This window comes from Thunnus albacares, chromosome 8, assembly GCF_914725855.1.
Source record: "Thunnus albacares chromosome 8, fThuAlb1.1, whole genome shotgun sequence".
NCBI lineage: Eukaryota > Metazoa > Chordata > Actinopteri > Scombriformes > Scombridae > Thunnus > Thunnus albacares.
Genome location: NC_058113.1, coordinates 30078734 through 30218808, shown reverse-complemented (window position 1 = coordinate 30218808; position 140075 = coordinate 30078734). Strand labels below are relative to the sequence as shown.

Below are 140075 nucleotides of genomic sequence, written 5' to 3'. Positions count from 1 at the left end.
AAATGAAACAGATAGTTGACAACATACAGTAGGTGGCAGTATTGTGTTAAAAACAAAATTAACACCTCCTGTCTGCAATGACTTTATTATATACTGTCAATGATTGTACACATATAAAACTTGCATTTCTGATAAAAGGATGTGTGTCTACAATTTCTTTATATAGTAATCTAACATAAATACATTCATTTCTTGTTTGTTTTTTAATGTTTTGGATCCTCTTTTTTTCAATGTGTCTGTGCAGGTCAGTATCCAAGCAGATTTGTCAACAAGAAACTTACTTTTCCACTGTAAACACTAAAAAAAATCTATAATGGTTACATTTCACAATTCACCACCAGTGATGTTTTATGGATGCTACTTAGTGTGCACAAAGTCTGATATAATTTGTTTACAAATAAAAAAAACAGAAGATATTGTGAGAATCATGAATGGGTGAATTTGGACTATTAACTTCTACACTGTGATTCAAAAGTATTTAATCTGTGGTACAAGGAGTAAACTGCTTTGCCTGACACTATTCATTTACAGCTTGGAACACATTTGAAGTCATTTTCAGTCCATCCACAAAGCACTTTCACCAGTGTTGTAGTTTGAGATATTAAAAAGAGAAATTGCTGGTTTCTGTTATTTTAAGCAAATATCACAGATAAAACACATAACAGTAGCAGATCTCTGTGATACATCTGTTATGTTTCAATGAGCCTAAAGGTGTAAATGAGCACACAGCTGTAACCTGCAGCCAGGTGAGGATCTCTAAACAAGATGAGCTGACTTCCAGTGAAGAGCTTCCTCTGCTGGTCTTTATCCTTAATACCAGTGTTTCCAGTTCAAAGGTTTTCTCTCAAACATACATGTGAAAGACTGATAATCAATAACAGACAGTAAATAAGAGCTCACTGTAACAGACAGGATTAAAAACAGCAACAGTAAATCTCAGTTTCAATTACACATTACAATAAAACAACAAAGATCAATGTTGAGAAGTTAAAGATATAAATTCTGGAAAGAAGGTCAGAACTCACAGTTTTACAGTTTTCATGACGTTAGACAATCAACAAACATGATGAAAAGATTGTTGTGGTCATTATAAACAAACGCATCACTTCCTGTGTGGCACTAGTTTAACACCAGTGTTCATAACACATGAGAACAAGCAGCTCTGAAGAGTCTTAACCCGAATACGTCATTATAACCTTAAAGCACATGATAGACAGGATATAAATGTTAATGTTATATTTCATTTGAAAATAAATCACACAGATGAGGTGGTTTATGAGGTAGACATGCTTCTCAGCATAATTTCAATAAAGTGAACAAAGTGCACATTTCAGATCTAACAAAGTTTAACGAGGAGTCCTGATATCAAAATGATAAACAAGGTAAAGATCAAGAACGTTGTTTCCTCCATCAAGTCTGTTATTGTTGTATATCAGTGGTTCATTATGGCTCTGATACCATGGCCACTTACTGGAGAAAATAAAGGCAGGATGTGTTTTAATCATTATTAGTTTTTACAGTTTGTAATTTAAGTGCATGAAGCATCAAGGTTGTTGCTATGGTTACCTGCCAGCCAATGGGGAACTAGTGTGTTCTGTGTCTTTGGTATAAAATTGAATCAAACTGTTTCCTCTGATCCATCTGCTAAACTGTAAGTTTTCTGAAATCCACCACTGGACCGAGTATAAATCTTGTTTAACAGGCAGAGAGTGAATGACTAAACAGCCAGTACAGATATAGCTGCTGCTGTCAGTCCCAGTACACAGTAGAGGCCAATCCTTTCCCGACTCGCTGTGTTTGGTCTCTCAGGTTCAGGCCAATCCCTCGCTGCTGTAAAGACACCAAACACATCTGTGTCATTCATGTGAAGAAACAACATTTCACTAAAGAAAACTAAATAACCACAACACATTAAGTTGGAACATATTTCATAGTTCTGCTGAGTTTTACTGAATCATCTTACCAGTGACATTGAGTCAGCCTTTTCCTCTGTTCCAACCATAATCTGTTCTCACTTTACACACGTACAGACCCGAGTCATCAATCCTGATTCTGGACACATGAAGTCTGATTCGTCCTTCTCTGAGGGCGTCTTTGTCACACTGAACTCGTCCTGCAAACTGTCCATCCTGAAACTCTGAGACCTCAACACCCTCATATAGACGATACAGGACCAAGGGTTTAACATCAGTTAACAGTTCACAATTAATTATAAGTACGGTGGAGGAACTGTCAGTTTTGGTTGTAAACATCCATTCCAGTGTGATGTTGTGGTTCTCCTCTGCCTGGTAGGAGGTCTCTGTCACGTTCAATACAAATGTTCCTGTTGAGGAGACAGAGAGGGAAAGTGAGGACCAGACAAACTAAGAACTTTAACATTTGAGCCCTTAAACTCCACCTATATATATTTAGAAATACAGCTAAGTGTTTAAAGATACAAGAGTATAAAAAGGTAATGCATGATGCCAATAATTAATACAATCTAATCAATAACTGAAGCTAGAGGATCTTCCCAACTGTCATCCACCAACTTTAATAGTTCTAATGTTTTCACTGACATATTTTAAAATGGAAGTCATAAAATATGTTTGTGAGGCTGAAGGTTTATTCTGTTGTTCATCTTTATGTCAAACTGAAGGTTTAAACTAACCACAGACACAGGAGGTCAGGCTGATGAGCAGAAGGATCCTGCAGATCATCTTCTCCCTGTGAGAGGAGACAGAGGAGAGGAGTCATCAACACATGAGGTCAAAGTTCAGTCATCACACTTGTGAAAAGATAAGTCAGGTTTCATTCATGCATCACAACCTGTGCTCATGTTCATCTTCCTTATTCTACATGACTGGCCAAAGGACTTTTAGTCAGATCTCAGTCAGTCTACAGTTTGTTCTTCTATGAATTCAGTTCAAGTAACATGTTTTTAAAAGCCTTTCTCAGGTGTCTGTGTGCAGTAATGTAACTGTGCTACAAGATGCTGCAGGTTAAGTTGATTACAATATCTGAAGGTGCAGTTAATATTTCAGGGTTCTTCGTGTGGTAGGGAGCACTAGGAAACACGTCCCCCAAACTGATCTTGAACGCAGCCCTTGTCTGTTCACTTGCCCATCCCTTCCTATCAATCAGGTTCTGATTATTGTTGATTGTTGATTATTGTTTTAGCTTCCTTGCTAGTGCTCCCTGAGTCTTACCTTTGCATACCACAGTGGTAAGTAGGGCCTGGACAACTATTGATTATATTGTGTATGAACAGGGCTGTACAGAGACCTTTAGAGGGGCAGGTGCTCAAACACCAAACCACCAACATAATTTACAGCATGATCTGCTGAATTATAGCAACACATATTCAAACACAATGTAACATGAAATCTTACAACGAACCAAATCAAACTACATCATTGTTCCCCACCTGATGAAATCAGAGGGAGACTATGATTTGCTCTGTGGTGTGTGTGTGTGTGTGTGTGTGTGTGTGTGTGTGTGTGTGTGTGTGTGTGTGTGTGTGTGTGTGTGTGTGTGTGTGTGTGTGTGTGTGTGCTGTTGTCACCTAATAAACATCACACAGCCAAAAGCAACATTCTCTGCAGGCTGGATGATATATATATGTTCAGACGCAGCGCTAGAGCAGATCAATAGACGGGATATTTGTTCATCCTGTTATTGAACAAGTCGAACACAGCTTTGGACCCCCGGTCCTCCCGCCGATTAAAAACAACAACACATTTGGTCTTTGCAAACAGAAATTATGTACGTGTTTATTCGCATATAAAGCGGAGAAGTGAGATCTGATCACAAGCAGTCACTCAAGACGCATGTCAGTGCCAGGTGTAAACTGTTTCTTTCTCTCCTTAAACTTTTTCTTTTTCTTGTTTCTTTAACCACTAATTTTCTTTTCAGACACATTTACCAGTTGTTTTATTTGATTTAATACTGTAGTTGTTGGGGGTAGGTGGACGGAGTTCCCAGCATGTGAGACATTGTGTTTACGGACATAAGTTTAGGTAAATTGTGTTCTAAATCACCACAGATGTTATGTGGTACACAGTGATTAGTGTTACTGTTCTCCACACTAACTCAACGATGTTTCTAGTATTTAACAGTTTGCTGTTATGGAATAAAGCTTCTTCAACCATGAGTGAAGTTGTGCGCCCGGTTAGTTACTTTCTCCGAGACTTCCCCTTTCTTTAGCAAGTTCCACCCTTAGTATGTCTTGTGATTGTTGACTTGAGACTGAATACATCTTGTGTAACAAGTATAATGACTCACCACAAAACTCTTTCCGAACGTCATAGCATTGACATGTACAAAATTCCTAATATCAAGTCTGACATGTATTTCAATTAACAATACAATAAATTCTAATATAAAATTTCATTCACGATGACAATATCTTCAAAAATATAACCGAATCCTTTGGAAGTGTAATACCGTAGTAGAGATACATATACTAGACTAACACGGCTCCCATGAGAGAAAGAGCAGCGACGATACACTGCAGAGTGTACTTTATACACCAAATCTCTCAATATTAACGCTCATCGTTAAGTTGAGACATGAAAACATCACCCATTGGAAAGAGTGAAATTAAACGTGCCTTACCCGAGAGTTTTTCCTCACGTTTCTGTGCAAATAATCCAACACTTTATTAAAATCCAGGGATTGACGGGATTACTCCATGAAACATCACCGTGTTGGGATATTCTCTACTCTACTCTTGTATATTCGGTAAAGTACCGATATGAACCTCCTGAATGACAGCTGTGGTACTATAATGCAGTCTGCGAAGACCCGCCCCTACTCTGCTTCCGATTGGCTCTGACTCTGATATTCTTACCACATGACTCACATGGGTGGAGGAGAACAGGATAACATGAGCCAATTTTTAAATTTGATGAGTTTACTGCGAAATAAAAGTGTATTTGTTTCAAATAATATTTAATATATATACCTCAGGTTGTTGTGTATCCATGGAAATGAAAACAAGTTATCTAATTATTATGATTTTAGAACAATCACCCATCAAAAAAGTTAGTCCAATAACACAATTTACCCCAAGGTAGGGGTAAAATGAGCGCTCTAGTGGTAATTAGTGTTACCATTAAATACTGATATAAAAATGACACAAAATCAAACAATTTTGAGATAATCTTGAACTTTATTAGTGCCATCAATTTAACAAAGGTTATAGTTTTAAGTAAATGTTTGTGTCCTGTTGTTCAATATGTTACCTAAACATTTTCAGTAAAGATTAAACTGAGATCTTTGTGTGTTACCACAGATACAGAAAGAATGTGTGTGTAAATGTGCTTTTGTGTCTACAGACAGGTGACAAATTAAAGGAAAAACTGGTCCAGGTCTGAATGCTTGACCCCTACAGTGAGGGGGTCTGGTGGCTCTGTTATGCTCTGGGGGGCATTTTGCTGGCATGGTTTGGGTCCACTTGACCCCTTAGAGGGAAGAATCACTGCTAATCAATACAAAGATCTTGTGAGTGATCACCTTTATCCTATGATGAAACATTTCTATCCTGATGGGAGTGGTCTCTTCCAGGATGTCCCCATCCATAGGACATGAGGGGTCACTGAATGGTCTGATGAGTATGAAGATGATGTGAATCATATGCTATGACCTTCACAGTCACCAGATCTCAAACCAATTGAAACCTATGAGAGATTTTGGACTGAGGTGTTAGACGGCGCTCTCCACCACCATCATCAAAACACCACATGAGGGAATATCTTTTTGAAGAATAGTGTTCATCGCTCCAGAAGAGTTTCAGAGACTTGTAGAATCAATGCCAAGGTGTATTGAAGCTGTTCTGGTGACACATGGTGGCCCAACACCTTACTAAAACACTTTATGTTGGTTTTTCCTTTAATCTGTCACCCGTCTGTATGTACAGCATGTTTGTGTTTGGCTTAAACTTAACATTAGTCAACAATTAGGTATTTATTCATCAACATTGTGACACTTGACGCGCATGGTGTCTTGTATTGCAAGATAGTCAGTCATTACTGTAGAGCTCTGGTCAGGGTGGACAGAGAGCAGTTGCTGGCTGAAAACAGCAAGATCCTGCAGCAACAGCCAGGACCCAAACAGCAAGGTCCCCAGTCACCTCCTGAACCTCACATGGAGGCTCTCTCCCTCCCCAGCCACAGAGGACTGTCCCCCATGGCTGCTCCTACCACCAACTCCCCCCCATCATCTGTCTCTCAGCTCCCTCTTCACCCTCCCACAGTCGGCTGCCTGCCTGCACACACTCCCCTGTCAAAGTATTAACATAGACAGTAAAGTTATAGATATTTTTTATATTCCACCCTTGCATTACAGGGAATTACAGCACTGATTTCTTGCATTTATTTCACTCTTTTGTTGAATCACACAATGTCATTTTATTCAAAAAAGCTTTTGAAATGACATGAAACAGGGATTTTACCTGAAATGTCTGTAATGAAACAGATAGTTGACAACATACAGTATTTCTAATTCATCTATTTAAAAAACAGCTTTGGACCCCCGGTCCTCCCGCCGATTAAAAACAACAACACATTTGGTCTTGCAAACAGAAATTATGTAGTCTTGTTTAGTCTTGTTTGTCTTTCTTTTGGATACTGCAGTCAATTTTAATTCATCAAAATCTAGTAGTAAAAGATTTTCATTAATACTTATTAATACCGTCACCATATTATCTGTTTCTTTAACCACTAATTTTCTTTTCAGACACATTTACCAGTTGTTTTATTTGATTTAATACTGTAGTTGTTGGGGGTAGGTGGACGGAGTTCCCAGCATGTGAGACATTGTGTTTACGGACATAAGTTTAGGTAAATTGTGTTCTAAATCACCACAGATGTTATCTGGTACACAGTGATTAGTGTTACTGTTCTCCACACTAACTCTACGATGTTTCTAGTAGTTAACAGTTTGCTGTTATGGAATAAAGCATCTTACACCATGAGTGAAGTTGTGTGCGCGGTTAGTAACTTCCTCCAGAGTACAGTACAAGTGCGATCCAAGATGATGTAGCGAGCTTGAGAAATCCGTGTATGAGAAATCAGCAACACTACAACTTTGGCGCATCCTACCCACTACCCGGAGAGCTGATATCATGCACACTAATCATAGCAACAAAGCATCAAAAAAACTAAATAAACAGCAATGATACTCGTCCAGTGGTGAAGTAGTTGCCTCTGTGTGACTGAGGCCAAAGTTTCACTTCCCTGCAGATTACACTGCATTGCTATCGGAGGACTGGCCGTGTTTTCCCTACAACTCTTGAAGTTTCCTCGTGAAATTCTGCAAGTGTGCTTCTTCATGTCTCCAGATTTTCTGCACTTAACTCTGCCGTTATCACACTGTAAGTACTTTTTAATTTACTTTTTTAGACATGAAACATGCTTTTTACTGAAATGATTGAAATTATATGGTTATTGTAGGGTCTACCTGATATTTGTGAAAACAAACAAAAGCTGACTGCATTTTTATATGATTTCTGTTATTATCATAATACCACAGCTGTCTTTCAGTAGGTTCATACCGGTACTTTACCGAATATACAAGAGTAGAGTAGAGAATATCCCAACACGATGATGTTTCACAAGTAATCCCGTCAATTCCTGGATTTTAATGAAATGTTGCATTATTTGCACAGAAACGTGAGGAAAAACTCTCGGGTAGGTTAAGGCACTTTTAATTTAACTTTTCCAATGGATGATATTTTCATGTCTCAACCCAACGATGAGCGTTAATATTGAGAGATTTGGTGTATAAAGTACACTCTGCAGTGTATCATCACTGCTCTTTCTCTCATGTGAGCCGTGTTTGTTAACTATGTGCATTTCTACAACGGTATTAAACTGCAACAAATTTCGTTTATGTTATGCGTAAATACTCATTTAAGTGTAAGAGACAGATACAAATATGAGACACGTTAAGACTTAAGTAGGATTTACTTTATATTTAGTGAGAAATACTGTTCAGGTGTTCAATAAATGTCCACCCTGATGGGCGGAGGCTGGTAAATGGGATGTCAGGCTACACTGAGGAGAGCTTAGAGGTGTTGCTGTATACTCACCATGCAGTCACAACAACCTAAACACACTCACACAGTAAACACATGAACCACTCATGTGTCTTAGTGTGTTTAACTACAACTATAACAGGGAAGAGACAATAAACTGGCAAAGAAATAAAACTACAGTTTACCAAACAAAGTAAGGATAGCAGTTGGTTCTAAAATGTGGAACAGTGTTAAATATGGCTGACACTTAGAACAAACCTAAAATTAGTCTTGTTTGTCCAGCCTGGTCGCCAGAATAAAACGTTGGCACTGTACGTTTCTGCAAAGCACAGAAACGTTGAATATCTACGTTTCAACACGTGAAATACGTAGCATATTAACATTTCAATAAAATTTATCACATCAACATTTCTACAAAATGTTTTATATCAAAATCTCCAAAATATGTATCATCTCAACATTTCTAAAGTGACGTAGTTCACATGTGATCTATATGAGTCGATCTTTCCTATTAGGAAGAGGAGGGGCAGTTGGATGGTCAGTAACTTTCTGCAGCAGAGAACAAACCGAAACCAAACCGACAAAAGCGGGTGTATTTACCCGTTTTTCTGGCGAGAAAACCGGCTTTTTTTAGTGGGACATCATATTCAACGTTTTTGTAGTTTGCAGAAACGTTCAATGCCAACGTTTTCTTCTGGCGACTGGGTTGGTTTGTCTTTATTTTGAACAATGAAGTCAATTTCAATAAAAGATTCTATTAATACTTTACAGTCACCTCTTATCTCTATATTGTCTGTTTCTTTAACCACTAATTTTCTTTTCAGACACATTTACCAGTTTTATGTGATTTAATACTGTAGTTGTTGGGGGTAGGTGGACGGAGTTCCCAGCATGTGAGACATTGTGTTTACGGACATAAGTTTAGGTAAATTGTGTTCTAAATCACCACAGATGTTATCTGCTACACAGTGATTAGTGTTACTGTTCTCCACACTAACTCTACGATGTTTCTACTAGTTAACAGTTTGCTGTTATGGAATAAAGTATCTTACACCATGAGTGAAGGTCGCTGCACAGTTAGCAGACAGTAATCACTGCAATTTGTCCAATCTATCTTGAAATCTTCTTTGCAGGTGGAGAAGATACTAGCAGTTCAGTTCCTCTTGTATATATAAGTCAAATAATGCTGAGTGAAATGAACACTTGATTTCCTCAAAGTCTGACAAACTACGAAATCAAGATTTTGGGGAAGTAACACTGGGATTAGCTCCCCGTGCTTACATGAAGGACGGGGTAGACTATGTAAGAGAAAAATACAAAAGAGATACTGAAAGTCTGTCGGATATCTATCTGTGATTCTCTCACAGCTCATCAACCTTCTTCGTGAAGCTCTGCAGCTGTTTACATCTTTATGTCTCCAGATTTTCTGCACTTTACTCTGCTGTTGCCACACTGTAAGTAGCTTTTAATTTACTTCTTTAAACGTGAAACATGAATTTTACTGAATTGATTGAAATTATATAGTTATTGTAGGGCCTACCTGATATTTGTGAAAACAAAGCTGATTGCATTTTATATGATAATACCAAATAAATAAGGATAGCAGTTGGTTCTAAAATGTGTGTTAAATATGGATGACACTTAGAACAAACCTAAAATTAGACAAAACAGCAGCAAGAGGAGACCAACAAGAGACATTTTACACATTAATATGGTCCTCCACCTTTATACACTGGCACATGCAGAGACAATATGCAGCATCAAATTATAATGTGTTTGACAAAACACAACGAAGTAGCAACGAAAACTCTTTAGTAAAGCTAAAGTTTTTTAAATTGACATTAGTGTTGTTGTTTGTGTTTTTGATAGCTTGACTGCTTATGCATTCCCACTGTGTGTTGTTTGTCCACAGTTAGTGTAATTATCACCATATGTGTTAAAGAAAGAGAAACAGTTTACACCTGGCATTGACATGCATCTTGAGTGACTGCTTGTGATCAAATCTCACCTCCAAATGTGTTGTTGTTTTTAATCGGGGGTCCAAAGCTGTGTTCCACTTGTTCAATAATAGGATAAACAAATATCCCGTCCTATTGATCTGCTCTAGCGCTGCATCTGAACATATATATATCATCCAGCCTGCAGAGAATGTGATGTTTATTAGGTGCCAACAGCACACACACACACACACACACACACACACACAGTTTGGGGGAAGTGTTTCCTAGTGCTCCCTACCACATGAAGAACCGTGAAATATTAACTGCACCTTCAGATATTGTAATCAACTTAACCTGCAGCATCTTGTAGCACAGTTACATTACTGCACACAGACACCTGAGAAAGGCTTTTAAAAACATGTTACTTGAACTGAATTCATAGAAGAACAAACTGTAGACTGACTGAGATCTGACTAAAAGTCCTTTGCTCAGTCATGTAGAATAAGGAAGATGAACATGAGCACATGTTGTGATGCATGAATGAAACCTGACTTATCTTTTCACAAGTGTGATGACTGAACTTTGACCTCATGTGTTGATGACTCCTCTCCTCTGTCTCCTCTCACAGGGAGAAGATGATCTGCAGGATCCTTCTGCTCATCAGCCTGACCTCCTGTGTCTGTGGTTAGTTTAAACCTTCAGTTTGACATAAAGATGAACAACAGAATAAACCTTCAGCCTCACAAACATATTTTATGACTTCCATTTTAAAATATGTCAGTGAAAACATTAGAACTATTAAAGCTGGTAGATGACAGTTGGGAAGATCCTCTATTTTCAGTTATTGATTAGATTGTATTAATTATCGGCATCATGCATTACCTTTTTTATACTCTTGTATCTTTAAACACTTAGCTGTATTTCTAAATATATATAGGTGGAGTTTAAGGGCTCAAATGTTAAAGTTCTTAGTTTGTCTGGTCCTCACTTTCCCTCTCTGTCTCCTCAACAGGAACATTTGTATTGAACGTGACAGAGACCTCCTACCAGGCAGAGGAGAACCACAACATCACACTGGAATGGATGTTTACAACCAAAACTGACAGTTCCTCCACCGTACTTATAATTAATTGTCAACTGTTAACTGATGTTAAACCCTTGGGCCTGTATCATCTATATAAGGGTGTTGAGGTCTCAGAGTTTCAGGATGGACAGTTTGCAGGACGAGTTCAGTGTGACAAAGACGCCCTCAGAGAAGGACGAATCAGAATTCACGTGTCCAGAATCAGGACTGATGACTCGGGTCTGTACCAGTGTGAAGTGAAAACAGATTATGGTTGGAACATAGGAAAAGGCCGGCTCAATGTCACTGGTAAGATGATTCAGTAAAACTCAGCAGAACTATGAAATATGTTCCAACTTAATGTGTTGTGGTTATTTAGTTTTCTTTGGTGAAATGTTGTTTCTTCACATGAATGACAGATGTGTTTGGTGTCTTTACAGCAGCGAGGGATTGGCCTGAACCTGAGACACCAAACACAGTGAGTCGGGAAAGGATCGGCCTCTACTGTGTACTGGGACTGACAGCAGCAGCTATATCTGTACTGGCTGTTTAGTCATTCACTCTCTGCCTGTTAAACAAGATTTATACTCGGTCCAGTGGTGGATTTCAGAAAACTCACAGTTTAGCAGATGGATCAGAGGAAACAGTTTGATTCACTTTTATACCAAAGACACAGAACACACAAGTTTCCCATTGGCTGGCAGGTAACCATAGCAACAACCTTGATGCTTCATGCACTTAAATTACAAACTGTAAAAACTAATACTGGAAAAAACATATCCTGCCTTTATTTTCTCCAGTAAGTGGCCATGGTATCAGAGCCATAATGAACCACTGATATACAACAATAACAGACTTGATGGAGGAAACAACGTTCTTGATCTTTACCTTGTTTATCATTTTGATATCAGGACTCCTCGTTAAACTTTGTTAGATCTGAAATGTGCACTTTGTTCACTTTATTGAAATTATGCTGAGAAGCATGTCTACCTCATAAACCACCTCATCTGTGTGATTTATTTTCAAATGAAATATAACATTAACATTTATATCCTGTCTATCGTGTGCTTGAAGGTTGTAATGAAGTATTCAGGTTAAGACCCTTCAGAGCTGCTTGTTCTCATGTGTTATGAACACTGGTGTTAAACTAGTGCCACACAGGAAGTGATGCGTTTGTTTATAATGACCACAACAATCTTTTCATCATGTTTGTTGATCGTCTAACGTCATGAAAACTGTAAAACTGTGAGTTCTGACCTTCTTTCCAGAATTTATATCTTTAACTTCTCAACATTGATCTTTGTTGTTTTATTGTAATGTGTAATTGAAACTGAGATTTACTGTTGCTGTTTTTAATCCTGTCTGTTACAGTGAGCTCTTATTTACTGTCTGTTATTGATTATCAGTCTTTCACATGTATGTTTGAGAGAAAACCTTTGAACTGGAAACACTGGTATTAAGGATAAAGACCAGCAGAGGGAGCTCTTCACTGGAAGTCAGCTCATCTTGTTTAGAGATCCTCACCTGGCTGCAGGTTACAGCTGTGTGCTCATTTACACCTTTAGGCTCATTGAAACATAACAGATGTATCACAGAGATCTGCTACTGTTATGTGTTTTATCTGTGATATTTGCTTAGAACTTTTTTTGAGGATTTTTTTATTTGCTGACTGAGATTTTTTTGAAATAATTTATTTTTGCTCACCTTATATTCTTTCTCTCTCTCTCTCTCTCTCTCTCTCTCTCTCTCTCTCTCTCTCTCTCTCTCTATATATATATATATATATATATATATATATATATATATATATATACATTTACAATGTATCTTCTTTTCTTATAACATCTATTTGTGTGTTTCTGTTTTGTGTGAAGATCATAAAACTAAATGTTGTGGCCCTTTCTTGCCAATAAAGATTCAGACAGTCTGGTTCAGAGCAGTGCCTCACATGAACTCTTACTACAGATTCTGTGTAGTAATTAAATATATGAATTATATACAATAGAACATGTACAAATACATAACAGTAAAGTATACTTAGAGTAACAACATGCAAAAAATTATATGTGATTAGTTGTAACTTGGTTAAAACATACAGAGGTGCTAGTAGAGAACACAAGTTTGTAGAGTGTTTGGTTCATTTCAGACTTGTTTGAGGTTTGAACATCACAACTCATTGTTCACTGGGTTGGATTACCTATCAGGATGGACACACAAAAGAGTCAAACTTTCTCTCATAAAAATAGGGATTTATTTACAATATGTACACATTATAAACTGTACATGAGGAAAGGCAATGCATTGTTAAATTAGATTTTGGAAACCTTACACCCTAAATAGATGAGAAATATTATTTGACAAGAGCTTGGAACTCCTAATTAGCACAATAAGTCCTCATTAAGGATGACTGTCAGGTGGTTGTGTTAAGATCAAGATTTCTTTTTTGTCTCAGCACTCACATACACTGAAACGAAATTTGACCTTCGCATTTGACCCATCCTCTACACTAGGAGCAGTGGGCAGCCGCAGTGCTGCGCTCAGGAACCAACTCCAGTTGTTTTGCCAGCACCAGTGGTCAGGTGAACTGACAGGAGCACACCTGGTAGCACCTGAGCCACGCAGCTCAGGCGTAACTGCAGCCGCGCATCATCTAGAGATTTGGTGTGTTGCCTATTTTTTCCTGTGTGAGGCTTTTCTCATCAAAAATAGACAGTGAAAGTGATCTGTTGACAGTCATATTGACATCATACCATCAACATTACACATCTGTGTCATTCATGTGAAGAAACAACATTTCACTAAAGAAACCTAAATAACCACAACAAATTAAGTGGGAACATATTTCATAGTTCTCCTGAGTTTTACTGAATCATCTTACCAGTGACATTGAGCCGGCCTTTTCCTCTGTTCCAACCATAATCTGTTCTCACTTCACACAGGTACAGACCCGAGTCATCAGTCCTGATTCTGGACACATGAAGTCTGATTCGTCCTTCTCTGAGGGCGTCTTTGTCACACTGAACTCGTCCTGCAAACTGTCCATCCTGAGACTCTGAGACCTCAACACCCTCAGATAGATGATACAGGACCAAGCATTTAACATCAGTTAACAGTTCACAATTAATTATAGATACGGTGGAGGAACTGTCAGTTTTGGTTGTAAACATCCATTCCAGTGTGATGTTGTGGTTCTCCTCTGCCTGGTAGGAGGTCTCTGTCACGTTCAATACAAATGTTCCTGTTGAGGAGACAGAGAGGGAAAGTGAGGACCAGACAAACTAAGAACTTTAACATTTGAGCCCTTAAACTCCACCTATATATATTTAGAAATACAGCTAAGTGTTTAAAGATACAGGAGTATAAAAAGGTAATGCATGATGCCAATAATTAATACAATCTAATCAATAACTGAAGATAGAGGATCTTCCCAACTGTCATCTACCAGCTTTAATAGTTCTAATGTTTTCACTGACATATTTTAAAATGGAAGTCATAAAATATGTTTGTGAGGCTGAAGGTTTATTCTGTCGTTCATCTTTATGTCAAACTGAAGGTTTAAACTAACCACAGACACAGGAGGTCAGGCTGATGAGCAGAAGGATCCTGCAGATCATCTTCTCCCTGTGAGAGGAGACAGAGGAGAGGAGTCATCAACACATGAGGTCAAAGTTCAGTCATCACACTTGTGAAAAGATAAGTCAGGTTTCATTCATGCATCACAACATGTGCTCATGTTCATCTTCCTTATTATACATGACTGACCAAAGGACTTTTAGTCAGATCTCAGTCAGTCTACAGTTTGTTCTTCTATGAATTCAGTTCAAGTAACATGTTTTTAAAAGCCTTTCTCAGGTGTCTGTGTGCAGTAATGTAACTGTGCTACAAGATGCTGCAGGTTAAGTTGATTACAATATCTGAAGGTGCAGTTAATATTTCAGGGTTCTTCGTGTGGTAGGGAGCACTAGGAAACACTTCCCCCAGACTGATGTTGAACGCAGCCCTTGTCTGTTCACTTGCCCATCCCTTCCTATCAATCAGGTTCTGATTATTGTTGATTGTTGATTATTGTTTTAGCTTCCTTGCTAGTGCTCCCTGAGTCTTACCTTTGCATACCACAGTGGTAAGTAGGGCCTGGACAACTATTGATTATATTGTGTATGAACAGGGCTGTACAGAGACCTTTAGAGGGGCAGGTGCTCAAACACCAAACCACCAACATAATTTACAGCATGATCTGCTGAATTATAGCAACACATATTCAAACACAATGTAACATGAAATCTTACAACAAACCAAATCAAACTACAACATTGTTCCCCACCTGATGAAATCAGAGGGGAGACTATGATTTGCTCTGTGGCGTGTGTGTGTGTGTGTGTCTGTGTGTGTGTGTGTGTGTGTGTGTGTGTGTGTGTGTGTGTGTGTGTGTGTGTGTGTGTGTGTGTGTGTGTGTGTGTGTGTTGGCACCTAATAAACATCACACAGCCAAAGGCAACATTCTCTGCAGGCTGGATGATATATATATGTTCAGACACAAAAAACAACAACGCATTTGGTCTTTGTAAACAGAAATTATGTACGTGTTTATTTGCATATAGAGCGGAGAAGTGAGATCTGATCACAATCAGTCACTCAAGACGCATCAATGCCAGGTGTAAACTGTTTCTCTTTGTCCTTAAACTTTTTCTTTATCTTGTTTCTTTAACCACTAATTTTCTTTTCAGACACATTTACCAGTTGTTTTATTTGATTTAATACTGTAGTTGTTGGGGGTAGGTGGACGGAGTTTCCAGCATGTGAGACATTGTGTTTACGGACACAAGTTTAGGTAAATTGTGTTCTAAATCACCACAGATGTTATCTGGTACACAGTGATTAGTGTTACTGTTCTCCACACTAACTCTACGATGTTTCTAGTAGTTAACAGTTTGCTGTTATGGAATAAAGCATTTTACACCATGAGTGAAGGTGGGTGCACGGTTAGTTAATTCCGCCAGAATATCTTGCAAAGCGGTCATCATGTTCAGCGACATTTTCGGATATTATGAAGCGGAGAAGCGCAGAAGCGGAGCGAGAGCGTTTTGCGCATGCTCGCTGTCGTGTGACTTTAAACAGGCAATTGCGGCCGAGTCAAAACGCTGCATGCAGGAGAGGAGAGACTACAGTTCTCTAAGTTACTATTCATTAGAATCGGCCTACTCGTGTTTTCTCATTAAACGGAGAAAATCGCATTCTTATTGACAATTGTTCCTTCATCTCACACTCACCAGGAGACCACGTAAGTACTACGCAGTGATATCCTTATGGATAGGCGGAAAAGTTGCATGTAAAGACATGCAATAAGTCTAAAAATTACTCCTTACAATCGTGTGACAAAAGTCGCTTTTACATGTCAATATGCCCACGATTATAACCTGTTCCATTCTCAATAATGAGTACTAATGCATGACATGATCATTTATGTCATATTGTTGAAGCTTAATACCGTTATAAAGAAGCACAATGTCAACAAACACGGCTCACATGAGAGAGAGAGCAGCGATGATACACTGCAGAGTGTACTTTATACACCAAATCTCTCAATATTAATGCTCATCGTTAGGTTGAGACATGAAAATATCATTCATTGGCAAAAGTAAAATCAAACGTGCCTTACCCAAGAGTTTTCCCTCACGTTTCTGTGCAAATAATCCAAAATGTAATTAAGATCCAGGAATTGACGGGATTACTCCATGAAACATCACCGTGTTGGGATATTCTCTACTCTACTCTTGTATATTCGGTAAAGTACCGGTATGGACCTCCTGAAAGACAGCTGTGGCACGTTTGTATCATATGCCGATACTGCATGAAGACTTTCCACCCACTTTGTACGAGGACACTGATATTATGAAGCGGAGAAGCGAGAGCGTTCTGCGCATGCGTTCTGTCGTAAACCTTAACCCAGATAGCAACTGACTCTGGATCGGATCCGCCTCCAGCGAGGCGAGCGACCGAGTCACAACGCACCCACCATGAGTGAAGGTGGGTGCACGGTTAGTTAATTCCGCCAGAATATGTTGCAAAGCGGTCACCATGTTCAGCGACATTTTCGGATATTATGAAGCGGAGAAGCGCATAAGCGGAGCGAGAGCGTTCTGCGCATGCTCGCTGTCGTGTGACTTTAAACAGGCAATTGCGGCCGAGTCAAAACGCTGCATGCAGGAGAGGAGAGACTACAGTTCTCTAAGTTACTATTCATTAGAATCGGCCTACTCGTGTTTTCTCATTAAACGGAGAAAATCGCATTCTTATTGACAATTGTTCCTTCATCTCACACTCACCAGGAGACCACGTAAGTACTACGCAGTGATATCCTTATGGATAGGCGGAAAAGTTGCATGTAAAGACATGCAATAAGTCTAAAAATTATTCCTTACAATCGTGTGACAAAAGTCGCTCTTACATGTCAATATGCCCACTATTATAACCTGTTCCATTCCACATGCAATAAATCTAAAAAAAACCGGTATGAGCCGGTATGAACCTCCTGAAAGACAGCTGTGGTACTATAATGCAGTCTACGAAGACCCGGCGCTGACTCTGATATTCTTACCACATGACTCTCGTGTAGAGGAGAACAGGATAACATGAGCCAATTTTTAAATTTGATGAGTTTACTGCGAAATAAAAGTGTATTTGTTTCAAATAATAGTTAATATATATACCTCAGGTTGTTGTGTATCCATGGAGATGAAAACAAGTTATCTAATTATAATGATTTTTGAACAATTACCCATCAAAAAAAGTTAGTCCTATAACACAATTTACCCCAAGGTAAGGGTAAAATGAGCGCTCTAGTGGTAATTAGTGCTACCATTAAATACTGATATAAAACTGAGATGAAATCAAACAATTTTGAGATAGTCTTGAACTTTATTAGTGCCATCAATTTAACAAAGGCAAAAACTCATACTTTTAAGTAAATGTTTGTGTCCTGTTGTTCAAAATGTTACCTAAACATTTTCAGTAAAGATTAAACTGTGATCTTTGTGTGTTACTGTAGATACAGAAAGAATGTGTGTGTAAATGTGCTTTTGTGTCGACAGACAGGTGACAAATTAAAAGAAAAACTGGTCCAGGTCTGAATGCTTGACCCCTACAGTGAGGGGGTCTGGTGGCTCTGTTATGCTCTGGGGGGCAGGTTACAGCTGTGTGCTCATTTACACCTTTAGGCTCATTGAAACATAACAGATGTATCACAGAGATCTGCTACTGTTATGTGTTTTATCTGTGATATTTGCTTAGAATAACAGAAACCAGCAATTTCTCCGTTTAATATCTCAAACTACAACACTGGTGAAAGTGTTTTGTGGATGGACTGAAAATGACTTCAAATGTGTTCCAAGCTGTAAATGAATAGTGTCAGGCAAAGCAGTTTACTCCTTTGTGACAAAGTCGGTGAGAATACACCATTTGTCCCTACTTTCACCATCAATGCCACATAGGTTACGAATTTAACTATGTGATTGTTCTAAAACCATAATAATTAGATAACTTGTTTTCATTTCCATGGATACATATATATACTACAAGATGATTCAGGTGTAAACTGTTTCTCTTTCTTTCAACACCACTACATCCTGCAATTCTTTCTCACGTCTGTCTCCTCTCCCCTGATTCCTTCACTCACTCTGGAAATGTAAAAAATCTTCCATGTAAAAATCTGAGTGAGGATGAAGCAGAACTTTAACATGTATGGTGATAATTGCAGTAATTGTGGACAAACAACACACAGTGGGAATGCATAAGCAGTCAAGCTATCCAAACTATCAAACTGCATTAACATTACTGTCATGTAAAGGAACAGCACTAGATAAATGGGACGCTTAAAACAACACTAATGTCAATTTAAAAAACTTTAGCTTTACTGAAGAGTTTTCGCTGTTACTTCGTTGTGTTTTGTCAAACACATTATAATTTGATGCTGCATATTGTCTCAGCATGTGCCAGTGTATAAAGGTGGAGGACCATATTAATGTGTAAAATGTCTCTTGTTGGTCTCCTCTTGCTGCTGTTTTGTCTAATTTGAGGTTTGTTCTAAGTGTCAGCCATATTTAACACTGTTCCACATTTTAGAACCAACTGCTATCCTTACTTTGTTTGCTAAACTGTAGTTTTATTTCTTTGCCAGTTTATTGTCTCTTCCCTGTTATAGTTGTAGTTAAACACACTAAGACACATGAGTGGTTCATGTGTTTACTGTGTGAGTGTGTTTAGGTTGTTGTGACTGCATGGTGAGTATACAGCAACACCTCTAAGCTCTCCTCAGTGTAGCCTGACATCCCATTTACCAGCCTCAGCCCATCAGGGTTTAGTCTTGTTTGTCTTTCTTTTGAATACTGAAGTCAATTTTAATTCAACAGAATCTAATAGTAAAAGATTTTCATTAATACTTATTAATACCATCACCATATTGTCTGTTTCTTTAACCACTAATTTTCTTTTCAGTCACATTTACCAGTTGTTTTATTTGATTTAATACTGTAGTTGTTGGGGGTAGGTGGACGGAGTTCCCAGCATGTGAGACATTGTGTTTACGGACATAAGTTTAGGTAAATTGTGTTCTAAATCACCACAGATGTTATCTAGTACACAGTGATTAGTGTTACTGTTCTCCACACTAACTCTACGATGTTTCTAGTAGTTAACAGTTTGCTGTTATGGAATAAAGCATCTAACACCATGAGTGAAGTTGTGTGGGCGGTTAGTTACTTCCCCCAGACTATCACACTTAAAAGCTATATATTCCCTATGTAATCTCATCTGAGTAACTTGGTATTATCGGAAAAAACCCGTCGTCAGTGTCGGGGGAATGTTAGCAAATATTTAACCCGTTGCTTAATAATTATATCACATATCCTGTTTTTGAGGAAAACATTTGACTTTGAGAGGAAGTAAAAGACAGAAAAGTCTGAAATCCACTGTACCGCAAAAACCCACTATAAAAGGACGAAAAATGGAAATGCAGAAGTATCTGCCTTGCTAGCGGTGTGTCTCACAGCTCTTCAATCTCCGTCATGAAATTTTGCAACAGTTTGCTTCCTCATGTCTCCAGATTTTCTGAACTTTGCTCTGCTGTTGTCACACTGTAAGTACTTTTTAATTTACTTTATTAAACATGAAACATGCTTTTTACTGAAATGATTGAAATTATATAGTTATTGTAGGGTCTACCTGATATTTGTGAAAAGCTGACTGCATTTTTATATGATTTCTGTTATCATCATAATGCCACAGCTGTCTTTCAGGAGGTTCATACCGGTACTTTACCGAATATACAAGAGTAGAGTAAAGAATATCCCAACACGGTGATGTTTCATGGAGTAATCCCGTCAATTCCTGGATTTTAACTACATTTTGGATTATTTGCACAGAAACGTGAGGAAAAACTCTCGGGTAGGCTAAGGCACATTTAACTTAACTTTTTCCAATGGATGATATTTTCATGTCTCAACCCAACGATGAGCGTTAATATTGAGAGATTTGGTGTATAAAGTACACTCTGCAGTGTATCATCGCTGCTCTTTCTCTCATGTGAGCCGTGTTTGTTGACTTTGTGCATTTCTACAACGGTATTAAACTACAACAAAGTTCGTTTATGTTATGCATAAATACTCATTTAAGTGTAAGAGACAGATAAAAATATGAGACACGTTAAGACTTAAGAAGGATTTACTTTATATTTAGTGAGAAATACTGTTCAGGTGTTCAATAAATGTCCACCCTGATGGGCTGAGGCTGGTAAATGGGATGTCAGGCTACACTGAGGAGAGCTTAGAGGTGTTGCTGTATACTCACCATGCAGTCACAACAACCTAAACACACTCACACAGTAAACACATGAACCACTCATGTGTCTTAGTGTGTTTAACTACAACTATAACAGGGAAGAGACAATAAACTGGCAAAGAAATAAAACTACAGTTTACCAAACAAAGTAAGGATAGCAGTTGGTTCTAAAATGTGGAACAGTGTTAAATATGGCTGACACTTAGAACAAACCTCAAATTAGACAAAACAGCAGCAAGAGGAGACCAACAAGAGACATTTTACACATTAATATGGTCCTCCACCTTTATACACTGGCACATGCAGAGACAATATGCAGCATCAAATTATAATGTGTTTGACAAAACACAACGAAGTAGCAGCGAAAACTCTTCAGTAAAGCTAAAGTTTTTAAATTGACATTAGTGTTGTTTTAAGCGTCCCATTTATCTAGTGCTGTTCCTTTACATGACAGTAATGTTAATGCAGTTTGATAGTTTGGATAGCTTGACTGCTTATGCATTCCCACTGTGTGTTGTTTGTCCACAATGACTGTAATTATCACCATACGTGTTAAAGTTCTGCTTCATCCTCACTCCGATTTTTACATGGAAGACTTTTTACATTTCCAGAGTGAGTGAAGGAATCAGGAGAGAGGAGACAGAAGTGAGGAAGAATTGCAGGATGTAGTGGTGTTGAAAGAAAGAGAAACAGTTTAGTTTCAGTTTAGTACGTAAACTGGGGCACCTGCCCCTCTAAGGGTCTCTGTACAGCCCTGTTCATACACAATATAATCAATAGTTGTCCAGGCCCTACTTACCACTGTGGTATGCAAAGGTAAGACTAAGGGAGCACTAGCAAGGAAGCTAAAACAATAATCAACAATCAACAATAATCAGAACCTGATTGATAGGAAGGGATGGGCAAGTGAACAGACAAGGGCTGCGTTCAACATCAGTTTGGGGGAAGTTTGGGTGATGTTTATTAGGTGCCAACAGCACACACACACACACACACACACACACACACACACACACAGTTTGGAGAAGTGTTTCCTAGTGCTCCCTACCACACGAAGAACCCTGAAATATTAACTGCACCTTCAGATATTGTAATCAACTTAACCTGCAGCATCTTGTAGCACAGTTACATTACTGCACACAGACACCTGAGAAAGGCTTTTAAAAACATGTTACTTGAACTGAATTCATAGAAGAACAAACTGTAGACTGACTGAGATCTGACTAAAAGTCCTTTGACCTCATGTGTTGATGACTCCTCTCCTCTGTCTCCTCTCACAGGGAGAAGATGATCTGCAGGATCCTTCTGCTCATCAGCCTGACCTCCTGTGTCTGTGGTTAGTTTAAACCTTCAGTTTGACATAAAGATGAACAACAGAATAAACCTTCAGCCTCACAAACATATTTTATGACTTCCATTTTAAAATATGTCAGTGAAAACATTAGAACTATTAAAGCTGGTAGATGACAGTTGGGAAGATCCTCTATCTTCAGTTATTGATTAGATTGTATTAATTATTGGCATCATGCATTACCTTTTTATACTCTTGTATCTTTAAACACTTAGCTGTATTTCTAAATATATATAGGTGGAGTTTAAGGGCTCAAATGTTAAAGTTCTTAGTTTGTCTGGTCCTCACTTTCCCTCTCTGTCTCCTCAACAGGAACATTTGTATTGAACGTGACAGAGACCTCCTACCAGGCAGAGGAGAACCACAACATCACACTGGAATGGATGTTTACAACCAAAATTGACAGTTCCTCCACCGTACTTAAAATTTATTGTAAAGTGTTAACTGATGTTAAACCCTTCATCCTGTATTATCTATATGAGGGTGTCAGGAGGCTGTTTCAGGATGAACATTTTGCAGGACGAGTTCAGTGTGACCAAGACGCCCTCAGAGAAGGACGAATCAGACTTCATGTGTTCAGACTCAGGATTGATGACTCGGGTCTGTACCTGTGTGAAGTGAGAACAAATTATGGTCAGAACAGAGGAAAAGGCCGACTCAATGTCACTGGTAAGATGATTCAGTAAAACTCAGCAGAAATATGAAATATGTTCCAACTTAATGTGTTGTGGTTATTTAGTTTTCTTTAGTGAAATGTTGTTTCTTCACATGAATGACACAGATGTGTTTGGTGTCTTTACAGCAGCGAGGGATTGGCCTGAACCTGAGACACCAAACACAGCGAGTCGGGAAAGGATCGGCCTCTACTGTGTACTGGAACTGACAGCAGCAGCTATATCTGTACTGGCTGTTTAGTCATTCACTCTCTGCCTGTTAAACAAGATTTATACTCGGTCCAGTGGTGGATTTCAGAAAACTTACAGCTCAGGTGATGGATCAGAGAAAACAGTTTGATTCAATTTTATACCAAAGAAGCAAAACCTACCAGTTTCCCATTGGCTGACAGGTAACCATAGTAACATAGATGCACACTAAGTGGCATCCATAAAACATCACTGGTGGTGAATTGTAAAATGTAACCAATATAGATTTTTTTAGTGTTTACAGTGGAAAAGTAAGTTTCTTGTTCATGAATCTGCTTGGATACTGACCTGCACAGACACATTGAAAAAAAGAGGATCCAAAACAAAAAAAAAACAAACAAGAAATGAATGTATTTATATTAGATTACTATATAAAGAAATTGTAGACACACATCCTTTTATCAGAAATGCAAGTTTTATATGTGTACAATCATTGACAGTATATAATAAAGTCATTGCAGACAGGAGGTGTTAATTTTGTTTTTAAGACAATACTGCCACCTACTGGACTTTTTTGAAAGGTATTTTTTTAAATAGATGAATTAGAAATACTGTATGTTGTCAACTATCTGTTTCATTTCAGACATTTCAGGTAAAATCCCTGTTTCATGTCATTTCAAAAGCTTTTTTGAATAAAATGACGTTGTGTGATTCAACAAAAGAGTGAAATAAATGCAAGAAATCAGTGCTGTAATTCCCTGTAATGCAAGGGTGGAATATAAAAAATATCTCTAACTTTACTGTCTATGTTAATACTTTGACAGGGGAGTGTGTGCAGGCAGGCAGCCGACTGTGGGAGGGTGAAGAGGGAGCTGAGAGACAGATGATGGAGGGGAGTTGGTGGTAGGAGCAGCCATGGGGGACAGTCCTCTGTGGCTGGGGAGGGAGAGAGCCTCCATGTGAGGTTCAGGAGGTGACTGGGGACCTTGCTGTTTGGGTCCTGGCTGTTGCTGCAGGATCTTGCTGTTTTCAGCCAGCAACTGCTCTCTGTCCTCCCTGACCAGAGCTCTACAACACACAGTCAGAGCAATAGAAAGGACTGTGTACATGCAAGTAGAGACTAGAGACATAATTAATGTGTTATATCAGTTTAGGAAAAGTATTTGTGGTGGACCTGTTTGATATTGTTCCATGTTGACCAGTCTACATTTTAGTGTGAAAAAATCATGTGTGTTTGGGGGGAAATCATAGGATTTTGTTTTGCCTCTTTACTGCCACCTGCTGTCAAAAAGTGTCAATAGTGCTGTCAAAAAGTGCAGTAATTATAAAGTGAAAACGGCTCTTATTAAACAATAATTTGCTGCATTATGAAGTGACTTTATCAATAAATGTGATACATGTCCTGATCACATTTATGGATTATGCTAGTCAAGGCAGCAATATTTCTCTGAGCAGTTATGAATATATTTAGAAAACAGGATCCAATGACTCCCTGAACGTAAGGAAAACAGGGAAGAGAATAAATAGTAGAAGCTGGTGAGTGTTGGAAACGCATTAGATGGTTTGGACTTTTTACAGGCAATGTTGGATGTAAGAAAAAATGAAAATTAGATGAGAGTTAAGGGAACGAATAGAGAGAACCACTTCCTGAAGGAGTCTGAGTCTATGTAACCCTCTGGTAACTTGGGAACACTCTCTTTATTATATGGTTCCCCCGGATTGCCCCTATCATCCTGTAGATGATAAAAAGGTAAACACACACTTTACCTTTATATTTCAACATGACCACATCCGCAGCTTCTGTCTCTGTCTCATTCTCTCACTTACACTCTACTCCATTCACCAGCTTAGAAAGACACAAAAAAACATACAAACACACAAAATGAACAAAAGTCACTGTCTATTTAGAGTCTAAACTCAGAGAGAACAATTTAATTGCATAATACCAGGTAAGGCTTAATTTAAGAGTAATGACTGACTATCTTGTAATACAATATAATATGGAGTGATCCATTTTTCTGCGTAAATATACAGTTTGTTAAATAAAAAATATGATGCACACAGCTCGCAGCGTGACTTAATAGTTAGGGGAGAATGGGGTAAATCGAGCCAGTGGGTAAAATGAGACACCCTCTTTATCTAGATAACCATAAACAAAAGTAATAATGTGACCACAAATAAAGAAAGTATAGTTCACATCACTCAATCCATCTTGGACTCCAGCACATGAAAAAACAGATTTTTGTCATGTCAGGTGAATTCATCATGTTACTAAAGTTATCAGTCTTGTATCTTAATTAAGTTTTGGACATTATTACATGTTGATTTAAGTCAGTGTAAGCTACAAATCAAGGTCACAAACTGTGGATCTGAACCACTGTGTGAAACAGTTTTGTCAAAATGGAGGTTGTGGGGTAAAACGTGCCACTGATGTTGGAGCAAGTTGAGTCAATAGTTCAATTTACCCCCAGAAATTATTTTCTGATATTCTAGAGACTAGACACACTGTTCCTGTTAATGTTTGATCACCGTTACAAGTGTTACAATGTTGATGAATAAATACCTAATTGTTATCTAATGTTATGTTTAAGCCAAACACAAACATGCTGTACATACAGACGGGTGACAGATTAAAGGAAAAACCAACATAAAGTGTTTTAGTAAGGTGTTGGGCCACCATGTGTCACCAGAACAGCTTCAATACACCTTGGCATTGATTCTACAAGTCTCTGAAACTCTTCTGGAGCGATGAACACTATTCTTCAAAAAGATATTCCCTCATGTGGTGTTTTGATGATGGTGGTGGAGAGCGCTGTCTAACACCTCAGTCCAAAATCTCTCATAGGTTTCAATTGGTTTGAGATCTGGTGACTGTGAAGGTCATAGCATATGATTCACATCATCTTCATACTCATCAGACCATTCAGTGACCCCTCATGTCCTATGGATGGAGACATCCTGGAAGAGACCACTCCCATCAGGATAGAAATGTTTCATCATAAGATAAAGGTGATCACTCACAACATCTCTGTATTGATTAGCAGTGATTCTTCCCTCTAAGGGGTCAAGTGGACAGAGCCACCAGACCCCCTCACTGTAGGGGTCAAGCATTCAGACCTGGACCAGTTTTTCCTGTAATTTGTCACCTGTCTGTAGACACAAAAGCACATTTACACACACATTCTTTCTGTAGCTACAGTAACACACAAAGATCACAGTTACATCTTTACTGAAAATGTGTGTCCCTGCCCTGCCTCTTTACATACAACCATGCCATTCAGTACAACACTGGAAACAACATTGAAAAGTGACTCAAACGTGCCCTCTGCAGACCTGAACCAGTGGACCAGATATTATAACTTCTCATCACTATTATATCTCACAAATGTAGTTTACAAGATGATACTTTTTGGAACATGAAATCAATTAAAATCCCACTTTTACAATAAAAAAGTAAGCTGGTTGCATGATGTGAGTTTGGGACAATATATAGTAACTGGTGGTGGAGGTATGTACAGAAAAAGAAGGTAGCCTGTTTCACACTTAATCCTTTTGTTTTGTTGACATTGACTTCACTTTCTAAATGTTTGGGGTCACAGTACAGACCCTACTGCTGAATGAGTAAAAATTATAAAAACTGCAACAAATTTCCCCCTTTTATTCATACTTTATTAAAACCAATATGTAGAAACGTATTGAATGTTTGCCACAAACTTGCACATTTTCTGACAGTGAGAAAATACAGAATACAGAAATGGCCATAAAGCATTGTTATTACACCAAATAAGGTGATATTTCTCGTTTTATACATGCATGAACAAAGTCGTTTTGTTTGGCAAAAAGTCATTCACAGACAGAAATGTACATGATGTCTAAATGTTCACATTACTTATATTTGGGTTTAATTACACCCCATAGAGGTCTAAAAGGAGTGAGAGGACTAAGTCATTGACTTCTTATTAACAAACTGTTATAAAGTTTCAATAACTGAAAGGTAGTGCTGTGTAAAAACTACTACCAACACCAATCACAGAAAATCAACTGTAATTATCAATGTTTTACAGCTGGGGACCCCTAACAGAAGTAATGCATAATTTTCTGCTGCGGACTTCTGAAACATGTCATCAGTTTAAAATCATGTTTATATGCATTTCTCATTTCTCAATTATGCAAAATCATTAAATGTCAAGCTGATAACACAACAGTAAGTACAGTATGTGTGTGAGCTGTTAAAATAGGCTCCAGGACAACCAATAGAATGATGGTATGTTTACTTAAAGATATGAAAATACAAAATCTTTAGAGCTCAAACAAACCAATTTTAGAATTGATATAATAGAATTGATTAGCAGAATTTTTAGTTTAAGCTGCATGGACACGTTGAGAAGGAGGGCTGTCATCAGTCAGTCCAGGATCACAGTCAGCGTCCCTGAAGGTGTAAAAAGTCAGCCCAGAATCAGTTCCCTTACTGTATATCTACAATTGCACGTACTGTGGGGAATATGCTGCCTGCTAAATGTTCACTAACCTCTCACTGGTTTATCCAGAGCTTTGCATGCTTCTTAGGGGTTCAGTCACACCAGACTCACTGAAACAAGTTCATATTAAAAAGCAGAAAGTGTTTCTTTTCTGTAACATCACAGTTTAAAATATGAATAAAGGAATTTTATGAATAAGACATAATTTCACTTACTTTGCTGGCTGTTGATTGCGGTCTCTGTTTCTCTTTTTACAGCAGAAATATGCAGTGAGACCAAAGACTAATATTAGTGCTAAACCTGTGGAATCAAGAAGTTGACATTTAATATAATTGTATAAATATACAATAAATGCAGCCCATGATAAAATTTAGATCTCACCTGGCTGTCTTTAGTTTAGGCAGCATTTGAAAGACAAGTAATTCAGCCATGAGAGAAAGCAAGTAGACAGAGGATGGCAGAGTAAAAGCAAGTAGGATTAGTAGCAAAAAGACAGATTTTACAGAATTGAATAATAACACTTCATGGCAGACATGGGTAACAGTAACAGTAACTTATCCAGAAGTTGAAAAAACATGACATAGACAGACAAAGTATCACATTTATTGGTGTTCAGTACTTACCAAAAACTCCCCAAAGTCCCCATTTTGCATCCCTGACATTTTGTTGATCCTTGGTGGAGATGGGAGGTGATGTAGGAGCTGGAGGAAAGAGGAAAAGCTCCAGTCAATAGTCAATCACATCAGCGGGCAGCAGGATGAAAGGTGTGTATCTGCATGAAAAGCTTACCATTGATAAAATCACAAATGTTGCCACTGTCTAGTTGAAAAAAACAAGAGAAGTGTTACATAGTGTCAATCAACATACTGTACGAGTTGGATAGAAACATTTCATTGAGAACACATATAACTCTAGGATTTCATTTGACATGAAGAGTGTTTTGTTTTGCTTTTTGTGACATGTGCACTGATTTCAAGTCAGTAAAAAGTGGCAGCAGAGTGTTTTCAAGAGTTCAAATGTGGATGGTCTGGTAACTTTTAGCAGTGGGCAGAGATTTAATTTCTCTTCAACAAGAAATGATTACAACAAACAGCGCCCTCAGCTGGAACCATCAGTCCTTGACAACAAAGAAACTTTAAAACTGTATAAAGCACCCTCTCATCAGTCGACTGCTATCTTTACTGTGAGAGATTATAAGCCCGAGCATGATATGCAGCACCGAATCTAGTTTGAAACAATTACGTTTACATGCACACTAGCATCCTGCTTTTATCCTTTGATCATATTCAGGATGTAATGTTCCCATTGAACAGGAAAAACCTCGTTCCTCTCCCTGTATCAGCAAGTGTGTGTTTAATTCCTCAACATCCCTGCTACTAGTATGAACCCTGTGTGGTTTCTGGTTGTCTTGGTAACAAAATAATAGAGTAAATAAACAATGTATACAGGTGTCAGACAACATGTGTCATCATTACAATGTTGTTCTTCCTTTTGTTTGTTTTACGGACAAACTTCACATGACAGACTGAACAAAAACCTGGATAAGAGGTTTACATGACAGTATCTCTACCTCCTTCACAGTACAAATGTAGAATATTCAGGTTTTTCAATATTGTGTTGAAGGGTTATTCAGGTTTCTGAAACTTCGATATTAAGTTTTTAATGTGCAAATACAATAAAAACTCCTAAAACACCATCAAAGCTGGGATACTGGTGTGCATGTAAACACACTTGATCTGTGCAATCTGTTGTTTTCTGAGCCAGGTGTGAATGATTTCAAGAAAATCACACTGAACAGTATTTTAAGGGCTTAGAAAGTAAATACCTGGACATTTTTCGGTCTTCAGATATTCATTGGCCCCTTCAAACTGACAGACACTATCTGTATCCCTGGAAATGAATGCTCGACCGGCATGCTGGCAGACAGTATTGGGTGGTGGAAGGCCTGTGCAACTTCTGATGTCGGTGTTACTGAAGACTAGCTCATCATTGCAAAACACACGAGTTACATCAGTGGCACATCCTGGGGTCTCACAGAAAAACAGCTGCACAGGACTGTGTCCACCTGTAACATCATACATCTATGAAGTAACTCACATAAACTGAAAGGAAACATCTTTTTTTTTTTGATGAAGAGAATGACATAAACAAGAGAGGACGTACCCTGACCTGCAGTCACTGGAAAGCACTGAGTGAGTGTAAGAGCACACAGCAGCAGAAAGAGGAAGATTTGCTCTGTCAAGACAAAATTACAAACTCAATCTAAGGCTGGTGGTTGAGATTGGACCCAGTTTAAAGTTGGTAATTTGTCAGAAACCTACCTTTCATGTGAGAGATCGGTACTGTGAAGCTTTTCTGGGCTGTCCTGTTGGAGACACATTCAGTTTCCCATCAGAAACTTCGCATCACAGAATTTCTAATTATCCCCCACCATGACACCCTTCATGTTGAGCACAACCTTTACAGCACACCACTTCCTTTACTGGAATTTGGTGTTAGCCTCAACTGAAAAACAAAATTTTCATGTTGCCATTCAAACATTGGATAGCACCACTTAAAATGAACTATAACCAATGACTTACTCCATTTCCTGCTCTGAGATAACGTTTCCTCTCTCCAAGTGATGGTCCGCTCAGTACGAATATACACGTCCTAAACAATAACACAAAGCACAAATGTACGTTTAGTTGGATTGAGCAGTGCTACAGACAGCAACCCCATAAGACAGGAACAGGGGGGGCGGCTCCCCCAAAGCTGACTAAAATGACCACACCTGCGCGTCGGTAACAGCATCACACAGAGCACTTTATCACTGAGCCATATGTCTATTTCATGCAATCTACGATTTCATTTCAGCATAGCCTACTGACATTCTGGGAATGTGTTAAAACCATACCGCTAATGGCTTCAGTGATTATAGCAGTCTGCCTTTCTGTTGCAACCAGGTCGCGATCGAAGTCTGCAAGTTATGAGATGCAGCCTGATATTTCGATGTGCCCAGTGATGACTGTTTATATACTGTTTATGGGTGTTTCTGCAACTTCGGGCATTTTTAAGTCCCAGCAGTGAAATTTTGGATTTATGTTAATTTTTTTCATATGATGCTTTATAGATATATACACAATGTTATTGCATATATTGACATCATTTTTTTCCCCTAAATAATGTGATTTAATAAAATTTCTAAAGCATTTTATGGGTCTAAACACCACTTTTGCTAGTGTCCCACAACTGTGGGACACTAGCTCAATCACAATCGTAGGCCCACCCCTCAATGTTGAGATATGTAAAATGAGCTAATTCAATTACAATATGACATTATTTCAAACGAAAGTGCTTCCTATACATATTAATTTACACCATATTAATTTTTTTGTTTACTAATCATTTAACATCTGTAGAGTTAACAGTTAACAGTTTGCTGTTATGGAATAAAGCACCTTACACCATGAGTGAAGGTGGGTGTATAGTTAGTTACGTCCTCTAAAATACGGGCGCTTCACAGCTCTGAACCTTCACATGAAAAAGACATTTTTCTCTCCTAATTGAGGTGGAGTTCAAGATAATGGTGCTTCCCCTGGCTGCATCTCTTACGTCAAAAACTGCGGACTTGAAACAAGTACCCCACTTTGGTCAGTACGCAACTATCCCAACATCACAAAAAATACCCCTTTCTTGAACGGCAAGAAAATAAAAGCATGAGTATATTTGAAGCTTAAAACTTATTAATTGTTACATGTAGCAAAGATCGCCCTTACATGTCAATATGCCCACTATTATAACCTATTCCATTCACAATAATACTTCTGCATAACGTTAATGAACAGTGTTAAAATTTAACACCATTATAGAGAAGTACAATGTCAACAAACACGGCTATCATGAGAGAAAGAGCAGTGATGATAGACTGCAGAGTGTACTTTATACACCACATCTCTCAATATTAACGCTCATCGTTGGGTTGAGACATGAAAATATCACCTCTTGGCAAAAGTAAAATGAAACGTGCCTTACCGAGAGTTTTTCCTCACGTTTTTGTGCAAATAATCCAAAAATTAATTAAAATCCAGGAATTGACGGGATTACTCCATGAAACATCACCGTGTTGGGATATTCTCTACTCTACTCTTGTATATTCGGTAAAGTACCGGTATGAACCTCCTGAGAGACAGCTGTGGTATTATGATTATAACAGAAATCATATAAAAATGCAGTCAGCTTTTGTTTGTTTTCACAAATATCAGGTAGACCTTACGATAACTATATCATTTCGATTTCAGAAATCATTCAGAAAATCATTTCAGAAAAATTCATGTTTCATGTTTTAAAACGCAAATTAAAGCGTACTTACAGTGTGACAAGTGCAGAAAATCTGGAGACGTGATGTTGTAAATATCTGCCGAGCTTCACGATGAAGTTTGCTGAACTATGAGAAGCACAGAATTCCGTCCACTTTCAAATGATATATTTCATTATCCCTCCTCTTCTAGCAGGAGGGGACATCCTGTTAGTTATGTCCATGTCGTGTTGCTTAATAGAGTCATGTCTTCTCTGTCGCTACTTATATCCAAAAAAGGTAAACAGAGTACCAATATTGTAAAATGAGATGCGTCTTACCGCCATCATCCCTCAGGAAAATGCCCAGAAATGACATATACATAATTGCATGGGAGTCTCGGGGAAGTAACTAACCGCGCACACAACTTCACTCATGGTGTAAAATGTTTTATTCCATAACAGCAAACTGTTAACTACTAGAAACATCGTAGAGTTAGTGTGGAGAACAGTAACATTAATCACTGTGTACCAGATAACATCTGTGATGATTTAGAACACAATTTACCTAAACTTATGTCCGTAAACACAATGTCTCACATGCTGGGAGCTCCGCCCACCTACCCCCAACAACTACAGCATTAAATCACATAAAACAACTGGTAAATGTGGCTGAAAAGAAAATTAACTGCCAGATGTAACTGTCGAGTGTGTGTGTGTGTGTGTGTGTGTGTGTGTGTGTGTGTGTGTGTGTTTGTGTCTCTGTTGTCACCTAATAAACATCACACAGCCAAAGGCAACATTCTCTGCAGGCTGGACGATATATATATGTTCAGACGCAAAAAAAACAACAACGCGTTTGGTCTTTGCAAACAGAAATTATGTACGTGTGTATTTGCACATAGAGCGGAGAAGTGAGATCTGATCACAATCAGTCACTCAAGACGCATCAATGCCAGGTGTAAACTGTTTCTCTGTGTCCTTAAACTTTTTCTTTTTCTTGTTTCTTTAACCACTAATTTTCTTTTCAGACACATTTACCAGTTGTTTTATTTGATTTAATACTGTAGTTGTTGGGGGTAGGTGGACGGAGTTCCCAGCATGTGAGACATTGTGTTTACGGACATAAGTTTAGGTAAATTGTGTTCTAAATCACCACAGATGTTATCTTGTACACAGTGATTAATGTTACTGTTCTCCACACTAATTCTACGATGTTTCTAGTAGTTAACAGTTTGCTGTTATGCAATAAAACATTTTACACCATGAGTGAAGTTGTGTGTGCGGTTACTTACTTCCCCGAGACTTCCTCATAATTATACACGTCACTTTTGGGAATTTCGCTGAGTAATGATGGAGAAAAGACGTACCTTATTACATAACATTAATACTGTAACGAAATAGCCCTGCGAACGGTTTTACACTGTCTGAAAAATTCACTTTTCAAAATAATACAGATTCGGCCAATCAGAAGGCCCAATTGTTTGTAATTAGACACGTGCCGCTGGGAGCTCTGTAATTGACCGTAGACTTTGCACTACAGTAGAGTCAACGCGAATGTTACAGCGTTTACATATGTGAAGCCCCAAACTGTAAGCCTGACACGTATCCCAATATGCAATGTAAATATATCAAATATAATATCTCATTCACGATGAGAATACATTCAAAATCTGAACGAACACTATAGAAGTTTAATACCGTGGTAGAGATGCATATAGTGAACAAACACGGCTCACTGTCTTGTCTGGTCCTCACTTTCCCTCTCTGTCTCCTCAACAGGAACATTTGTATTGAACGTGACAGAGACCTCCTACCAGGCAGAGGAGAACGACAACATCACACTGGAATGGATGTTTATAACCATAACTGACAGTTCCTCCACCGTACTTATAATTAATTGTGAACTGTTAACTGATGTTAAACCCTTGGTCCTGTATCATCTATATGAGGGTGTTGAGGTCTCAGAGTATCAGGATGGACAGTTTGCAGGACGAGTTCAGTGTGACAAAGACGCCCTCAGAGAAGGACGAATCAGACTTCATGTGTCCAGAATCAGGACTGATGACTCGGGTCTGTACCAGTGTGAAGTGAGAACACACCAACCTCCAGAGCCCACCTTTACTGGACTGGATGCAGACAGTCAGCCTATACAGTCCCCTGAGGATCGGTCCTGCAGCCACCTACCACCTGTTTTCATACAGATGCAAACTTCCTCCCATGTTATTATAGGGCTGTTATATTTACATTGCAAGACACGCTCTGCATAGCATTCAAGCACTAGGATTGGCCAGGCGTCCATGCTATGTACTATTTGTATGTTCAATACTGTATTATGTACAGCTTTGAGGTAGTTCATTGAGTATTTCCATTTTATTTGACAGTGAAACTCGCTTTTTTCTTTACATCACAACATTCATTTGACAGCATATTGACTTAGTCAGATTAGGATTTTACTTACAAACACATAATAATAACATATGATAGATTAATCTACCCAACAGTATGTAAAGTTATTATTATTATTTTATTTTGACACAGAGAATATTTTGTGGGTAATTATTTGCCAATGTGCCACTTTCTATCCAAAGCGTCACAAGGAAAATTTTTTATTATTATAAGTCAGACATTAGCATTTTTTGAAATAAATACATAAAATTGACAAATAAAATCATAACATAACATAAAAAATTGTGAGTTCATAAACCGATCACAAGGCCACTTCCATATTTCAAAAGCAGTTAAGTTGGACTTCCAGCCTTGTTCAGGACAATAAATTTGTGATATACCAGAGAGACTTTGTAGATTAGTGTCCAGAAATGATTCACAGCCAAGGAATGTCATCATACAGATCACAATGTTGGGACGAGGTGTGGTAATTCTCAACCAGAGCACCATGACAAACTGAAGCAAAAGAGTTGTCAGTTCAAAGAGTATCCAGCTATACCTAAAGGAGTAGTTCGACATTTTTTTTTGGAACTATTCTTATTTGCTGTCTTGCCCAGAGTCAGATAAGAAGGGCCATATCACTCTCATAAAGATGTGAAGCTACAATCAGCAGCAGAAGATTAGCCTAGCTCAGCATGGAAAGACTGGAAACAGAGGGAAACAGCTAGCTAAAGGTTTACATAAATGAGGTTTTGCTGGTTGCATGGCAACCTCATGGTGACAAGAAGACTCCAGTATGTCACCGCTCCCAAAATCTTTCTTGAAGTACATTTTGCTGATAAAACTTTGCACTTTTACTTAAGTATAAGTTTGCATACAGAACTTTTACTTGTAATTGAGTAATTATACATTGTAGTTTTACTACTTTTGCTTAAAGATCCCCTCCAGACAATATGTACAAATACTCTGCTTGGGACAATAATGGGTGTCTGATATGGTTATTCCACAAAAAAGTATAATTACCACTTTAAATGTTCCAAAAAACCCATCTACTTCCCTCTCCCTCATTAAAAATCCAGAATATATGAATATGCATGTATATTTCATTTTGGAAGTTTAACTGTTGGACACAAGATGTCTCCTACTTCACTGAAAAGTCCATTCCTGTCTTTCCACAACACACTTGTAAGTTGAATATTGGACCAGGATTGGCTCCCAAACTAATTGTGATGTCACAAATCACAATCGTAGGCCCACCCCTACAAATCAGGTTTTCATGAGCCAAGAGAAAATTTCCACTTTCAGCAGACAAATGTGAAAACAGCCTTCAAGTGTCAAACTCTGGATATATGTACATCGATCTGCACAGTGAAGCTCAAACATCTAACTGTAAGACCAAGAAGAAAAACATATTTTTGAGTGGAGGCGGACTGTTCCCACCGCTTCAACTACAACATTTACTTGTGCCAGCTTGCACTTGTAGCTTATCATTAGATTAACAGTTGCCTGTTCGAGGGCAATGATTTAAAGAGCTTCTGCATTTACATTGTTCGTGTCTACATGCTGCCATCTAGTGGTCATCAAGAGTCATCTATACAATGACTCAAACATTTGTGATTTGGAAATGTAAGATGATGTATTGTAAACAAATGTCCTAACCCAGAAATTTAAATTAGGAGATACTTTCTTTAATTAAAGCTTTGAGACTGCAACTTACAATGCTCTTATCAAAGGGTTATTCAGGGAAAACAGTGGAATTACAATGTTACAGAGTTTTGGTAAAGTGAAAAAGTCTCTCATTTTACTCTCACAGGTGAATTCATCATCTTGTGCTAGTTCTCAAATTACAAGCCTGTAAATTACTGTAAGTACTTTTGCTTCTGTAAAATGATAAAAGAGATTTGACAGTTGTATATCTGAGCTCAAAAAACGAGTAGGCTCAATAAAATTGTTAAGTGGTGAATAAAAGACTTGTAGATGTTATGAGAGAGGAAAGTAGACATACACATGTCAAACCAACAACTTAACCACAGCATTGTATTCAAAAGTGAAATGACAGGAGAGGAGATATTAGGTGGGGAAGCTTTGACTGAGACTGTTAAACATTAAATACAAGAAAGGTGTCAAGAACGAGGAAACAGTGAAAGAACTCCAAGAGAAGAAACTCGGAAAGCATCAACAAAAAGAAGATTACAAAGTTGACCATTGAGCAAAAATATTATGAATGTTAAAAAATGAAAGGATGAAAAGATGAAACTTAAATATGACCCAGGATTAGGTTGTGACAACTATTCCTAAATTCGTTACTTACTAAGTTTGTGTGTAAAATCCTTCCTTCAACTACTAGTTTTAAACTAGTGATGTCAGACTGCATCATTAAAACGTAGCTATAATGTCTTAGCTAGTAAAGAGTTTAGTATGCTAATATGTGAATTGAATGCTAGGAAACATCAGTAGCCATCCAATCAAAAGCGATGAATTATAAACTATAACTTTAAAATCGCATCATGAGCTGTAACATCACTTCCAAAAATAACAGTTTTAGGGGAGCAAAACAGTATATTAATTACAAATCCCCAGAATGAGAGGGACATATGCTAACGATGTGCTAACCGAACAACAGATGTTACTTGGCATTTGTAATTGGAGGTATACTGTGTCGTTTTTGTACAAAGTAGTTTAAAAAGTAATTTAAAAACTTTCCAGTTAATATAACCTAATTACTAAACAGCATTTTAATCAAGTGTCAGCTATGTCAACTGTAAACTTCTTTTATGCTTCATTGTAAGCTAACGTTAGTTTTGTTAGTTATCTACGTGACAGTTACATCTGGCAGTTATTAGATGTATGTATTCAGTATCTCTACATAAGAGCTAGCTTGTGTCTTGCAACCTATTTTAATTTAGTCATGTGTAAATCCCCATTTAGTAAACAAATTATAACTTAGGCTAAGTTTGAACTTACTGGTGCAAAATACTACAACTACTGCAATGGTCTTTTATTGTAAAGCATGTTGTGATATCTACTCTAGAAATGTGCGACAACTTTTACCTCAAGGAAAGCGTTTGACATTTTGGGAAATACACTTATTCACTTTGTTGCTGAGAGTGAGATAACAAGATTGTCTGTACTGTAAATATGAAGCTACAGCCAGCAGCATTTTAGCTTAGCTTAGCATAACAACTGAAAGCAGGGGGAAACAGCTAGCCTGGCGCTGATGGAAGGTAAATCTGCCTAACAGCACCTATAAAGCTGACTAACATTATTATATCTTGATGCGTCATCTGTCCAATAAAGCAAAATGTAAAAAGTTAATACATAAATATGGTAGCATTGTTCTCATTTAACTCTAAAAAAGTGTTCCCAAAATGTTGTTCCTTAAAAGGCTTCTGTTAGCATGAGATTAGAGTAAAAGAAACCCAAAAACTTTGAGAAGAAGGGAATCACACTTGTGCAGAGGAAAGTGCCTCATTCTTATGATGCAACTCAACTAAAAACCACTAGATGTCAGCCCTTCTCTTTATGTCTTCACTAAGTTTTAATTGAATGACTGACGAGCACATGCTCCACTTCTCCTTCCCTCTCTCTCTCCCTATGTGACTCTCTACCACCCCCCTCCAATCTCTCTCAACCAAAATAATAAAATGCTGACATCTCAAAATGCCGTCTGTATGCCTGTCTCAGCGCAGCAGAGCTGAGAGCTGAAGCCTGACAGAGAGAGAGAGAGAGAGGAGGGGGGGTGTTGGGGGGTGGAGTGGGGGGGTGGGGGTACAACTCTCTCCGGTCTCTAACTGTAGGCTCTGCCTTGCCGAGGGGCTTCAGCACTGCGCTTCTGTGAAGGTAGCTGTGAGGCTGCTTCCTTCTTTCTCTGTCGCTGTGTGTGTGTTTTGGGGGGATCTCGCCAGCACGCCGAGGTTGACCAACACTTTAATCTTTCCCTCTGGGTTGCCTTTTTCGGGGGCTTCATTTCTTCAAGCCAGAGTTTCTTGTGAGATTCTGGGTTTGTGGAATAGGACAAAGTTGCAGCATGAATGTGGGACATATGAGTTAATTGCTGTCCAAAACTCAAGTCCTTTTGTGCAGAAGTTTGGTGACTTGATAGTGAACTTTTCAGGCTGAAATGATCAATTTATGTCACTTTATGGAAGGCTTTTTTTCCCCAGCTGCAGCTTCTGCAAAGGGCCAGCCAAAAGAACCAAATACTGTCACTCAAATGAAGCTATCAGTATGGTATGTGGAGGGGTTAAGCTTTCAAATAGCTGTCCATCGTTGTGCAGTTAATTCGTCACAGAGGATTTGGAGATGTTGTCTCAGTGGGCTGTAGAGTTTAGAGACCGGGAGGGTTAAGTTTGCCCTCTGACTGTACATCCCCTCCAGCTAAGACCCATTAGTGCCTGACATTTGTTTATCTGAATTGATCAAATTGTCTTTTTGTGGTACAAAAATAAGGTGGGTGGCCTTGTGACAATGTGACAAATATGTCTCTGTGTCTTAAAAAACATTTCCACTCATTGCTTCTTTTGAATATTTGCATCAGGGGCTTGCAGGAGGTGCAAACTGGCGCTGTCTTTTGTTAAATATTACAAAATTAGTGCGAAATTAGTGTGAAATTGTTGAAACTAGTGCCAGACGTGATGCGTTTATTTATAATGACCACAACAATCTTTTCATCACGTTTGTTGATCGTCTAACGTCATGAAAACTGTAAAACTGTGAGTTCTGACCTTCTTTCCAGAATTTATATCTTTAACTTCTCAACATTGATCTTTGTTGTTTTATTGTAATGTGTAATTGAAACTGAGATTTACTGTTGCTGTTTTTAATCCTGTCTGTTACAGTGAGCTCTTATTTACTGTCTGTTATTAATTATCAGTCTTTCACATGTATGTTTGAGAGAAAACCTTTGAACTGGAAACACTGGTATTAAGGATAAAGACCAGCAGAGGGAGCTCTTCACTGGAAGTCAGCTCATCTTGTTTAGAGATCCTCACCTGGCTGCAGGTTACAGCTGTGTGCTCATTTACACCTTTAGGCTCATTGAAACATAACAGCTGTATCACAGAGATCTGCTACTGTTATGTGTTTTATCTGTGATATTTGCTTAGAACTTTTTTTGAAGATTTTTTTATTTGCTGACTGAGTTTTTTTTTAAATAATTTTTTTTTGCTCACCTTATATTCTTTCTCTCTCTCTATATATATATTTTACAATGTATCATATTTTTTTATAACATCCATTTGTGTGTTTCTGTTTTGTGTGAAGATCATAAAACAAAATGTTGTGGCCCTTTCTTGCCAATAAAGATTCAGACAGTCTGGTTCAGAGCAGTGCCTCACATGAACTCTTACTACAGATTCTGTGTTGTAATTAAGTATATGAAATATATACAATAGAACATGTACAAATACATAACAGTAAAGCATACTTAGAGTAACAACATGCAAAAAATTATATGTGATTAGTTGTAACTTGGTTAAAACATACAGAGGTGCTAGTAGAGAACACAAGTTTGTAGAGTGTTTGGTTCATTTCAGACTTGTTTGAGGTTTGTACATCACAACTCATTGTTCACTGAGTTGGATTACCTATCAGGATGGACACACACAAGAGTCAAACTTTCTCTCATAAAAATAGGGATTTATTTACAATATGTACACATTATAAACTGTACATGAGGAACGGCAATGCATTGTTAAATTAGATTTTGGAAACCTTACACCCTAAATAGATGAGAAATATTATTTGACAAGAGCTTGGAACTCCTAATTAGCACAATAAGTCCTCATTAAGGATGACTGTCAGATGGTTGTGTGATGTGACCTTTGCATTTGACCCATCCTCTACACTAGGAGCAGTGGGCAGCCACAGTGCCGCGCTCAGGAACCAACTCCAGTTGTTTTGCCAGCACCAGTGGTCAGGTGAACTGACAGGAGCACACCTGGTAGCACCTGAGCCGCGCAGCTCAGGCGTAACTGCAGCTGTGCATCATCTAGAGATTTGGTGTGTTGCCTATTTTTTCCTGTGTGAGGCTTTTCTCAGCAAAAATAGACAGTGAAAATGATCTGTTGACAGTCATATTGACATCATACCATCAACATTACATCTTTTAATATAGTTTCAATGTCTATATCTGTAGAATGGGGCAATGTCACAGACATGAAAAAATATTTATGGGTAAGCCCTTTTTTGTTGTTTGTTTTTCCACTGAGCACAAACTTCTGAACCTTTTTCTGTCTAAACTACATATAAATGAAATTTACAATAACATGAAATGAAACATTCTATTATTGATGGCCATTATCAAAGGAAAACTCAATACTCAATGTAGAAACATAGGGCTGCCAGTAGCAGCGCTGTCTGTGTGGACAACACATGCTTGCAGGCCGCAGCAGTTCAGCGAGGGAGCCGTCACGCAAAGGTGGAGGTAGGCGGTGTGGCCTGGGCGTAACATAGCCTACATGTCTTTGATAGTGGGAGGAAACCAGAGCACCCAGCAGAAACCCAGAGAAGATTCTAGCTGCAGTCAGAAAGAAGTAAAATACTTATCTGGTCCTTCTATACTTAATCAATGAACTTAATGTTTATCATGAATAGTCCAACTAGACACCCTGGTGTCCATCATACACAACTTAAATAATTACCATGTGTTCATACTCTTTAACATACATATAATTATCATCCCCTGTATACATACATACTCTATGTGAGGAAGTTCTAGTTTCCCTGCTATGACTATGTGCTGGATTTGTTCACACAGAACCTGCCGCAGTAAATTATGTTTTCTTAACATGCATGTTTAAATACAACACAGAAGACACTTTTTGAACTTTACCATGATTGTCGAGATACATTTACTCATCAAATACAGATCACATGAGAAAAAGAGCAGAGATGACACACTGCAGAGTGTAAATTATAAACCAAATTTATCAATATTAATGCTCATCGTTAGATCGAGACATGAATACATCACCCATTGGAAAAAGTGAAATTAAACGAGTCTTTTACTCACGTTTCTGTGCAAATAATCCAACCCTTCATTAAAATCCAGGAATTGACCGGAGGCCTGTACTACGAAGCAAGTTCAACATACCCAACATACCTGGCTTCACTGAACTTAACATTGACCATCCAGAAAACCACAACTACGAAGCCAGTTATCAAGCTGCTCAGTCAACTCTGGGTTCTCCAGCTGCGAGCGCGTTCATGTGAAAGAGGCGGGGTTGTTAATCACGAGCGACGTCATCAGAGTCGGTAAAGAGAGAGTAAAGAGTGGAAAAGTAGTTAATAACTGATGAGTCTATCTGAATGAAATGTTGCATTTATGATCATACGAGGCAATTAACACTCAGGTTGTTGTTCTGATAAAAGACAATATTTCGTTTTTATTTCCAGTTATCATCACACAGTTGTCTCATGTTATTCTGAGCTGCAGGGATGAATCAGAGTGTAAAATCATCCACACTGTCAGCTGTCACTCCGGGGATAAAAGAAACTTTATACTATTAAAATGCAGCTAAAATCATCATTATGTGAATAGTGTCGCAAACGATCTCTCTGTTTGTTAGAAGCTCTGTTTTAAAACCTGAGTGGAAATAGAAAGTCTAGAGCAATAAAATGTTTCCACTGACCTATAGAAATATATATATATTTGCTCTTTTTTACTCGTCACTTTATTGTAAACTCAGGACTTTTGTCCATGTCGAGATCTTGTAGGAATGATGCCTCTTTTTTCCAGTCATCTGATTGGTCAGTGGTCAGAGTGTTGACCGGTTGTGATCCGATCCTCTGAAGTTAACCTGCTCCGGAACATTTGAGCTGTTCAGCGTCAGTTACCATGGTGATGGACCCGGTAAAAAGTGAAACAGCGTTTAAGGACTGAAAACCCAAAGTTAAACCTGAAGTTGCCTCCCTGACCCATAATCCTGCTTCCTGCTGGTGAATGGAGGAGAGTGTAAGTGAGAGAATGAGACAGAGACAGAAGCTGCGGATGTGGTCATGTTGAAATATAAAGGTAAAGTGTGTGTTTACCTTTTTATCATCTACAGGATGATAGGGGCAATCCGGGGGAACCATATAATAAAGAGAGTGTTCCCAAGTTACCAGAAGGTTACATAGACTCAGACTCCTTCAGGAAGTGGTTCTCTCTATTCATTCCCTTAACACTCATCTAATTTTCATTCTTTCTTATGTCCAACATTGCCTGTAAAAAGTCCAAAACCATCTAATGCGTTTCCAACACTCACCAGCTTCTACTATTTATTCTCTTCCCTGTTTTCCTTACGTTCAGGGAGTCATTGGATCCTGTTTTCTGAATATATTCATAACTGCTCAGAGAAATATTGCTGCCTTGACCAGCATAATCCATAAATGTGATCAGGACATGTATCACATTTATTGATAAAGTCACTTTATAATGCAGCAAATTATTGTTTAATAGGAGCTGTTTTCACTTTATAATCACTGCACTTTTTGACAGAACTATTGACACTTTTGACAGCAGGTGGCAGTAAAGAGGCAAAACAAAATCCTATGATTTCCCCTCAAACACACATGATTTCTTTACACTAAAATGTAGACTGGTCAACATGGAACAATATCAAACAGGTCCACCACAAATACTTTTCCCAAACTGATATAACACATTAATTATGTCTCTAGTCTCTACTTGCATGTACACAGTCCTTTCTATTGCTCTGACTGTGTGTTGTAGAGCTCTGGTCAGGGTGGACAGAGAGCAGTTGCTGGCTGAAAACAGCAAGATCCTGCAGCAACAGCCAGGACCCAAACAGCAAGGTCCCCAGTCACCTCCTGAACCTCACATGGAGGCTCTCTCCCTCCCCAGCCACAGAGGACTGTCCCCCATGGCTGCTCCTACCACCAACTCCCCTCCATCATCTGTCTCTCAGCTCCCTCTTCACCCCCCCACAGTCGGCTGCCTGCCTGCACACACTCCCCTGTCAAAGTATTAACATAGACAGTAAAGTTATAGATATTTTTTATATTCCACCCTTGCATTACAGGGAATTACAGCACTGATTTCTTGCATTTATTTCACTCTTTTGTTGAATCACACAATGTCATTTTATTCAAAAAAGCTTTTGAAATGACATGAAACAGGGATTTTACCTGAAATGTCTGTAATGAAACAGATAGTTGACAACATACAGTATTTCTAATTCATCTATTTAAATCCTCTCCGGACCCTGACAGTTAATGTCATCTCACACCGGAAAGTGAGTGTTCACATAATGGACTACTTCCTGTACTGTATTGTATCCGTGGTTCCGTTTCCTCGCGCAACAAATAAACACTGCTTCCCAATCAATAACATTTGTGCGTAACAGATTCAAATAACATGCTGAAGAAGTAACGACAAAAAGTGTACATTCTCTACTTAATATGTGCAAGCATACGGTAATATAAACCAAACACGACTAATATTAATTTTACACATACTTATAGCAACGCATACAGTAAACACAAACGTTTTACGTGAGGGAAAGAATAGCGATAATGCACTGCAGTTTCATTAATAAACCAAATGTCTCAATATTAATGCTCATCGTTAGATTGAGACATGAAAACATCAACCATTGGAAAAAGTAAAATTAAATTTGCCTTACCCTAGAGTTTTGCCCCACTTTTCTGTACAAATAATCCAACACTTCATTAAAATCCAGGAATTGACCGGAGGCCTGTACTACGAAGCAAGTTCAACATACCCAGGATATCTTTTCGTTACCTGGCTCCACTGAACTTAACATTGACCGTCCAGAAAACCAGAAGTATGAAGCCGGTTATCAACCTGCTCAGTCAACTCTGGCTTCTCCAGCTGCGAGTGCGTTCATATGAAAGAGGCGGGGTTGTTAATCACGAGCGACGTCATCAGAGTCAGTAAAGAGAGAGTAAAGAGTGGAAAAGTAGTTAATAACTGATGAGTCTATCTGAATGAAATGTTGCATTTATGATCATACGAGGCAATTAACACTAGATCAGGTTGTTGTTCTGATAAAAGACAATATTTCGTTTTTATTTCCAGTTATCATCACACAGTTGTCTCATGTTATTCTGAGCTGCAGGGATGAATCAGAGTGTAAAATCATCCACACTGTCAGCTGTCACTCCGGGGATAAAAGAAACTTTATACTATTAAAATGCAGCTAAAATCATCATTATGTGAATAGTGTCGCAAACGATCTCTCTGTTTGTTAGAAGCTCTGTTTTAAAACCTGAGTGGAAATAGAAAGTCTAGAGCAATAAAATGTTTCCACTGACCTATAGAAATATATATATATTTGCTCTTTTTTACTCGTCACTTTATTGTAAACTCAGGACTTTTGTCCATGTCGAGATCTTGTAGGAATGATGCCTCTTTTTTCCAGTCATCTGATTGGTCAGTGGTCAGAGTGTTGACCGGTTGTGATCCGATCCTCTGAAGTTAACCTGCTCCGGAACATTTGAGCTGTTCAGCGTCAGTTACCATGGTGATGGACCCGGTAAAAAGTGAAACAGCGTTTAAGGACTGAAAACCCAAAGTTAAACCTGAAGTTGCCTCCCTGACCCATAATCCTGCTTCCTGCTGGTGAATGGAGGAGAGTGTAAGTGAGAGAATGAGACAGAGACAGAAGCTGCGGATGTGGTCATGTTGAAATATAAAGGTAAAGTGTGTGTTTACCTTTTTATCATCTACAGGATGATAGGGGCAATCCGGGGGAACCATATAATAAAGAGAGTGTTCCCAAGTTACCAGAAGGTTACATAGACTCAGACTCCTTCAGGAAGTGGTTCTCTCTATTCGTTCCCTTAACACTCATCTAATTTTCATTCTTTCTTATGTCCAACATTGCCTGTAAAAAGTCCAAAACCATCTAATGCGTTTCCAACACTCACCAGCTTCTACTATTTATTCTCTTCCCTGTTTTCCTTACGTTCAGGGAGTCATTGGATCCTGTTTTCTGAATATATTCATAACTGCTCAGAGAAATATTGCTGCCTTGACTAGCATAATCCATAAATGTGATCAGGACATGTATCACATTTATTGATAAAGTCACTTTATAATGCAGCAAATTATTGTTTATTAGGAGCTGTTTCCTCTTTATAATTACTGCACTTTTTGACAGAACTATTGACACTTTTGACAGCAGGTGGCAGTAAAGAGGCAAAACAAAATCCTATGATTTCCCCTCAAACACACATGATTTCTTCACACTAAAATGTAGACTGGTCAACAAGGAACAATATCAAACAGGTCCACCACAAATACTTTTCCCAAACTGATATAACACATTAATTATGTCTCTAGTCTCTACTTGCATGTACACAGTCCTTTCTATTGCTCTGACTGTGTGTTGTAGAGCTCTGGTCAGGGTGGACAGAGAGCAGTTGCTGGCTGAAAACAGCAAGATCCTGCAGCAACAGCCAGGACCCAAACAGCAAGGTCCCCAGTCACCTCCTGAACCTCACATGGAGGCTCTCTCCCTCCCCAGCCACAGAGGACTGTCCCCCATGGCTGCTCCTACCACCAACTCCCCTCCATCATCTGTCTCTCAGCTCCCTCTTCACCCTCCCACAGTCAGGGATTTTACCTTAAATGTCTGTAATGAAACAGATAGTTGACAACATACAGTATTTCTAATTCATCTATTTAAAAAACAGCTTTGGACCCCCGGTCCTCCCGCCGATTAAAAACAACACATTTGGTCTTTGCAAACAGAAATTATGTAGTCTTGTTTAGTCTTGTTTGTCTTTCTTTTGGATACTGTAGTCAATTTTAATTCATCAAAATCTAGTAGTAAAAGATTTTCATTAATACTTATTAATACCGTCACCATCTTGTCTGTTTCTTTAACCACTAATTTTCTTTTCAGACACATTTGCCAGTTGTTTTATTTGATTTAATACTGTAGTTGTTGGGGGTAGGTGGACGGAGTTCCCAGCATGTGAGACATTGTGTTTACGGACATAAATTTAGGTAAATTGTGTTCTAAATCACCACAGATGTTATATGGTACACAGTGATTAGTGTAACTGTTCTCCACACTAACTCTATGATATTTCTAGTAGCTAACAGTTTGCTGTTATGGAATGAAGCATCTTACACCATGAGTGAAGTTGTGTGCACGGTTTCTTAATCCTCTCCGGACCCTGCACTTTAGTATCACTTGACACCGAAAAGCGTGTGTGAACATAAACAAACTATAGTATATTTTGTGGTTCCGGTTCCGGTAGTAACGCTGTCGTACTTGCTCCACGCGCAACAAATGAACACTGCGTAACAGATTCAAATAACATGCTGAAGAAGTTACGACAAAAAGTGTACGTTCTCTACTTAATATGTGCAAGCGTACGTTAATATAAGCCAAACACGACTAATATTAATTTTACACATACTTATAGCAACGCATACAGTAAACACAAACGTTTTACGTGAGGGAAAGAATAGCGATAATGCACTGCAGTTTCATTAATAAACCAAATTTCTCAATATTAATGCTCATCGTTAGATTGAGACATGAAAACATCAACCATTGAAAAAAGTAAAATTAAATTTGCCTTACCCAAGAGTTTTGCCCCACTTTTCTGTACAAATAATCCAATCCTTCATTAAAATCCAGGAATTGACCGGAGGCCTGTACTACGAAGCAAGTTCAACATACCCAGGACATCTTTACGTTACCTGGCTCCACTGAACTTAACATTGACCGTCCAGAAAACCAGAGCTACGAAGCCGGTTATCAAGCTGCTCTGTCAACCCTGGGAATGAAGCATCTTACACCATGAGTGACGTTGTGTACACGGTTTCTTCTTAGACTCTGCACTTCAATACTATCAACTGTGCATAGTGGTCAAAGCCGTAAAGCTCCTGCATAAGACAAGTGCTCCCTGCTCCCCAATCAATGGCACTTCTGAGATGTCGAGTAACATGCTGTAAATATAGCGACTGTAGATGCAGCCTACATTCTCTGAGTAATATATGCACGCTAGCGCTAATGTAAACTAAACACGACTATTATTGCTGTTACATATAGTTATAGAAACGTAGGCTACACAGGAAACAAATACGTTTTACATGAGGGAAAGAATAGCGATAATGCACTGCAGTTTCATTTATAAACCAAATTTCTCAATATTAATGCTCATCGTTAGATTGAGACATGAAAACATCAACCATTGGAAAAAGTAAAATTAAATTTGCCTTACCCTAGAGTTTTGCCCCACTTTTCTGTGCAAATAATCCAAAACTTCATTAAAATCCAGGAATTGACCGGAGGCCTGTACTACGAAGCAAGTTCAACATACCCAGGATATCTTTTCGTTACCTGGCTCCACTGAACTTAACATTGACCGTCCAGAAAACCAGAGCTACGAAGCCGGTTATCAAGCTGCTCAGTCAACTCTGGGTTCTCCAGCTGCGAGCGCGTTCATGTGAAAGAGGCGGGGTTGTTAATCACGAGCGACGTCATCAGAGTCAGTAAAGAGAGAGTAAAGACTGGAAAAGTTGTTAATAACTGATGAGTCTATCTGAATGAAATGTTGCATTTATGATCATAGGAGCCAATTAACACTAGATCAGGTTGTTATTCAGATAAAAGACACGCTTTCTTTTTTATTTCCAGTTATCATCACACAGATGTCTCATGTTATTCTGAGCTGCAGGGATGAATCAGAGTGTAAAATCATCCACACTGTCAGCTGTCACTCCGGGGATAAAAGAAACTTTATACTATTAAAATGCAGCTAAAATCATCATTATGTGAATAGTGTCGCAAACGATCTCTCTGTTTGTTAGAAGCTCTGTTTTAAAACCTGAGTGGAAATAGAAAGTCTAGAGCAATAAAATGTTTCCACTGACCTATAGAAATATATATATATTTGCTCTTTTTTACTCGTCACTTTATTGTAAACTCAGGACTTTTGTCCATGTCGAGATCTTGTAGGAATGATGACTCTTTTTTCCAGTTTTCCAGAGGTGGTTCTCTCTATTCATTCCCTTAACACTCATCTAATTTTCATTTTTTCTTACGTCCAACATTGCCTGTAAAAAGTCCAAAACCATCTAATGCGTTTCCAACACTCACCAGCTTCTACTATTTATTCTCTTCCCTGTTTTCCTTACGTTCAGGGAGTCATTGGATCCTGTTTTCTAAATATATTCATAACTGCTCAGAGAAATATTGCTGCCTTGACTGGCATAATCCATAAATGTGATCAGGACATGTATCACATTTATTGATAAAGTCACTTTATAATGCAGCAAATTATTGTTTAATAGGAGCTGTTTTCACTTTATAATCACTGCACTTTTTGACAGCACTATTGACACTTTTGACAGCAGGTGGCAGTAAAGAGGCAAAACAAAATTATGAGTGACAATCCTATGATTTCATCCAATAGGAAGCCCCCAAATACACATGATTTCTTCACACTAAAGTGTAGACTGGCCAAGTCTAACAGAATTCAGCTTTTGGTAAAATCAAAACTGCAATGTTTGATACAATACATTAATTTATTTATTTATTTTTCCCAGGGAAAAAAATATCAATATATTTAATTATATTTAAAATATCAAACAGGTCCACCACAAATACTTTTCCCAAACTGATATAAGACATTAATTATGTCTCTAGTCTCTACTTGCATGTACACAGTCCTTTCTATTGCTCTGACTGTGTGTTGTAGAGCTCTGGTCAGGGTGGACAGAGAGCAGTTGCTGGCTGAAAACAGCAAGATCCTGCAGCAACAGCCAGGACCCAAACAGCAAGGTCCCCAGTCACCTCCTGAACCTCACATGGAGGCTCTCTCCCTCCCCAGCCACAGAGGACAAACAAAAGCTGACTGCATTTTTATATGATAAATGCAGTCAGCTTTTGTTTGTTTTCACAAATATCAGATAGGCCCTACACTAACTATATCATTTCAATCAATTCAGTAAAATGCATGTTTCACGTTTAAAAAAGTAAATTAAAAACTACTTAAAGTGTGACAACAGCAGAGCAAAGTGCAGAAAATCTGGAGACATGATGATGTAAACATCTGCAGAGGTTCACGAAGATGAGCTCTGAGAGAAACACAGACAGACCTCCGACAGATTTGCAGTTTCTCTTGTATACTCTACCCTAACATAGCCTTCTAATGCTCACTCACACGACAATTAGGTTATTTCTATACGTACTAATGAGGTTGGTTTCACTATCAGCCCCTCATTTCAGCAAAACATCGCTTCACAGTTCTATTTCCACGTTATATCGATTTCATGGGTAATACAAAAAATCCGCTGTTGATACAGTACACTGAGTGGCTTTTTATCACATCGACGAGCGGAATCTGAGTAGTTCACGACCAGACTTGGGTGCACTGACACTATATAACGGTCGCTGGAGGAAGTAACTAACCGCGACTACAACGTCACTCATGGTGTAAAATGCTTTATTCCATAACAGCAAACTGTTAACTACTAAAAACATCGTAGAGTTAGTGTGGAGAACAGTTACACTAATCACTGTGTACCAGATAACATCTGTGGTGATTTAGAACACAATTTACCTAAACTTATGTCCGTAAACACAATGTCTCACATGCTGGGAACTCCGTCCACCTACCCCCAACAACTACAGTATTAAATCAAATAAAACAACTGGCAAATGTGTCTGAAAAGAAAATTAGTGGTTAAAGAAACAGACAAGATGGTGACCGTATTAATAAGTATTAATGAAAATCTTTTACTATTAGATTTTGATGAATTAAAATAACTGAGGAGAGCTTAGAGGTGTTGCTGTATACTCACCATGCAGTCACAACAACCTAAACACACTCACACAGTAAACAGATGAACCACTCATGTGTCTTAGTGTGTCTAGTGTATTATATGGTTCCCCCGGATTGCCCCTATCATCCTGTAGATGATAAAAAGGTAAACACACACTTTACCTTTATATTTCAACATGACCACATCCGCAGCTTCTGTCTCTCATTCTCTCACTTACACTCTCCTCTATTCACCAGCTTAGAAAGACACAAAAAACCAAACATACATACATAAAATACAAACATACAAAATAAACAAAAGTCACTGTCTATTTAGAATCTAAACTCAGAGAGAACAATTTAATTGCATAATACCAGGTAAGGCTTAATTTGAGAGTAATGACTGACTATCTTGTAATACAAGACACCATGCGTCGCCAAGTGCTACAATGTTGATGAATACATACCTAATTGTTGACTAATGTTAAGTTTAAACACAAACATGCTGTACATACAGATGGGTGACAGATTAAAGGAAAAACCAACATAAAGTGTTTTAGTAAGGTGTTGGACCACCATGTGTCACCAGAACAGCTTCAATACACCTTGGCATTGATTCTACAAGTCTCTGAAACTCTTCTGGAGCGATGAACACTATTCTTCAAAAAGATATTCCCTCATGTGGTGTTTTGATGATGGTGGTGGAGAGCGCTGTCTAACACCTCAGTCCAAAATATCTCTTAGGTTTCAACTGGTTTGAGATCTGGTGACTGTGAAGGTCATAGCATATGATTCACATCATCTTCATACTCATCAGACCATTCAGTGACCCCTCATGTCCTATGGATGGGGACATCCTGGAAGAGACCACTCCCATCAGGATAGAAATGTTTCATCATAAGATAAAGGTGATCACTCACAACATCTTTGTATTGATTAGCAGTGATTCTTCCCTCTAAGGGGTCAAGTGGACCCAAACCATGCGGGCAAAATGCCCCCCAGAGCATAACAGAGCCACCAGACCCCCTCACTGTAGGGGTCAAGCATTCAGACCTGGACCAGTTTTTCCTTTAATTTGTCACCTGTCTGTAGACACAAAAGCACATTTACACACACATTCTTTCTGTAGCTACAGTAACACACAAAGATCAGTTTAATCTTTACTGAAAATGTGTGTCCCTGCCCTGCCTCTTTACATACAACCATGCCATTCAGTACAACACTGGAAACAACATTGAAAAGTGACTCAAACGTGCCCTCTGCAGACCTGAACCAGTGGACCAGATGTTATAACTTCTCATCATTATTATATCTCACAAATGTAGTTTACAAGATGATACTTTGAATATTCCATCTTTTTGGAACATGAAATCAATTAAAATCCCACTTTTACAAAAAAAAAGTAAGCTGGTTGCATGATGTGAGTTTGGGACAATATATAGTAACTGGTGGTGGAGGTATGTACAGAAAAAGAAGGTAGCCTGTTTCACACTTAATCCTTTTGTTTTGTTGACATTGACTTCACTTTCTAAATGTTTGGGGTCACAGTACAGACCCTACTGCTGAATGAGTAAAAATAATAAAAACTGCAACAAATTTCCCCCTTTTATTCATACTTTATTAAAAACCAATATGTAGAAACGTATTGAATGTTTGCCACAAACTTGCACATTTTCTGACAGTGAGAAAATACAGAATACAGAAATGGCCATAAAGCATTGTTATTACACCAAATAAGGTGATATTTCTTGTTTTATACATGCATGAACAAAGTCGTTTTGTTTGGCAAAAAGTCATTCACAGACAGAAATGTACATGATGTCTAAATGTTCACATTACTTATATTTGGGTTTAATTACACCCCATAGAGGTCTAAAAGGAGTGAGAGGACTAAGTCATTGACTTCTTATTAACAAACTGTTATAAAGCTTCAATAACTGAAAGGTAGTGCTGTGTAAAAACTACTACCAACACCAATCACAGAAAATCAACTGTAATTATCAATGTTTTACAGCTGGGGACCCCTAACAGAAGAAATGCATAATTTTCTGCTGCGGACTTCTGAAACATGTCATCAGTTTAAAATCATGTTTATATGCATTTCTCATTTCTCAATTATGCAAAATCATTAAATGTCAAGCTGATAACACAACAGTAAGTACAGTATGTGTGTGAGCTGTTAAAATAGACTCCAGGACAACCAATAGAATGATGGTATGTTTACTTAAAGATATGAAAATACAAAATCTTTAGAGCTCAAACAAACCAATTTTAGAATTGATATAAGAGAATTGATTAGCAGAATTTTTAGTTTAAGCTGCATGGACACGCTGAGAAGGAGGGCTGTCATCAGTCAGTCCAGGATCACAGTCAGCGTCCCTGAAGGTGTAAAAAGTCAGCCCAGAATCAGTTCCCTTACTGTATATCTACAGTTGCACGTACTGTGGGGAATATGCTGCCTGCTAAATGTTCACTAACCTCTCACTGGTTTATCCAGAGCTTTGCATGCTTCTTAGGGGTTCAGTCACACCAGAGTCACTGAAACAAGTTCATATTAAAAAGCAGAAAGTGTTTCTTTTCTGTAACATCACAGTTTAAAATATGAATAAAGGAATTTTATGAATAAGACATAATTTCACTTACTTTGATGGCTGTTGATTGCGGTCTCTGTTTCTCTTTTTACAGCAGAAATATGCAGTGAGACCAAAGACTAATATTAGTGCTAAACCTGTGGAATCAAGAAGTTGACATTTAATATAATTGTATAAATATACAATAAATGCAGCCCATGATAAAATTTAGATCTCACCTGGCTGTCTTTAGTTTAGGCAGCATTTGAAAGACAAGTAATTCAGCCATGAGAGGAAGCAAGTAGACAGAGGATGGCAGAGTAAAAGCAAGTAGGATTAGTAGCAAAAAGACAGATTTTACAGAATTGAATAATAACACTTCATGGCAGACATGGGTAACAGTAACAGTAACTTAGCCAGAAGTGGAAAAAACATGACATAGACAGACAAAGTATCACATTTATTGGTGTTCAGTACTTACCAAAAACTCCCCAAAGTCCCCATTTTGCATGGTCCTCCCTGACATTTTGTTGATCCTTGGTGGAGATGGGAGGTGATGTAGGAGCTGGAGGAAAGAGGAAAAGCTCCAGTCAATAGTCAATCACATCAGCGGGCAGCAGGATGAAAGGTGTGTATCTGCATGAAAAGCTTACCATTGATAAAATCACAAATGTTGCTACTGTCTAGTTGAAAAAAACAAGAGAAGTGTTACATAGTGTCAATCAACATACTGTACGAGTTGGATAGAAACATTTCATTGAGAACACATATAACTCTAGGATTTCATTTGACATGAAGAGTGTTTTGTTTTGCTTTTTGTGACATGTGCACTGATTTCAAGTCAGCAAAAAGTGGCAGCAGAGTATTTTCAAGAGTTCAAATGTGGATGGTCTGGTAACTTTTAGCAGTGGGCAGAGATTTAATTTCCCTTAAACAAGAAATGATTACAACAAACAGCGCCCTCAGCTGGAACCATCAGTCCCTGACAACAAAGAAACTTTAAAACTGTATAAAGCACCCTCTCATCAGTCGACAGCTATCTTTACTGTGAGAGATTATAAGCCCGAGCATGATATGCAGCACCGAATCTAGTTTGAAACAATTACGTTTACATGCACACTAGCATCCTGCTTTTATCCTTTGATCATATTCAGGATGTAATGTTCCCATTGAACAGGAAAAACCTCGTTCCTCTCCCTGTATCAGCAAGTGTGTGTTTAATTCCTCAACATCCCTGCTACTAGTATGAACCCTGTGTGGTTTCTGGTTGTCTTGGTAACAAAATAATAGAGTAAATAAACAATGTATACAGGTGTCAGACAACATGTGTCATCATTACAATGTTGTTCTTCCTTTTGTTTGTTTCACATGACAGACTGAACAAAAACCTGGATAAGTATTCAGGTTTTTCAATATTGTGTTGAAGGGTTATTCAGGTTTCTGAAACTTAGATATTAAGTTTTTAATGTGCAAATACAATAAAAACTCCTAAAACACCATCAAAGCTGGGATACTGGTGTGCATGTAAACACACTTGATCTGTGCAGTCTGTTGTTTTCTGAGCCAGGTGTGAATGATTTCAAGAAAATCACACTGAACAGTATTTTAAGGACTTAGAAAGTAAATACCTGGACATTTTTCGGTCTTCATATATTCATTGGCCCCTTCAAACTCACAGACACTATCTGTATTCCTGGAAATGAATGCCCGACTGTCGTGCTGGCAGACAGTATTGGGTGGTGGAAGGCCTGTGCAACTTCCGATGTCAGTGTTACTGAAGACCAGCTTATCATTGCAATACACACGAGTCACATCAGTGGCACATCCTGGGGTCTCGCAGAAAAACAGCTGCACAGGACTGTGTCCACCTGTAACATCATACATCTATGAAGTAACTCACATAAACTGAAAGGAAACATCTTTTTTTTTTTTTGATGAAGAGAATGACATAAACAAGAGAGGACGTACCCTGACCTGCAGTCACTGGAAAGCACTGAGTGAGTGTAAGAGCACACAGCAGCAGAAAGAGGAAGATTTGCTCTGTCAAGACAAAAATACAAACTCAATCTAAGGCTGGTGGTTGAGATTGGACCCAGTTTAAAGTTGGTAATTTGTCAGAAACCTACCTTTCATGTGAGAGATCGGTACTGTGAAGCTTTTCTGGGCTGTCCTGTTGGAGACACATTCAGTTTCCCGTCAGAAACTTCGCATCACAGAATTCCTAATTATCCCCCACCATGACACCCTTCATGTTGAGCACAACCTTTACAGCACACCACTTCCCTTACTGGAATTTGGTGTTAGCCTCAACTGAAAAACAAAATTTTCATGTTGCCATTCAAACATTGGATAGCACCACTTAAAATGAACTATAACCAATGACTTACTCCATTTCCTGCTCTGAGATAACGTTTCCTCTCTCCAAGTGATGGTCCGCTCAGTACGAATATACACGTCCTAAACAATAACACAAAGCACAAATGTACGTTTAGTTGGATTGAGCAGTGCTACAGACAGCAACCCCATAAGACAGGAACAGGGGGGCGTGTTAAATTTTTTCATATGATGCTTTTTAGATATATACACAATGTTATTACATATATTGACATCATTTTTTTCCCCTAAATAATGTGATTTAATAAAATTTCTAAAGCATTTTATGGATCCAAACACCACCTTTGCTAGTGTCCCACAACTGTGGTATCAATGTTGAGATATGTAAAATAAGCTAATTCAATTGCAATATGACATTATTTCAAACGAAAGTGCTTCCTATACATATTAATTTACACCATATTAATTTTTTTGTTTACTAATCATTTAACATCTGTAGAGTTAACAGTTAACAGTTTGCTGTTATGGAATAAAGCACCTTACACCATGAGTGAAGGTGGGTGTACAGTTAGTTACGTCCTCTAAAATACGGGCGCTTCACAGCTCTAAGCCTTCACATGAAAAAGACATTTTCCTCTTCTAATTGAGGTGGAGTTCAAGATAATGGTGCTTCCCCTGGCTGCATCTCTTACGTCAAAAACTGCGGACTTGAAACAAGTACCCCACTTTGGCCAGTACGAAACTATCCCAACATCAGAAAAAATACCCCCTTCTTGAACGGCAAGAAAATAAAAGCATGAGTATATTTGAAGCTTAAAACTTATTAATTGTTACATGTAGCAAAGATCGCCCTTACATGTCAATATGCCCACTATTATAACCTATTCCATTCACAATAATACTTCTGCATAACGTTAATGAACAGTGTTAAAATTTAACACCATTATAGAGAAGTACAATGTCAACAAACACGGCTATCATGAGAGAAAGAGCAGCGATGATACACTGCAGAGTGTACTTTATACACCACATCTCTCAATATTAACGCTCATCGTTGGGTTGAGACATGAAAATATCACCTCTTGGCAAAAGTAAAATCAAACGTGCCTTACCCGAGAGTTTTTCCTCACGTTTTTGTGCAAATAATCCAAAAATTAATTAAAATCCAGGAATTGACGGGATTACTCCATGAAACATCACCGTGTTGGGATATTCTCTACTCTACTCTTGTATATTCGGTAAAGTACCGGTATGAACCTCCTGAGAGACAGCTGTGGTATTATGATTATAACAGAAATCGTATAAAAATGCAGTCAGCTTTTGTTTGTTTTCACAAATATCAGGTAGACCCTACGATAACTATATCATTTCGATCATTTCAGAAAAATGCATGTTTCATGTTTTAAAAAATAAATTAAAACGTACTTACAGTGTGACAGCTGCAGAAAACCTGGAGACGTGATGTTGTAACTATCTGCCGAGTTTCACGATGAAGTTGATGAACTATAAGAAGCACAGAATTCTGCCCTCTTTTGAACGATATATTTCATTACCACTCCTCTTCTAGCAGGAGGGGAGATCTGGCCAGTTACATCCATGTAGTGACGCTCAACAATATCATGGCTCCTCTAATTCTTCTACTCTCTATAGGGTTGGGCATAATGAATTCCCAGACAGGATGTCATCCTTCCCGACAGTGCCTCTCCACAGTTTTGCAGCGCTGTTAGTCACAAGTAGCTGACCCTAATGAGAAGGGAGATCCGGAGGGTAGTAAGAGACCGTGCAGACAACGCCACTCACGGTGCAAGATGCTTTATTCCATAACAGCAAACTGTTAACTACTAGAAACATCGTAGAGTTAGTGTGGAGAACAGTAACACTAACCACTGTGTACCAGATAACATCTGTGGTGATTTAGAACACAATTTACCTAAACTTATGTCCGTAAACACAATGTCTCACATGCCATGCTGGGAACTCCGCCCACCTACCCCCAACAACTACAGTATTAAATCACATAAAACAACTGGTAAATGTGTCTGAAAAGAAAATTAACTGCCAGATGTAACTGTCACGTGTGTGTGTGTGTGTGTGTGTGTGTGTGTGTGTGTGTGTGTGTGTGTGTGTGTGTGTGTGTCTCTGTTGTCACCTAATAAACATCACACAGCCAAAGGCAACATTCTCTGCAGGCTGGACGATATATATATGTTCAGACGCAAAAAAAACAACAACGCATTTGGTCTTTGCAAACAGAAACTATGTACGTGTTTATTTACATATAGAGCGGAGAAGTGAGATCTGATCACAAGCAGTCACTCAAGACGCATCAATGCCAGGTGTAAACTGTTTCTCTTTGTCCTTAAACCTTTTCTTTTTCTTGTTTCTTTAACCACTAATTTTCTTTTCAGACACATTTACCAGTTGTTTTATTTGATTTAATACTGTAGTTGTTGGGGGTAGGTGGACGGAGTTCCCAGCATGTGAGACATTGTGTTTACGGACATAAGTTTAGGTAAATTGTGTTCTAAATCACCACAGATGTTATCTGGTACACAGTGATTAGTGTTACTGTTCTCTACACTAACTCCACGATGTTTCTAGTAGTTAACAGTTTGCTGTTATGGAATAAAGCATCTTACACCATGAGTGAAGGTGGCTGTACGGTTAGTAACCTCCTCCAGAAGAGCAGTGAGTGAGCAGGCGTGCAGACGCCTGTTCTTGATGTTGATAGAATTGCCAGTTGCAGCGCTAACCAGAACGCTGTCATACTAGTGTGCAATTCAATAACTTGCACATTTGGCAAATCGGGAATTCAAGTTGTCACTTTGAACTATCAGAAGTCACTGTGACTCACACAATTTAGTAAATAGTACCGTGACCTTTAACAACAATCAGCCTCTTCTTGTCTCCAAATTTCCTGAGTTTAGGAGGTTAGACTTACTTGATTTCACAATATTAGTACTGCAGCGTAATAGCCCTATGAACGATGTTGCACTGTATAGCTGTACTATTTCCTGTAAAATTCACTTTTCAAAATAATACAGATTCGGTCAATCGGAAGGCCCAATTGTCTGCAGTTAGACACGTGCCGCTGGGAGCTCTGTAATTGACCGTAGACTTTGCACTACAGTAGAGTCAACGCGAATGATACAGCGTTTACAAATACAAATCAAATATAATATCTCATTCACGATGAGAATACATTCAAAATCTGAACGAACACAATAGAAGTTTAATACCGTGGTAGAGATGCATATAGTGAACAAACACGGCTCACTGTCTTGTCTGGTCCTCACTTTCCCTCTCTGTCTCCTCAACAGGAACATTTGTATTGAACGTGACAGAGACCTCCTACCAGGCAGAGGAGAACGACAACATCACACTGGAATGGATGTTTATAACCATAACTGACAGTTCCTCCACCGTACTTATAATTAATTGTGAACTGTTAACTGATGTTAAACCCTTGGTCCTGTATCATCTATATGAGGGTGTTGAGGTCTCAGAGTCTCAGGATGGACAGTTTGCAGGACGAGTTCAGTGTGACAAAGACGCCCTCAGAGAAGGACGAATCAGACTTCATGTGTCCAGAATCAGGACTGATGACTCGGGTCTGTACCAGTGTGAAGTGAGAACACACCAACCTCCAGAGCCCACCTTTACTGGACTGGATGCAGACAGTCAGCCTATACAGTCCCCTGAGGATCGGTCCTGCAGCCACCCACCACCTGTTTTCATACAGATGCAAACTTCCTCCCATGTTATTATAGGGCTGTTATATTTACATTGCAAGACATGCTCTGCATAGCATCCAAGCACTAGGATTGGCCAGGCGTCCATGCTATGTACTATTTGTATGTTCAATACTGTATTATGTACAGCTTTGAGGTAGTTCATTGAGTATTTCCATTTTATTTGACAGTGAAAATCGCTTTTTTCTTTACATCACAACATTTATTTGACAGCATATTGACTTAGTCAGATTAGGATTTTACTTACAAACACATAATAATAACATATGATAGATTAATCTACCCAACAGTATGTAAAGTTATTATTATTATTTTATTTTGACACAGAGAATATTTTGTGGGTAATTATTTGCCAATGTGCCACTTTCTATCCAAAGCGTCACAAGGAAAATTTTTTATTATTATAAGCCAGACATTAGCATTTTTTGAAATAAATACATAAAATTGACAAATAAAATCATAACATAACATAACTCGTATAAAAAATTGTGAGTTCATAAACCGATCACAAGGCCGCTTCCATATTTCAAAAGCAGTTAAGTTGGACTTCCAGCCTTGTTCAGGACAATAAATTTGTGATATACCAGAGAGACTTTGTAGATTAGTGTCCAGAAATGATTCACAGCCAAGGAATGTCATCATACAGATCACAATGTTGGGACGAGGTGTGGTAATTCTCAGCCAGAGCACCATGAGAAACTGAAGCAAAAGAGTTGTCAGTTCAAAGAGTATCCAGCTATACCTAAAGGAGTAGTTCGACATTTTTTTTTGGAACTATTCTTATTTGCTTTCTTGCCCAGAGTCAGATAAGAAGGGCCATATCACTCTCATAAAGATGTGAAGCTACAATCAGCAGCAGAAGATTAGCCTAGCTTAGCATGGAAAGACTGGAAACAGAGGGAAACAGCTAGCTAAAGGTTTACATAGATGAGTTTTTGCTGGTCACATGGCAACCTCATGGTGACAAGAAGACTCCAGGATGTCACCGCTCCCAAAATGTTTCTTGAAGTACATTTTGCTGATAAAACTTTGCACTTTTACTTAAGTATAAGTTTGCATACAGAACTTTTACTTGTAATTGAGTACTTATACATTGTAGTATTACTACTTTTGCTTAAAGATCCCCTCCAGACAATATGTACAGATACTCTGCTTGGGACAATAATGGGCGTCTGATATGGTTATTCCACAAAAAAGTATAATTACCACTTTAAATGTTCAAAAAAAACCCATCTACTTCCCTCTCCCTCATTAAAAATCCAGAATATATGAATATGCATGTATATATCATTTTGGAAGTTTAACTGTTGGACACAAAATGTCTCCTACTTCACTGAAAAGTCCATTCCTGTCTTTCCACATCACACTTGTAAGTTGAATATTGGACCAAGATTGGCTCCCAAACTAATTGTCATGTCACAAATCACAATCGTAGGCCCACCCCTAAAAATCAGGTTTTCATGAGCCAAGAGAAAATTTCCACTTTCAGCGGACAAATGTGAAAACAGCCTTCAAGTGTCAAACTCTGGATATATGTACACCGATCTGCACAGTGAAGCTCAAACATCTAACTGTAAGACCAAGAAGAAAAACATATTTTTGAGTGGAGGCGGACTGTTCCCACCACTTCAACTACAACATTTACTTGTGCCAGCTTGCACTTGTAGCTTATCATTAGATTAACAGTTGCCTGTTTGAGGGCAATGATTTGAAGAACTTTAGAGCTTCTGCATTAACATGCTGCCATCTAGTGGTCATCAAGAGTCATCTATGAAATGACTCAAACATTTGTGATTTGGAAATGTAAGATGATGTATTGTAAACAAATGTCTTAACCCAGAAATTTAAATTAGGAGATACTTAAACAAAGCTTTGAGACTGCAACTTACAATGCTCTTATCAAAGGGTTATTCAGGGAAAACAGTGGAATTACAATGTTACAAAGTTTTGGTAAAGTGAAATAGTCACTCATTTTACTCTCACAGATGAATTCATCATCTTGTGCTAGTTCTCAAAGGACAAGCCTGTAAATTACTGTAAGTACTTTTGCTTCTGTAAAATGATAAAAGAGATTTGACAGTTGTATATCTGAGCTCAAAAAACGAGTAGGCTCAATAAAATTGTTAAGTGGTGAATAAAAGACTTGTAGATGTTATGAGAGAGGAAAGTAGACATACACATGTCAAACCAACAACTTAACCACAGCATTGTATTCAAAAGTAAAATGACAAGAGAGGAGATATTAGGTGGGGAAGCTTTGACTGAGACTGTTAAACATTAAATACAAGGAAGGTGTCAAGAACGAGGAAACAGTGAAAGAACTCCAAGAGAAGAAACTCGGAAAGCATCAACAAAAAGAAGATTACAAAGTTGACCACTGAGCAAAAATATTATGAATGTTAAAAAATGAAAGGATGAAAAGATGAAACTTAAATATGACCCAGGATTAGGTTGTGACAACTATTCCTAAATTCATTACTTACTAAGTTTGTGTGTAAAATCCTTCCTTCAACTACTAGTTTTAAACTAGTGATGTCAGACTGCACCATTAAAACGTAGCTATAATGTCTTAGCCAGTAAAGAGTTTAATGCTAGGATCTGTAGCCATCCAATCAAAAGCAATGAACTATAAACTATAAGTATAAAATCGCATCATGAGCTGTAACATCACTTCCAAAAATAACAGTATTAGGGGAGCAAAACAGTATATTAATTACAAACAATTACAAAAGCTGACTAACATTATTATATCTTGATGCGTTATCTGTCCAATAAAGCAAAATGTAAAAAGTTAATCCACAAATATGGTAGCATTGTTCTCATTTAACTCTAAAAAAGTGTTCCCAAAATGTTGTTCCTTAAAAGGCTTCTGTTAGCATGAGATTAGAGTAAAAGAAACCCAAAAACTTTGAGGAGGGAATCACATTTGTGCAGAGGAGTTAAAAAGTGTCTCATTCTTATGGTGCAACTCAACTAAAAACCACTAGATGTCAGCCCTTCTCTTTATGTCTTCACTAAGTTTTAATTGAATGACTGACGAGCACATGCTCCACTTCTCCTTCCCTCTCTCTCTCTCTCTATCTCTCTCTCTCTCTCTCTCTCCCTCCCTATGTGACTCTCTACCACCCCCCTCCAATCTCTCTCAACCAAAATAATAAAATGCTGACATCTCAAAGTGCCGTCTGTGTGCCTGTCTCAGCGCAGCAGAGCTGAGAGCTGAAGCCTGACAGAGAGAGAGAGAGAGAGAGAGAGAGAGAGAGAGAGAGGAGGGGGGGTGTTGGGGGGTGGAGTGGGGGGTGGGGGTACAACTCTCTCCGGTCTCTAACTGTAGGCTCTGCCTTGCCGAGGGGCTTCAGCACTGCGCTTCTGTGAAGGTAGGTGTGAGGCTGCTTCCTTCTTTCTCTGTCGCTGTGTGTGTGTTTTGGGGGGATCTCGCCAGCACGCCGGGGTTGACCAACACTTTAATCTTTCTCTCTGGGTTGCCTGTTTGGGGGGCTTCATTTCTTCAAGCCAGAGCTTCTTGTGAGATTCTGGGTTTGTGGAATAGGACAAAGTTGCAGCATGAATATGGGACATATGAGTTAATTGCTGTCCAAAATTCAAGTCTTTCTGTGCAGAAGTTTGGTGACTTGATAGTGAACTTTTCAGGCTGAAATGATCAATTTATGTCACTTTATGGAAGGCTCTTTTTTCCCAGCTGCAGCTTCTGCAAAGGGCCAGCCAAAAGAACGAAATACTGTCACTCAAATGAAGCTATCAGTATGGTATGTGGAGGGGTTAAGCTTTCAAATAGCTGTCCATCGTTGTGCAGTTAATTCGTCACAGGGGATTTGGAGATGTTGTCTCAGTGGGCTGTAGAGTTTAGAGACCGGGAGGGTTAAGTTTGCCCTCTGCCTGTACATCCCCTCCAGCTAAGACCCATTAGTGCCTGACATTTGTATATCTGAATTGATCAAATTGTCTTTTTGTGATACAAAAATAAGGTGGGTGGCCTTGTGACAATGTGACAAATATGTCTCTGTGTCTTAAAAAACATTTCCACGTATAGCCTCTTTTGAATATTTGCATCAGGGGCTTGCAGGAGGTGCAAACTGGCACTGTCTTTTGTTAAAATATTATGAAATCAAACTTGTAAACTTCTCGTTGGGTGCAAAGTCTATGCAGTCAAGATGTTCACGGGGGCCTCAAAATGGTTCCTCTGACACAATCTGAAGGAACCTAAGGCGGGGAGGATTCACACGGCTGGAAGTAGCTGACTTGTGAAGCTAAAATTAAGCTGAGGGCTGATATGGAATGTTACACTTGGGCGGTAAGACGTGGAGAAGGCGACCTGTGGATGGTGACAAATCTGGTGGCAGAAAGAAGACTTGGTCTGGTCATTTAAAAAGCCTCTCCACCCCTGCTACTATTACAGAAGAAATACACCTCTGCCCAAAGAAAAGAAAAAAAGAAAGAGCAGTAAAACTAAGAGGGATGACTTCAAAGTTTATTTTCTGCCCTAGTTAATACAAATGCCCTGGAACAGGAGCCGAGTGTAAATCATTTTAGAGCATTTATGAGAGTATAACCTTTGTCACTGTGAAATCTAAACTCTTGTAATGGTCTTGGTCTACTTATTAAACTAAAGGGTAAATCCTCACTGTTGCTCGCCTCAATGCAGTGCTTTTCAAATTACCGAATCTCCTTCCCATTAATGTTTAATGGATGAGAACAATACAAAACTATACAAGCTCACATGCCCTTAATCATGGTTTTACTGCACGAATCTCCAAAATAAGTCCCCCTTTTTCCCAGACTTCCACTCATCTTTGCTAAAAATAAAAAAAAATAACTGTCAGCGTGTTCTTCAAATGACTTTGTTAACTGACAAACTGAATCAAACTGAAGCACTAAGCCATGAAATAATTTTGTAACTTTACCCTTTACCCCATCAACAGATTGTTGAGAATGGAAAACCAATAATGGTTGCAATAATCATGTCATGTTAGTTGTAATTTTTGACAATGCAACCCACACCTCATGCAGTTAAAGTGTGATTACATTAGCCCTCTTTTGAACTAAATTGCCTCTTCATTCATTACAAATACTGTGCACTGACAATATAACACTATATTCATTAAATGGAGGTTTAATCTGCTTGAATGATGGACTTTGGCTGATGTGAGACGTCCCTATTTGCTTGACTTCCAGACACTTCCGTATTATGAAGTGCCAAGTCGGATATGTTGGAGCTTCCTTTGGAAAAAATGAAGTGAAAATGTTCTATAGTCTATCTGGCCACTTGAGCTTTAGTTCTTTGGATATCCGTCTTGATTTTAGTTTTTATATGACATTATTAATCATTTTTAAAAAAAGCAAAACCTACAAAGATATAAAAAAATATATATTTGAAAGGATTTATATTATATTCAATAGACTCAGATTTGATCAAATGCAACTGAACTTCAGCCTCACATGGAAGTGTAAATTATAAAGAAGCTCAATGTAAACTTTATTTCTTAAAGCTGTGGTCACACCAGAGACTTTTATTTTCTGCATTTTCTGCAAATTCACTAATCTGTTTTTATACATACATATCCCTTACTCACCAATATGTGAAACATAAACCGCTCCGTTGTCAGTATTCTATTCTAAAGTCGTGACTGTTATGTGAGCCACTGACGCGCTCAGCCTGTTTGCAAGAAAAAGTGGATGAACATTTCCACAACAAAGAGAGATTATACTTTTTATTTATTTTGAAGGAGACGGAGGTCATATGACAAAAACAAGATGACGAGGAATTAATACATTTGTACATCAACTGTACTGAGATAAACCATCGTGTCTAATCATCCAGTAAATTAAAAGACAGTACTTAAATTCAATTAAATTCATTTTCAGTTGTTGTTCACGTTGTCAGACAGGTGATAATTCTACTTATTTATTACTGAGGTTGTAGTGGGTGGTAGTGGTGCGCTGGAGTGCATTATATTGAAAAGAGTTTCTAATATTAGGTTTAAATAAAGACGTAGCAGTGCATAAAGAAAATAAATGACTATGAGCTTAATCTTTCCTCTTCACTTTGATGGTGTGAACAGCGTAGGAATTATAGCTTTAGTTGTTACTTGTGACTAAAGGTCTCCAATTTTAGTGGATCAAAGATCATTTGACCAAATAAAACAAACTTAAGTAATGATATATAATATTTGGTGTCAAACTGTTTTTAGTCATTGATTGATTGATCCCAGAGGACACTTATATCTCTCCTGGTGATTCTATGCCAGACCTGAGCTGGAAACTGGACTTTTGCCTTTGGTCTGATTTTCGGTGAGTGACACACCTGCTCAGCTGGACTGAGGTCAGGTGAATGACATTGCCAGTGGAGAACATCCCACTGCTGGGTCATAAAAAAACTCCCTGGCAGCATTTGCAGTACATTTAGGATAATCCTCCTCCTGCATTGTCCTAAAATGACCTAAAAAGGGGGGCTACAGTTGCTTCACTGTTTACCCAGTATGGATGTGAACACAAAACTACTTAAAACCAAGTCAGCACTCTCAGTTTCAGTCATTGTTTCATTTCAAATGAAACATGCTGGTGCCAAAACAACATAAATGTGTCACTGTCTAAATGATGGACTCTACTCTCTATTTGCCATCTGATAGTTTCCCCCTGGCTGTTTACAGGTTATCCTGGTGCAGTCAGAGGGTGAGTTTATGCATCAACCTACCAATGGAGGTCTCACACCTGTCAAAAAGGGACACATGACATCCATTACATTATTTAGAACATTTCTTTGCTTTGTAGTCTGCATGCACAAACCCATTGCTGGTAATATACACATTTGTGAACACAAAGACCACACTAGATCTTAATAAACCAACAATGCATGTCAAAACACCTCTAATTCTTACATATATGACTGAAGAGGGTCCAGTTAACTCACTTATACCATGAATGTAAACACAATACAACATAGCATTAAATCTACCTTGAAGACAAGCAATTGCACCATAAATTGAAGTCTCTAGTGACACAAAGTTTAGCTAACAAGTAAGCCTGGTTAGCTAACGTTAGCTGCTTCCACGCTAGCCTCAAACTGAAAGGTTGGTTTTGGAGTGAAAAGCACAAAAATACAATGTTACACGATGAAAGCTGTGAAACATCCAATGCACAACACAATATAGCATTAAATCTACCTTTGAATCTAGATAAATTGGACTTTCTTGGCAGATGCCGTTGCCGTTGAAATGTTCCATGCATGAAGGTCCTTCTTCTCTGAAGAAAAGCGTTTCTTGTCCGAAGGACAAATCTGTGGGCACATTTTACAAATCTGTGTGCATGGTTTACAAATCTGTGGGCACGAATAATGAATCTGAGAGCACGGTTCATAAAATGTGCACACAGATTTACGCTTGGATCTTTTTTTTCCCCCAGCAAACCCCAGGGGGGCTCTGTAGTATTCAGCATTAATTTTATTCACTGCATTTTCGTCACAGCTTTAGCTCTCAGGTTTTGTATGAATTGAGGCTTCTCATTAAATCTGAGTTGTCTGTCTCTCTGTCCCTTCTTGTTCCTCACTGTCCTGGATAGTTGTGATTATGACATTAATCTCAGGAGAATAACATTTGCTCATTGTTGGAGTAATGAAGAGAAATTCTAATCTGACTTGTTAAGGAGTCACATGTAGGTTGAATGTCTCTGACTGTACAACTTGTTCCAGGTCAGAACTTGTTTGTTTGTTCTTGTCAGACCCGACATCAGACCTGTGTCACATGTGAGGAACTAGCATACTTTCAGTTACAGTTTGAACATAGTAAAAGTGGTTGAGATGCAATAAGCTGTCGTTAATCAAAACTCAATAAAAGTTAGACATACCAGGCTCAACTCATGTCACCACTTCCATAAAGAGAGCAGCTGCAGGTGCAGGAGATGGTTGAGATTTTGACTGGAAAAAGAAGCATTCAGAGCCAGCTGGCAGCGGCAGGTGACAGCCACCACCATCCTCCACTCCCAGTTTGTTTTGGTTCATATAGAATTCCCACTGGGACTGCTGGGGACAGATGCACATTCAGTCCAGTCTGTTTCCAGTGTGGTTGGAGGCTTCCTGGAATGTGCCAAATTAAATGTCAAAACAAATGAAAACACAAAGTTCACTCTTGCTGTTCAGTTTTCAAGAGTGTATTATCTGCTAGTCTTTGTATTTGTTCATGTCTTACCTATTGTATATTTCAAAGCTGACGACAAATATTCCCCAGGACTGTAAATATGTAAAATATTGATTTAATTTGGATTCGTACCTCTCTGTAAAAATCTAAAACAGGAAATATAATTTCATGGAATCCCAAATCAAAGTCAACATGAACCTTTGATAAAACTGTGTATAAAAGTATTAAGCTTTTCGAGTCTTTAACTGGCAGGCTGATATGCAGTCTGTAGCCCTCACTGTAAGCTCAGAACAATGAGCGAGGCTCAAAGGCTTGTCTGCAGGCAAACCACAGACTGTTCTTTGCATTAAAGCTTCTATATGTAAGAATCAGAAATTCCTTCTCATTAGTGACACCGGTGACTGAGCTGCAGTCAGCATCTTGTTGCTCATGCTTGTGCTTACTCTGAGAGCCAATCCGCACTGCCCAACCTGCAAAAATATGTGTTAATCAACCACCTGAACCTGACCCAACCCGCAAACCGCCAACTTTTTTTTACCGACTGTGTTTACCAAACACCGGTAGACTCCGTGAGCTGTGGCCGGGGAGCAACATGCTGCGGTTTTGTTTTGAAATGTGTGCTTATTACAACCTTTGGACCACCAACAGAAAAAACAAAAGGGGTAAGCTATGTTCTGTTATCACTTTGGAGCTTGTTTTCTGCTCCTTTTCTGAGGAAATAATGTTTTAGATGTGTATGCTCAGGAGTGGACGATTTGTCATTGCGGGAGTGTTTTGTTGTGAAATGTGTGGTGATCATAGACTATATAAAGTATTTACATAGTCACTGTGATGTCACCTATTGGTTTCTGAAGAGCGGTTTTGCCACTCTGGCCATCGCCATCTTGGCAGTGACTGAGTTCACCTCACTCCCGGCCAATCCAAAATGGGCAAATAGGTGAGCCAAATGGCTGAAACAAGCCACCAAGCAGCTGGCGGACCTGTCACTCAAAGCAGCCATGTCCATCATTATGCATAACTTTACAGCTCAATAAAATTTAAACGGGTGAGTTATAAAAAAATTCACCCCCTGTACAGTTGTCATGAAAAATTAGCTATAGAGACCAAAACCATTTTTTGTACCAGGCTGTAAACATGTTTATTTCTGCTGTAAAGTTGGGCATTTTAACATGGGGGTCTATGGGGATTGACTCACTTTTTGAGCCTCAAGTGGCCATTCAAGGAACTGCAGTTTTTGGCACTTCCGCATTGGCTTCATTTTTCAGCCCCAGAGGTTGCTGCTTGGTGGTGATTGACGGAGGCAGCTAGCTGTCTCATTAGCTGGAGAACTAATATCTGCAGGGTGTTTCTAGTCAGATAGGACCATTTTTGTTGTGTTGTGTTTTGTCGTTATGCTGGTTGTTTGTTGATGTTAGTGGGAGAGAGGTAAGGCTCACAGAAAACCGTCCTTCACACAGAAATCAGTCCACAGGCTGTTACAGACAACAAAGAAAGTAGGGGAAGGTATTACTCATTGGCAATAAAAAAAAGATTAATACATGTAAATTGATTCACAATTCTTATATATAGGACCTTTAAATGAAGTATAAACACTGAGAAACTATAAAAGGAAAGGTTTAGGTTATGGCTGATATTAATTATTACTCATTTTCAACATTTAAATGCCAAAACTAGATTTGGGATAGAGAATTCCAGACAAATGTTTCTGCAATACTAGCTCAAATCTGCGAAAACAATGGCATCTAATGTCAGGGAGAAAACTCCAATATACTGACAGTGATAAGAGATAAAGATAAACAAAGAGAGAGAGATTAACAAAATTATATAGTATTGGTCCGATTGAAAAAGGTTTGTTTTTAACTTGTCTCATGATATATGACTAGAGTCTCCTCTTTCTTTAAGGTCACTTATGAAACCAGTTTGGAAATCACAAATTACTGCAGGCACAAGAGGTATCTGTTCTGCTCTTTTCATTTATCCCAATGGACACAAGACTATCACAGTTTGACACTTCAAAATAACCTTGTAAAAATATAGTATAATGTATGATTGACAACCAGTGTTGGGCAGTAATGCATTACTTTGTAACATGTTCCAGTAATGTTATTACTTTTTTCAGTAATGAGTACTGTAAAGCCCATGGCACATCAATCAAACATTCTCCAACAACAGGGAACATTCTAATGTTGGCAGTTGTCTAAAAAGTTTCTTTGAAAACTAGCTGCTCATGGCACCCTGATCGAACAAAACAAACAAAACAGTTGACCAAACTTAACAGGTCAAACAGTTGACAAAAAGTCAAAATGGAAAGTGAAGAGGACATCTACTGTAATTTAGAGCAAGACATATTGGAAGAAGATCTGGAGCAGGACAACACAAGGGAGCTTTTCATCTTTGTCGTGAGCTGGAAAATGAAGACGGATTTTGTTTTGTAATCTTCTCTTGATTCGCACCAGAGCAGTACTACAGGCTGTTGGAAATGGTTACACCACTTATAAGATGTCAAAATACTAATCACAGGGACTTCATCTGTACAGGGAAGCGACTGATGGTCACTTTGAGGTTTTTGGCAACAGGTGAGTACCAACTAGGCTAGCTTAATCGCAGCGCTGTGGCGGCAGTGTGTTTTCAGCTTAAGAGTCTTCCAGCTTGAAAATGGTGGTAAAACCTTTCATCCCGCACAAAAAGTGAGTTGAGTCTACATAGATTTATCCTCCACCTTGTCCTGAGCCTCCTTCAGGCCATAACCACCACAAAACAGTGCGTGTCAAAACACCTGCCCCTATTCTCTATCTACAACCCCCACACCGGCGGCTAGGCACACATCGATGTGCTACCCCTAAAAAAACTTTTTTTTTTTCCACAGAAAAAGCTGTTTTGTACTTCAATACAATGTTGGCCCAACTAAAGTGGGTATTTACTAGTTGGTTGCTTGCTTTTCACTGTAGTTTAAACTATTACATGGATGTAGGAATGCTACACGACCATTGTTTGGTTCACAGAGCATATTCAGTGTATACGACTGCATGCACTGAACCGTAACATCCGTACCATGATGGTTCGGGACAAATACACATAACATTACACCCCTACAACTCACCCATTGGCATTTCATTGTCCTGTGCTGTACTCATAGAACTTGAGTTACGTCTAGGTAACTACTATATTGACCAGCTGCAGCGTGATGCTTCTTATTGGTGCCAGGGGTGGCACTTGATGTGTTGAGGTGGTGTGTTTTCAGCTTCCCCTCATCCTTTAAATCTCCTCCATCTTCCTCAACACTCAGTGTGATCCCGTGTTTGTGTCATTGGCTTTACACATTAGAGCCACACAGAGCAGATAAGAAGCTGTTAGGCATTAAGGAACATGTTTTTAACAGGGGTTTTTTATAGTTTTAGTTCTTACTGTAGTTAAATAAGGAGTTTGCATTCTCTTTTTATATCTCTGCCAAGCTTTGCATTTCTGTCATTCATATTAGTTGGTTTGTATTCCAGCAAATAAAGTTAAAAGAAGCCCTGATACAGGAATACTTTTTTCTCTGCTAATGTGATCAAAGATGTTTAGAATTTAAATCAACTGGAGCGTTGCTGAAAGCTGAAACATGATGCTGCCCTTTTGTGTCCATATTCTAATCTAGAGTGAGTATCTACTACTGTACTGGATAGGAAAAGTTGAGCATCTTATTATAATTTATTTCTAACAAAGAAACTGCCTTGAACTGTAGACTTGTTACTTGACAACAGTACAGATGCTTGGTCGCCATGGAAAATGATTCCAGTACCTGTAATGACCTTGCAGTTACTAAACATAACATGATTTTTGTAATTTTCGGACATTTTTATACTGTAATACTGTTGAATGTCTATGTTAAACATAGTCAAAATTCTTGAGGTGAGAATATGTAGAATTTAGCCTTCAAATCAAAATCCAGGGCTTCAGTTTGCTATGAACGCTATGTTAGCAAAGTTACCTCTACTTCCCCAGTCTTTGTTGCTAAGGTTATTCATGTTCTCCACTCACATATTTCGGATCAGATTCGAGTTTGAACATGTACAGATGTATCTGAGAAGTTTATTTCAAGTACAGAAAGAGAAAAAGAAGCAAAATCCGACTACTATTGTTTATTTACGTAGCCTCTGGAGCTGGTGGAAGTTTCCTGAAGCTGACCAATCAGAACAGAGTGGGCTCATCGGGATGGGGGGGGGGGTCTTAAAGAGACAGGAGCTAAAAACTGCTTTTTTGAACTGTAAATAATGATGAAAGATATTCCAGTAGAGCCCCAGAGTAAAAATACCTGGAACCTGACCTGGAAATGAGCATGATGTGTCCTCTTTAAAAGTGTTTCTCTGATATAAATTCAGAGTACACGTCTCAAAATTTTAGGCTCAGAGAAAAATACTGCATATCTTAAATATGCACATGATTCATTGAAGGTATTGTTTCACCAGCCATACGGTGTTAAGCATGTGAGTACAGACAGTCATGGGGAGTATCTACATTATGCATGTGTGTGTGTGTCTGTGTGTGTCCTCTCTAATATAATGTAATCTGATCTGTGAATCCAACCAAACAGACGTTACCTTGAGACGAACAAGGTTATGATTACATGGTGTTTGTGTCACTGGAGCAAAGCAATGCAAGGTACACAGAACAGAACAGAGTAGAATAGAATAGAGTGTCCAAGCCTAGCATGTCTGATAACATTCATTAATTGCAGGGTTATCATAGGTCCTGGAATCGTTTTGGAGTACCATTCCCATGGCGACCGAGCTTCTGTACTGTTGTCAAGGAAACCTGATCATTTGGTTGTGGTATGTCAGGACCTTATGCTCTACTGTATAAGTCTTTGACTTGATCTGTTGACACCACAACCTCAAAGTAACAACACCTGCTGTCTTGATTCACTTTTACTTTACATTCAGTTTTTCATTTGAAGGACCACAGACAGGACACAGAAATTTCAGTATTAGTATAATATATCTGCAGGGGGGATAATTGCCAGGTTTGCGGTCATACCAGTTACTCCTTGATTACTATATCAGATGCTGAAATTTGCTCTTTATATAATAAAGCAGCATTCATGTGGAAAGCTGAGAGACTGACAGCAGAGAGACAGGTTGTAGTTCTGATTCACATCTGGAAGACCTACATTCAAATTAACTTAATTTGAATGGAAAATCTCAAACAAAACTTCTGACTCACATGGCCGACCTCTAAGTCAATGTCAGTGGAGCTGATGATGCTCTCATATCTGGCTAAGAGATTTTATTCATGTCCATATACATCCATAACTCTACTGTGCAGAGTCACTGGAATAGCACAAAATAAATTCTGTTGCAGTGGAAATTCCAATATTTTGGAAAGTTTTCAGTAGCTTTAAGACAGCTGTGTATTACCATTTCATGAGACACTTTTCTGGGCTTTCTGTCCTGATGAGAATAGCTCTCTCCTCTTTATTGAGAATTGCCTCTTCAATACTAAATCCAGTTACTAGATAATATTATTGAGGTTGTTGTAGGGGCTGGCGGAGGTAACAAATGTTTATGTAGTAGAAGAAAAGTTGTACTGATGGAATTCCTACTTGTTGTACACATTAAACATGACTCAAAATCCCTTTAATCAATCCAATATACGCATGATTATATACTGATGCAGAAAGCCATCTTCTGTAAAGTTCTTGAACTCTTGTTGCCATCACAGATGTTAACTGTTACTGACATTGTACAAGCAGATTGGCTGCATGAAACCACATTCTGACCCGGACCGTGATGGGTTTTCTTCTCTGGCCAAGTTGGGATGAAATTTGGACTGAAAATGAAAACATTGGACCTCAAACCTGATAGCTGCATTACTCATACTTTGACCCAGAGGTATATGTATGCTATCGTTGTGGTATTTCCTCGTTTGAGGGCCCTGCGGTGTAGTTTGAACTCACTGCTCTTTGCTGTATCAAGAGACTGTTTTTATATTTGTCTTTAGGTGTTTGTGGCTTTTCATCACTGGGTGTAGATAAGCTTCGGGTGGGTCCACTACTGTATGAACGAGTGTCCGTCAATGATAAATAAGGGATCGCACTTTCCACCCTTCTCTTCTCTCATTCTGCTATTCTTAGTTGCTGTGTGGTGAGCTAAGGGTTTAGAGTTACAAAGACCTTGCTCTCTCTCTCTCTCTCTCTCTCTCTCCTTCACTTTCTTCACTTCTCCGCCTCTTCGCCTTTCAAACCGCAGGGCATCAGCGGTTTGTTGTTCACCTCTCATGTGTTTTTAAGATGAAAATAAGGCTCACGTAAGCATGTGATGGAAGCTGCTGCAGCATGTTTATACAGACTTTCTCCTTCTGAGTTTTGCAGATGTATTATTGGAAATGCATCTATTATTATCATCACCACATTATTGAAGTGCTCTGGATAGAGCAGCTGATAAGCTCAATAAAACTATTTGGCAAGGACGGCGATTCACAGTCAGGGAGCCCCAGTGGTCCATGAGAGGATTCCAGGGGGTTCCCAGGTAAAATATCATTGAGTGTGCATAAAAAGGTTTGGTTTTTGAATATTCTAATCGGAGGTTTCATGTTTTCCATCTGCTGTGTTATCTGTTCACTAGAAATTTCCTAGGACTGTGTGTTATCAAGCAGCAGTCTGTTGCTCAAACTTCTTCTATTTACGATATGATACAAACTTGATATGATATGATATGATGTGATACGATACAGTGCGATGCTGTACATTAAGCATAGAAACAATAACATACGGTATAATATAATATGACACAAGATTATACGACAAAATATTGTGTGTTCTGTTTTGATGTGATATACAATATGAAACAACTGTGACAGGAAATTAAATGAAACAATATGATACAATATGATAAAATACTGCATGTAACAATACAATATAATACAATACAGAAAATACAAAACAATACAATACGCAATAATCCAATATCCAATATGATGCTGTACAAAAAATGCAATAAAATATGTACAATATCATAAATGATAAACATGATAAGATATCATATAACATGATTCTGTACAATGTGATGTGATTACATATAATACTTTATGATATGGTACAAGACAATATTGTTATGTAATGATACAATATACAATATTATACAATAAAATAGTGTACATTATCATACAATGCGATTTAAAAAATGGTATGAAACAAATTTTATACAGTACTATACCTTTCAGTACAATACAAAACAATACTGTACATTACGAGGCAATTTTATACTGCAGAATATGGTATATGATGCTCATACGGTATGAAATGAAACAAAACAATACTGTACAATACAATGTGAAGCGCTACAATATGTAGATATGTCAGCTTTTTGTCTTGCATCAACAGGTGCCACAGTTTGTCTAAAGCAAATATACTGTTAATGTATGAAATGTATAAAATATCACTATAATTACATTAAATTGTTCCAAATACATTCAAACTTTAGGGGTTTTTGACATGAAAAAAAAAATACAGCAACTCACTAGTCACAAGTCATGATGAATTTTGATACATGAACAGAGGTTAGGGTGCAGATTCAGTTCAGTCCTTAAGTACTAAATGATCAGGGATGTTTTGGATGTCACACCAAGAACACAAGAAGAAAGAAAGAAAGAAAGAAACAAAAAATCATTCTCATTGTGAATCACCCCTCCTCTCTGTCTCCCCTGTCTTCTCCCACAGTGCCATCCCACCCAAGGGTGCGTAGCAGTGTGTATGAGTGAGTGTGTGTGTATGTGAGCCAGAGCCTCACGAGCCATGTCGGATCCCAGGGACATTGACGAGGATGCCATCCTCAAGGGCCTCAGCGCTGAGGAGCTGGATCAGCTGGAGTATGAGCTGCAGGAGATGGACCCCGAGGTACGGTGGAGTGCTCGATTAGTCTTAACCTGCCAGGCAGTTGACTTGTGATCACTTTCTCTAATGCCACAAGGCCTTAGTGGTCAGATCTGATGCCTGAGGTCCTTAAATCCTTCATGTTTTTGTTCCTCCAGGTGGTCAATCAGTCTGTTCTGCAGCTACTTGATACCACTGTCTGAGGAACAAAAACCTGCAGGATACAGAAAATCAAAAACAAGAAGTTTCAGTTAGACTTTCCTGCAATGATGTCTTCCTTTCAGTGAACCCACCAGTGATTACATTTGTAATGGACACAAGAAGTGAGCAAAGAAAGGCCCCTGCAGCCAGTAAAAGGAAGTGTTGCCACTACAAACTTTCCGTAATTAAAATAATGAAAGAAAGTGCTTCAGGCCTTTCTTCCTTTCAACGACAACCTGTCCAGCAGAAGTTCTTCAATTACATCTTAGATTTCAGTGTTTTTAATTCTGAAACTTAAAAATCAGCTCACATTTGTCGCCAGTGTTCTCGCAAAGTGCACCTACAGCGTGTGACCTATGTGATGTAATGTTGCTGTGCATTGTGGGACACTCAAACTATGTCTGATTACTCTGGGAAACCAAGTGCCACAGAGAGCTGGGAGAGAAACCAAAACTTATTGTGTATAATATGCACATAACAAAATGAAAAACCACAGATTTAAAAAATTACCTAACAGTTATGTACATAGCTTAAACTGGTATACCCACTGCAGAGTGGTGTTACTTGGTTATTGCAGTCAAATAAAAACTAATTTCAGTAATCAAAGAAATTATTGCCGAAGTGTTTTCCATCTTCTAATGATAGATGAAAAGATCTGGATGTGGCAACACTTTGCTCACTTTCTACTCTCATTTAATCCACCCGGGCACTAAAACGATGATCCCGTCTCTCCCTGTTCTCCAGTCTTAATGCCACATCAACATAACATTTGACCTCCTGTTCTCCCAGAATGCCATGCTGCCAGCTGGTCTGCGGCAGCGTGACCAGACGAAGAAGAGCCCGACGGGGCCATATGACCGTGACGCTCTGACCCAGTACCTGGAGAAGGAGGCCCTGGAGCACCCGGACAGGGAAGACCTGGTGCCCTTCACTGGGGAGAAGAAAGGTGGGAAGAACTGTCACATAATATTTAACATAGCAAATTTACTTTTGCATTAATTCTTCTTGAAGGCAGGATTTTTATGAGTAACACATACAGAAATATAAACCACATGATCCTGTAATGGTGGAAAAAACTATTTTGTACTTTTTGTGCACAAGCAGACAACATTAGAGTTATTAAAGAATTACAGTATATATGTATTGAATGGTCACAATAGCTGTTAACCTGTTTACATAAATCTCCACAGGTCTTTTCTTTGTCATCAGATAGCTGTTATAGTATTGCACTTTGCGATGCACCGCTGCACAGCTGCACTGGCTCTTAGTTTCAGATCTGTGCAGGGTTTTTGCAGCTCATTGAGTTTTGAGGCCATTTCCATCATAGTCGCACAGGCTGACATGTCCGATCTATACCAGGAAAATGACTTAATTGAGAATATTTGTACTGCAGTTCCTGTGCAACTCATCTAATGAATGGAAACTGATAATAATAGAACGGGCATATGTAGGTTCTGTCTAAAATTAGGGTTTTTCAGAACAAAAACTGTGAAGATGAATGAGCACAGCACAAAGAAAAAAAAAAAAGATAAGAAAGCACAATCTGGCTCCAGTGGAAAATTAAGTTTATTAGAGTTGCTCCACAAATCCGTGATAAGCCCGGGCTTACTCGTGTTTTGGGAAACATGATCCGAACAGAGCTTTTACCAAAACAGAGACAAATTTATGGCTTGAGACTTTCAGCTCGCAGAAATCCCATTAAGATCTTTAATTCTATGTCAGATGTCGCTTTCGGAAATTTTGGTTTGCAGACTACACATGAATACAAACATCAAAAATGTCAATCATCAATGCAAAATTACTTTTTTCTAAAATACTGGAACAACAAACTAAATCCTCTCTCCTCTCACTCTGTCTGGCCTTTTCAAATGCTTATTTCTATCCAGCTCTCACTTCTCTCCATCATCTATTTACAACAAAACTCTTCCTTCCTGTCTCATTCCTGATCGTCTCTGTCTGTTTTGCCCTACTTTTCATCTCTTTACTCATCTGTTCTTTATTTCTATCTCCAGGAAAAACCTTTGTGCCCAAGGCAGCGGCAGAGATCCCTGAGCATGAGCAGGTGACACTGGAGCCGGAGCTCGAGGAGGCTCTGAAAAACGCCACAGATGCAGAGATGTGTGATATTGCAGGTTAGACAACCACCATAACTACTAGTAATAGTAATAGCAGCGGCGGTAGTTCTCCGTTCATCTAGTCATTTCACTTTTTCAGGTTCACTCAGTGCCCCATTGCCACATCAGACACATTCAAAATATCAAAAAGCCTATATCTTGCTTTGGATTTTATTTGCACACAAGAAACACGCAGTTCATGTTATTTCATTCAACTTGTTTTTGACTCCTTTTGTTAATTTCCTCAATATTATTTTGTGTTAATAGAGATGCAATTCATTTATATGGGATGGGTGTGAAGGGGTAAATGACAGGAGAAGTTTGGGAACCACTCTTTGAGATAATTTGAGCTGTGATATCACAAATCATGCTCATAGGTCCAAATTTTAAACTCTCGCCACTTTCAGCAGACTAATGCAAAAACAGCTTTCTAGATTCAAGATTCAAGCTTTAGTTAATTGTCATTTTCTTGTGTGCTTGCATACACACACAAAAACCAAAATGCTGTTCCTTCCAGGCCACAGCAGTGCAAAAACAACAAAAAGGATTAAAATATGTATCTAAAAAATCCCTTAAAAATGATAAAAACATATAAATCCCAAGAGTGAAAAAGAAAGAACAGTTAGCAGCACAGTGCATTTAGAGAGAAAGTGTATGTTTTAGTTCGATGTTGACAGCTGCTGCATGTGAATGACCAGCACTGATAGTAGGGTTATATAATCCATTTTGCTGTCTAGAGAACAAACATTAGCCAGCATGATTGTTGGAACTGCTGGTCTGTATGGATTAGCAGTTTTTAGCCTAGCTCGCCCGGCTTCCGCATCCTGTCGCACTGCTTTTGGTGTTTCCTCTCTGGCGCAGCTCGGCCGTGGTCTCCTTTGGGCCCACTGGGCGTAGCAGACCAAGCTCACTCAACTGATTTAGCTCTCCAAGCTACTATTTTGGCCACTCTTCATTTTGGAGTGGTTATTAGAGATTGGAGAGTAGACTCTCAAAGGGCTAAGCCCCCAAGTGGAAGTGGAGTCACCCACCAGGTTGACTCACTGCCACAATGGCCATCAGCGATGTAACGATGATATTCAAGCTGAAATGAAGACCAGGTTTCATTGTCACACTGGGATTTGATTGACTCTTCTTCCTGTCATCTGTTTGTCCTCATGCTGCTTCACAGCAACAGGTGCTTATTAACCCATTATGACATACACTGCATAGTGTGACCTCAGTGACTCTGTGACCCAGATAATTCTATTTTACAGAAGTTATACAGTCTCTCTGCTGTTAGCTTCACATTGTTTGCCTCAACACTGAGACAGCTCAGTAGTCCCAGGCTAACAGACATGGTCAGACATGCGATGGGCTCCAATTCCCCACGCTCAGCAACACAAAAATAAATAAGCCTGGACTGAGGCCACCAAAGGAAGGGTGGAGTGGACGTGGGGATGGCGGGGGCAAAGATACAGTATCTGTTTGTAACAGACAAGTGGGCAGCAACTTTGTTCACAGATAGAAAAGCCACAGCTTTTCATGTTTCCTGAACCTGAAAATCATATTATTGACGCTTAGAATCAACAGTGTGATGAGAGAAGCATCTTGTTTGGAGTCATTTGGAAACATTTCTTTATTGAAACGTCATTTAATCAATACAGGAGGTGTAGATTTGACAATTTATTCATGTACTGGAGCTGATCTTTAAGTAGTACGCGCTATAGTAGAATAATTCCTTGATCACAAGTATTACAAGCAAACATTAAATTACATTACAGGGTGTTGTCTGCCCATCAACTGTACATGACAATTTGCCATTTGGCTAAATCTGATACAATTACATCATAATTATGGTAATTAAAGTGCCTTTTCCCAAATATTTCCCCTATGTATTTAGCTACAACAGCTAATCCAGGGGGTTTAAGTCAGTGTTGGATTAAAAATTATTTCTTTAAAATTGAAGTTTATTTGCAAAGCTTTAGGAGGCGTATGTTGCTTGTTCCAGTAAACACAATGTTTGGATGTAGTCTGTCTTTCCTGAATCTCCACATTAGAGGTGGTGAGCACAAAGTAAGAATGATCTATACTCAGAATGGACACAATTATAAGAGTGAGACCTAGTTTGAAAAAAATAACTTAATTTCCCTTTAAGTTACAGTAACTGATGTATCAGACTTACTGATTCACCTGAAAGCCATAAATATTATGAAACCTTCTACATGTGTATAATCGTTACGCTGAATAAATGCTAATGATATTATAATTGAGATTCAATTGAATCATAAACCATGTTTTCTTTATTGAGTGTGATCCTTTGACCACCCTGAAAACCCGGCCACACTCCTCTGACAAGCCAAACAGGCAGGCAGGCAGGCATCCGGAAAGGCAGAGCAGGGGAGCCTGTTTGTCCGGCTCCATCAGCCTGTCAAAGAGACCGTTCTAACCCTGGACAGAGTCCAGATGAAGATTAAACCTCAGTTAGCCTGTGTCAGTCTTTTGTTTAGGCTTTTTGGCAAACAGACTAAAAGGGGATGAATAGCTTGGCCGACCTGCTCCATGAGGCCAGAGAGAGAGAGTTAAGTCACCGTGAAGACTTAATTTTCACGTTTTATTCATGATATTAACACGTTGCTATATTGGGCTTTCTAGTTATCTGCAGTCTAGTTTGTGCTGCAAAGCTACTGTGGGTTATTCTCAGGGCCAAACTGATGACGTGAGGGTGTTCATGGCCAGTAACGCCCATCTGAGCAGGCAGCTGTCTCACTGGCCTCCCTCTCCTCACAAGGCCCTTCCCATGGTTCCCCACACCGGGTCAGGAGGCTGGTGGGTGGGAAGGTGGAGGGGTGGCTCCTGTCACGGCAGTTGGTGTGTGACACAGTTTGGTGCCGGCGGGTTACAACAAGAGCATGAAAAGAATCAGCATGTCTGCCTCCTCGTGGTCATAAACAGTAAAAACAGGAGAAATCTCAACATTACCAGTTCAGTGAACGCAATGTGGAAAATATTCACTCATTCATTCATTCTGGGTTTAAGTGTAAAAATGTAGGAGACATTTTGAAGAAATTATTCTGTTTTCTTTCAACACATGTAAACACTAATTAGTCTACTACTAATAAATCAAATTTCAAATTTTAAATAAAGTTAGAATAGTTAAAATAGTGAAAATAAATCAGCTAGTTGGTTGAAAGTAAAATATGATACCAGTGGTGGAAAGTACCTTCTTCACTACATTTGGGAGATAATACTGTTTATTTACAGATTTTACATATTCAGTTTATATAATATAATGCTATAGATTGAACTACCCAATAGTATACTGAATAAAATCATATAAATTGGCGCCATTTTGACCAATTTTAGCATCAAAATGCATCATTAATTAAATGAAATAATTTAGCACTCTGAAAGGGACCATTCTGCTTAAAAATACTCTTACTTTTGATACTTAAAGCTACTGTAATCAATATTTATATATTAATAATGGATCAAGTGACTACCTGTATGTGAATGGGATCGCCATCACTTGACACTGCGGTTCCCTACAACTCTGTCAAGCTTTTTAGCGTCCTTTAGCTCACTGTTTTGGTTTTTACAAACTGCAAACTTTCTGTTTTGGATCACTTTCCAGACGCAGCTGTTTTCAGTTCAAAAAAGCCTCGATAAACCCTCTGTGTGCTTCCTGTCAAGCACTAAACAGCAGACAAAGTTAGCATTTAGCGGCTCTAGAAACACATATTTCTCCAAGGGGTTGGTGGACACCAAAACGGAGAAAAATTTAGAGTAAATATTACACTTTTATCCACCAGGTGGCACATGACTTCAAATCAATATCAATGTTCCTTTGTGTCTGTTAAGTGTGTAGATAAGCCACTTTGTTCTAGCAAGTTAACCAAATCAACTTAAGAGGTGATAATATATCAGACTTGTGTTTACAGCTTGTTGAGCTGCCCCCAAGTGGCCAAAAATAAGTTAATGCACGTAATTTTACTTGAGCAAAATTTTTAATTCAGAACTTTTACTTGCAATGGAATATTTTTACACCGTGGTATTAATACTGCGTGATTCATTTTGTGTGCTACCTTGTGCTTTTAGTGTGTTTTTGTAGTTTAGGATCTTTTTAACTTGTGTAAAGAGTCTTTGAGTCTTAAGCACTCTGTAAATTAAATGTATTATTATTAGTAGTAGTATTAGCTAATAACCAAAGGATATGAATAGATTCTCCACTATGGCCAATTCTATGACAGAATGACGCATTGAGAGGATTTTTTTTCTACTGTGTATTTTAAGAGCAGTTACAAAGTAAGAATTCAACATAGTGTATAAAGTTCATATTCTATCTCAGATAAGAAATAGTTTTATATTGTATGTCATGAAAAATGCACCAAAAATGTACAAAAAGTCTCTGAGACTTAAGGGTCAAATCTATCTTCCCAGTTCATTCTCTATAGACCAACACTGACTCTTCTTTCTCTAAACTGTGTGTGGTCTTTAAACATGAACATGATATCAACAGATGATATCACAGAGAAAGTTATTTCCACCCTCTCAGCCAGAAACATGTGTATTAAGTGTGTAAATATGTGGTATCATTATTTCCTCCGGGCCCCTGGAAACTGTGCGATCACAGCCTGTGACCGAGTTTCCTGCTGAGCTCAGACAACAACAATATCCTTATCTCGTCAAACAGACACACAGAGTTGAGCCACACATGAGCTGAGGCAACACCTAACTCTTTTTGTTCAAAATCTCTTTTTTTGTCAAAGTCAGAAAGTTGCAAATGCAGCAATGGAGATGATGCATAAATCGGTGCTGCCACAAAGCAACGGCACAGATTGGAAAAACAAACATGACAATTAAGAGTACAACCCAGGACATACAGTATAATCTCACTCAAATATCACAGATATTTTTATCTTGTCTTCATAGTGACTGTTTTTCTTGTACTTGCAGCTATCCTTGGAATGTACACCCTGATGAGCAACAAGCAGTACTACGACGCTTTGGGCACCCAAGGAACCATCGCCAACACAGAAGGCATCAACAGTACGTATGACCCGGTTTTATCAACATTTTCCTTTTTTTTTTTAATGGCAAAGATATTTTATGATCTACTATTGACACTGATAAGATGATAAGTTAAAAAGTTCACCACTGGTCAGATTCTTCATCTTGTTTACTTATTATTTGATCAGAAAATGTCCTTATTTCAATCATCATTTCGCTTATTTTACTGTACTTAACATTACAAAGTTCTTGCACATCTGTTTTATTTGAAGACTATATTAAACACATGCATTTGTGCACACAATAAGAAATTAGAAAAAAAGCATTGTTTTGTAATCGGTACTGAAACTCAGGTATGGTATTAAATGGCTTTAAATGTTCTGGACAGTAAGTGATTGGAAGTTACTGTATATAAACTATATGAAGAAAAAGAAAAAACTAAATATCAAAGGAAAATTTCATTGTCATTTCAATGAAGGAAGGAATGCAACCGTTGAACTCGATTACAGGCCGATCACGATCCATGAAAAAACATTCAGATATAGTATAGTGACCATAACATTGCACTACGGTTTGTCACTCTGTAGCCTAAGCTGTTACGTTGTGTTTTCTTTAGGTGTAGTGAAGGCGGATCCGTTCAAAGTCTTCCCCGATGAGCCGCCCAACACCACCAATGTGGAGGAAACCTTGGAGAGAATCCACAGTAACGACAGCAGCTTGACTGAAGTCAACCTCAACAACATCAAGGTCAGCCCAGCAAGAAGAAACGGATCAAATGACCAGTGTGTCTTGTGTTCCCAAATCGCTTTTTAGACCCACACAGTTTTACTTTTTGCTGTTCACAAGCTCTGAAAGTGACAATCATGCTTCCTGATTAACAAATATTTAAAAAAGAGTAAAGGGTTTAATCAGTGAAATAAGCTGCTGTAGCGATCAGTCGATTGGTAAAACCTGCAGATCTGTGAGCCTCAGCCAAAGCTCGTAAAGGTGAAGCCCCTTTGTTTGTGTTGCAGGACATTCCCATCCCAACGCTGAAAGAGATCTTTGAGGCGATGAAGGGAAACTCTCTCGTGGAGTCTCTTAGCATCGCCGCAACCCGTAGCAACGACCCTGTGGCCTACGTGAGTACATCGTTTTGTGCGACAGCCGACGAACACTATTTATCGTCATTGTTTTGTTCTTTATAGCCTATATTTTCTACGTCTCTGTGTGTCAGGCATGTGCTGAGATGCTGCAGGAGAACACCAGCTTGCAGAGTCTTAATATCGAATCCAACTTCATCACTTCAGACGGCATGATGGCGATCATCAAGGCCATGGCCAACAATGCCACACTGGTGGAGCTCAAGATCGATAACCAGGTATGAAATAAAACATTACAACTGTGCACGTTCTGCACAGTAACTAATGCGGTGACACATAAATAATAAATATGTCAGATTTAATGTATTTTGAGGTGTAATCACCTTGTGTTAGTCAAGCATTATGAGCATGCGTGCAAAACTGAAAAGCACCACTTTCATCTTGAAAAATGTTTAATAATTGATTTTTATCCAATTATACATTCACATGATGTAGCCAAAGTAATTTTTTATGCACTTTCCTGATACGGTTGACAGTCTTTTTGAATGAGCTGCTTTTCGTCTTCTCTCCGGTACAGAGGCAGAAGTTGGGAGACTCAGTTGAGATGGAGATCGCCTCCATGTTGGAGAACAACTCCAGCATCCTCAAGTTCGGCTATCACTTCACCCAGCAGGGTCCCCGCGCCAGAGCCGCCATGGCCATCACACGAAACAACGACATGAGTAAGAAACGGATCTTCTTGCCTGCTTAGAAAATCAATTTTTAATGTGCATGTAGAGTTCTGGAAAGATAGAGGTAAATATTTATTTAATCTGATCTTTCTTCTCTCTGCAGTTCGCCAGCAGAGATTAAGATGAAAGCAACAAAGAGCGAACAGAAGAACAACCCCTTCAAGCGCCTGGAGCCTGCAAACAGACCGCCGTCGACAACCTTCTGCTAGCTTGTCAGTGTGGAGCACAAGAGCTGAATGAACTGCCAAACATCCATTTCATTTCATTTCATTTCATTTCATTTCATTTACCGCAGCCAGCTTTGTGTAGACTGCTGAATTCATCATAAAGGAATGTATAGGTCACAAGCAAAATGTGAAGTGTCTTTTTTTGTGCTTTTTAGTTTTGTGCGTCGCCTAAAAAATCATCCAAAACAAAAGGTTAACCCTTTTCATTCATGAAAACATTTTCAATATGGTGCTATCTGTGGGAAGAAAACTGTAAATACTTTAAATAAAATATATATTCAAATATTTTTTGTAAATGTTTGGCAAGTTTAATTTCATTGTTTCTACACCTTATTTTGACATGAGTATTTTATATTGGATATATGAGTATTACTCTTAACCGAAGCAGCACATACTTTGGTGCATTTCAGTATCTGCTGCTACAACTAGACATAATTGTTTAGCAGAAGCTCACAACAGGTGATCTTCTAATTCTTCACCGTTAATAATCTGTATTAGATCCAGATGATGTGTCTAGTGAATAATAAACATTAAATGATGATATTCCCCAAGACTGATGTATACTGCAGCATTTTAAGGATGAACTCTTCATGTTAAGAAATGCAGCGCTTTAATCCCTTAATGTCTCTCCTGATCCTCTGACTTCCCCCAAGCACCTGAGCTATTTTTACCACCCCAACCCCGATGTGAAACATAACCTAGTCCACTGGTCTTGAGTTACCTTGTTCCAAATATAAGAACCAACTTTAAGAGGGTCGGACGAATGGTAGAGGCGGGGGGGGCACCCGTGTGCGCCCGTAGAGATTTATGAACAGAAACAGCTGCTAACCTCTGAGGATTTTGACAGCATTGCTTAGGTTCCTGCCTTCCCTCCGTCCCTTATTTTTTAAAACTTATTTCTTCATTTCTTTAAAACACTCTGACTTAATGTCAAGTCTGACATGACCACGTAATAAACAAAAGGTCATATTCAAAGCCAAGCAGGCTTCAAGGACATTTGGTACCTTATAATGATTTAAAGTCAGCGTCACAGTCTATTCTGGGGGTTTTCCTTTTTGATCATTGTTTGGCAGTAAAACACAAGTGTATTTTTGGATTGTAATGCTGGGTGCCATGCATGCTGTGACAGATGTGTTTACCATATTGTGTTCCTTTATTTTCCTTTATTTGTCATATTTGCATCAGAGGACTATGTAAGTTGTAATGCTGTAAGAGCAAATATGATATTAAAGGTAAAAAAAAAAAAGATTATTTTGACTTCAAAAGATTGTACTTCTCTCATCATAACAAGTGTTTACACGCATACTGCCAAGTCTCCATGACGTGTGGGAAAGATCTTCAACATATCAAGAGCCTCCCCATGAGGCGGTGATGCTGTGAGCCCCAAAATAATGAAGTGAGCTTGCTTTAGACACGCATTAGTGGTGTCATCAGAAAGTAACCCATGCTAAGTCCTTCTGCCCCCTTTCACTAACCCTGACGGTGTTATCCAATTTATACCAACTCTACAGGAAGAGGCACCGAACGAACACCCTGTGAAGAACACTAACCGGTGGCTTCACTACCCAAATTAGCACCAATACCGCCCATCTGCTGCTGATTTACGGTTAAGCTGACTAAGGATTAGTCCTACCAGAAAGAGGTGATGGAACTAAATTGAAAGGCACGAGACAGGAAATAAAGGGGGATGAAAATAGTCTCACCCCTTCTATAGGTGACGAGTCAAGCGTTTGTTCAGTTTTCATTTCTGTTTTTCTGTTCCTGAGGGGTCCATGAGCAAGACATATTGACGCTGATGCTGGTGAGGTTAACATACTCAAGTCTGTAACACTGTGTAAAGTCACAAGAGAGCAGCGTTCAAGTGACATCTTGCCTCCAAGGTGGAACAATTTTTAATTATATAGCCAAATGTCACAATTTTGCTTCAGGAGGGTTTACAATCTGACAAGCATATCATATCCTCTATCCTAAGGCCCTTCAAGTGATTATAAAAATTATAGTGATAATAAAAATTGGTGTTGCTTTAAAGCACCAGTGTGTGAGATTTAGTGGCATCTAGCGGTGAGTTTGTAGATTGCAACCAAATGAATACCCCTCCCCTCACATTCACCTTCCAAGTGTGTGGGAGAACCTACAGTGACCACAAACCTTGCGAAAAAGGCGAAAGTGTGTGGTTTGTCCATTCTGGGCTACTATAGAAATATGGCGGTGCAACATGACAGGCTCCGTGGAGGGGGACCTGCTCCCTATGTAGATATAAAGGGCTCATTCTAAGGTAACAAAAGCACCATGATTCTTATTTTTGTGGGATTAAACACTAATTAAAACATACTTATGAATATTATATTCCATTTCTGCAAAGTCTGTTCTGCTAGATGCCACTAAATTCTACACACTGCACCTTTAATGCACAGAAAGCAAAAGCCGCACACATTGCAAAGTGTCTTTTCTGATAGTGTCAGTGTGAGGTCTCTGTTGGGATTTTTGAAGTTCTACACATAGTGGCTTTAAAATAATGGGAATTTGATCTAAAAGCATACAAGCATAAAAATCATTTTCTGAGCTAAGAAAGTAAAAAAAAGTCACTTTTCATGTAATTGTGAATTTAATAGCACAGTAAAAGGACCAACAGATGCCACTGATGATCAGTGGTGACTAACAGGATTCTCTTACAACTTATCAGCAAAGTGAAAGATTTCTGGATTGTAAAAATCTGTTAAAAAAAACAGTCCTTGCACATGCAGCTGTTTCAGAACAGCGCTGTGGCCTCTAAACGTACCACTGTGGTACAAGTTAATCTGTGTTTTTCCGCACATTTTTCAGTCCTCTCAGTGACTTGCAGGTGGAGGGGCGAGCGAAGGAGGCTCCTCCTCATCTGAATCAAACTCCACATTCTCATCTTTAACCCACTGGCCGCTCCGGTCTTGCAGCCACCCGTCACTACAAAAGCACAAAGCACGATGAAATGCACTGAGAATTATGAGATTGACATTGAACTGACATCCAATAGTGAGAATGTACAACTTTAGCCATTGTTGCTACGTTCCAGGTCAAATAAGAACACAATCCTGTACCTTTTCAATTTGAGGTAATGCTCCAGCTCTCTTCTCCTCTGGGGTGTTATAGGCTCTGCCTCCTGTGTCGCTGCAGGCTGAGATCCTTCTGTGTGTTTTGATGGATACGACTCTTTATTGGTTACAGAAGACAAACCGTGTCCAGACTTAAAGCACGACCAGTCCTTGATCTTTGTCAACACAAAGTTAACTAAAAGATTTCCTGTGACAGATTTTACCTGCTGTGCAGCTACTAGAACTGCTTGGTGATAAGTTGTTTGAAACTTCAGTTGTCCGACATGCTTTTTCTTGTGCAGATGGTGTTTTGCCGCAAGCGCCCCCACTGGGATCTGAGCCGATGCTCGCTGGTCCTTTTTCAGGTTTTGTACTTAAAAAGAATGATAGAATTTTATTATGTGTTTTTCCTTTTCTAAGATTTAAAATATACGTGGACGTGTACAACATCTCACTCACCTGGTTTTTCTATGGCAGCTGTTATATGGTACAGTCTTCAGTAAAGCATGATGGGTGAGCTTCCGTGTTTGTTCCAGTAAAGGGGCTGAAGTGGAGGGCTCCTATAAAAAACAACAAGCTGTATGTGGACTTGTAGAAGTGTCTCGATGACTAATGAACACTCACTTAGTATTAGTACTCGCTCAAGTGTTGTTTCTCTGACATAAACCCCACAACAAACAGTTGGCAGGATATAAAATGTCAGAGTCATACGGTAGTCACAAGGGCACCACCCAAAGCCTTTGACGCAAGATAACAACACGGATCAACAGCCTCAGTTAGTCAAAGAACTAAGACCGAGTTCATTCTGCTGAATTATCTGACTAACTCTGTCTGTCTGTTGTTACTGTTTTCCAGAAGCAACTTTTCTGTACATGTATCATCATGTTCTTACCAACCTCTTTCCTGTCTTCAGCTTGGACAAAGTTTTCCTGTTGCCTTTTTGTTATTTCATTCTTCAGCCGTGCTTTCTTGCCATAGAATGACTTTAATCCTGAAAAAACAGAACGTATAAAAAGTTTATTTTCATAGTCGTGCATAATTACTTTAAGATGTACATATCTATATAGTAATAGTGGGCGTTATAAGACAATATGAATTTGTCAACCTCAGAGATTTTGGCATTATACCATGGTAGCTATCGTTGTTATATGGCTGGGAGTATTATGCCACTGTGGGTAATTTAAATGGTTTTGCACCATTGAGATGAAGTGACTAAATTAATCAGATATTCAATTGATTTGTTGAATTAGTCAAAAACAGACTGTCTTGTTATTTTATGCATACACAGTTTCTCAATTGATGTATCTCAGTCATGATGTAGATATAATGGTTCAGTTGAAACTTACCCATAAATAATAAACAGTGTCAGGACAAAGCACTTGTATAAATAATAAGGAACACAGTACTTTTAACAGTAAAAATACATCTTATAACTCAACAACTATGCTGAACATCAGCTATTAGTGGTGAACTGCAAACTTGGGTTAATTTTGATGGTTGTCAGTATGTTTTTCATATTTCTACAGTCCACATACTTCTTAAAGCAAAACTATAATTTTACTTGGAGATAAAACAGTGATCTAAATCATTCATACTGCTTAACATCACTTCTCTAGAGCAGCATTTTAACACTCAGACCAGATACAGAGATACATTTTACACCTAAAGTAGACCAGAATACAATGCTGCTACACGACAGGCTGCACAGTGAGAAAGTTGCAATATCGGTAATCTTAGGAAAGATGTGAAACAATAATTAAAACAATAACTCTCTCACCAACATTTGAGTCTGGTTTGAGTTCATAGCGTTTAATGTGTCACCTTCTAGATGCCTTTTCCCGTTCCGGTGGACTGTCAACATGTCAACGGTATCAAACACCGGCCGGTAGGAGCACACAAGACAAGTGTATCTACAGAGTGAATTAACAGATAAAAATGTAACTTAATGCCATCAATTATTTATGTGTTTAACAATCTCAAGTTACACGAGTGCCCACCTAAACATGGCGTTATAAAATCTGTGTTCAATTCACCTTCCATTTTTCATAAGTGCTGCTTCATCTTCTGGAATAAAGTTAGACAGAAGATCGGCAACCCGACGTTTCTGAAATAAACGACAACAACTCTGAGTAACAAACCACAGGACAAGAGGTTATAATTCAGTTTCAAACAAGCATCACTCGTTCATTCAGGTAGCTGGTCAGCTAACAAGATGCTAACAACAACAACAACAGGCATAATCTCAACTATAAAAGGAGATTTAAGAAATAAAATAAAGATTTACCTTCAGGATGTTTAACTGACTCTTGTCATCACCTTCCCTTTTAAAAGACATTATTATGAATGATCATCTGAAAAAGAAATGTCAGTAAAGATTTAGCTAACTAGCTAGCTACTTCACGACTTTGTGCGAGCTACTTTTCTCATAGCAATGATGTCTTCATGTAAAAGAGAAAAAATGGGAAAAATTAGTTTCCTATTTGAAAATACCGTTCAGCCCAACTTTCCGGTGGTGAATTGTTTTGTTTTGTTTTTTAGTTTTTTTTTGGTTTTTTTTGTTTGTTTTTTTTTAACCTCAAACAGTTATCACCGGTTTCTACTTGTTTTCTTAATTTGGAAAGTCCACAAAACCGTTAAAACCTCATGACAAGGAACAGCCACTTGTGTATTTTGCATTTCTTTGGTTTGGAGATGTTCGTTGTACATCAGCTACAATATACGTTCAGAAAATTGTACAATAGGAAGTCATGATGTTGCAATGGATTCAGTGGAGGAAGAAGCATTCAGATCCATCATGTAATTAAAAGTACCAATACAGCAATGTAAAAATACTCCATAACAAGTAAAAATCCTGCATGAAAAATCCAACTTAAGTAAACATACATAAGTATTAGCGACAAAATGTAGTTACAGTCTTACAGTAAAAGTAGTGGTTTGGTCCCTCTGACTGATATATTATTATATATGACACAATTAGATTATTAATACTGAAGCATCAGTGTGTAAGCAGCCTGTTACTGTTGTAGCTGCTAGAGGTGGACCTAGTTTGAACTACTTTATATACAGTTGGCTAGTTTAGTCCAGTGATTCCCAACCTAGGGCTCGGGCCCCTCCAAAGGGTCACCAGATAAATCTAAGAGGGTTGTGAGATGATTAATGGGAGAGGAAAGAAGAAAAAACAAAGTTCTGATACAGAAATTTGTTATATTATCCATTGTGTCAGATCTTCATCTGAGAAGTAACTAAAGCTGTCAAATAAATGTAGTGGAGTAGAAAGTACAATATTTCCCCCTGAAATGTAATGGAGTGGAAGCATGAAGTAATTAAATTGAATGGAAATACTCAAGCAAAGTACAAATACCTGAAAATTGTACTTAAGTACAGTACTACTACTGAGTTACTTTCCATCACTGAATGGATTTGACAATTTAATTTCAAATCAGACAGCTTCAAAGTAGTGCTGGTTATTCCGAGGGTCATGAAAGCAGCACCTGTGAGGGATCATGGGACTCGTCACTGAACACGGCAGCCATGGCAACATATGGCAGCGGAGCAGACAGCTGACCACCGCGGAAACATACACATCACAACTTTGACAACGAGTCGTCAGGTGTTTGTTTGAGGGATAAGGTAGGTTAAATTTGTAGTTAAGTAAATAAGTAATTGTCACCAGCTGTGACAAAGTTTCGTCAGGCAACGCTAACAAGATAAAGTCACAGTTTGACACGCGAGAAAAAGAGCGAGCGTCAACGTTAATTAACGCTAAATTGATCTTTAGCTCGCAGGCTAACTAAGCTGCTAGTTTGATAACTAAAACTCACATGTAATTTAGGGTGAGTTAGCTGCATTGCCATGACGTGAACAATATTAACATTTGCTGGTAACCGCAATTTACCAGCGTTTGGTCGGTTGACAACGTTATAAACACCAGCGAAGTGGTTCAGGGCCATGTCCGGGGAGCGGGCTCCCTTACCGGCCGGTAGGAACGGCCTGCTCCGCGGGGGCCGGACGAGGTCTTACGGCAGTTTGGTCCGGTCTCCGCTCTCTCCGGTTCGCCAGAGACAAATTGAACACAAAATACAGCCAGGAGACACACTTCAAGGCCTGTCCCTGAAATATGGAGTGTCTGTAAGTATGAACCAGCTGCTTATTAACAATTACCACTGAATTTATTATTCGTCAGTTAATTTTAAACTGCCTGAAATATCACTTTTGCCTACTGGTATGCACAAAACAAGCATATTTAATCATTTACAGTTTGACTATGACTTCATAAAGTAAAATAATATGTTTTAGTAATGCTAGTTTTCCTCATTGTTGTATTTATTTTGTGTTATTTGTTTTATAAATCAGGTTATGGTATTCATTTGTACAATTTTGAACTGTAATATCATTTTACTAACTCAATGTTCCAGTGTAATTAAGTTGATAGTGAATGAACACGCTCAACTCCTGTATATGTAATAGGGTGCTCAATCCTCAAAAGCTAAAATAAAAAAAAATCACAAACAGATTAGCAGTGGAATTAAATTGTTTGTTGAGTTTGCACGCTGAGGAAGGGCGTCTGCCCAAACTGTCCGTGCATGAAGTAACAACATAATTGGAGTCCTGCTAATGGTTTCAGTGAAGTAAAGCAAAAAGTGTGAACTAACTTTTTAGAATTAAAATAGACTAGCTTCAGTCAACCTTAAATTAAGTCTATAAAAGGCTCACAAGGTAATCCTCTATTACAGATGGAGCAAATTAAAAGAGCGAACAGACTGTACACCAATGACTCGATATTCCTGAAGAAGTCCTTGTCCATTCCTGTGCTGTCAGACTTAGACGACTGCAGTAACGGTGTAGATTTGGCAGAAGAGGACTCAGAAGAGGGTGCTGGCGGTGCTTCTGGTCAAAATGGGCACACGGCAAGGTCTTCTCAGATGAAGCAAGACGATGGAAAAGAAAGGGCGTCAGACCTTACTCCAGTGGATTTTTTGAAAAGGTTGGATGGTTTGATAAACCAGTCCAAGCAGGCTGCTGTCAAAGGATGCCGGGAAGCAGAGAAAAGGTATGATTGATTTTTTTTTTTTTTTTTTTCTTTCATGGTTCCCACTGAAGGCATGTTTATACTGGTTGGTCAGACACAATCATGTTTGTGTTGTGACAAACATGGAGTCTTAAAGCCTTACTTTTTGTTGTGTTAGTCATCTCTGTATCCCCCATTTGTAAATTTTATGTCACTCCCAAAGACCCGCCTGGTTATGGACATTTTTTTCACCTGGCTGACCAATAAAAGTATTGGTGTACTGTAAGTATATAAGCCTACCTTCCTAGATGTCCTTTTAGCTTTTGTGTTGTCTTCTTCTTTTGTTTGCATGAACAACACATACAGCTATATCACCTTTTACACTATTATGTTTTACACCTCTTTGTATTTGTTTACCAGAGTTTTTCTCATAAATGTTTTTTCTCACCTTTTTGACCTACCACATCTTTTCAGTTGTGGCACATTATGTTTATATGCACTTTGCATTACAGAAAAACATTTTTGGGGTAATGTCACCTAGATTAAATTTTTTTTATTTCCATCGGATAGAAAGTTCACATTCTAAATTGTATCTGCACAATGTATACTGGCATGTATTTTGCAAATACTGTGTGTTCAGGTTGGTTCACTTGGTGAGGTGTAGAAAAAGATTGTGGTCATGCTGAAATAATATAAATTTTGATGCTGATTTCTGGTATGAGAGGCTACATGAACCTGACTCTCAAAGTCAAACATTTTATAAACCCTTCCACCTCCCTGGCCTCCTCACACATATTTATCACTTCCTACTTTGGCACTAAATATTGCCATTGAAAGTAGAAGTGTTAATGCATAATATTTGTTTGAGTGTACTTCATGTGAGACTTATTCTCTCATAGCAACAGTCAGTCTCTTAAAATATGACCAAAAGCTGTCGGGGATAAATGCAGACTGATTGTGTGACTTCAGACTCGCTGTATCTTCTCATCTCTTTTTACTCACAGGGTTGCCGATCTAGAAGCCGCTTGCACCAGCAGGACATCAGACTGGCGGCCGCTCACAAGGTCGCAGAGTGTCATTACATCTTCCAGGATGCAGCAGCAGGCAGCACATGGGGCAGTACCCCTCACTATCACCAAATTCACCAAGAAACTGAGAGACAGAGAAGATGAGATCTTCGAGCTGTGACACGTTGTTTCTGCTTTCTCACTCTGATCATTAAAGAAACTTTCCCAGAACTCCATGTCGCAGGGTTTGACCTCCAGGATAATGGAGCATTACTGATAAAGGAATATTTCTCAATATCCCCCAGCTGCTGTATGGACTTGAAACTATGACAAGAAGTGTCATACTGCCATTTAATTTAGACCTTTACAATGGGATGGTTTAAAAAAATATTTACACATATTGCATTTTGTAGCCTTGTTATTTATTTGTTGAGACAGATTGTAGATTATGAAAAAGCTTTCATATAGCCCATAGCTGTGTTTGGCTTGCTTTCACATGCAGAAAATAGGCAGTCACATGTTACTTTAGTCATGTGAGTGTTCAGATGGTCAACTCAGCCAGTGATTTGTGTGTAATGCTACCTCACATCCTGATTATGCAAAGCTGGCCAAGGTTTCTGACTAGAACATTTAGCCATCGCATATAAAGTATATAAATCATTTTCACTGTAATATTAAGAACACAAAATGACTTGGAAATGCGTCTCTTGTCAGTTACTGCTGAATAATTAGATCTCTAATGTAGCCAAAGGTCGTGTGTTTTAGAATATATTTTTTACAGCAATTTTTTTTTGTTGTTGTTTAGTATGGGTATGTTTTTGATTAAGTTTTGTATAGTTCATTAAAAAATGTTTTAATACCATTTGTGCAGGTCTGAATATTCTCCTGGGCCTCATAAAGGGAACTGCAGAAAGTCACTTGATATCTAAAAACCACTTTCTGTAATTTAAGAGCTTAATGGACTTCATCTTTTCTCCAAGTTAATGCCTACAAGAAGAAGTCAAAGTTTTAGTTCTTAGTTGCTGAATCGCAGTATTTGACTACTATATGAGGTGGAGTGTCCCGTCAGGATGATATCTGGTGTCTTTATGATGTAAAACCAAGAATAGCACCTGTTTTAATATCAGCTAGCTACTGTGAGCCAATTCTCAGAAAAAAACATGAATTATAGGATTACCATTCAAGCTTGTGCAGTCAACATCATTTAAGAGTCAGTCTTTTTGTTGATGTTTCTAACCATGTTTTGAAGCAGAGACTAGAAAGTGTCGGTACGAGTAATTGTCCACTGTGGGGTTATTTGCTTTATTATTAGCTGCATTGTCTTGTGGACACTTCAGTTAATACAGTGTGTTGAGCTGCTGAAGCATCATCTTGACCACTAGATGGCAGTCTTGTATTACAGCATTGTTCCCTGTCTGCTCTCTTTATGCATTCTGTCCAGCTGTTTTGACTCCTCCTCTCCAGAATACATGACATCAGTAGTTCTAAATGAAACATTTCAAGGTCTCAAATATTAAACATTTGGATGACATTTCAAATACCAATAAAACTGCCGATTTAGTATGAACCAGTTTATATTCAAGTCTGGTTTCTGTGATCTTTGCCTTTGTAGACAAGTATATATCACAATTATACAGTATATACCACCTCTAAACATTAAAAACTTGAGGAAGGACTCAAACAACCTATTAGCCCACATGTTTTTTGAGAACTATGAGGCAACGGTTGTGCTCTCAAATCAAGTCTTACAGTGCCAGTCCTCAACAGCAGTAAGACTAATTTGTCCAACAATTCTGAGTCTTAGGTGAGTCTGCCTGTTGATCTCCCAGTGTCTGTCGGATACTTTTTCTATTACTTCTGCATCATATTGTCCCATCCTCAACCAGTTTGTTGAGTCCTTTGCAGATCTTGGTGAGATTGGGTCGGAAGGTGCCGCTGGGCTCGTACAGTTTGGTCAGGAGCTCAGGGTTGGAGTAATGGTTGAAGACGTGGTTGATGCGACCGTGGGATTTAGGGGTCAGGTGGGTGTTGACCAACTTCAGCAGCAGATCCCTGCAGCTGGTCAAGAGGTCTTCCATCACTCCCTTGTCAAAGGTGAAGTCCACCTGCGTCAGTCAGGAGATACATTTATGTTAGAAAATTGACTAGAGTGTGATACAATACATGAGCAAAGTCCAGAGGCAAAATCATGTATCATGGACTAATGAAGTCCTGGATCAGGCTATTTCTTTTTAAGTCCTTAAAAAGAAAAATAAATAAGATATTAAATACACTTAAATACAAGTGCATGATGTTTATAGAGGTAAGGCATTTTTTTATCTAGTAATGAGCCACATACAATACAAGTTGACTCTTGAATAAAAAAAATAGAAGTACTATATACTGGTATGTGGAAATGTACCTCATAGAAGCTGATGGCTGTCATGGCGCCCTGGTGCAGCTTCTTCTTAAACTCTTGGGCCACTGCCAGCTCTTCTGTGCTGAAACGGTTGTTTCTGAACAGCACGCCAATCTTCACAGCAATCTTGACCAGGTCTTTGATCACCTTTTGGGCCTCACTTTTATTACCCGAGTACTCTTTGGAGACGCGGTAGAGTTCATCCAAGATCTCACTAGAGGTGTCGTCAATGAACATTTGCACCGAGCTCTTGGTGGCCATGCTGCTGAGGATCTTCTTCTGTGCCTTTAAGGCCATGTCCTTGGAGCTGAAGGCGTCCATGGTTGCCTGAATTGTCGGGAAAAAGTATATTTCACATTAATTACAATGTTGATGAATTCAAATGTTGGTATTCTAATAAACATGTTACTGCTCACAAAATTCTCACATTGTGCCCAGAGACTAACAGTCAATTGATTAAAACATGGTAACTGTGTAACTAATTGTTCCAAATTAGTGGCCTTTAACAGTGATGACAACTAAAACATTGGATTTTATGCCCATAAATCCTCCACCATGACACCAGTAGACTACACATAATACTCCCAATCACAAAGACAAAAAGATCAAACTTTGTCCATTTTTCCCTGAGTGGTTTGATTTCTCACAGATGTTTGTATTTCACACAAGAGTTAGGATTATCACTTTTCGGTGTCCATAATGTCCATAATTGACAACAGATTACAGACAATTGAATAAAGAATAGGAATGGTTACACACTCCCTTCTCTCCATTACACGAATAAGAAGAAAAGTGCTGAATGTAAGAGGAGTTCCCACTCTACTAAAAATAAATAAGATATTTATAGATGCAAGAGGAAGTACAAGTTCATCCTTGCACCTGGTTGCCACTCGGCACAACTTCAGTCATTTACTTCCAGACAACGAGCAGCTCCAGTGGAGTAGTTTGAGGTTAAGTGCCATGTTCAAGGGTAAACGGTTTGTTGTTATGGAGACTGGAGAGGCCAACACATGTTCACCTCTCCCTTCCAAATTTCCCAGATCATCTGGGGGTTTTGGACTGGCGACTCTCCAGTCATTACTTTAACTCTCTACCCTTCATATTGTCCTCCATCCTGACACTTCTAAACGCACATCATCGAGGTCCATGTCGGCATCACCATTGCAATCTATTTAAGTTCAGATATTACACTATTTTTAGTAAAATGTAAATGTAAACATGTATCACCACAATGCTAAATTAACAAACACTGAATACACAGTGTCAAATTTGAAATGTGCTTTTATGCAATGTTAGTTCCAGTGTTTGTTTTTGTGTCCAACATGCACATATGAAGCCAAAAGGGAAATGCACCATGGAAGAGACTCCACTGAGGCTTTTAATTTCTCCACTGAGGTTTCAACCATACCTAGCGTCATCCATCACAGAGAACCCCCCGAGAGGTCATCAGCATGCATACAGCACACCATGACACAACCACAAAATCCACTGTTTGTTTTTGATTGTCAACACAGTTTGAATTAAGTCCTTTTTAATTCCATTTAATGATTCCTTAATCTCTAACATGAAAGGAGGCAGATTCGGAGTGGATAATTCACAGAGGGAAAGGTCCATTTACATTTTAGCTATTTAGCTGATGTCGGTATTAGAGAAGTGTAGAGAGACTGGGCAAGCAAAAATAAGGTTAAATTCCCACATCAACAAAATAACAAAAAATTGAAAAGATCAGAATAACATGATTTACAATAGATTAAGCAAATGTGTGTCCTTGTAAAAATACTTATGCTTGGTAGATAAGTCTTAGATACATGCCCAGTTCCACAAACACACATAAAGAAATACTTGAGTCCTATCTAAATGCTTTACTCTCAATTCATCTTTATTCGAAAGTATTTGTGATGATTGAAACAGAATCAGCAAAGACATACAGTATCTCTAGCAGGCGTTGGTGCTACGAGACCGCTGTATATCCTCTCCTACTTCCTGTGTCGTTTGGCCTTATATTCACAAATTTACAGAACCTGATTGTGCAAACAGGCCTGAAATTTGAAGAACAGCCACTGAGTATGTTTCAGTGTAATTTTCCGCACTGAATCCCACTTGTGGCCTGTGCAGACAAGCATTTGAGGTAAGCAGGTAGGCTGCATAGCTTAGGCAGGTCCATGCCTGCTGTTTCCAGATTGCATCGTTGCTGGGGCCACAACAGAGAATGAGCACTCTGAACTCAATAGCTACCTTAATTACTGGCCTAGAATCTGCCTTTCATCACTGACTCTATTATTACAACATCCTGCGCATTAACAGCTACATCTGACATGTTGTTCATAAACATGTCAGTTGAATGTCTGCCTGATTTGTGGTATTTTCATGCCTATTTGTGCATATTAGACAGAATTATTCAAATGACGATGTTCTCATTGTCATACACCAATGATGCACAGTCAGCACTGTGAGCAAACGACTGCACAGCTCACTAATAAACGAAAAAGTGATCCAGTCGCATTAACGATCATATAATGCAAAACGGCAGCGCTCGCTGTGATTCTCCCCATCCCTGCCGTGCACGCCAATCCCAGCTGCAACATCCATAATAAGCAAACAGTCACTTTTATAGGATATCTCACTAGGTCCATTTACATGCACAACCATTCATTTTGAGTGTGTCACATTTCTAATAGCCCGCTTCGTTACAAAAGCTTCGGGTTCCCTGTGGGGAATTAAAGAACATTCATTAGATTAATTTCCCTTAACAGTGATAATGGAAGTGGAACAGCGTGATAGCTATTTCAGATTCATGCTTCAATCTCATTTATTTGCTAAAAAGACTACAGGGATTTGAGGGACGTCCACAGTGTGTAGTCATCAGCCGGTATTCCACATAGTGAAATGTAACTCCACAGCTGGAGACTGCTCGCTGCTTGGCTTTTTGTGTGTCTATATTGTTTATTTTATGCTGATCTACCAGGGGGTTCAGACTGTTAGGAGAGCGTTGAAACATTTCTATGTTGCAGCACATTGCCATGAATCCACTTATATGTAATGGACGTCGTTTCGGTGGGTCACATCAAGGACACTTTCACTGTTGAGCATCCATTTTTCTGGTACAGATGGATTGAAGAGGGCCTTTAAGCGTTAGTTTGTTGTTGACATCCACCAGGGAGTGACAGTGTTGCACGTTCAAGTGTTTGTTCTCTCCCAAATGGCTGCTTGAATTGACAACACCTGTACACTGTGGGGGATCTAATACCGTCAGGAGGGGAAAAAAAAAAAAAAAGGAAAAGTAACGCAGAGCAGACGGGGTACTATCACAGTACAGAGTTACCGTAACGGCCAGGTGGTGAGGAACCTTTAAACGGTTAATGGACAGACAAACAGAGAGTGCTGATTGGTGGAGCCACCCAGGCAGGCAGGAGAGGTAAATATTTAGCATTCCTCAGATGACTTCAGCATGGAGTGTTTGTGTACATGTATGAACTTGTGTGCATGTGGATGCGCATTTTTGAGTAGAAGTGGTTTCCGGTTGGTTTTGTTTTGAGGTATTTTTGCAAATAAAAGAATGTGTTGGATTTTCAATGTGTATTTTTGTGCTGTTGTCATTGCTCAATCTGCATGTGCTACTGTGTGTGTGTGTGTGAGTGTGTGAGTATGGATATAAATCCTCTCACAGGGCTTTGAAAGGGGATGCATGAAGCCCCCTTTTGACTCATCTGATCAAAACGAGCCTTGTACTGTTATTAGAGTGGAGCGGGGCCTTGTTACTCTGAGCTCGGCAGATAGACATCCTCACTGATTTTCATCACCAGGCCTGGGGTTGTGTAGACTGAGTTGTAGCTGGTGAGACTGAGAGGAGGGGTTAGGTCTCTTTTAGCTGTCCGCTGCCTTTGATCAGATTGAACAATGAGAATGTTCCAGAAAAAAAACACACAGAAAAGCCATGCCAGTCAATCAGATGAAAACAAGGAGGCCATTGTAGAAAGGTCATCACTGAGCTACAAGGCTTGTTTTGAATTGAACTAGAATTTTTTTTTTTTTCTCTCCTGGTGATGATTCAGAGACAATAAACAATACCAGTAAAACTACAGTACAGTAATTATGTGTCTCTACACAGCAACTTTCTGCAAGATGAGTATTGCAGCAGGATGAAATGTCACTTCCGTTGTGTGTTTTGAAAGGGTGGCAGTAATACTGTTGTAAGATGATTTAATTGTAAGATCTTGTTTTTAACTTTTTAACTTATCACTACTGATTGCATATTAAATTCTAAGATATAAGTCTGTCTCTTATTTATTTTACTAACTGCCTTCTTCATTTAATAAATCCTTTATTTCCACAAAATTCCCCCATAAAATTTTTAGTTATAGACGAGAAAGCCTTTTGAAATTCTCAAAAAGTACATATTGCAGTTTCTGTTTCAACATTGCACAACTCTTATGAATTGCTGTTGCTCAAGCCTGCCACCCATCTGCGATGCCTCAAAAGGGAAGCGAAACAGACAGCAGTTGGGTCTGTAGAGGGGATTCGTCTGCAAAGGCCCACAACTTGTATTTGTCCCTTGACATCACGACCTTTCACTGTCTTTGGCTCTGACTTTACATACTTCATATCAAGTGCAGGAGGGAAAGTCCACTGCCTTGAGATTTGAGTTGAGCAACTCCCAGTCTGTGCAAACAAAAGTGTGAGCTCTACATCTGTGCATGTCACTGTACTTGTTCCAGCATGATCGAGCATACATGCATATCTCCCGACTCGCGCTCAAGATGGGGAAGTGGAGAGAAGTCACACAATTTGTTCCAATCATCCCTCAACTGAGCTTCCCTCTGCTGGGCGCCAACAACAGATACTCTTAATTTTTTCCAAGAACAAAAAAAAAGGGGACATAACACTAATCTGGGTCCAGAGGATCTTTTTTTTAAAATGGCACATGAACATGGCAGATTGTGTGTCTTACCTGTGGGTGCTCTGTCCCCCTCCCTCCTCGTCTGTGTGTCAGATATCTCTCTCTCTCTCCCTTTGCTCTGTGTCTCACGTTGACAGCAAAGGCCGCTTGATTTAATGAGATCCCTTCATCTTCACCACGAGTAGAACCAAAACACAAAAAAACAGCCCTCCTGCTGCGCTTCTGTCAGTGCTTGCCACCCTGTCTTAAGATAATGTTGAGTTGTACTTCCTTGAGGAACTAAATTGCTATGACACACCCCTCAGCGTGTGAGTGTGTCTCTCTCTCTCTCTCTCTCTCCCTCCCTCTCTCTCTCTCTCTAGCCTATCTTCTATTTCCCCCTGAAATTCAAATTCAAACCCTTCAAAAACAACTGTATTTTCTCTCTTGCCCTCACTCATCACACTTTGGCACTCTCTCTGAATCTCTCCGCCTCTCTCACTGCTCTTCTCTGTATTGCTGACGTTGTGCCTCTGCTTGTTCTGACAAGTGAAAACCCCAGAAAGAATTTAGCAATAATCCAGTGATGCAGCCGGTTGAAAGGGGAGCGGCTTAACCCTTTTTTTTGTGTTCACCTTCGCTGGAATGCGGCTCCTGTCAGTGCTGAGCGTGACATCCCTCCCCGTGTGTCTCTTATTGAAGGTAGAATCAAAACAATGAGTAGCCAGAAGTGTCTCAGTCTGACACACGTGCACACAATCACAGCTCACCAATTACTGAAACTTAACACATGTAGCAATCAATAGAATATTTGATATAAAGTTTAGGAACAAACAGCAATGCTAACATGGTATGTGACAATACAAAAGTCTTTTATTTGCCTGTTGAATGTAGTCTCCTCAGTTGTTTTAAAGTTGCATAATTGTCATATGTGCTTAGTTAATTTTTTTTGTAAGACTGACTGTTATTTATCTTTATGTATCTTAAAGTTTTTAAACCCTGGTGCTGTGATTTGTTGTCCTTTAAATGACAAATAAACTCAGCTGAAGATTAAAACTAACCACATGGCTAAATCTGGCACATTGACATGATAATGGTGTAACTTAGTGCACTTTGTCCCTGCTGAATAATCAGTCACGGTGAGAAATAAACTTCATAAAGGAATTTCCCCCAGAGTGGCGAGCTTAATTGTAGTAGCAAAGGCTAATAAAACCTGAGGGCTTGCTCTCTTATGAATTATGCTTTGTTTGAGCCGGTTGCCATAAAGCTTGTCAACCTTTTAGAACCTTATCTTGAATGAGTTAGATATAAATACACATGAGACAGGATACAACCCACCCAGGATACAACCCAGTGTAACTAATATTTAGCCTGGATTTGTTCACAACAGATTAATCAGTCTTTGAGAGTACAGCGAACATGTCTGCAGCTCTTAAGTCATGAATTCAACGATTCATTTAGAATGAGGAAGTCCCCTGATGCTAAAGCCGTGTGTTTATCTGTAGGTTTTATCTGAATGGTAACCAGCTGTGCTGAAGGGCAGTTGCCTAAAGCTCAGGCCATTCAGAAACAACCGTCCAATGAACACTCATAAATTTTAATTGTTGTCAGATGTCGGGGTTAAAGGTTACACTGAGACCCAGCTGGACTAAGAGGAGTGTTTGACAGTGCCTGGACGGGATACCGGCCCTCTAGTGTGCGGCGTAGACCGAAGCACACCTGCCTCTTTGTTTTGCCTCCCACTCAGCCCTTCTGCAAGAAATTAACTTGGTAAAGACACGGGTAAACTTTGCAACTGCAGAATGAGGTCTGTCACCGTGGCAACAGACAGGAAGTAGTGCTTAAGCGGTTTCCTGATGGCTTCCTCTTTATCGTGTAATGACATCTCACAAGGAAACATCAACAGGGAGCACTCGGCTGAATATCTTTACGTGTGAGTGTGCAGGCTTGTGCACATGTGTTTGTGTGTGTGAAGAAGTGCACTTGACCTGAAATGAGCTCTTACCTGTGTCACCTTCATACTGTACACAGGTTCACACATTTGCCTTTTTTGGTTATGAGATAATAAGAGGAACTTCAATTATGCCACTTATCTTTCATTAAAAGATCACACACATACAGTCACTCACATAATGGCAGTGTGTTATCACTGGATGACTAAGGCAGGAATAACCGACCTCATAACCGCTGAGGTCAGGGAATTGCACTGGAGATTTGGAGCCTGAATTGGATGTAGGATTTGGTGAGCTTAGGTGCTTTCTGCGCTCGTGCTGTCTGTTCACTCACAGTGTTACACGATAGATTGTGAGCACAAATCAAGATGAACGGATGTTGGTTCAGAGGAGGCCAGAGATTTAATTTGATCAGCTAACAGGGATTCACTTTCTCCCCACAGCATGATCAGACTAAAACCCTTCCATCTCACTTGTTTTTTAGATCTGAAGAACCTCAGGGAACAAAAGAATGACTCACTCATTGTTCCTGGTCCCTGATTTATGGAGTCATTTATTTATTATTTAACTTGTGGTTAGCCTATCACCTCCTAGTGGCTGTTAAAAGGCATAGCAGTGTCTATAGATGACCTGTCAGTTGGTAATGATCCTTACAGCAGTGGTTCTCAAAGTGGGGGTCTTTGGGTGGGGTTTCCAGGGGGTCCCCAACAAAAAGGGGAATCATTTATTTTCACTATGATCTAGCCATAAGTAACACAAACAGAAGGTATGACTTTTTTGGTCATGGGTTTCATACACTTTCTGTAATAAAGTATCTAAAAGTAAAATTCTTATCAGATGGGGGAACTCTGGGACAAAATCTTATCAAATTGGGGTCCGTGGTCTAATTTGTGTCAGTCTGACAATTGGGGTCGTTGATGTGAAAAGAGAACTGCTGCCTTACAGGATCCTCACAGGATCATTCACTCACATCCTCTTTGCAGCTCTGAGGAACTGTGTGGGCTGCTGTATGTGTGTAACAGCTTCACAAATGTGGAGATTTGCTGCATATTTCTGTTGATATGATTGTAAATTGAATCTTTATATAAATTAATCGAAAAAAAATGATCGAATGTGAAGGTGATAATCAGTAGTTGCAGTTGAAATTTCAGAATAATTTTATAGGAAATGCTCTGTAAAGAACTGTGTAATATGTCAAATAGAGATGATGTTTGATTGGTTCACTTCCAGTTTGTTTCCCAATCTATTAGTCTTTTAGTCTCTTTGCCCAGTAGGTCAGTTGAGCATGCAGAAATGTGAACTTTGTCCAAAGGTAAGCATAATATTCAACGTAGTATATGGAGAGTAGGTTTCAAATATGAATGAATGAATATTTACTCAGGGTTTAATCAGGAGGAAATGGCTATTTTCCCTATCATTAGTACCAAATTACACAGTTCTTTCAAGAAACTGCTTAGGAAATTATTAGAAAATCATGCCCTCATAAAATATAGCATTACCCATATTTCATGCTTAGCAAACAGGATGGAAAGTTTACAGTAGCCACAACCCAAAGGCAGCTGTATGTCGGTTGCACCTGATAACAGGCTGGTGAATAAATAGGTTTGTTTTTGAGTGTTTTCGAATGTTTAAATATGAATGTTTTTTGAAACCACCCACCACTTCAACCTGTATGTAAGTATGAGGGTCATGGCCTAGTAAAAAATTAAAAACATGAGAGTTTTAGTGGCTGTACATACAGTTTTATATAAATAAACACTATCATACAGTGAAACAAATTCAGTCAATTACATACAGAAAGTAGAACCAGAAGTCTTTAAGACAATGTTGTGAATATCTAGTTAAATGCCTACAAAATAACAATACACCTAGTTTAAACAAAATAAAAGGCAACCTCTGATGATGTCTACTCTCAGTGAATTTAATGAAGCATCCATAGAAGTAGTTTTAGACATAATTCCTGTAGCAGTGACTTCATGGATGAATTATACAGCTGTAAAATAATACAGCAAATAGCATAAAGAAAATCAGAAATAAACCCATTGTCATGGCTGTCATTGCCTTTAGCACAGTTGTGAAGTTCTGTGTTTCTCTGTGCATGTTCTCTTTGTGTGTAGAGGACATTGTACTTCCTTTTTTTTATAAACAGTCGACATAAGGAAGACATGTTGTGAAACCTGTACATTTTCAGTATTCAGGGTGGTGATAAGACTGATCTTAAAAACAAACTTTCCTGATCTCTAAACCAGACATCCTTTGATGCACAAAATCAATGAAACAAAAGGAACAGCACTTGGAGTCATGAATGTTGCACAAGTTTTACCTTACTTCAAGTGGACTTTAACTTTTAAACATGTTGGTTTTCAGTTTCATTTTCCACATAAATCTTATTTTACTCAAAATGTCACATAAAGCCTTCATCTCTCAAAAACCCTTGGCATTCAAAATGAATTGAAATGCTGATCATCAGTAACCATAAATGTTGAAAATGTTCTGTCTGTCTTGCCTCTTACTACACTTCCATGACATTTTTTAATATCAAACCCTCGTCATATGTTGGAGTCATCTTGTATTCTCACACGACAACCATCCGCTCACAGAATGGAGCAGGCGGTGCTTCGCATGGGCAGGTTGGTGGGCAGCTTGGCGTACTGCTGCCTGAAGCTGTTTCTCTTGTTGTTAAGTAAAGGACCCGGGTTCTCCAGCCCATCAGCCGGCGACAAACTCTCCGGCATTGCGTTTCCCTGGGGAACATCCAACTTTGCCCCCTTGTTGTTCTTAGTCTTTTTGGCTTTCTCCTTTTCCTGAGGCTCAGTTGAAATGACGGGGAACTCATTAGCAGCCTCTGGTGGAGGCATGGTGTCCAGTGGAAGGTCGCTGGGGCTTGGCTTCCCCTCTGCTTGCTCCTCGCTGCTGGTGATGTGGAGGTTGGAGGCCATGCGCTTGGCATTGGTGCTTGTGGAACTAGTGCAGTTACACATTAGTACAATTTCACAGTGATTCACAATAGAGAGAGACATCAGAGACAGTATACCTGTAATTTTGCAGTCTGAAAATACATTGTTTCCATGATAGGAATGATAGTTGTACAAATCTTGGTTTCTTGGAATCATTTAGTCTGTAATTAAGCCCTAAAAGCAAATAAATCTGTCGGTGGAGTTATGTTATTTCAGCTATTTTCGATCAAATCAATACATTTAAAGTCCCCTTCCACTAAAAAAATGTGTTTTGCTTGTTGTTAATTAACTTGGATGTTTGACCTTCACTCTGCAGAATGATGCATTTACACAGATTAATAGGTGGTTCTCACTTTCATCTGTTAAAAGAGGAAACAGTGCTTTCCTTAAACCGCAACGCAGGGCACCATTTTAGGACAGAACTATTTCTTGTTGTAAATGAATTGTGGAAAGTTTTTGCAGTGCAGTATATCTTGTCTGTTTTGTTTCACAATGTTCTTGTGCTGCTTCAGTAACCCTAGAGGTTACACTGCCCCATATGGGTAAAAATGTTGTTTTCGGTGGTCAGCATGACTCCCTCAAACAAACAAAACGCCTGAAACAGCCGTTCAGTTTGCTTGCTGTCTGGTGCTGCGGGGGGCAATAAGCGCAGCTCTGACTGAATCAACAGAGGACATGCTGAGTCTACACTGTGTATAGAAGAAAAGTGATTCTTTGGTGCTGACTGCTCTCCCCCTGTCTACTCACCCATTAGAGCTCTTATCCTCAGAGTCTTTCTGTTCACTGCTGTAGCGCAGCTCTGCCGGGGTCTTGAATGATAGGTCTTTCTTTCCTTTCAGCCAGTACGTCTTCATGTAGCCTTTACCCTGGAAAATGTTGGGGATAGATAGAATGTTTTGATCAAAAATTCTCTATATATATGTGTTGGAAAGAACATTTCATCTAAAATTCATTGATCAATATTATAAGACTTGGAATGTCAGGTTCAAAACGTCTCTCAGCTGGCTCAAGATAATGAGTATCTTCATTAATACTCAACAGGAAGTCTCCAAGGGACGGCAGGTATCATATTTTTAGAATTATACACCTTATCTTGGAAATAAAATATGTTGAGTATTATAACTACAAGACTGATGAAAAGCATATCATATTAATCATAACGCACATCTCAATCAGTGGATAAGAAAAGCCATCATTTGCAGAAAAAAATGACACATAGTAGAAAGTATCCGTCTTTAGCTGGTATTAACCACTCACCTTTACAAAGATTTTGCCCCTCTCCTCAATGATATAGGGCTCATGTTCCAGGTGGTCTTTGGTGGTCTGACTGATGTGTATCTGCATGCCCTGCTCAGACAGACACACATACAGACAACTACTGCTATAGCTGGGTATTGAAATACAAACCCCTTTTTTTTTTTTTACTGAAACTTTTTAAATCATCAAAAGGCAGTGAAAAATATTTAACTTATTAGACACTTAAAATGAGAGTTCATTCAGAGGTTTCGTCCTTTGGAGGAAATTAAGCCTAAACAAACTGCTTCCTTTTTCATTTATTTTCTGTTCATCATAGAACAGATTTCCCACTCAACATGACATTAACTTCTATTACTGTAAGTAATGGAAAGCAAATGAAGTGATTAGCCTGTTGCATTAACTAAAAAGCAGCATGCACAATGGCACCATTAAACAGAAAATGGTTTTCTATACCAATCTACATGAATTTGACTGAGGGAAATTGTTAATGTTATTGCAGTTCTTTATACCATCGCTGTGGGTTATTTAGCACATTTTGCTGGGCTATGGGTTGTTAAGTATGTTAGTGTAGTCACCACTCCGTTGCTCTCCATCCTCGAGGCTGTGTTCACAGTGTCGCCGAACAAACAGTAGCGAGGCATCTTCAGGCCCACCACGCCAGCCACCACCATACCTGAGTGGATACCTGAGAGAGGAAAAACACTTCAGCATGATCTGATTTATTCATAAACTGCCTGAATCTATTTTTATTGCAGCTACTGTCAAATTTCCCAACAAAAACTGGTTTACATCCCATCATTTAGCTTGCACTCATCACCTAGCCAACATTTATCCAGACACTTAAATTCCAAGCTTGTCATTATACAGTAAGCAACCAACAGCGACTGCAGCAAGGGTCAAAATAATACATTGTTTCTCTCCTGTGTTAAGAGTGGAAAGTACAGTTGCATCATCATCGCTTCATGTGCTGCACCTCATATTTCACGTTGAAGGTGCAGCGGTTTGAAAAGGTTATTGTTACTGCTTGTCAACATAACCGTAATATATTGGTGGTTGGTTCGTTGTCTGATGCTAATGATTCAATTGTTGCTTTCCAGCCTGGACTTTAAGGAGATTTTTCCTGCTGTTGAGAGTTTGAAGGTGTTTAGCATTGAGATCATGCTACATTTTAGCTCTATGCATGCTGGGATAGGCTACAGCCCCCCATAGACACTGATATGGAATAAGTAATTTACAGAATGGATTGATGAATGGATGTTTAGAACACATCGCTTTGTCACTTTCACTTACTATCACTTACAGACGATAAGATCGTTATATGTCCTACAGATAATGTTCTAACATGAATGATAGCCATAAATTATTTAATCCTCCTTTAATTCAAAATATTAAGTCACTAAATTACATACCCTTAATTTCCAGCTGCCTGGTGGTCTGAAGACCCCAAGTAAAATAATCAAAATAATTAAAAACTTCCATATCCATATTGGGAAAATCTTTTTTTTTTCTTTTTTACAAACAAAACATGACAGCACAAGACAAGCAGGAGAACTAGACTACACTAGAAAAAAAAGCAAAACAGCAGCAACAATAACGACAGCAACAGAAAAAAAGCATAATGTTTGGCTCAGATTTTCTTATTGTAGTACATGTGTGTGTGTGAGTTTGTGTGGGCAAAAGGGGGAGATGGTATTAACTAAAGGAAGAAAGAAAGAGAAATAAGAAAAACAAAATATTTATCTTCCCTTCCTTTTTTTTTACTTCTTATTTTTGTTCATTTGCTTGCTTGTTGTTGCTTGCTTGTATCCTTTTTTTATTCTTAATTTTAAATTTTTAGCTCTTTCTCCCCTTCTCCTCTTCCTTCCTTTCTTCTTCTTCTCTCACCTGCTTTAGGCCGCCACCGGGCTCGAAGGATGTGGCTGGCCTGTTCCGGGTCAGATCCTCTTTATAACAGCCCCCATTCCTACTGGAGGGGTCTGTTCAACTGTGTCTGAGGAGCAGCTTTCTATTTGAAGAAGGGCTTAGCAGGGACCAGGTCCTCTGACTCCAAACATATTTGGAAAATCTTGTTTGCTCCAAAAAAATGTCAGTGGTCAGGGTTGATTTCAGAACGGCGACCCTTTGAGGCGGTAGGAAAGTGGTGTCTTGATTTACCCGAGACCTCTGTTTGAAGGAAAATCCTTCTATTGTGCCCCAAGATCTTAAGATTGTATTTTTTGGATCCATTACTTAAAGGTGGCAGTGGTTGAGTGGATAAATAGCCCGACCTCTAACTGTCTGAAGTACATGGATGAAGACACTGAATCCCTACCAGTTCAGAGGCAGTCATGTGTGGCCTACCTTGAGCCATGGCTTCCCCATAGACAGCAACAGGCAAACCTCAAAACATCAAAAGAATCCGGATGCTTTATCACAGTTGAGCCACTAAAGTGCTACTCACCGACTCTGATCTGGATGTTATCCCCAGTGGAGGGGTCTTTAAGGTGGTCGATGGAGCTGAGCATATCCAGGGCCATATCACAGATGTGGTGTGCATGAAAAGTGGTCTTGTTGGGAACGCCCGCCACCACCATGTAGGCGTCACGGATCGTCTCCACCTGGACACAATTTACAATTTACAATTTCATTTAGCAGACGCTCTTATCCAAAGCGACACATGGACACAAGGGAGAGTGACAATTTCTAAACTGTGATTATATTGTGAATAGATCTTTTTGACTTATTTTAACTCTACTCCTTCATCACTCTTCCCCTTCTTGATGTATTTTCCAGGTGTTTTTGCATCTTTAATTTCTTACTCAGACTAAAACACACCAGAATGGGTTGTGTTTGTATTTTTAAATAAGTACATTTACTGTATATTATACAGTTAGACTGATAAATGCAAATGCAAATAGCCCTTCAACTGCAGATTTGCCTTTTTGAACATAGCCACATAAGTATGGCATGTAGAACCTTCAATTAAATTTTTGTATTTATTTATTTATTGGTTTCATTTTCACCTAGGTTTTAGTGAAATGTGTATGCCCCATGGTGTTAAAAATGATGTGTCAGACATTTCTCTTAACAAGAAACAGGAAAATTAGGTCAGTATCATTTTAGATTCTGAAAATATAATTAATAGGCTTCAAAAACCAACTGAATGCAGATGCAGCTGATGTGTGCTGCTTTCCTGGACTGACCTTGTAAACATTATGTTTCTCGCTGAGTGTGTCGAAGACGATGTAGATCTCATTGAGCATGTCCACCACCTGCATGGGTGTGATGTGGATGCAGATCTCGTTAAACTTGACCACATCGCTGAACAGGATGGTCACATCTGGGAAGACCTGGGACACAGAGACGTACGTAAAGTTGTTATAATCTCACACTGAGAGCAAAGACCAGTATACTCGTTGGGTAACCACGCCAGAAAGAGATGCTTGTGAGTCATTCGAGCACAGTCAGTTACAGGTTACTTGAGTCATCAACTGGATGTTTGTATTTTAATGTAGGTGGATATTTGTTCAGGGTTAGTTTATATTGATGTAATTTGGGGTTTGGAAATCAGTTTTCTCAGCTTTCTTTTTCATGTGATGAATGTTATATATAAGTAAATGAAATCACACCACATTGTTGAGAAGTTGTAACTTCTGCAGTTGAATTCAAATCCAATTATTCAAACTTTACAAAGGTGTCGTTTGCTTGTGAGAAAATGTCAGTTCCATTTCCTGTGGAGTTCACGGCTAAGCTGAGGCTACTGTTGCATGGCTAACCTCAGACTTCCTTGTGGCAAAGCTTGACGGAACAAAAAGTACTCGAGATGCAAGACGTGTGTTTCCTGTGAGTGAACTGGGTGCTTTAGTTACAACATGTTGACTAGAATAGCAGAACTCCATAAGCACAAAAAATCTCTGGCCTTGATGAGGGCTGCAACTAATATTATTTTTATCGATTCATTTGCAGATTGTTTGTTTTGTCAATTAATAGATTCATCTTTGAGTCTATAAAATGTCAGAAAAAAGGAAAAGATCCCATCAAAATTTCCCCCAAAGCCTCAGTTAAGTGTTGTTTTATTTGAACAAAAGTCTAAACCCCTAAGATATTCAGTTTATTTTCATATACAGTATGACAAACAAATGCATCAAATAGTCAAATTTGACCGGCGAATTTAAGCATTTTTGCTGAAAAAATGGCTGAAATGATTATTCCATTATCAAAATAGTTGCCGATTTATTTTCTGACAACCGACTGATGGATGAAATGTTTCAGCTTTAACCTCAATTAAACTAAAGTCAGATTATTGAGAGATATTTGGCGGTTTTGGAGAAAAAGCGTTGTCATGTACCTGGCATGTTTCCAGTGCGGTGATTCCCTTCCTGAGGCGGTCGGCCACAGCTTTAGGGATCATGGCGTACAGCAAGGAATCTCCTCTCTTCTTCTCTTCGTCCAACTTCTTGATGATTTCCTGCAGCTGAGCGTACTTTTGTTGCTCCTAGAGGGTCAGAAAAAAATGGACGGAAAAGTCTACAGTTACATTCTCACCTCTCTTAAAGCTCAAAAATCCCTCTTTGCCTTCTATAATCCTCTTAATCCACATCTCTCCTGCATGACTGAAGTGGATTTAATGGGTGAAATCAATAAGGGAGCAGAGCTTCCATCTGAGCTCACCTGGTCAGGCTGTTTCATGCTGAGCAGTTCTTACATTGTGTGCACTTAGCGTATCATATACTGTAATATGACCTCTGCTGAATAATATGCGTATTATAACAGAAGAGAATATGTACAACCTTAAACTGTCTTCTTTGTCCATGGGTTTTACTAGGAGTTCCCTCTGTTGAACAAAACTCATGACTTTATTAGTATAATACTTTTTTTTTTCTTTTTTTACCTGATCGAGCGCCAGCTGTAGCTCAGCCGATTGCTGTGTGCCGGCTAAAATCAGCTCTCTGCTGGAGTCATGCAGGTTCAGATCGTTCACATACACACCCATCTTTATCATGTCCTCCACTGTCTCAATACTGCAAGAATAGAAACGAAGAAATTGATGTAAGATAAGATCAATGTACAATGACAGAAAAGCAAGAGGATGTAAACTGATGCACTAAATAGTCACACAAAAGCCTAATCTCCAGTCTGATTTCAGTGATGAAAAAGTACATTTCAGATTAAGTGTCAACACACACAGATGAAGGCCAGGGTAGAATATGGATTGTTTTTTTCCCGCAATGGGAATAAAGTGACCTGCTGCTTTGCAGCACTGTTACAGTTAATAACACTAAATTGCAATTGTCTTTAAAATACCCTAAATTCTCAAAAAAAAAAAGGCCAGTATTCACAAAATAGCCCAGCTGGTGTTGTTGTCTGTAGCAGCAACAGATAATGGCTTGTCCTCAATATACTGTGGGCTTGGAAAAACAGAACAATCAGAACAATCTACTAATCTGTTTCCACAGTAATAACTCTGTCGTGGTTCCGTCCCAGTCTGGCTCTCTGTTCCTCCACCAGTCCATCAGATGCTCTCTGAGTTTTTCCCTGTTTGTTGAACTGGACTGAGTGACAGTTGGCCCTTGAAGTTGAAATTGAAGTTTGCTTTCACACCAGTTGTGAAACGTGACTGCGGAGTTTGAAACACCTTGAGGATGCACCACACGTCTTCTGTATTTACATTTATGGCATCTAGCGGACGTTCTTATCCAGAGACTGACAGGTGTTTGTTCAATGGCTGGACTGTCTTTAACTCATCCTCAACACATTATGAAAAAGTTTGTTAAACATTTGTTTCTGTAGATTTGGATCATTTGCATTTACAGCCTCTGTGTGCCATGTTAGAAGAACTACATCATCATGACATTATAAATACCAGTTTGCAGGTTATAGTGTACTTGTGTATTTAAGTTTATTCATGCATATTCTTAGATGGGCTTATTGGATATCTAAGAGGATTGTGTTTTGGGGTTTTTTGGTTTTCTATTTGCACTGTGTTTTTCCTCCTGTGTCTTCAGCCTGTTTTTCTTTCCACACTTCGCTTCACACCTGCCCTGCATCAGTCTCATAAGGCCTGCTTTGCTCCTTGTGTCTTCCCCAGCCTATCAGCTCCTTTCCCATTCTCCTGTTCCACCTGCTTCTCATCCCTGTGTCAGTTTAGTTTGTATTTAAATCCTGGTTTTCAGTTTAGCGTTGTTGAATCCTTTGTTCAGTATTGTTCAGTTCGGTTTCGCTTTGCCTGCACTCTTGAGTTCTGTTCTCGAGTTAAGTAAATAAGTTATTCTTCAGCCTTGCTCAGCCTGCAGTTTATTGCATTTGGGTCCACCTGCTGCGCTCCGCATAACAACAACAACAGCTACTAATGTTCACAGCGAAAACCAGCAAAGGAAGTAAAAGAAACACACCCTGTCAACCTCTAAAAATATTTGGGTGTGAAACAGATGAAGGAAATGTTAAGTTCACAGAGACGTTGCACAGCAACAGCAAATTAGAGCAGATAAAAAAAAAAAAAATACCCAAAATATACCAAAATATCAAATACACTTAGAAACAGGGAAAACCAGAATGAGAGGTCTTTCTCTTCTCTCCTAAATAACAATAACAAAAACACAGAAGGTCCCACTCTGAGGTAGACCTGAGAATAATTCACCTAAACTGACCCTAATAGAGAATACACCAACTCTGGCAGCATCATGATGTAACTCCTATTTACCAAGCGTCTTGAAAATAGAAGCAACACCGGTAATTCACCTCAAAAAACACCTTTTTTTTCCCTGCGATGAGTATGATGCACCTCATGATCAGAGCTGATAGCGAGTCAGCTCGGATTCATTCAGCTATTAGACACATTGACCCAACGCACAGGACCCTTCCTGACCTGATCAGATGAAATTTAATTTGGATTCGGGTGCCCGGCTGGGTTTCGGTTACTGGGAGTGGTGTATATAGTCAAAGCATAGGCTGTTGTCTTACATGGGTGTCCCCAAGAAGATGAGGGAGTCCCACTGGGGGACATACTTCATCTGGCCCTTGAGGTGGAGAGGCTTCTTTGGTGGCTCCCGCATGTCCTCGAAGATTGTCTCACTACATTTTCCTGAGAAGAACCATGAAGGACAGGTTGTCATGATTATCGAAGTTCAAAAAACATGGTAACAAGACATTATATTATTATTGGATAGGGCATCTTAAAACAGTTGACCTGTGCACCTGTGTTAAACCCAAAACCAGTCACATGATAGGAATGTAAGAGACGTTTTTTAAAAAAAGAGTTAACTGATAAATACTTTTTCGCAAAGGTTAGAAAGTAAATGTAAAATGTTCTGACCGGTGACGGTCTGGAATGCCAGCAGTTCAATATCCTCCCCTCCAGAGTTGGCAGAGCTGTTGTATTGGGTGAGAGCACTGCTGTACTCTTGGTCCGTGCCCTTCATCTCCTCCACTGCCTTCGGCTCTGATGGAGGGCAGACAGCAGAAACGGTGAGAGGACGGATGACCGAACGAACCGAGATGTGAGTTAACCATGTGAGTTAATGAGGGCTTAAATGTGTGAGGACGGCGCGGTGAATTCCAATCACACATTCCAGTCAGTCGATGGCAGAATAACAATATTCAAAAGGAGAATATATTAAAAATTCATCACTTTATTATAAGTTCTGTTCTACTGTGTTCTTCATAGTTATGTTCCACATTATGTCCAAATCAAAATGTGTTTCATTCATACGCATAACATTAAAATACAAATTATGATTGTCATCTTCTCTTGAAATGATTACATCCTTAGCAATATACTTCAAATCTTGTATTTCTTATTTCTTCTCTTCTCCTTTTACTCTGGCCACAAAATTAGTACAAAAGTTCTATTCAGACTGTTGGCATCTTGTTTTGTTAACGTACTTTGCATGCAAAATGTATTTCAATTTACACTGTATGTATATGAGCTGTGAAGACACTTGCATTTAATTTTATAGTTATATGGACGATAGTGGTTTGGCTTTTCAGTTTGATATGCATCCCCCCTGAATATATTATAGATATTTTATTTTGTTCTCCCCACATAAAATAACAAGACAGAAATGAAGGTTGATGACTTGATGGACATATAGCAATTCCTTCCATTCGACATGTACTTTTTTTCATACATTATGCATCTGAAATGCAGAAAAATAATTGCATCGGTACCTCTTTCTTCTTCCCTCTTTGCTTTCTCATTCTCCTCCTTCTCCTCTGGTTCCTCTTTGCTCAGTTTGGGGATGTTGACCTTTTGCTTGCTCTCCACCACTGCTTTAGACAACAGCTCAAACACATTGTTCAAATGGGTGTAGATCTGATGAGAGTAAGCAAGAGATTTTTGTGTTGCTGAGCAGTGACGACAAATAAAGCAAAGGCGAGTTAATGTACCTTTCAGTCAGTGAGTCAACACGTCTTTGATTTAGGTCACACGACAAATATGAGAACTAAATTGCAGAGCTGTCTCCAAACTCACATTGTCCCAGCTGAACTCCAGCATCGGCCTGACCAGAGTGAACTCCTCGTTGACCTTCTTGCCCTGGAGGTCAGAGAAGACCTCTTTGAGGCCGTCACCGATTCGATACATGGTCATGTCACGGCGGAAGATAACGCTGAAGGGGAACATGTCAAAAAAGATACCTCGCTTCATCGGTAGCTTCTCGTAGCTCGGCGCTGTCTTCTGTTGGGGCATGCGATGCTTGAAGGCGGCATTGTCAAAGTTCATCTTGTAAACCTGGACAAGTAAAGGAAAGATATTGAAACCTGTGAGATATAAGTCAATGAGTATTAATAGTTTGTGGTGGGATGTTTTTCTTACTACAGTTTACATGGTCACTGATGTAATAAAGCCCACGTGTATCATTTTAATGGGTTCTCAGTAGGGAAATTACTCAGAATATTTTCGGGGCTTTCCTCTTGCTATTGTTGTGCGCTATTTGCCCTTAAGGGTAGAACATAACATTGAATGACTTCATTTATTTCCTCTTGTGACATTATGTGTAAAGAAATCTTTTGCTACATCTAGCTTTTCTCATCAGAAAGTTATACTGCTGAAAATCGATTGAAAATCTTAAAATACCGTGTTTTTGGTTGATCAGAATGAAGACACAAATCTTGTTTCTATACATTATTCCATACGTATTTCTAAAGAAAGTAAAAAGGTACCATTTTCTAATAATGCATACTTTAAAACTAGTCTAGTAGTTGTAACTAATTGTAGTTATAGATTAGTAATAAGCTATTAATAAGGACAACTTTTGGGCTGTCAGGTCACTGGAAAAAAGCCCCCACCAAAATATTTTTATTAACACCTTGTTAAGATGTAGATTTCCTGAACTGATGGATTATATGGGAATAAGCCTTTATTAATGACTTATTCGTCTTCTAATAAGCCATCAAATTTGATGTTATACATATTAGTAAGTCACTGATAAAGGGTTTTCCACTCTAGAGCTCATCAAGTCTGCAATTAAACAATTTCGGTAAAAGTAAAAATAGTCCTTATTAGAAAGTGGACCCCATTAGTTGCTATATAAGTGCAACTTGGGTTTGTTTCTTCATAGCAAATTAAATATGGTTTCTTAATTTAGATTTTTGAATAGTGAAGGAATCAAACCAGTGACTGTCAGTTTAAGGGACAAACTCTGGAAACAATGGCATTGACACTGATGTTAGTTGATGCTAGACAGTATAACAACACACGGTTGCACATTTCAGATTTACTCTGCTGTAAATTATGAGTTTACCCAGGGTCCCTTCCCAATAAACACTTCATCTCCATCCAGTAAACACTTGCTGTCTGGCGTCTCATTGAGTATGATGGAATCATTTCTATGCTGATAGAACTGATACACGGTCAAGGTCAGATGCCCCATAGTTTGACTGATACTTGACCTAAGGCCGAGTACATACCACATATGTCATTTTTTCGGTTTCCTCTTTAGACAAGATTTCCACTTCGATGTCTGTGTTGTAGAATTGGCGCCCCACTTGAGAGAGCTGCCCTGCGGGAGTCAATAACACACACCGGTCATGGATGTGTAGAGGTCAACTTGGCTTATAAGGGATTCAGTCAAAATGGTCTTGTGTAAGCTTAATTTCAGATCAAACTGTGGAGGTAAGTGGAACCTCTGTTATTATTTTGTATCAGCACTTTGCCCTGATAGATTAATCCTCTTTCATTTTTGCTAATTTTCACAAAACCCAGACTTTTTAAAATGACAGGAGAAATTGAAGAGGAAAATGGGCAGAAAACACCAACGCTAGAGCTTCTGATTATGCACCAGAGTCCAAATAATAAAGAAAGGTGAAAACGGTCTATTGATAATGATATTCACCTGTTATTTAATATTGCAAAATAATACAATTATAACTGAATATGATCAGCTCGAAAAGTACAGTGCAAGTCTTTTTTTGCATGTTTTAATCCATTTTCTACAAATTATATATAATCAAATATAATTTACATTGCAGCAGACTATTTTGTACAGCACACTCTAGTGTTATAAATGTGTCTTTCAGCCTTTCAATTGATTTTACATCAGTATGAACTACATTTGCAAAGAGTTGGAAATTGTTAGATTGTCCATCTCAGTGAATATAATTTTACTTTTTATGCCTGTATGTCACTGAAGTTAAATCATCTTTTTGTGCTAATGTAGCTGAAAGTGCAGATTATTTTTTACCATAAAGCATTACAACTTAACAATAAAACTTTGCCCTTGCATTGTCTGTCTCAAGTTAAAATGCTCTAGAGGTTTTGATTTTCATACTCTAATGAATGGAAACCTGTAGCTGCCTGGAAGGTAGGAAAAATTTATAATAACATTTAAAATTAAGGCATGTTTTGGAACGTGGTGTGCTGTAATCAAGTATGTGTAATTTGTATTAAATGAGCTAAAACAACTTGGGCCTTTATATTGTTTCTGTTCCTGTGTGAATGTTTCCAAAACTAGCCAAAGACTTGAACTGAAAAAAAAAACTTTTCCATGAGCAAAATGCATCCCCCCTTGTTAACATGCCATCACCTAGTAGCAGGGAGAGAGACTGCAGGGGCAGAGGGGTTGTTTAGTAGAATATGAATAAAGTCTAGTCTGCGACTGAGGTTTGTGCAAGTTAGAATCTGTGGCCCCGACCATGGCTCTGAAATATCAGTAGCCTAACTGTGCTGTGTATTGATAAATCCATGGAAAACGGCACAATTACAAATCCGACTGCTATTTCCGTGGTGCTGAAGTTGCAGACAGATTTGTAATTGCACTTTTTTCTCTCAGTCCCACCCTTTTGTCAGTTTCATCTTAGATCTATAATATTCTCTAAACTATATACTATAAATACTCAAGTCTATACTATAGTGTCACCTTCATGATCAAAGTGACAAGTAGCAACATGTAATGTTGCTGAAGAGCAAGAGGATCATAGAGACACACTGCTGCCTGTAGTATTCCTATAATATTCCTGTAATATTTCTATGATCATTCAGTAGCATCTGTGCTGTTGAAAATACACCTCCAGACAAAGCCACTTCTGTAACAAAATATTTAAGGGGAGACATAACTGCAGATATAGTTTTTACTATAGATGTTAGGTGTAACCTGGGAGTGGAGCAAGTAATGTGACTGAAGAAATTAACCTGCACTGACTGCTCCACGCTCAGCTGCTACAGTTAAAATTTAAGGTAAAGTTTATACCGTCTAGTTTATAACAGTTTATTAAAATGCTTAATGTCCACATAGGCCTACACAAAACATGTATTTAGCCTAATAGTAGTTGTTGAATCAAAATTATAATTGCAATTATAATATCAAGAATTAGCTTAGGCCTGTATGATAATCCTGAAGTCCTAGGGTCAGGGTACCCTCCCATTGGGCAATCCCTCTTGTTAAAAATAAACAAATCATACTGCCTATCCCAGCATGCAAATGGCAGAAACCCACATAACCACAGAGTGAATATGTAATTGGGTTGGGGTTGAGGACCAAACCTGGTTTCCTGTTGATGTGGTAAACTGTTTAACCCCTAGTGTTTCCACCGCTGTGCCTTTGACTTGTTACCTTTGACAAACTGTGTGAAGCCCTTGCGGGTGCTGCGGTAGTGCAGTGTTAGGCTCGTCTCACATTCCTCCTCCACACAGAAGCTTGGTGGCTGCACTTTGGGGAAGGAGAAGCGAAAGTACTCGTGCAGGTTGTCCAATTCATTGATGAAGTCACGCACGTTTCGTCCCAACACCTGAAAGACATGGAGCATGGGGATATTTAAACAGTAAACAAGAGTTGTAGTTTATAATATTAATAATATTCATTGGAAAAGTATTTTTCATGTTGTCAGAATACTACTACAAGTCGTTTTAATCTATGTTAATGTGGATTAATGATATAATGTAAGTGCCAGGAGGAAAAGGTCAGATGAACTTGGTATGGATTGAATCACACATATATTATTGATCATGTTTAATCAGTCAACAATAGAGAGAAAAAAGGAGGACTTTTATTTATTGCTGTTAGCTAAAGACAATCAAATGAAGGTCACTTAATCACCTTCAAGATCCGCTCATATCCATAGTTTCCAATCCTCTTGACCATATAGACCCCGAAGGCGTACATCAGCTCATCATGGGTCTTTCCCAGGACCTCGCCTGCTGCCTTTGCCAACCGCAGGATCAGATTGTCACTGTAAAGACAATTATTTGTTTTTTTGTATTGAGTTAGCGGCTATTTGTTCCGATGAGATTAACAAAAGCCAAAAACTTAAATAAGTACAATTAATCAAAACCAAAAGCAGGAGTGAACATAACATCATAGAGTTTCTAAACAGTCTCCAAATATTTGCAATAAAAATGTAACATTACAAGCTTCACAGATGTGTAATTATTACTGTATTATATTGCATTGGTGGCACAGCTGTTTATGATATTGTGTCGACATTGTGTAGTTAACTATTTCAACTCTCGATAGTCAGCAGTCCACCTACAGACTAAGACATTGGACACTAAATAGAGCTTTGTCTAATTAAAACAATTATTTCCTGAATGCAAGTGGCAGCCGTTGTTTTGCACTTTTTTCAGTTTTTAAACAATGCAATCCAACAATCAGAGCACTGACAGTTTGTTGTGCTAATATACAGTATGCTTGATAGTTCTCAATCTGTGCCTAGACAGTCTTTTTCCAATTAATACATCTGTTCATTGCTGTTCAAGCTAAAAAAAAATCAAGACTTACTTGTACATCTGATGTCTGACAAACTTGAGGTGGGGTATCTCCGCTCGATTCTCAATCAGTCTCCACACATCCTCTCCGTAGGATTCATTAATGTAATCGTTCACTGCTTCCAAATACAGGCCGTACATCTTCAGAGGGTTGGGAGACCTCCAGACTGCTGCCCAAGTTAACTGCTTAACTGAGGAGAAACAATATCCAGTTGTTGTTCCTGTGGTCGTCTTCTGAGATTAAAATTAAACATTATGCTCATGTACACAGATTAATTTCAGTGCCAAAAACAAAGTTAATGGCGTACTATTCTATCCTCCTGCATATGTTGAAGGAAATAAATATAATTTTTACCTGTGTCACACACAACCTCATGAAACCTCAGGTAACCTCCTCAGACACCAGCTACATCTAAGAAAAGAGCAAGATTCTCAATAACTGAAGTACTTTTTAAGGAAAAAAAAAAACACACCAACTGAGGCTGTTGTGCATGTAAACTGCTGCTTGCTCTAAACTTACTGTTAGATTTCACCGAGCAAATACTAAGCTACTGAAAAAAACATCACAGGAAAATCAAGCAGCGTGTAATGCTCTCATCTCATCAGTTAACTACACTGGATAACAAATAAATAAATAAATAAATAAATAAATAAAACCGAAATGTTAAAAAAAAAAAGGGTGCAAAGGTGAAAAGAGAAGTCCCCTTACCTGCAGTCCCTCAGTGCTTTGTTGTCCTGGGCTCCAACTGCCACGGCATTGCTCCCTGCTGAGAGTGTCCACCTGCAGCTGACATGTGCGCTCTCCCTTGACACTCGTCTGTCAGGTCAACAGGTGACCTCGGGCCAAAATAGCAGCACCAAGGCATGTTTGTGGCAGGTAGCAAAGAAAAGACTAAAGAAAATGTTTTTCAGTCTCTCAGCTGCATGTACTGTCAACCATACTGGGTCTAATTTGTAAAGTATTTGTATGGAGATAAAGTCTGTGGGTGGCTGTTACTGTATTCAGGAATCCCTTCGAAAAAAGACACTTAGTTTCTGTGTAATGTAAACCGCAGTGCTCTATGTGAGGCTCATTATCCGAAATTAGCCTGTACCTCTTTTGCAACAACTCATTAGGGCTACCAGGTTTCTTTGCTAATTACTTCAAATTTGAATAATTACAGTCAGGTGCACATTTAACTGACAGCCTTTGTGCTAAGATTGGCATATGAAAGGTTTTGTATTGTTTATTTGTGAAGTGAAGCTGAATGAATCCTTTCCAAACATTCAGGTCTCCTGTCAAGGCTGCCACTACCTAACGCCAATCAGGAAAGGTTGAAATGTGATAAACATTCATGTTTTGACTCACTATGATCTCTGTCTTGAACTGTGAAAACTATTATTTTCATTGCTAAAAGACTCTCAACCAGTGTGGCTGATGCACAGTCTTAAAGTGAAGTGAAATACATACTGAGCACAGGATAATTCAAGGTAAATGCTCCACTTTTCTCACAGTATCCACTAGGGGGCAATGTTACAACACTCTTGATTTATCACTGGTCTATTCAATGCTTCCACTGGGCAAATGAGCTTGAAAATTAGAAGACGTGTGACTCTGGCCTTTTGGCAAGTCCAGACAAGGAAGATAAGGCATTCTGTTATTTTATGACATTTGTGGCCTTTTATATCTCTCATGCTGCAAAATATACAGACCTGACTCAAAACATAATTTCCCTTCATAAATAGGCAACATAAGGGCATGAACAATGAAAATGACTCAACTTTTTCCTTTTTTTTTTTTCATATTCTGACCTGGAAGGTTAGAGGGCTCACACCTATCATGTAGAGACCTAATTAGGAAAACGCTTTCAGCCAGAATTGCTTTATCCAGCCACCACTTTCCCCCTCACACCTACACTCCACCAGGGAACCAAAGGTGTGCCGACAGCCAGGCTGTAATACCAGCTCTGAGCGATAATGAGCCGCTCGCTGTTCCATTTCTTGTGTGGCTTTTTTTGCTTCTTCTTCCTCCATTTCCTCAGCCTCCCCAGTGTTCCCCTATTTGCCAGGTGCTGCTGTCTGTCTTTAATGGCCTCTAGTACGACTGTGCCACACAGCGGCCTGGGAGGTCTGCCGCTGCCTCTTAGCCGGGGAACAGAGGTAGATAACAATGTGCTGATGGTGCCAACCATAACTCCACACAGATGCCGCGGGCTCTTTCATTAAAGATGACATGACTCATCTTCTTTCACTCCGCCAATATTACACCCTGCCTTCCTTCCTTCCCACAAAGAAAGAGGTGCTGCTGTTTCAAAAGGTGTCCATTCATGTCATTTTTCAAACGCTAACAGGGAGCCAAGGAACACCTCCCTCCCATTGTCTGATGTGAACAACACAAACACACACAGATACACACATGCATAAACGGACACGCAGCCCCTGTTTTCCTGTCCCTCCACCATATGTGCGGGTGTCATATATGTTTCCTGTCTGTCCCTGCTTGTTATCTTTTAAAGGAGTTATCAGGCTCAGCCAGCCTAACAGAGGGATGATCCAATCTCTGGGGAATATCAGGGTCACTGGAGGAAACCATGCATAGTCTGGCCTATTGAGCTCCTGCAAAAAGTGAGTTGATATCATTTTTATATTGTCAAAGCAGGAAAAGAGCTCACCATTCAAACACGGGCCATTGATCAAAGCGTCAGCACGGAGCACACGCAGGTTTTTGAAACATGTTGACTGAGTCAGACCGTGAAAGTTATTGGGTGACAAACTCACACCATAAAGCAATTCTAATTGTTAACAACCAGCAGGTCCTCCAGATACAAGTGTAAATCCCTTCGCTGTAGCAGGAAGCTACAGGGATGAGTCCTAGGATGTGGCAAAATGGAAATGTCTGCCTCCATGGAGGAGCTGTAACTGTTGTGACCTTGCGGTTGAATACTTAAAGGCATACTATGTACTCCTCCCTGGCTCAACGACACCAGGGTGAGCTGAGTGCATGAACGAGCGGTGGTCGAGCAAGCTAGAGAGTGAATGAAAAGGAAGAGGAAGTAGCAGCAGTGAAAACAAAAAACAAAAAAACAAAGCAGTGAATCAGAGAAACAAAACATTATTTTCTGATTGTTTCATGGCAGTTATGTTCTAAAGCACACACACAAATAAACACGCCCACACCTTCGCACAACCCTGAGGGAAGGTGCCGCATTACCAGATTTTGGCCTCTCTGCTCTGTGTGTGTTTGTGTGTGTGTGTGTGTGTGTGTGTGTGTGTTTGTATGTATGTGTGTGGAGCTCAACCCCACCCTTGGGTGAACAGACACAGACAGAGAGCAGAGGAGAGAGACGAAGAAGTAAACATCCCATTTGCGCCGCTGTTTAAAGCCTTTAAGGGAACCAGTGAGGCACATAAAAAAACACAGTGATGTAACCAGGTTGCTTCGTTTTTATAGAGTCCCGACCTCACACCCTGCGTGCTGTTATTGGCTGGGGGCTACACACCCACTTCCCAAAGTTTGACACCCAGAAACGTCTCAAACTCACTTCTAGAGGGTCATAAGTGATGATTGTTTTTTTTTTTTCAGGAAAATCCTACATAGTATGCCTTTAATGGGAGTCTTTATTTATCCCACCTATCCTATCTCTCTATCCCCTCTCTCAGCGCCCAACTCTTACCTCCCCTCCTCCCTACTGCAAAAGAATATGCCATATATATTTCCCCTGCACAATCCCATGATACCTCCCTCTTATTGGTTTTACTGTAGACACAGCAGGAGCTGGGCTATAACACTACGCTAGCTGAATGCTAACGATGTCGGGGCATCTTATTGTGGTTTTATGCAGCAACCAAGGGCCTTTCTCTCGCTGTATTTATAGCTCCTCTGTGAGTTCTCCCCCATCTCTCTCCCTCCCTTGCTGCTTCCTCTCACTGTTTCTTTTCAGTTTCACCTGTCAGCATCTCTATCTTTACCCCAGTATCCTTTACTACATCTGCTACTTTTCTCTTTCTCACTTTCTCTCAGCAGACCTGCTCTCAATCTCCTGTAATGCTGGCTGTCTCCAGCTCTCCGTCATTATTAAATGCAGCATTTTGGCGTTATCAGTCCAGATTATTGTTATGGTTTGTCACATCCCTGAACAGCCATGTCCGCCCTCTCTGTCTCTCTCTGCATTTGCTTAATTAAATCTTCCACCGCTGTTTAAAAAAGTACAGTACGTGATGCGGGGGTCGTTCGTTGTTCCTCCTTTTTGCATTGATTTCTACGTGGCATAGTCTGGTGAAGCTAATAGCACCTGACCATAGGCAGCTTCACATTCACTCTGCCTCTCTATAGGCCCTTTCAACTGTAGCCAATGATATACAGCGCTTTTGGAGGTGTAAAAATAGTGTCAAATCCCAACAAAGGCAATTCTAGAACGAAAGATACGAGAAATGTAGACGGGGGTTGCATGCTGTTTGGAAAAGAAAGGAAACTTAGGGTTCCACAGTCTGCATATAAATATTCCATTAACTTCAGCTGGCTCCATAACGGTATGGCAGTGCAGTTATGCATTCAGTGCCTAGAATTTGAAATGAAATTATTGTGGAGGTGGAGGTGGAGAGGGAGGTAGTGGTGGTGAAATAGCCGTTTCCTTTCTTCTAATTTTCTCCTCTTCCCTCTTTCACCCCTTTGCCTTATCACGGGTGACACTAATCCAATTTCAGCTCTGCTTGTGACAGCTCTAACGTGGTTTTGTGTACCCATTCCACCCCCCCTGTGTGCACTCACACACACAAACACACGTATAATGCATGCACACTCTGAAAAGGTCACATACAGTTTCCAGACATACACACAGTGTGTGCACACAGATGTGCATGCATGCTCATATGTCCAAACGTACACATGCACATATGCAAAACCTCAGTCCATTACTGCACACAGTACACAGACTAGTGACACACAATCTCCTTGTAGCTGTCATTTGCCAACACCAACTAGCAAGCAAGATATTAGCTCTATGATCTGTGATTTTACAGTCAAACCTCATCTGAAACCAGACAAATCCAGCAGATCTGCTCAGCACTGAGAGGATTCAGATTCTGATCCAGGCTCAGGATGAATACAGAACTTAAAGGGACAGACATAATATATATATTATATTATTATTATTAATATATATTATTATATATATTATATATAATAATTATATATATATATATATATATATATATATATATATATATATATATATATATATATATATATATATATATATATAGGATATATATATTATATTTATCATATGCCCACTGTTCAGCAGGCATAGGGTGTCCAGTAGGGGCTGTTAGCCGACAGACCCGGTGATTAAAACCGGTAAAAACACTGAATAAAACAGTTTCATGTAAAAAATCAGTGTTTCTCTGATGCTATTCAACTGGTACGGGACTTCCAGCAGGGGCTGCTAGCTGAGCTGCTGCTAACGTTTGCTCAGCTTGTTTCTCTGATAACTTAAGATTAAGACGTCCGATGACCAAAATCCTTCATCTGGTTAAAATATTTAGTTGAAAACGACCAAGATCTAAAAACTTTATCATAAAAATGTGGCTTAAAACTGAATAAAAGTCAATTTATATCAGTTTCTGTTGAACAACCACAACACGAACTTATTATCTTGTATGCGTTTACTCTTTGGTAGACGCCATTATGGAAAACAGTCACAACGCCGATGTATTATCTTGTAGGTGTATGATCTTGGTGGATGCCATTGTAGCGGACAACCACAACACCGACGCATGCACATTGCATTTCGTCAAATTCCTGCTTTGAATCGCGACCCTCTGGAGGTAAAGAAAATGGATGGATGGATTACACAAAAATAATTAATGAATATTACATTTATACATTTTTTCCCCTCACAGCACCACATCTCAGCTCTTCATGAGTTTGTGGTGTGGTGTGACAACTCCTGATTGGAAGTGACCCTCTCCAAAAAGCAGAAGGAACTAGCTGCGGCAGTCATGACCACTATCCACGGGAGGCCTGTAGAAATTGTTGAGGAATATAAGTACATGGGCACAATCTTTGATAACCTGCTGCAAATTGCCTCCAACACAGAGGAGATCCTCAGGAAACGCCAGCAGCAGCAGCAGCACCTCCTGAGGAAGCTCAACTCCTTTGGGGTCAGCAAGGACATCCTCACATTTTTACTACTCCTTCATTGAAAGTATCATGACATTCTCCTTCACCTGCTGGTTCCACTCCATCAGCCTCCAGAACAGAAACTGCCTGCAGAGCACAGTCAAAGTCTACTCCAAAATTATTGGACTCCCTGTCAGAGCCCTCTCCGACCTATGCGAGCAGCAGATGCTAAGGTCAGCTGGCAGGATCCTACAGGACCCCTCACACATCTTGTACCCTGTGCCTGAGTGGCTCCCCTCAGGTCACTGGCTTCGTTGCCCAGGCTGCAGGACACAGAGGAGAAGGGCAACCTTTGTCCCCAAGGCTGTTCAGCTCCTCAACTCCCAGCCATCCCTGTCCCTCTGCTCTGCCCCCTGCCCCTCCCCTCCGATGGTTTATGCACTGAACCACTTCTCCTACACACACACTCCAACTGGCTCGGACTGATGCTGCTGTCATTGAATTACTATGCAACTATATATTATAGAGCTACCCATCAATACATACACTGTGTATGCTATTATACTATTATTCTCATGTCATTATAATTATCATGTGTACAGCATTGTGCCACATCATACCGCTTTATACTTGTTATTGCACTAATATTTATGTTATTATTATATATATATTGATATTAATTGCACTAATTTATATCGATATTGATTGCACTATTATTATCATTCTCACATTATCATTATTATCATTATGTGTACTGCATTATACTGTTTTATACTTTTACTGTACTATTATCAGTGTCATATCATAATTATCATGATGTACAGCTTATTTTTGCATTTTTACGTATGATACTAATGTCATATTTCATATCATATCATATATTGTCATATTTTTTACATATTTTATTTTCTTGATATAATTTTTGAATTATAAATGTGCCTTTGATTGGCATTTTACAAATCTCTGTGTAAACGTAAAAAAAAAAGAGAAAAAAATCACACAATCAGTGTCGCTGGTTGTATAAATGTTTTACTAAAAGTTTCTTTCTCTCACCTTATATTTCATCTCCACCTCATCACATCACCTTCAGATCGCTTTAGAAAGACATATGGATGCCTGGTCTGAAGAATGCATGAGGTGCGCACATTCTGTGTTTATAAATACCCGTTTATGTGCAGGAAATGGAGTGTGCGTGATTTTTGTGTGTATGCATCATTTATGCATCTGGCCCCAGGAGTGACTGTGTCCTTGTACTCCCAACACAACATGCGGCTGTGTTGCATTCAGTCTCTTGGGGCTGCTGTTGGTGGAGAAATTAAGTCTCTGTGTGCCTTATATGATGGATTTCTCCCTGTTTGATTATTGAACGTCGGTGCAAAATTGTGAGATTAGAAATAAGCCTTTGGCTTTTTGATTCTGAGTGACTGACATCACAGCCTAATGTTTGCCACTGATGTTTTAGAAACTCCATTGTAGCTGCAAGACATGAGAAAAATACACCTTCAAATAACAAAACTGGCCCAAAATGGGAAGTATAAACCTTAAATTGTTCTTTAAAGGTACAAAATAAATGTCAACAATGTTGTTTTCACATTTTTTTAACATAAGAAATGTTACAAAAAGTAAAACAGGCCTATACTTTTAATTATGATCTGTTGGAAAATACAGAAGTGCTAATTTTTCATGTACAGTTTAAACTCTTGCAACTGTCACATAGAAAATGTGTCATTTGTTCAGATGCTAACTAACAAAAAACTAAGGACCATGTAACCATGTAACTTGGGCACAGGCTGCTGTTTATTTCCAGTTTCTTACCAACAGTCCTTGCTGTTTGCATAATCAACTAGTTTATGAGCCTGAAAAAAAATACTTACAACTTAATAGCAGATCAGAAAATGCTCACATGTCATGTACCTGACAAACAGTATCCTGATGGTGATATAGTCATCAGTACAAGCAAAATATTTTTTCATTTAGTTTGATGAAAATTGTAGATATACTTCTTATTTACATTGTTAAAAACTGACAGATCCTGTCTTTAACAGGATTTTCAGTGAATTTTCACTTTAAATCGTGAGTCAATGCATTCATCGCTATCTGATAAGCAAAGACAATCTTTACAGGCACTGTGTAAACAAAAGTTGCCAAGAAAGCATTTTCTTTCCAACCAAGGCATTAGTTAAATGTATTTATTACCGGAGTAACTCCAGGCTGCTGACAGATGCTGCAGCTCTGTGTTTATTTCACAGATCGTGATCGTGTTATTAGCAGGCAGGAGACATCGCATCACTGCAGAGGGTGAAGTGAGGACACTTATTGCGGTCTCATAATTGCTAAATGAATTGTGATAATAGTGATCAGAACTTTATTAATTTGCTCCTTTTATCTGCTTTCTGTCTGTGGGTTTGAGCATTAACTGGCTCTTTATATGTAATTTACTGATCCATCATCTGCCCACACAGATTTTTATGGGCCAAACAGCCCACACTGGACTGAATGAAGCTAAAAAAGCAGGTAATTGTGCCCATTGTTAGTCATGCTGGCAACAACTGTGTTTTGATTTTATGCTAAAATCAGGACGTAATATCACATGTAATCTCATGAATGACAAACATTTGGCACGATAGACACAATATGATTCATATAATAATAAATTCACAAATCTTGATTTGTAAATTCCTGTGTTCTAGGCTCCAAAAGTGGAAGACCTAGTTCCAGTCATGGGAGAGTCTCTTCTTCTGTGAGGTAGCAGACAAAGAGTGTGCAACTGAGAGAGTCTCTGTGAAGTGAAGCAGAAGAAGTTTTCAGTTTATTTCAGTAACTTGAACAAGTGCTGAAGGAAGCAGTTCTCCTGCCGCTTCTCCTACAAACGTGCGATTCTTACAGTGACCACGCCTAAAAGACGTCGAGCAGTCTATGCTTCCTCCTCGTCATCCTGTCTAAGTTTGTTACTGCCACACACTGGCACAGAAATGATCTACACACACACTCACAACTTGCCTGCACACACACCCTTCAGCACATCAGTGAACCCAGCACATCCCACTCCTCGCTCCTATTTCCCAACTTTCCTTCTTCAATTGTTTTTTTTTGTTTCCCCCTCCTCAGAGTAGCGCATTTGGATTTTGCGCGGCTGGGCAGCAATATCTAAATGGGAGATGAGGTCATGGAGTCTTTGTCGGGATACTCCGCAGAGATCACACAGAGAAAACAAATGGCGATGAAACAAAAAGCCAACATCACCCTCCGCAGCAAGGGAGGTAATTGCATCAGAAAATGGTAATTTAAAAACAGGGTCGTGGGAAGGCCGTGATAGGCTGGCTTCTGTGTGTGTGTGTGTATGTACGTGTGGTTGTGTTGTATATTGTTACAAAAACACAAGCCTCCAATGGTGAAGCAATTCAGTCAGCATTGTGTCTTGTAAATCATTTACATAACAATGCGGCAGAATCTTGGAGATCATGGCTGAAGTATTGTTTACACTGTAATAATGGATGGATTTAACTCTCAGTCATAACCACATTTGTCACAAACTGTCATCTAACACAGCCTGAAACCTAAGAATTCATACTAAGCGGGTCGATGATGGCGGTAATGAAATGCTTTGTGGGTAATAATGAGCTCTGCTAGGTCCTCAGCCGCTCTGTTATTATTTCGAAGATACCATCAGAAAGCATTAAAGCATTAGGACATCTACATTTAGTCTGTTTAGTTATGTTGTTCAATAGGTTTGTTTTGATGATAGAAAATAGGATTATTTGCTGAATCCATCAAAAGTACCTAATCATTCAGTTTATAGTTTGGTCCAGAATAATGCATTTCACAATCACCTGTCAATACATCTTGTGCATTTAAAAATATCTTGTATTTTAAACCTATTAACAGTCACAATGCTGGTCTCTGATTGGTTGACAGCAGCTCCCCTAACTAAAGAAAACCTGTTGAGTGAAGGGTTTCCAGTTGAAATACAGCAAAGTGGCCTTAACAGACATATTTCTGGAGTTTTCTCTTTTAAGCTGAGCCGTCATGCTTCAGGGGCCACCTGAAATCACATCATTTCTATCAGAGATATTGGTGTATCTTGTTTTTTTTTAGGCTCATGTTGTTTGGTGTATTGCTGTAGATAAGACACAAAACATGGATAATGTGACATATCCATATATTTCCTTTTAGATACAAAAGGGAGCTTAGGGGGAAAGATTTTTCAGTGATCTAAAATACAATAAATATCAGATTGTGGTGTTTGTCCCTAACAATAAAAGAGCAAATATATCTTTGACCATTTTCCCACCACAGCCAACAATGATACAGAGAGAAATCTATTAGAGAAAACTCAAAAAGACCATTTTCTACACTCACAGTAGTCTCAATAGACCAGAAAGCAATGGAGCCATTAGACAGTTTGTGTTTTAAGAGATCAGCAAATCTGACTTTTTATGGAAATGTGTGCTCTTTTTGCTCTCGCTAAAGTTGTTGGTGTCATTACAGCTGATGCAAATAAGTCCATGCACAATCTCTGTGGACAGTCAAAAGTAATTCTGGGAAAAGTAAGAAACAAATGGAGGAGTAGAGGTTGAGAGAAAAGGGGTCCTTAAAAAAGTAAATCACTGCACTTGATCACAGAGTAACTGGAATACATTGAATATCAAACAGCTAAGAGAGTCTAAAGTGGGAGTTGTCCTTTAATCCTGCAGCACAGGACTGGTCATCTGGCAGCTGAAGAGTCCCGGTGGCACTCCTGAGCAGGATGAGCTGGTTAAACACCCCCTGCTGGATAAACCAGCTCAGTGCTTCTGTCTGAAAGCTCTTGAAATGGTCTGAGTCTCAGTGGGTCCTCTGCAAGCTCCCTCCCCTCCCCAGCACAGCGGCTGGTGGTGAAGCCCAGCAGCGTGAGTTGGGACCGGGTCCATAATCCTGCATCTCTCTAAAGATGCTTTCTGGAGAGCAAACGATACAAAAACTTGAACTTGACTCACACTGTCCCTCTGCAGTGTGAGGTCTTTTTTTTTTATCATTCATGACAGTGTGTATCAGCATCTGCTGGCAACAGTCAGTTGGCAACACATCTCTGCAGCAATGTCACTTTTCTTTAAGAAGTTTGATGTTTTAGGGCAAATCAACTTAAGATATAAAGAGTTAGAGAAGAAGAAACACATCTTGTTTGATTTGTTTCTACTCTGTTGCCACCAGGACAAAGTTATGCGCATTCATGGTAGAGTATGCATTTTATTTATATCGTATAATTAGGATTGATCTGATTTTCCTTTCCATACGCTTTTAGAAAAGCAATATCTCTTTGATCTCTCTGAGTATGGTACAGAAACTGAGATAAAAACTACAACTAAAGTGTTTTTTGATGGGATAATTCCTAACTTGAATTATTGACATGGTACATTTGACATCAAAATACTGCATTAAAACCAGGTAGGCTGTAACCTTTGAAGCGGTTTGTACAAATTTCACCGTCTGTGAACGATGTTTACTTGCAACCCATCAAAAATTCAATTGCTTTGAACTTTTTTCTTAAAAGATTGGGTGTGATATTAGTACTCACTGTGCTCCAGCAATCCATGTCATCCTTCTATGCAGAGGTCTGATATTTTTCTGTTTTTTTTTTGTGTATGGTAATTTTAACAGAAACGGTGCACACTGTTTGGGTGAAAACTCATCAAACTTGTGTGATACACTGTTGACTATAAAATGAGTAAGTCAGCTAGGATGGTTTTTCCCTTGTAATGTGTGGATTTGTTTGCATGCCAGTGTAGATAACATGATGCTGCGTGTTTTGCCAGTGTGTTCAATATATCACTGTGCGGCTGGTTTTGGATGCTGCGATGCCAGGTCTCTGCCAAGTGATTGGGTCTTAGCAGGAATCTCCACATAGGGGGTGAATGGATACCAGAGTGTCAGTCTCATACGTTAAACTTGTTAATGAGATAGATGCCTGCCAAAATACCAACATGCTTGTCTATGTAAAGGCTCTACAGTAGTGATTTACTGTGTTTTTTTAGTATACATTAGTACTTTTTAATAACGACATTGGTAAATATGCTGAATGTTCCTTTATTAAACGTGTACTGATCAATTCATCACATTTTAGAAGCTGAAGCCAGCAAATATATGGTATTTTTGCTTTAAAAAATAATTAAAAAGATGATTTGAATAGTTGCTGATTAATTTTCTGTCGATGGTCTAATCGATTAATCGATTAATCATTGCAGCTCTACTTAGTATAAAGTCTGGTAGCAAACAGAAACAGATAGCCTCTGCCAAAAGACAACAGAATATTCCCTCACAACAAAATTGTCTTACTTGTTAATCAGCAAGCTAATCACCATTCAACAAAGAATCACCAGGTCTTTGTTCAGATTTATGAAAGTGTGAAAAGACGGCAACCTCACCATGAGGACAGGACTTAAAAGATGCTACATGTGACACTGGACCCAGCAGATGTTTCACAGTAAATAGTTCCAATGCACGAGCTGACTGCTTTATAAAACACAACATCCTGTTTCATCTTTTATGAGCTTGTTAGATACACAAGGTAGACAACCTTGGAGCTGTTGGAAGGCACCTTTTGACAGAGCTAAGTTAGCAGTTTCCCCTGCTTCCTAGCTTTGCTAAGCTAGGCTAACCACTTCATGGAGCTACCTCAAATTGAGCACTCAGAGGAGGTGAAATTGATATCAACCTTGTACAACTGCTGGTAAGCCAGCGAACAAGTGTTTTTCACAAAATGTTAATCTTATTTTAGTAACATGCTATGTTAGGCTTTATGTGGGTATGAAACATTTCAGGCTGGTTCATTTCCTCGCAGGGAGCTTGCACTGTAATGAGTTCTGTTTGTTGTCTGTGTATGTAAAACATGAGAGGGAGTATGACTCATGCTTCCTACTTGCTGCCTCTCAATATATCTTCAGTTCAAGTACGTAGCTGTAAGTTTCATTAATTTATTTGTGTATCTATTTTCTATATCTCTCTAGTCTCTTTCTGTCTTTGTCTCTAGCTGTGGTGCGTCTCAATCACTGTGGCGGAGGAAGTGTTCAGATGAGTACCACAATCATTATGTAAAACAATACATTATTACAAGTGGAAGTCTAGCATGATAATCAGACTTGAACTGCCATTTTGTTTACACTTCAGCTGCTGAATAAATCTGAGATGTGGTGGCCATTCAGAGGTCTGAACCAGGCCAGTGTAGGTGCTACATTCAAGTTTTTACTTAAGTAGAAGTTGCAACCGGGGGTATTAACATAAAAAATATAAAAAGTAAAAGTACTGTAAGTGGCCCTTTGAAAATGTTATTATATTATAAATACTGTGTAAGCAATAATGTGGATGGTTAAGGTGGAGAGCTTTTATTTTAACCATTACAGCTTCTTCAAAGAATCAAGTTTGAGCAAATCAGAACTAGCTTCTATTTTGTTTGAATTAATTTAAGTATAACCAATGTAGTCTTATTGTAAATGACTATATGTTGCAGAGTTAATTCAATACTATCATGGCGCCTCCACTCGCCAATAACATGAGTGACAAGCTAACATTACTCACAGTTAAGACAGCTGCATTTTGCAACTTTGGCAAACAGTCTTACCTCAGTCTACATTTTTTACATTTATGGTGTTGAATCCAAAATATTTCCAGACAACATTTTTCAAATAATTTGGCAGCATGATTATCTTATATTGCTTTAGCAAAGATAACAATAATAGCCGAGTTTACAGATAGGACAACAGCGATGGTCAGATGAACAGAGCGTTTTACGGACGCCCTCTCTCGGAGCACATGGCATGGCCTGTTGCACTCGTAAAATGAGAATTTTAGATTTGAACAGATAATATCAGATCATTTAGTTTTTCTTCAAGGCTGGAACAGTTGTTTGAATTTCAAATAAAAAAATCACCCTGTTGGGTCCCATCTATATCAATGCATTATATTTTATAAAATCATCTTCGGTTATATATATATAGCTATATAGCTGTCTGTAAATGCTATATAGTACAAAGCACAATATATGTGGGGTAGAACTGTTAAGTAGCATAAAATGCAAGTACTCCAGTAAAGTGCAGTAAAGCTACCATAGAGTTGTACTTAAGGACAGTGCTTGAGTAAATGTAGTGTTTTAAATTCAACCATTGTTCAATCAGTTAATCCCCTGTGGATTAGTCAATTATTATCTTTGTCAGGAGCATTGGAGATCCGTTGCAAAGATCTAAAATTTTGTGTTCAGAGCTCAAACAGAAATCGAAACCTGCTCATTTGTTCCCTGTCTTTTGTGCATTTGAGATTGAGAAATAACAACGTTACAGCCATCATTTCAAGATCTACAATAGAAGACCAGGAAACAGTTTTGTAATTACAGTCATTACGACCGACAAGGTCTGCATGAGCAAGATGAACCATGAAGTGTGCAAGGGGTTACCACTGGGGAGCTCACTGTGTACAGCTTCATTAGTTCATTCAAGGGAAGGCTGCGCTGCAGGAGTAAGGTTTCCATCTTGTCAACAAAACCTCTCATTTACTGCAGCTACATCTCTCCTCGCTGCTCCTCTTGCCTTTGACCACCCAACCCTGCGTAACACTGTCAGTCTTGGGATGAGATTACCGTAAACCGTCCACATTCATAGCACAAACAGAGAGGCCCCCGCAGTGAGGGGACACACAAGCTGGATTTTCACAGCCCTATTGTCTTCCTGGATGCTGGGTGGTGAGATAAACCAAATATAGAGGAGGGAGGTGGGGTTGTTGTCAGCGACAGTGGTGTTGTGAGGATGTGCGTTTTTCCTGTGCCACCGGTGCCAGATGCTTGCAGTGTGCCAAAGACAGCCACGTGCCACCCCCCCATACCCACCGTCCTTTGCCAGCTTGACACAACCATCTGTGCGTTCGCTTGGCAGCTTTTTCCCTCCAGTCAATTTACATTCTTGCATGATTCTCATTCATTCCCATTTGAGCCCTCGAGGGAACGTGTCAAGGTGTTAGAGTCCAAGAAGTCCCTTGAGTATGCCTGCAAATAAGCTCAGCAATTTGTAATTCCTAAACTCTACCTCGAGCACTAGTATTCTATTAACATTTATTAAAGCATATCAAAGGCCTGAGAGGAAGCACTGAGAAAATACTTTGTTGATGCCGTGCACTGACAGTGCTCAGATTTTAAGGAGGTATGCAGCTCTATCTCTCTACCCCCATCCTGAGTTCAACATCACCTCGAGCCAAAGTTGGCCACTTTCCTTTTTTTTCTTGAAGTGTGATTACATTTTTCTGTGAGGGCTGCAGATAGACTCATTCCATTCTGGGTCGGGAGAAAATGTATCTGGGTAGAAATAGGCCTTTTGTTCATTTCATTTTTTTCATCTTGTAGAAATTGAGGTACAGTTAGACAATCTTGGACACTGTAAGAGCGAAGAGCAACATAAGAGAACAATTCAGTCTGAAAAACAACAGATGGCGAGGCGTATGGAGCAGGAGGGAAAACCTTGGCATATTGTTTTTGTGTGAGATGGAATCAGAGGTAATAAAGGAAATGTAATGCAAACTAATACGTGACCCACATGCCTTCTGTCCTCTCTAAACTTTCTCATTGTGTCCCCCCCCCCCCCTCCTGCCATGCCTCATTGTCTTCCCCATCCCAATTAGCACAGTTTCAAATTGTTCAAGTGTTTTTATAGCCAATCAGATAGCCGTCATGCTCCAGAGATCTCGGTTTAATATCTTATCTGCACCTGTGTGGATACCATCAGAAGAGATTTCCCATTCCTCTCATTTCATTTTAAGCGTTCATTTAAACTCCGCTGCTCGGAATAGAGGTATCAAAACCCGGTCTAAATAACGATGATGTCATTAACATGACTAATTGATGCTATGGTACCGTCAGGGCTTGTTCTTTGGAAAACACACAAGTAATGGAGAGCGCAAATCCGTGCTGATGTAGGGATCAGAATCATACAAATTTAGAACAGTGGTATTAGCCAGAGGGGATATACGGTAACTAAATATTCTTTGGGGATACGTTGTCAGTCGTTTCAGTCGGTTATTTCAATAAAGATGTGAGGGTGCATGCTTAATGGGTAGTAGAAACCAGGATTTTACTTCATTTCATATTTTACAGCATATATTTCAGCTCTTCCTCTTGCAATCAGTCATGGATGGACAGGAATGGTTCACTATGTTACTCATAATCAATGTGAAAAGGATCCTTCCCTCCCTGGTGGATGGACGGGTCAACAAAACTTTCCAACTGCAAGTTTCCCATTTCCAACTGTGAGTACACAATGTTTTTTTTAAACTATGACCACACTCGTCCCGATTATTATTATTATAGCCAAGGTCTCCTTACCTTAAAGCAGCTATAATCAATATTTTTCATAGTAATAATGTATCAAATGACATTGGGCCTCATTCACAAACATACATACAGGTCTAAAAGGACAGAACTCCTCATGCACAGCCAGTATTTACAGTCAGGTGCTGGTCGGTCGCAGGAACATGTAAGGTGAAAATCAAAGTTAACAACCGCACACTGTAATGACTTTACTGTGACTTTATTAAGAGCGAACAACGTGTTCCGCCTGTAGCTTCTTCAGGTTCGCTCAGTACAACTGCTGAGTACTCACAGGGTGTGATAAATACATCTGAGTCACATGACTAATTATTAGTCTTGAACATTTTACAAAGGAAAATAAAAATATACATATTACAAAAAACATGACGTGATTAATGTTGCACAAAGTTACAAGAATTACACCATTTTATATAATTAAACTTCATCACATCCCGTAAACAACTGACTGAATAGGATGAGCTAAATTCCCTAAGCAGAACAGACTACAGGTCCTACAGCTGTCCCTCTACATCACTAAATGGGAAGGGTGAGTGCCAGGGGACCTAGTGGCTCATCTCTCCCTAAGAGTCCAAATAGCCTGTAGAGTGAATTATGATTTTCAAATTTAGAACTGCCTTAGACCATGTGTATGCACAAATCAGTATATTAGAACCACTATTATTTAAAAAATGATTGGGCCTAAATATACAACATTGAAATTGTGAAATCGCTAACGAGACACAATTTATTTACTCATTTTGAAATTAATAGCTAAGATGTGATGTTAGCATCAGATCAGAAAATGCTTGTATGTGTTGTTCTGGAGTGCATAGAGCAGAAACTTATATTGTTGTTTAATTTTGGAGCACTTGTTGTCTTGTTTACAAGTGACCGCAGCAATGACTTCTTGTCTACTTTTGCCCACAACCTGGATTGGTCTATAGAATAAGATCTCCAATCAACCAATCAAACAGAAAGCTGCTAACATGAAACCCTAGTGAGCTTTATCAAGGTTTCTACATTACTCTCATGGATAGAAGAGAGAGAGACGAGCCTCAAAGGTATTTTGATGTTGAATGTATCTGATTGGTTCCATCTGCAGAATTTGTAAAAAGCTGCAGTGGCTGTTTGCAGTGTGTGTGAAGGCCAGTTAGAGGATGGAGGATTCATCATGTTTGCTAGGTCTTAATGATACATGAAAAGCATTTTGATGAGAAAGGCTGAACACAAACAAAAACATATTAATGAAAGCCGCTCAGGGTAACCTCTAAGCAGGGCACTCCAATCCCAACTCCTCCTCTGATTCAGTTGCTCATCGGCCAACAGCAGAAATCTGTAGCTGCACAGGCTCCCAGATGTGCATAAGAGAGTGAATGTGAAATGATGATGAAAAAAAAAAAAAACCTTCTTAGAAAGTATATGAAAAGCTAGAACTTCTTTAGCTTTCTACCTGGATGACAGCACACAGACAATCCACTGTTACTTAGAGTTACTGAACAATTTTCTAAGACCTGCAGAGGTTGTTGTTGATGTTTTTGGCACTTAATTAGAGAAGTTGATGTCGCCTCTGAAATTCAGTGATAAAAAGTTGATGGCTTTTATTCACATAAAGCTTTCTCACAAGCCTGTATATATTGCAGTAATTTACCTCTCCCCACTCTCTGGTCTGTCATCCAGCTCACCAGCCACAGCTTTGTTTTATGTCTGTAAAGCTCTCTTATATCACATCACAGAGCGTACAGAATAGCAAAGAGCATTGTTCTCTCTCTCTTTCTATCCATATCTATTTATGAATATATCACACTTTGTACTCACACACGCATCCTCGCCTCCTCTCTCCTACAGTTCTTTATCCGAGCCTCATGCAGAACTCCTCTACCCAAGCATGACCTGGACATTTCTCACCGTTTAGACTTGTAACGGTATTGATCCACATGTAAACAGGGTGTGGCTCTTGTCCAATGGTGCAGTTTCTCCTTAACTCGTGCATCAATACGTCACTGCTCTCTTCTCAGACTTCTCCATTACATACTCACAAATTGAAACCCTGCACAGGCTAAATGAACACCTATTAAGGTAAATTCACGTTCGTACATGCACAAAATGTACAAAAACATGCACAACTGGTCCTTTTTTTCTCCTCTATGGCTAATTATGGTTTCACTCCTCATTTGAATTCTCAATCCAGTTACTTCAAACAAAAAGGTGTTTGTGAAAGAGAGTAACAAACACATTGTAGAACAGATCACTACGTGGGAAAAATAAAGAGTTAAATCTCACCCAAAAGCTGCTTATGTTTGATACAAAGCGCTGCACGTGTATCTTAGCCGCTTGGACTCCTGATATGAGCATTATCAAGCCATTGAATAGGTGTTATAATCCACATCTGTCCCATATACACACAGGCCAAAAGGGGTCTCGGGTGGTTTGAGGTGACCCAAATGCTGTGGTGTAGATGAGAATATTGGTTTGAAAATATAAAATATGAAATATAGCCCTGCTGTTCTTCCTGTTTTTTAAAAAAAATAATTTAAAATTGTACTTCAAAATGCATGTTATAACAGTGTTAAGGGATATGGGATATGTTAAGGGGTATGATGTTTCTTATTGTAAACAATCTCATGTGCAGAGCCAAACCAAGTATTGTGTGTGTATCCAGAGCCTGATATATAAGTCTGAGGCAGTCCTGGTCCAGTATTATACAAGCCCTAAACTAATTTATACAAGTGTGATGTGGAAACTTGAAGCCAGTGTACATACACTAAGAATGGACTTTACAGTGAAGTAGGAGACATGAGTTAAACTTCTGAATTGAAATATATTTTCATATCTATAGATTCTGTCATTTTTAATGTGGGAGAAGGAGTAATTGTAATTGTAAGGTTTTTAAAAGATAATTGAACTATGAAAAATATTGATTATAGCTGCTTTAAGGTTATAAGACCTTGGCTACAATAATAATCGGGACGATTGTGGTCATAGTTTAAAAAAAACATTGTTAACTCACAGTTTTTGTGGAAAAAAAAACATATCAGACACAAATTATTATTCCAAACAGAGTATTTTATATACATCTTAAAACATGTCTGGAGGGGATCTTTAAGCATATCAGTACGTCTACAAAATATGGATGTGTGTATGTGAAGAGAGATGGATATGATGACAACCTTTATGTGACGTCCCCTCAGTGTAAAGTTCATGGGACAAGCATGTGGCTTCATGCAGGGTCAGGGATGAGAGAGTCATGTACAACGAAGAAGCAAACCTGGAAGAGAAAAAAAGTTTTTATTACTGCTGTACTATTTCTGCTGTAGAACTGCTGGATATCTAAAAAAAAAAAAAGAAATGAATACAAAGCAGTAGCCTCCTATAGAAAATCAAAAAAGTATTTCAGCAGACACCAGGATACTCAACCCAGTTGCCAGAACAAAACGTTGGCATTGAACATTTCTGCAAAGCACAGAGACGTTGAATATATACCTTTCAAACATTTAATACATATCATACCAATATTTCTACAAATGTAGCATATTAACATTTCTAGACGTTGAATAATGATGTTTTATGATGTGAGAACGCTGTGGTTAAGGTCTGGTTAGGTTTAGGCCACTTGGTTAGGGTTAGGGAAAGATCATGGTTTTGAATAAAAATAAAAAATAAAATAAAAACAGCCAACGTCCCGCTAAAACGTCGGTTGAAGCGGGAAGCGGGCATTGGTTTGGAGGTGGTCTCGAACTGTGTTCTCTGCTGATTTACAACTTGCTGGAAAGATCAGCTCATAAAGATCGCATGTGAACTACGTCACTTTAGAAATGTTGATATGATACATTTTGTTGAAATGTTAATATGCTATGTATTACACGTGTTGAAACGTAGATATTCACAATTCTGTGGTTTGCAGAAACGTAAAGTGCCAACGTTTTATTCTGGCGACCAGGCTGGGATATTAAGATAGACACTGTTTTATTGGGAAATTACATTAAAAAACAAAAGGAGTGAACT

The 140075-nt window shown here is 38.9% G+C and overlaps 6 protein-coding genes across 11 annotated transcripts; 2 read left to right on the top strand and 4 right to left on the bottom strand.

The window, feature by feature from the left end:
- Positions 1-26722: 26722 nt before the first annotated feature.
- Positions 26723-55045, bottom strand: LOC122987427. Of its 4 annotated transcripts, XM_044359319.1 has the most exons (10): positions 54914-55045; positions 54653-54696; positions 54495-54566; positions 54155-54394; positions 53180-53209; positions 28167-28244; positions 27925-27932; positions 27759-27843; positions 27594-27653; positions 26723-27494 (listed from the first exon to the last, which is right to left on the bottom strand). In XM_044359319.1, the coding sequence occupies exons 1-8, from the start codon at positions 54916-54918 to the stop codon at positions 27838-27840; spliced, it is 483 nt and encodes a 160-aa protein (XP_044215254.1). In that variant the 5' UTR covers positions 54919-55045; the 3' UTR covers positions 26723-27494; positions 27594-27653; positions 27759-27837. The 4 variants fall into 4 exon arrangements, with proteins under 4 accessions (XP_044215254.1, XP_044215252.1, XP_044215251.1 ...); XM_044359317.1 differs by lacking the exon at positions 27925-27932; XM_044359316.1 differs by lacking the exons at positions 26723-27494; positions 27594-27653; positions 27759-27843; positions 27925-27932; positions 28167-28244 and adding exons at positions 51985-52335; positions 52435-52494; positions 52600-52684; positions 53008-53091.
- A 6847-nt stretch (positions 55046-61892) lies between these two features.
- On the top strand, positions 61893-85203 carry tmod4 (tropomodulin 4 (muscle)). Its single transcript, XM_044359061.1, has 10 exons — positions 61893-61986; positions 74456-74632; positions 75599-75755; positions 76822-76941; positions 81859-81951; positions 82529-82659; positions 82926-83033; positions 83129-83272; positions 83572-83716; positions 83829-85203. The coding sequence occupies exons 2-10, from the start codon at positions 74531-74533 to the stop codon at positions 83849-83851; spliced, it is 1023 nt and encodes a 340-aa protein (XP_044214996.1). The 5' UTR covers positions 61893-61986; positions 74456-74530; the 3' UTR covers positions 83852-85203.
- scnm1 (sodium channel modifier 1) lies at positions 84842-89468 on the bottom strand. Of its 3 annotated transcripts, none has more exons than XM_044359062.1 (8): positions 89305-89468; positions 89054-89124; positions 88842-88930; positions 87917-88011; positions 87480-87580; positions 87245-87393; positions 87027-87147; positions 84842-86892 (listed from the first exon to the last, which is right to left on the bottom strand). In XM_044359062.1, the coding sequence occupies exons 1-8, from the start codon at positions 89353-89355 to the stop codon at positions 86781-86783; spliced, it is 789 nt and encodes a 262-aa protein (XP_044214997.1). In that variant the 5' UTR covers positions 89356-89468; the 3' UTR covers positions 84842-86780. The 3 variants fall into 3 exon arrangements, with proteins under 3 accessions (XP_044214997.1, XP_044214998.1, XP_044214999.1); XM_044359063.1 differs by having other exon boundaries at positions 87027-87138; XM_044359064.1 differs by having other exon boundaries at positions 87027-87114; positions 89305-89466.
- Positions 89469-90527: 1059 nt separating this feature from the next.
- lysmd1 (LysM, putative peptidoglycan-binding, domain containing 1) lies at positions 90528-93897 on the top strand. The gene is made up of 4 exons (XM_044359030.1): positions 90528-90650; positions 90919-91148; positions 91754-92070; positions 93033-93897. Exons 2-4 carry the CDS (start codon positions 90969-90971, stop codon positions 93214-93216), a joined length of 681 nt encoding a protein of 226 aa, XP_044214965.1. The 5' UTR covers positions 90528-90650; positions 90919-90968; the 3' UTR covers positions 93217-93897.
- Positions 93898-94310: 413 nt separating this feature from the next.
- Positions 94311-100780, bottom strand: tnfaip8l2b (tumor necrosis factor, alpha-induced protein 8-like 2b). The gene is made up of 3 exons (XM_044359031.1): positions 100382-100780; positions 95437-95760; positions 94311-95140 (listed from the first exon to the last, which is right to left on the bottom strand). Exons 2-3 carry the CDS (start codon positions 95752-95754, stop codon positions 94898-94900), a joined length of 561 nt encoding a protein of 186 aa, XP_044214966.1. The 5' UTR covers positions 95755-95760; positions 100382-100780; the 3' UTR covers positions 94311-94897.
- Positions 100781-103995: 3215 nt separating this feature from the next.
- Positions 103996-122164, bottom strand: LOC122987244 (soluble guanylate cyclase 88E-like). The gene is made up of 18 exons (XM_044359029.1): positions 120362-122164; positions 120008-120064; positions 119666-119843; positions 118985-119117; positions 118502-118676; positions 116361-116452; positions 114925-115182; positions 114621-114765; positions 113767-113892; positions 113415-113535; positions 111346-111475; positions 110803-110949; positions 109658-109804; positions 108916-109072; positions 107051-107160; positions 106476-106565; positions 105966-106084; positions 103996-105225 (listed from the first exon to the last, which is right to left on the bottom strand). The coding sequence occupies exons 3-18, from the start codon at positions 119791-119793 to the stop codon at positions 104856-104858; spliced, it is 2448 nt and encodes an 815-aa protein (XP_044214964.1). The 5' UTR covers positions 119794-119843; positions 120008-120064; positions 120362-122164; the 3' UTR covers positions 103996-104855.
- Between the last annotated feature and the right edge of the window lie 17911 nt (positions 122165-140075).

Excerpts from the sequence above, each read along its gene's own strand:
- LOC122987427 (XM_044359316.1), bottom strand. Across the intron at positions 54,567-54,652 it reads ACCGATCTCTCACATGAAAG|AGCAAATCTTCCTCTTTCTG; the intron begins GTAGGTTTCTGA and ends TTGTCTTGACAG. Across the intron at positions 53,092-53,179 it reads CATTTGTGATTTTATCAATG|CTCCTACATCACCTCCCATC; the intron begins GTAAGCTTTTCA and ends TCTTTCCTCCAG.
- tmod4 (XM_044359061.1), top strand. The coding sequence starts at position 74,531 with ATGTCGGATCCCAGGGACATTGACGAGGATGCCATCCTCAAGGGCCTC. Across the intron at positions 82,660-82,925 it reads TCAACCTCAACAACATCAAG|GACATTCCCATCCCAACGCT; the intron begins GTCAGCCCAGCA and ends TTTGTGTTGCAG. Across the intron at positions 83,717-83,828 it reads CACACGAAACAACGACATGA|TTCGCCAGCAGAGATTAAGA; the intron begins GTAAGAAACGGA and ends TTCTCTCTGCAG.
- scnm1 (XM_044359062.1), bottom strand. The coding sequence starts at position 89,355 with ATGTCTTTTAAAAGGGAAGGTGATGACAAGAGTCAGTTAAACATCCTG. Across the intron at positions 87,394-87,479 it reads AGCTGCCATAGAAAAACCAG|TACAAAACCTGAAAAAGGAC; the intron begins GTGAGTGAGATG and ends ATTCTTTTTAAG. Across the intron at positions 86,893-87,026 it reads CATTACCTCAAATTGAAAAG|TGACGGGTGGCTGCAAGACC; the intron begins GTACAGGATTGT and ends GTGCTTTTGTAG.
- lysmd1 (XM_044359030.1), top strand. The coding sequence starts at position 90,969 with ATGTCCGGGGAGCGGGCTCCCTTACCGGCCGGTAGGAACGGCCTGCTC. Across the intron at positions 91,149-91,753 it reads CCCTGAAATATGGAGTGTCT|ATGGAGCAAATTAAAAGAGC; the intron begins GTAAGTATGAAC and ends CCTCTATTACAG. Across the intron at positions 92,071-93,032 it reads TGCCGGGAAGCAGAGAAAAG|GGTTGCCGATCTAGAAGCCG; the intron begins GTATGATTGATT and ends TTTTACTCACAG.
- tnfaip8l2b (XM_044359031.1), bottom strand. The coding sequence starts at position 95,754 with ATGGACGCCTTCAGCTCCAAGGACATGGCCTTAAAGGCACAGAAGAAG. Across the intron at positions 95,141-95,436 it reads CAGCCATCAGCTTCTATGAG|GTGGACTTCACCTTTGACAA; the intron begins GTACATTTCCAC and ends TGACTGACGCAG.
- LOC122987244 (XM_044359029.1), bottom strand. The coding sequence starts at position 119,793 with ATGTACGGCCTGTATTTGGAAGCAGTGAACGATTACATTAATGAATCC. Across the intron at positions 118,677-118,984 it reads GATATGAGCGGATCTTGAAG|GTGTTGGGACGAAACGTGCG; the intron begins GTGATTAAGTGA and ends CATGTCTTTCAG. Across the intron at positions 113,536-113,766 it reads GGCATTCCAGACCGTCACCG|GAAAATGTAGTGAGACAATC; the intron begins GTCAGAACATTT and ends GGTTCTTCTCAG.